The sequence below is a fragment of the Heptranchias perlo genome, chromosome 13 (assembly GCF_035084215.1).
Source record: "Heptranchias perlo isolate sHepPer1 chromosome 13, sHepPer1.hap1, whole genome shotgun sequence".
NCBI classification, from domain to species: domain Eukaryota; kingdom Metazoa; phylum Chordata; class Chondrichthyes; order Hexanchiformes; family Hexanchidae; genus Heptranchias; species Heptranchias perlo.
The window spans coordinates 49752512-49857292 of record NC_090337.1 but is presented as its reverse complement, the minus strand read 5'-3'; the positions used below and the strand labels follow the sequence as shown (position 1 = coordinate 49857292).

The 104781-nt window shown below is 41.7% G+C and overlaps 1 protein-coding gene across 1 annotated transcript; it reads right to left on the bottom strand.

Moving 5' to 3' along the window:
- Nucleotides 1-20881: 20881 nt before the first annotated feature.
- per2 (period circadian clock 2) lies at nt 20882-87228 on the bottom strand. Its single transcript, XM_067994689.1, has 23 exons — nt 86987-87228; nt 82007-82111; nt 77084-77182; nt 70855-71009; nt 70061-70182; nt 66952-67153; nt 63655-63706; nt 61129-61268; nt 54197-54275; nt 53359-53465; nt 52092-52245; nt 51421-51529; nt 51196-51327; nt 49323-49431; nt 42349-42517; nt 41166-41272; nt 37566-37757; nt 36000-36266; nt 34288-35075; nt 30018-30180; nt 28082-28274; nt 24392-24542; nt 20882-21360 (listed from the first exon to the last, which is right to left on the bottom strand). The coding sequence occupies exons 1-23, from the start codon at nt 87226-87228 to the stop codon at nt 21148-21150; spliced, it is 4050 nt and encodes a 1349-aa protein (XP_067850790.1). The 3' UTR covers nt 20882-21147.
- Nucleotides 87229-104781: the final 17553 nt, after the last annotated feature.

Genomic DNA, 104781 nt, shown 5'->3' with positions numbered 1-104781 from the left:
GCAGCAACATTACCGAGAAATTGCATGTTCAGTGTATATTACATGTTGGCTGGCACTGAGTTACGAGGCAGTAATCAATCTTATGACTGATGATCTCATAAAAGCTTCTACAAGTATGTAAAAATAAAAAGATGAGTGAAGATAAATGTAGGTCCCTTACAGTCAGAAACGAGAGAATTTATAATGGGGAACAAGGAAATGGCAGAGCAATTAAACAAATACTTTGGTTCTGTTTTCATGGAAGAGGACACAAATAACTTTCAGAAATGCTAGGGAACCAAGGGACTCGTGAGAAGGAGGAATTAAAGGAAATTAGTATGAGTAAAAAAAGTGCTGGTGAAATTAATGGGACTGAAAGCCAATAAATCCCCAGGGCCTGATAATCTGCAACCCAGAGTACTAAAAGAGGTAGCCATGGAAATAGTGGATGCATTAGTTGTCATCTTCCAAAATTCTATAGATTATGGAACAGTTCCTGCAGATTGGAGGGTGGCAAATGTAACCCCACTATTTAAAATAGGAGGGAGAGATATAACAGGGAACTACAGACTGGTTAGCCTAACATCAGTAGTAGGGAAAATGCTAGAGTCTACTATAAAGGATGTGATAACAGGACACTTAGAAAATATCAATGGGATTAGACAATGTCAACATGGATTAACGAAAGGGAAATCATGTTTGACAAACCTATTGGAGTTTTTTGAGGATGTAACTAGTAGAATAGATAAGGGAGAACCAGCTGATGGTGTATTTGGATTTTCAGAAGGCCATTGATAAAGTCCCACATAAGAGGTTATTGTGCAAAATTAAAGCACATGGGATTGGGGGTAATATACTGGCATGGATTGAAAATTGGTTAACAGACAGGAAGTAGAGAGTAGGAATAAATGGGTCTTTTTCGGGGTGGCAGGCAGTACTAGTGGGGTACCGCAGGGATCAGTACTTGGGCCCCAGCTATTCACAATATGTATCAGTGATTTGGATGAGGGAATCAAATGTAATATTTCCAAGTTGCTGACGACACAAAACTAGGTGGGATTGTGAGTTGTGAGGAGGATGCAAAGAGGCTTTGAGGTGATTTAGACAAGTTGAGTGAGTGGGCAAATACATGGCAGATGCAGTATAATGTGGATAAATGTGAAGTTATCCACTTCGGAAGGAAAAACAGAAAGGCAGAGTATTATTTAAATGGTGATAGATTGGGAAATTATGATGTACAAATGGACCTGGGTGTCCTTGTACACCAGTCACTGAAAGCAAACATGCAGGTGCAGCAAGCAGTTAGGAAGGCAAATGGTATGTTGGACTTCATTGCAAGAGGATTTGAGTACAGGAGCAAGGATGTCTTTCTGCAGTTATACAGGGCCTTGGTGAGACCACACCTGGAATATTGTGTGCAGTTTTGGTTGTCTTATATAAGAAAGGATATACTTGCCATAGAGGGAGTGCAGCAAAGGTTCACCAGACTGATTCCTGGGATGGCAGGACTGTTGTATGAGGAGAGATTGGGTCGACTCGGCCTGTATTCACTCGAGTTTAGAAGGATGAAAGGGGATCTCATTGAAGCATATAAAATTCTGACAGGGCTGGACAGACTGGATGTGGGGAGGATGTTTCCCCTGATTGGGGGGGCTTGGAACAAGGGGTCACAGTCTCAGGATATGGGATAGGACATTTAGGACTGAGATGAGGAGAAATTTCTTCACTCAGAGGGTGGTGAACCTGTGGAATTCTCTACCACAAAAGGCTGTGGAGGCCGAGTTACTGAATATATTTAAGAAGGAGATAGATAGATTTCTAGACATAAAAGGCATCAAGGGATATGGGGAGAGAGGGAATATGGTATTGAGATAGAGGATCAGCCATGATCATATTGAATGGTGGAGCAGGCTCGAAGGGCCGAATGGCCTACCTCTGCTCCTATTTTCTGTTTCCATGTTTCTATAACTGGACAGATCAACTTTAGCAGTTTATAATAATTAATTAACAGGACACCAAAATGAATAAAAGGTGACTGCTATGGTGCTATCAATGCCTCATTGAGTCTATGCAATGAGTCACTGAGCCATACAGATCAGGAAGGTATCAGGTACATTCCCCAGTTTGTGCCGAGTTGCCTGATCTCAACCAGGGCAGTGGTAGAGGCTCTATAATTGATGACAGTACCCCTGGGCTAAGGAGAGGACAAATCAGCTGAGGTTCCAGCTGCTGATTATTATCCAGCAACTTCTGAAAGTATACATGGGTGGACGTTGGGTGAGGACAGGATTGTACTTGGCTGTGATATGGTTACGGGCACGTACTTTGACGATGGCTAGTGCCCATGGAACTGTACCCTAGCAAGGATTCAGGAGAGGAGACAAAGGGAGAAAACTGATTAGAAAAAAATACTTGCGGTCAGTGATATTTTAGTATAATGAACATTATTTAACCATTTTATAATGCTACCACTCACTTAATTTTTTTTTAAGTAAATACTACTGGAATTTGGAGAAGCTCTTGTTATATATTATTTGGATTTCTGTTTGACTTATGGGACAAGAAAATGAAAACTTAAGAGTAAAAGGGACAATTGATATATTTCAGATTAAGTCAATACCAGCTGCAGTTATGGTACATCTGCCCTTGTAAAAACATTACTGTGTGTATTGTCTGTAACTGACTTGGTGATATAAGTGAAAGGGTTCTATAGACAACATTTGAATTTCTAGTTCCAGTTTTCTCCATCTTCTCTCTTTCTCTCAAAGATACTGCCACAAATTGGAATATGATTCCATGATACTGGTAGCCCTCTGGCACCTCATCCAAGTGACCATTCTTCACATGTGAGCCTGAAAAGTGAATGCTTATCAAGATTTTTAACCAGGGAGCACCACAACTTGCCTAGTCTTATTATCCAAGGCAAACACATACACGGAAACACACACTTTACAATAGGGGTCAATAAATAGCAATTGGTTAAGGGAAACCCCAGCTCCACCAGCTAACTCAGCACTAATTGAAGATATTCCTGGTCAGTGTAACTCAGTACCACATCTGGCAATGCACTAAGTCACGTGTGAAGCCACATTTGAGATTATAATACTAAAAGTGACATTACCAAATGGAGAGTTCTGAAAGAGTGACATTAAATCCACATAATAATCCTTTTCCATTCAAATGGGTGTCTGACACGTATGGAATCCTAACAACAAGCTTAAGAATTTCAAACTCAGACCACTGAGAAATCCACATAAGAGTCCCTTTTTGCCTGATATGGAGTAGACACTTATTCCCCATTGGGATACATCCTATTTACCCAGCCCCAGATAACTTGGGCATAGGTTAGCAAGAGTCAAGGCTTAGAAACATATAATTATAATTTTACAGCACAGAGACGACCATTCACGCCATTGCATCTATAACAGCTCTCTGAAAGTTATCTAATTAGTCCCATGCCCTGCTGTTTCCCCAAACTCCTTTAAAATTTTTCTTTTCCAAATATGTATCCACTTTCCTTTTAAAAGCTATTATGGATTCTGCTTCCTTCAGAGTTTTTGGTAGCCATTCCATGTCCTAACAACAACCTTTTGCATAAACAATTATTCCCCTAATCTCTCCCTTCATTTTTTGGGGAATGATCTTAAATTTATGCCCTCTTGTTACTGATTTGCCAACCAGTGGAAATAGTTTATTCACTATTCTCCTTCTCAAAACCCCCAGTTAGTGACTTCTGATTGTGAGCAGGGATACTCCTAAAGTTTAAGCAGCTAAAATTGCATACGATACCAGCATGGAACACTGCTAAACCTTTCACTGTTTATCAGCCTGTGACCATCCAACCCATTAGGACAAGAGATAGTTATCTGGAGCTGAATGGGAAGAATCTCAGTCCTCAATGAGAAATGTATGCCTCCAGGTTTCATTAGTGAGCTACACTGGCTGGTGAATTAGAATACTGTTGACCTGCCTGGCTTAGGTATCAGAATACCAAAAAAGGCACAGAGCATCAACTTAGTTCCAATCTCCCATCACCAGCCAACTCGACTCTAAAGAGACCCTGCTGATCTCCTCCTCAAGGGCAATAGTCAAGTGATAATCCGAAAGATAACAATTAATATGGCCAACTTTTCTCCTTCACAGGAGTTAACGGGGATGAATTTCCACGGAGCTTTCTCGGATCGTCTGCTGTAACCTCAGCGGAAGAGTCGCAGACACCAGGAAAAACAGCATAAATGGCATTTACATCGTTTTCCCGGGGTTTCCGGAGCTCTTCCATTGAAGTTATGGTAATATGATCGGGAGAACCCTTGAGGAAATTCATCCCGGAGGTGAATTTCCACAAGGCTTCTCCTGATCGTCCACGGAAAAACGGTGGGGATGAATTTCCCTCGACTTCTCCTACTCGTCCACTGTAACTTTGGCGGAACTGCTGTGGAAACCCTTTCCACGGTTTCCACGTTATGGCTGAAGTTATGGTGGGCGAGGAAATTCTTGGCCAGCGTTTTTACTGGGGATTAAATCCTGAATAAGAAAACTAGGAGATTAAGAAAAAGTGGAGTTTGGGATCGTTTATCATTTAAACGTAAAGATCGCATATTAATAACAGAACATATTCATCTTGTTTTGTAGATCAGTTTTGTGAGACTAAGATTTTCAGTTCTTTCACCCCCCCATAGACATTTGCTCCATCCTGGAGTCTCCCAGGTAGGAGTTTGACCTATCAGGGATATCTACAGTATGTGTGTCATGGCTGGGGCATTTGTCAGATAAACAATATACAGTATCCTTTTGAATATTAAAGCCTGGAATTTTGCCTGCCGTGTTTAGATATTTAGAACATTTATTTCAAAAGTTCCTGTCTTCACAGACTAGTTTACGCCTCCTCATTGCCGTTTTGTTAATAACCAGGATTTAGCATTTTCCTGTCGACTTAAGCGATTGTTTTTTTAAAAAACCACCTGTGTCAGTATTCTCACTTTCTTTCAAAAGGACTGGAAGAGGTGAAAATTTCACAAGAGGTAAAGTGAGAATTCATTAATTTATGAGGCAGTTAAAGGAGACTCTACTGTCTCAAAAGCCATTGTAAGCCTTTGAAGTGGAAAGTGATAGCAATTCTTTTCCAACCAAAATCTTCCTTTCTGAAACGACCCAGCAGAAAAATTAAACTTTCTGACTGCTAAATGCAAAGCACTTAGTTAAAATAAATTTGGTACAGATGATTAATGCCTGGGAGATAAGTCCTGTCTGAATTCCTTCTTTTGCAGCAGTCCATTCTGCAGTTTCATGTACATCATTGATTGATTTAATGTAACATTGATTAGTCAAGTAAAGGTTTTGATGGACTGGAAGTTAAATAATTCTGGTACAGAGACAATACCATACTCTAAGTGCTGGGGCTAAAGGATATTGCCCATAGGTATACTGGTATCCCTCTGTAGGTACTGTCATTTGTTATATTCAGTGGCATGCTTTTACCTGTTTTTTTCCCCATACATGTGCACTATTGTATGGATGGACCTTATACAATATGTCAGAGGTTTATATGTACAGTCAGTCACTCTGTATTTAGAATAATCTGACTTGGATGTAAATGCAGTACAATAAAATGTAACACCCCAGCAGTTTTTTTTCTTAAGTTGTTTGGTTTGTCTTGAATAATTGGCTTACAGTTTGTGTGTTTAAAAGTATAACATCCATTTCAAAAGATTGATGAAGCAACAGAATAGGGGGCCTTGCATTCTGCCTTTCAGATTCACCTTTTTAAAATACACCAGCATCACAATATACAGTAATCTGTAAATCAGTTATAAAAATAAAAATCATACAGAATCCATATTTTTCCAATTTTACACAAAAAAAGTTATAAAAAAGTCCCAATAACTTGGCTTCATACACCAGCATTACAGTAAAGCACTTCTTTCCATATAAGAATTATATTTTCATTACAAATAAATGGTACAACCCTTAAAGCTGTTTTCCCTTCTAATATGTATCTTCATATTGATCTAAGTAGATTATTACTTGCCAAAATGCGTACTTAATATCACTGTTAATCACATCTTGACTGCAGTAATGCAAATTTAAATTCATTTGATTAAAATAAAAGTGGCAACTATTGAAAAATAATTTCCTTCAAAGAATAAAGTAATTTTGAAAAGCACAAAAGCAGCCCTGAAAGGCTATTCTTCAGTGTATCTTTGGTCAGTGACTTCCTGAACATTTGGAGGCTTTTGACTCTATCGACCCATGACACTTCTGAAGAGTTAGCGACAAAGACGCTGACATCAGTCTAACGAGAAAAACTTGATAGTTTGGCTAATTGCCACATAAATCAGGAAAGAAGCACCAAGAGAAAGAGGCCCCTTTCACACCAAAATAAGACTGAAGAAGTCTGTTATAAACATTTATGAGAGCCCGCACACATAGCCAAACCTATTATCCAGTCAAAAACTTGGTGCTCAGCACAAACAGGCTGTATTGATAGGAATGGCTCTATTATTAAGACTAAGATGTAAATCTAAACTTTATTCATGCTTTCTTCAAGATCTAAATTAATTGTCCACTGATTGTTCAAAACAAACAAGAACTACTTTAAAAATGTGGGTGCCTTACATGATATAGGATTACATTTACATCAGTTATCTTGTTAAACTATTGACTAAATAGAATGTCCAGTTTTTCATCAGATCATAAGAAATAGGAGCAGCAGTAGGCTATACGGCCCCTCGAGCCTGCTCCACCATTCAATAAGATCATGGCTGATCTTCTACCTCAACTCCACTTTCCCGCCCTATCCTCATATCCTTCGATTCCCTTGGTGTTCAAAAATCTATCAATCTCAGTTTTGAATATACTCAATGATTGAGCATCCACAGCCCTCTGAGGTAGAGAATTCCACAGATTCACAATCCTTTGAGCGAAGACATTTTTCCTCATCTCAGTCCTAGATGGCCAAGCCCTTAGCCTGAGACTATGTCCCCAGTTCTAGACTCTCCAGCTAGGGGAAACAGTCTCTCAGCATCTTCCCGGTCAAGCCCTCTCAGAATTTTATACATTTCAATGAGATCACCTCTCATTCTTCTAAACTCGAGAATATAGGCCCATTCTACTCAATCTCTCTTCATAGGACAACCCTCTCATCCCAGGTATCAATCTAGTGAACCTTCGTTGCATCCCCTCTAAGGCAAGACAACCAAAACGGTACACAGTACTTCAGGTGTGGTCTCACCAAACCCCTATATAATTGCAGCAAGACTTCCTTACTCTTGTACTCCAACCCCCTTGCAATAAAGGCTAACATACCAATTGCTTTCTGTACTGCATGATAACTTTGTGATTTGCGTACTTTGTGATTTGCGTACAAGGACATCTAAATCCCTCTGAATACCAACATAGACTAGTCTCTCACCTTTTAAAAAATATTCTGCTTTTCTATTCTTCCTACCAAAGTGGATAATTTCACATTTCCCCACATTATACTCCATCTGCCACCTTCTTGCCCAATCACAACCTGTCTATATCCCTTTGCAGACTCTTTGCATCCTCCTCACAGCTTACTTTCACACATAGCTTTGTATCGTCAGCAAACTTGGATACATTACACTCGGTCCCCTCATCTAAGTCATTGATATAGATTATAAATAGCTGAGGCACCCCGCTAGTTACAACCTACCAAACCGAAAACGACCCGTTTATTCCTACTCTCTGTTTTCTGTCTGTCAAGCAATCCTCAATCCATGCTAATACGTTACCCCAAATCCCATGAGCCGTAAGCTTGTGTAACAACCTGTTTTGTGGCACCTTGTCGAGTGCCTTTTGAAAATCCAAATATACTACATCCACTGGTTCCCCTTATTTACCCTGTCAGTTACACCCTCAAAAAATTTTAATAGATGTAAAACACGATTTCCCTTTCATAAAACCGTGCTGACTCTGCCTAATCATTTTCTAAGTGCCCTGTTACCACATCCTTAATATTGAATGCTAGCACTAGCCTATAGTTCCCTGTTTTCTTTCTCCCTCCTTTCTTGAATAACAAAGTTACATTTGCTACCTTCCAATCCACAGGGAGCATTCTAGAATCTAGGGAATTCTGGAAGATCAAAACCAATGGATCCACTATCTCTGCTGCCACCTCTTTTAAAACCCAAGGGTGTAGGCCATCAGGTCTGGGAATTTGTCGGCTTTTAGTTCCATTAATTTCTCCAGTACTTATTCTTTACTAATATTAATTACTTTAAGTTCCTCACTCTCATTATATCTTTGGCTCCCCACTTTTTTGTGTCTTCTATTATGAAGACAGATACAAAATATTTGTTTTAACGACTCTGCCATTTGCTTATTCCCCATTATAATTTAATCCTGTCTCTGCCTCCAAGGGACCCATGTTTACTTTCACTAATCTCTCCCTTTTTACGTACTTGTAGAAGCTCTTGCAATCTGTTTTTATATTTCCTTGCTGGTTTACTCTCATTCTATTTTCTCCCTCTATCAATCTCTTGGTCATCCTTTGCTAATTTTTAAAACCCTCCCAATCCACAGGTTTACTACTCTTTTTGGCAATATTATGAGTCTCTTTTAATCTAATACTATCCTTAACTTCTCCAGTTAGTCAGAGTTGAACCACTTTTCCCATGGAATTTTTATTCCTCAAGGGAATGTATATTCGTTGAGAATTATGACGTATTTCTTTAAATGTTCACCATTGCTTATCTACCATCATATAGAATCATAGAATAGTTACAGCACAGAAGGTGGTCATTCGGCCCATCGAGCCTGTGCCGGCTCTTTCTAAGAGCAATCCAGTTAGTCCTATTCCCCCACTCTTTCCCCGTAGCCCTGCAAATTTTTTCTCTTCAAATATTTATCCTATTCTTTTTTGAAAGCTGTAATTGAATCTCCAGCCACCTTTCAGGCAGTGCATTCCAGATCTTAACTACTTGCTGCAGAAAGAAGTTTTTCCTCACGTCGACTTTGGTTCTTTTGCCAATCACATTAAATTTGTGTCTTCTGCTTCTCAACCCTTCCACCAACGGGAACAGTTTCTCTTTATTTACTTTATCTAAACCAGTCATGATTTTAAACACTTCTATCAAATCTCCTCTCAACCGTCTCTGCTCCAAGGAGAACAACCCTAGCTTCTCCAGTTTATCCACGTAACTGAAGTCCCTCATCCCTGGAACCATTCTAATAAATCTTTTCTGCACCCTCTCTAAGGCCTTCACATCCTTCCTAAAGTGCGGTGCCCAGAATTGGACACAATACTCCAGTTGTGGTCGAACCAGTATTTTATAAAGGTTCAACATAACTTCCTTGCTTTTGTACTCCATGCCTCCATTTATATAGCCAAGGTTCCCATATGCTTTTCTTAAAACTGCTTTCTCAACCTGTCCTGCCACCTTCAAAGATTTGTGTACATATACCCCCAGGTCTCTCTGTTCCTGCACCATTTAGTTTATATTGCCTCTCCTCTTTCTTCCTGCCAAAATGTATCACTTCGCACTTCTCTGCATGAAATTTCATCTGCCATGTGTTCACCCATTCCACCAGCCTGTCTATTTCCTCGTGAAGTCTATTACTATCCTCCTCACTGTTTTTTACACTTCCAAGTCTTGTGTCATCTGCAAATTTTGAAATTTGCCCTGTATACCCAAGTCCAAGTCATTTGTATGAAAAAAAAGCAGTGGTCCTAGTACCGACCCCTGGGGAACACCACTGTATACCTTCCTCCAGTCCAAAAAACAACTGTTCATCACTACTCTCTGTTTCCTGTCACTTAGCCAATTTTGTATCCATGCTGCCACTGCCCCCTTTATTCTATGGGCTTCAATTTTGCTGACAAGCCTATGATGTGGCACCTTTTCAAACGACTTTTGAAAGTCCATATACACATTACCCTCATCAACCATCTCTGCTACCTCATCAAAAAACTCAATCAAGTTAGTTAAACACAATTTGCCTTTAACAAATCCATACTGACTTTCCTTTATTAATCCACATTCGTCCAAGTGATTATTAATCTTGTCCCGGATTATCGTTTCTAAATGTTTCCTCACCACCGAGGTTAAACTGGCTGGTCTGTGGTTCCCAGGTTTATCCTTTTACCCTTTTTTGAACAAGGGTGTAACATTTGCAATTCTCCAGTCCTCTGGCACCACCCCCATATCTAAGGAGGGTTGGAAGATTATGGCCAACTCCTCTACAATTTTCACCCGTACTTCTCTCAGCAACCTAGGATGCGTCCCATCCAGATTGGATGACTTATCTACATTAAGCATAGTTAGCCTTTCTAGTACCTCCTCTATCAATTTTCACCCCATCCAGTATCTCAACTATCTCCCTTTTTACTGTGACTTTGGCAGCATCTTCTTCCTTGGTAAAGACAGATGCAAAGTACTTATTTAGTACCTCAGTCATACCCTCTGCCTCCATGCGTACATCTCCTTTTTGGTCCCTAATCAGCACCATCCCTTCTCTTACTACCCGTTCACAATTTATATGCCTATAGAAGACTTTTGGTTTCCCTTTTGTTAGCCGCCAGTATATTCTCATACTCCCTCTTTGCCCCTCTTATTTCCCTTTTCACTTCTCCTCTGAACTTTCTATATTCAGCCTGGTTCTCACTTGTATTATCAACCCGATATCTGTCATACACCCACTTTTTCTCCTTCATCGTATTCTCTACCGCCATCATCCAGGGAGCTCTGGCTTTGATTGCCCTACCTTTCCCCCTCGTGGGAATGTACCTAGACTGTACCCAAACCATCTCCGCTTTAAAGGCCACCCATTGTTCGATTACAGTTTTGCCTGCTAATCTTTGATTCCAATTTACGTGATCCATTCTCAATCCACTGAAATTGGCCCTCCTCCAATGGACTCCAGATTGCTCCTTGTCCTTTTCCATAACTAATCTAAACCTTGATACCATGGTCACTGTTCCCTAAATGTTCCCCAGTGACACGTGCTCCACTTCACCCACCTCATTTCCCAGAACCAGATCCAACAATACCTCCTTCCTCATTGGGCCGGAAATATACTGATCAAGAAAGTTCTCCTGAACGCACTTTAGAAATTCCTCCCCCTCTTTGCCATTTACACTATTACTATTCCAGTCTATATTAGGATAGTTGAAGTCCCCCATTATCACTACTCTGTGGCTTTTGCATCTCTCTAATTTCCCTGCAAATTTTCTCCTCTATATCTTTCCCACTAGTTGGTGGCCTATAAAATGCACTCAGTAGTGTAATGGCACCTCTTATTTCTTAACTCTAACCAAATAGATTCTGTCCTTAACCCCTCTCTCTCCAGCACTGCAATATTCTCCTTAATCAATACTGCCATCCCCACTCTCCTTTTTTTCCTTCCCTATCTTTCCTGAACATCTTGTGTCTTTTAAACTAATTTCCCAATCTACCTTTATGGTATTTGGGCTTACTACAGTGATAATTTCAGATTACGTTCCATGATTATGTACACGTGTGGAAGATTCAACCAGTGATAATGCGGACTGAATTAAAAATCAATTATTTGTGATACATACGAACACTGTTTATCATGAAAATGGAACTTATTTTTGGTGGGGGTGGGTGGGGAGAAGGGGTCAGTATTGTCTAAGGAAATGAGATTGCAGAACACAAACAAAAAAAACAAATCTCGTAAAGATTAATAGAAGTTGTGATAGAGCTGACAAGCACTTGAAACTGATCTGAAGCCTCTTTTTCCAGGATTGTCTTGCAAACATGAATGTTTGGCTTTCATTGAATAGCCAAGTTTATAACAAAGAAATTGATAGGGAATGAGTGTCAAATCTGGCTTTCAGAGATCCCATTTTTGAAGGAGTATATGATTAGAATTATTTTGCCTCTTTCTGCCTGAATTTTTGACGAATTCTGAGACAAAGAAGGAATAAAATGCTGTTCTTTGACAACAACCACCTGTCCAGTGACATGTTCCTCAAGGAGGGAAACCTCTTGTTCTTGGATCTAACAGAGATCCATGTTCCAACAACACCATTCATGAAATAGAAAATGATTACCTACCAGTCAGGGTCGTCTTCAATCTTCAAATGGAAAGTATCCCTGACAGCAAATGAAAAGAGTCTCTTTATTGTTGGTTCTTTGAGTATTTAATCTTAGTGATATCGAAGCATCAGTCAGATGGTGATCTCCTGTATTATAAAAAGTATTCCTCCAGGACATCACTGTCCTTTTCCCAGAAGTGATAAGGTATAACAACATAGTATTACAACATATCAGTAATAATAGGTAACTATCCAAAAGGGAAGGGTGATGGATGCTATGTGAAGGATGTTTCCTGTTCAAAGGATTAAAAAGACACTACTGATACATAATCTTGCTCTCTTTATTTACATTCTCCACACCCACTGAATGTACTAGTAGTTGTATCCCTTCAACGGGCAACACATCCAGTGGCCAGAATGATCATAGAATAATTACCATCGATGGAGAACACAAGGATGTACAGCTGCTGCATGGAAAGAATCAGTGGTAGTTAAACGGGCAGGGACTGAGATATAAGGAATCGCATTAAAAGGTATAAATTTGTTAACTGCCAGGGTAGATATAGGAGAAAGCTATAGACTGTTGTGAGATTGGAGCAGAAAGTGGTTAGTCACAATTGCACATGGTACGTGCATCTGGGCATTGCATTGGCCAACATCTTTTAACTGCATCAGAAATTCCTTCACAGAAGTATATGGATTCTGCTCAATGGCTTCTCCTTTGCTGCCAGCAATACCAACTTCTTGAGAGGCAAAGAATCGTGCCCTTGCCTTGCAGGAAACATGTGGGGTCGAGGTTACAATGACTGTTGACAAAGTAGTGGAAGGGCCCATGGACCCAAGTACAACTGAGGCCTGGGCAGGGCTTTGATCAATGACTAGGACCTATTTCCAGTGGTAGATAGGATGCGCTTGCCAAACTGTTTGTGCAAAAATACCCTTAAAGGGATTGACTCTGGCTTGTGGTATCTGTGTAACATTTCAGAAGCTGCATGATGCCAAGTACCAGAAGACCCTCAAGACTGTAAATATAACTCTAAATGGCCTTTACGGTTTCTTTACTGTCCCATTGTTCTTTACAGCTAATTGGAATGTTAGTCCTGAGGTTTGGTTCAAATTCCTCCAGTAGTGGTGCTCTCTGCTTCCTTTCCAAAGCACACCAATTACATGGAGTTCTTGCAGCACAAATGTAGCTTGGCACAATGCAGTTTTTAATATTTCTGGGGAACTTCGTATCACTGGCCAGTTATTTTCTTCATCAAGAGTGCAGTTCTTAGCTGTCTTGGGGCAAGATGCTGACATTATGACAAAGAGTGACTGCCAAGTCCAATTGGCTGGTGGTATCTGCTCTACAATTGATTGGGCCAAGGTGCTCAACCACAAGGATATTGTGACCATGAAGCCTGGAACAGGGTCAGTGTGACTCCATCTGCGTGACTGTCAATAGGATGGACCAAATAGCAGATGTAACCAATGATTTCCTCATCTCTGCAGCTGAATTCAGAAACAAACTGAAGCTACAGCCTGCTAGATGCTCAATTGCCAAGCAGCTGCTTGTTTGAATAGCCAAGGCAAGACAGCTCCCTGCTGAAAGCAGAGTGCCTTAAAATGTCCTACTGAAAGCCATTTAAAAAAAAAATTGTTCATGGGATGTGGGCGTCGCTGGCAAGTCCAGCATTTATTGCCCATCCCTAATTGTCCTTGAGAAGGTGGTGGTGAGCCACCTTCTTGAACTGCTGCAGTCCGTGTGGTGAAGGTTCTCCCACAGTGCTGGTGGATTGGGAGTTCCAGGATTTTGACCCAGCAACGATGAAGGAACGGCGATATATTTCCAAGTCGGGATGGTGTGTGACTTGGAGGGGAACATGCGGATGGTGTCGTTCCCATGTACTTGCTGCCCTTGTCCTTCAAGGTAGCAGAAGTCGCGGGCTTGGGAGGTGCTGTCGAAGAAGCCTTGGCGAGTTGCTGCTGTCCATCCTGTGGATGGTACACACTGCAGCCATGGTGCACCGGTGGTGAAGGGAGTGAATGTTTAGGGTGGTGGATGGGGTGCCAATCAAGCGGGCTGCTTTGTCCTGGATGGTGTCGAGCTTCTTGAGTGTTGTTGGAGCTGCACTCATCCAGGCAAGTAGAGAGTATTCCATCACAATCCTGACTTGTGCCTTGTAGATGTTGGAAAGGCTTTGGGGAGTCAGGAGGTGAGTCACTCGCCGCAGAATACCCAGCCTCTGACCTGCTCGTTTAGCCACAGTATTTATGTGGCTGGTCCAGTTAAGTTTCCGGTCAATGGCGACCTCCAGGATGTTGATGGTGGGGGATTTGGCGATGGAAATGCCATTGAATGTCAAGGGGAGGTGGTTAGACTCTCTCTTCTTGGAGATGGTTATTGCCTGGCGCGAATGTTACTTGCTATTTATCAGCCCAAGCCTGGATGTGGTCCAGGTCTTGCTGCATGCAGGCACGGACTGCTTCATTATCTGAGGGGTTGCGAATGGAACTGTACACTGTGCAATCGTCACCGAACATCCCCATTTCTGACCTTATGATGGAGGGAAGGTCATTGATGAAGCAGCTGAAGATGGTTGGGCCGAAGACACTGCCCTGAGGAACTCCTGCAACAATGTCCCTGGGGCTGAGATGATTGGCGTCCAACAACCATTACCATCTTCCTTTGTGCTAGGTATGACTCCAGCCACTGGAGAGTTTTCCCTCTGATTCCCATTGACTTCAATTTTACTAGGGCTCCTTGGTGCCACACTCGGTCAAATGCTGCCTTGATGTCAAGGGCAGTCACTCCCACCTCACCTCTGGAATTCAGCTCTTTTGTCCATGTTTGGACCAAGGCTGTAATGAGGTCGGGAGCCGAGTGGTCCTGGCGGAACCCAAACTGAGCATCAGTGAGCAGGTTATTGGTGAGTAAGTGAAATAATAAAGAGCTGTTGCATTGATATTCATTAGCAGTACCTGATACGACTAAACACCCATATGAAAAAAGTGCTGGGCAGCAATACATTTAGTTGTTAATTCTACATTGCTGTTGGAGAGTTGTGTCCACAGCTTCTCCTTAGAGGCCTGGATTACCTAATTGTGGATCACACGCCTGTAGTTCTTCCTTGCACTCCACAGTTTGTCATCTACTGTGGGTCTGCCTCATGCCTACTGCTAGCAGAGGAAAGGAGGTGAACTTCTTATGGGTCCTCCAATAGCAGCAGTGCAGTGGTAAACCAAAATGGGGCGTGGACTTGTAGGTTTGAGGTTTCCTTCAGCACCACTTTCATGGCACTATAAAAAAAAGTGTCTTAAATAAGGTACAAGCATAATGAGAGGCAATTCACTGCTTTTGGAGCACTCCACATTACCAAGGCTACATTTTCAAATCTTTTACCTTAATGCTCAAGTGGAAAAGCAGGCTTTTTTTTTTGCTAAAGTTTGAACGCAAGGAATGTGCCAATCATTATTTTCAGGATTCACCCCTTACCGAGGGGAGAAAAGTATATCTACTCAAGCCTGATTTCTGTGGACAGGAGAGGAAAGGAGAAAAAGGAATGGAAATGGGGAAGAAGGGTCACTGAGAATTTAGCAAGAATGTTCCCTTTTTAAAAAGAACACAATGCTGCTGAAGGAGAATGAAGGGGGTCCCCACTGCAGTATTGGACTGTCTCTGTAGTGCTGCATAGCACATTTAAAAAAATAAATAAAGGTGCAAAGGCATTGCTCATGGATGTCTGGGCAAAGAATAGAGATTTTGTAGCCTTCAAAAAGCCTCGTCAAACAAAACAACTTAACTACCTTCAATTACTACCGACATCTTGAACCATGAAGTTTGTTAATCTAACAAAATTTCACACACTTGTGGACATTCCAAAACTACAAATTCTGACACTATGATACATCAAGACAAAAGTGAAGCAGTTCAAGATCAAAGTGAAGCAGTTTATTTATAAAAATAACTAATTCAGGTCTTTTCAATATAAAACATAATGAACAAAAGATGAAGCAACATAGGCTTCTATTTAACACATTAAGTGGCCAAAATATATACCCTTTCTATTCTTTGAGTTCCTCAACAGACTGAGGTAAAGGTGCTACAGGTTAGGTTAGTAGCAACCAGAACAGTAAGATAAACACTGCACAAATCCATTAAAATTAATAATTAAAAGAAAATGAAAACTCATTTTCCATTTCACATGAAAAGCTAGAAACAAAATTTCCCCATTTATTTTAAGGGAAAATCCATCTACTTACATTCAAAATACCAGCTTTGGGACGCCAAGAATATGCTGGTTTCTCAAAAATGACAAACTGAAATTCTACTGAATGCTCCTCTTCCACATTTGATGCAGAACAAAAGATTTCATAATCGTCAAGTTGTATCAGAAGAGGAAACCTTCAATTGGGAGCCTGTGTCTCATTTCACAGATTTTATGGATTAGTGATAACAGCAATGCAAATTCAGAATTTCTATCTTTTCCCCCTTCTAAAACACAAGGCCATAGCAAGATTAACTCCAAAGAAACAATTAATTCTACAGAATAACCAAATTAAAATATATAAATTTCAAAACAAGTCTCAACATTAGGGCTGTTTTTTTTTTAAATAAAGTGAAAGAATTGTAATTAACATTAAGATGCTTTTGATAAAATGTATGAGTATCCTTTTAAAAAGTGGGCTGATGATATCGTGAGGGTATTGGCTTGAAAGAGTTACCCAGTTCAGGTGTGCCAGGGAACTATGTACAATTGATATTAAATAACTCTTGGATGAATAATCATCTCTATTAATGTCAATGTTATCTAATGTCAATGTGAGTGCTAGGTAAATTAATGGGTCTAAAGGCTGACAAGTCCGCTGGACCTGATGGCTTGCATCCGAGGGTCTTAAAGGAAGTGGCGACAGAGATAGTGGATGCATTGGTTATAATCTTCCAGAATTCACTAGATTCTGGAAAGGTCCCAGCGGGTTGGAAAACTGCAAACGTAACACCCCTACTCAAGAAGGGAGTGAGACAGAAATCAGGTAACTATAGACCAGTTTGCCTAACACTTGTCATTAGGAAAATGCTAGAATCCATTATTTAGGAAGTAGTAGCAGGACATTTGGAAACTCATAATACAATCAAGGAGAGTTAATATGGTTTTATGAAGGGGAAATTATGTCTGACAAATTTATTAGAGTTCTTTGAGGAAGTAAGGGGCAGGGTGGATAAAGGGGAACCAATGGATGCAGTATATTTGGATTTCCAAAAGGCATTCGATAAGGTGCCACATAAAAGATTACTGCACAAGAGTTCATGGTGTTGGAGGTAATATACTGGCATGGATAGAGGATTGGCTAACTAACAGAACACAAAGAGTCAGGATAAAAGGGTCATTTTCAAAATGGGAATCTGTAACTAGTGGGGTACCGCAGGGCTCAGTGCTGGGGCCTCAACTATTTACAATATATATCAATGACTTGGATGAAGGAACAGAGTGTCTTGTGGCCATATTTCCTGATGATAAAGATAGGTGGAAAAGCAAGTTGCGATGAGGACACAAGTGTCTGCAAAGGGATATTGACAGGTTAAACGAATGGGCAAAAATTTGGCAGATGGAATATAATGTGGGAAAATGTGAAGTCATCCACTTTGGGAGGAAAAATAAAAAAGCAAAATATTATTTGAATGGAGAAATACTACGGTACAGAGGGATCTGGGTGTCCTCGTACATGAAACACAAAAAGTCAACATACAGGTGTAGCAGGTAATCCGGAAGGCAAATGGAATATTGGCCTTTATTTCTAGGGGGATGGAGTGTAAAAGCAGGGCAGTCATGCTGCAACTGTACTGGGTGCTGGTGAGACCACACCTGGAGTACTGCGTACAGTTCTGGTGCCCTTATTTAAGGAAGGACATATTTGCATTGGAGGCAGTTCAGAGAAGGTTCACTAGGTTGATTCCGGGTATGGAAGGGTTATCTTATGAGGAAAGATTGAACAGGTTGGGTCTATACTCATTGGAGCTTAGAAGAATGAGGGGAGATCTTACTGAAACATACAAGATTCTGAGGGGACTCGACAGGGTAGATGCTGAGAGGATGTTACCCCTCATGGGGGAATCTAAAACTAGGGGGCATAGTCTCAGAATAAGAGGTTGCCCGTTTAAGACGGAAATGAGGAGGAATTTCTTCTCCCAGAGGGTCGTGAATCTTTGGAATTCTTTACCCCAAAAAGCTGTGGAGGCTGAGTCATTGAATACATTCAACGCTGAGTTAAGACAAATTTTTGATCAGCAAGGGAGTCAAAGGATATGGGGAAAGGGCGGGAACGTGGAGTTGAGGTAAAAATCAGATCAGCCATGATCTCATTAAATGGCGCAGCAGGCTCGAGGGGCCGAATGGGCTAGTCCTGCTCCTATCTCTTATGGTCTATCTTGTACGGTCACGCTCAGCATCATCTTCAAGCCAGCATTCCAATGAAGCCAACAGAACTCAATGCTCAAAAAAATATTCAGCGAATGATATCAAAAAAAGACTGAAGATGACATCTCATAGAAATATGAAAATTGAGCATTTTGAAATCAAACTGGACCCTCGGAGAAGGGTCTGCTACAAAATTGACAGATAAGATCAGAATCTCTCTTCTACCTTCAGAACCTCCTGTTTCAGCAGCTAGAAAATCAGGACACTGTTTGCCATTCAGGGTGAAGTGGCACTGTATTGAAATCACAATTCCAAATCTTCTATTAAATGAGTGTGTGTAATGCTAACCAAATCTTTCAAATACCAGAGTGAAAATTTTAATAATCAATTCCATTGTACTTTAAAAACTCATATGCAGCCCAATAGTACACAGCATGAACCAATATGCTATACCGTAATGTACCAGGGCATAGGTTTTGTGTTTTTGGCCATGATTCTCCATACAAGCGCCTGGTCATTCAAAGATGATCAGGAGTGGCTCCAAATAGAAATAAGGCACTTCCACATACAAGGGCGTTATGTGTGCTAGGAGCCAGGGCAGATAGTGAAGAACAAATCAAACTGCGCCGTTCTTATCGACCATTTATTGAGTAGAACTGGCAAAGGCAGGGGAACGACCTTCAATATGGAAAAGGTCATATTTCAAACCTTTCAATTAGGGAGCAGAATTTGGCATAGGAAACAAAATTATTCATTTTCTAGGGCAACCATGCTGGTATGGACACTGAGGCATCAATCCAGCTGCTAAGTTTCAAAATTAACATTTTCTGGAGGAAAAAGTAGACAGGACCTGGTTTGCTGAATGTTCCCATATCTTAGAATTCCTGTACATCATAGTCTTCCCCCATATCTAGTATTTTTCTCTCTCTATATACCTGCACATGAGAGGAAGGGGAAAAGTGTATATACATCTCCATACTTTTTTCATGCAGTTTGACTCATCCATATAGGATTTAGACCAATATATCGTATAACATTTACTTTTACTTTGGTTCCCTCATCTCCCGATCTGTAACTAGTCCACTAATCCAGTTGCGGGGAGAGTCAAAGCCATTTATTGACTGGTGGTTTGTGCCAGGCCTAATCCTCTAAACCCATTCTGCAGTCACACTCATTCCCATCTTCTGCATCACAACAAGTCCACTGTTATTTTTCTGTGGAGCCATTGAAAATAATGGAGGACGTTGACTGGGCAAGCTCCATCTCAAATTAAAAATAAACACTCTCATGGCCCAAGAGGAGCACGGCAGCCAAAAGAAATGGCTGCAGCACACGGTTCACACGCCACAATGTTTTGGGTGCATGACCAAGAGATGATACCCACACTACAGTACAATTTCAAGTTTTACTGGACACTAGAAATCCTACAGATCAGGGGATATCTGGAATTCTTTGCTTATATCTGTATTCTTGCTTGGAATCCCCAGACATGGGAGAATTAGTTAACATCTAATATCTTAATTGTGTTACCCTATGTGAAATAAGGCAAATATTAAAACATACCCATTTTGTGAAATTATTACAATTCACATCACATTAGCACTACTTGAGTTAACTTTTAAAATACCTATAATTTATGCACACGTTACGTATAAAGTTTTAATTTCCTTACGGAAATCTGACAAATAGGACATTTTATGAAAACAGGCCTTTTTTTAAATCTCTATGTAACAAGCTAACAAGTTTACAAATTGGTAAAACATTGTCTACCTGTTGTCATGTGATGCTGTGCAGAGTCAAGTCCTACATCACACTGCCTCAAATACACAACTGCTGCATCAATGCACTTCTTTAACAACAGCTGGAGCGCTATATTTAATAGAGGATTTAATGAAGCACTGGACTGTTGCTTGTTGTGTGGTCTCTTAGGATTGGAAAAATTATCTACAAGCTTCATTTTGGTTTACTTTAGCCTTTCTTGGGCTCACTCTTCATTTCTTTGGTCCAGAATTTGAGTGTGTCACTGTAATTTCACTTCCCCAAATGTTTACTGTTGTGGACTTTGCTGGTCCATGCTAATGAGGATCAAAGTTGAAAATATCAGCTTTAGTACATATCCCAATTAGCATCCAGAAATTAGAATGACCGAGTTAGAAGTGGACAGTTAAATGTTCAGGTTCAGGGATCTGCACGTACACTATCTGAAAACACAAGTCTTCTAGCTCACTGCCAAGTATCTAGCATTCTTGGTGTAAGTCTCCAACTAGTAAACATTCTGCTAAAATATTTGATTTTATGGAATAAAGCTTTCCCCCTTGCTAGTACAAAATTCTACAGCCAGTTAATAGACTTTTGTAACAGCAATTACAAACCACCACAAGGATATTTATTTATATGGTGAAATGAATACATAAACATCAACTCTGATTGTCAAAATCATTTTATGACGAGATAAAAAAAAATCAGAAATGCTAGTGTCTTATTTACAATCTAACAGATATGTAAAGGTTAACCACTAATGTCAGATACAATAATACCAGACTATATGATCATTTAGTAATAATTCAACATGAAGCAACACAATTTTATTAAATAATGTCTCAGTTTTAAAAAGAGTTCCATAAAATCTCTTTTTTCCACTTGAACATTTCATTTAAGGTGAGATGCAATTTCCTGAAACTCAAAAAGGAGGAGTTTTGTGCATTCATACCTATTAAGTAGAAGTCCTTTTGCGCAGTCTAAACACTTTCAACTTGCAGTGTTTCCAAATGCATTTGTTTCTATTTCCAGATTAAAGGTTGCTATTTCTGCATGTTTTTGCTCTTCAGTTGCAAAGATCAAGGGCTGATAGCCAACATCGTAGCTTGGCTCCATCATTCCATTCAACTCTAGATGATGAATTTCGACATCAAACGGCGTTGAGTTGCTTTGTGCTGCATTTTTTTCACAGCAAACTAAAGTCTAAATTAACAAGAGTTAGAATCCAACATAAAGCCAAAGCAGGCTGATGCAATTCCATACCTTCCCTCCAACCAAAATCATATGACAGAATAAAAGATTACAAGTAAATCAATTTAAAATATTTAGTCTCCTCCATTTTTGTTTCTAGCCGTTGCACATTTTTAATTGTTCAAAGAGAACATGTTTTCTAATTTAGATAAACTGGAGATCTGTCCATTTCTGACTAAACCCAAAATAACCTCCTCCAGCCCTACATCCCTCCAAGATCTCTGCATTCCTCCAATTCTTGCCTTTTGCGCATCCCCAATTTTAACTGCTCCACCACTGGCAGCCGTGCCTTCAGCTGGAATTCCCTCCCTAAAACGCTCCGCCTCTCTACCTCTCTCTCCTCCTTTAAAATGCTCCTTAAAACCTACTTCTTTGAACAAGCTTTTGCTCACTTGTCCTAATATCTCCGTATGTGGCTCAGTGTCAAGTTTTGTTTGGTAACGCTCCTGTGAAGCACCTTGGGATGTTTTACTACATTAAAAGCACTATATAAATGTAAGTTGTTGTTGTTAACCCCAAATTAGTTTCATAGTCAGGAATAAAAAAGTTGACACCAAGATCCAATTCAGTTCAAAAATGAATCCTCTTTGTCCTTGTTGAAATTTAACTTCCCTGTCAAAAAAGTTGCAGACCTGATGGTTATTATTCATACTAGCTGTGTGGTGTTGAAATGAACATTGCAACAAAATGATCCAACAGGAAATTACATTCGCTGCTTCATTAACTCTAGAACAAAATCTTATTCTTGTCTGAACCATATGCAGTTAGAAACATAGAAAATAGGAGCACGAGTAGGCCATTCGGCCCTTCGAGCCTGCTCCGCCATTCAATATGATCATGGCTGATCCTCTATCTCAATACCATATTCACGCTCTCCCCATACCTCTTGATGCCTTTTGTGTTTAGAAATCTAGCTCCTTCTTAAATATATTCAGTGACTTGGCCTCCACAGCCTTCTGTGGTAGAGAATTCCACAGGTTCACCTCTCTCTGAGTGAAGAAATTTCTCATCTCAGTCCTAAATGTCCTACCCCGTATCCTGAAACTATGACCCCTCATTCTGGACCCCCAGCCAGGGGAAACATCCTCCCTGCATCCAGTCTGTCAGAATTTTATATCTTTCAATGAGATAAAACATAAAAATGAAACAGTTCTATTTGATCATCACTGCTCTCCCCAAGTAGATATGTACAATAAACCAGTTCACCATTCTCATATTCCATTATTTGTCAACAGCCAATGAAGTTACTTTTGATATTTAGTTCTGGTTTCAGGACTCAATCTATTTTTACTATCATAATTTAATTTTTCCCTTTGATCAGGAACAGACCTAATTCTTTAATGTTTAAACAAAGATGTTATTTCATGCACCCAGACATAGTGTATTCTACAAACTGACTGCCTGAAACATGGACAATTGCATTCTTATAATAAATCCTGTGAAATTGTAATTTTATGGCATTTTTGATTGCATTCTCTAAAGAAGGTTGAGTAATTACTCCAGATTGCTTTTAGTAGAAGATTCACAAGTTGTCCTGTAAAATCTCAGTTTCTTTTTGAAGATGATAACACTTTTCAGCCCATTTTCATACAAAACAAATCTGAATGTTGCCCAAATCTCAATACAATCGTGGAACCAGGACTTGTAACATCTTTTATGGATAAAGAAAAACTGAGATGACTACTTTTTCATACAAAATGGTGAATTTTGCACCCTGCAAAGTAGTACAGGTTGTGATACTTTGGTTCAAATTTGAATCTGGACATTCTAGCTGAAATTTTCAAATGGAAGGTCAAATTACTCCTTCATATAATATTGAACATTTTGCATGATCAGATCCAAATATCTACATACTGTTGGTAACTTTTATACCTATTTGCAGTTTGGTATGTTTTAGAACCAAACAAAATGTGTAAGTAATTGTGCAAAGTCACAAGTTAAAAACATGGAATAATGAATATAAATTACCTCAAGGATGGGTTTCTACAAGCCACAAGTCTTGTACCTCATTTACAGTTACTCAACTAGGAGGGGGGTGGGGAAAAGAACAGGCAAATTTTTAATCTTAAATACTTTAGTATGGGAGGATAATCCCCTTTCTGGGTAGGTATTATTATAAAAAAAACAGGAAACTGCCTGGTTAAGAAATGTCCTATTTCTGAAATTCCACCCCCAAGTTTGAGTATTGACGAAGTATTAAGGTTAAAAATCAGCATAGTAATTACACGGCAGTGGGAGATTTAAAAAAAAAATTCACTCATGGGATGTGGGCGTCACTGGTGAGGCTGGCATTTATTGCCCATCCCTAATTGCCCTCGAGAAGGTGGTGGTGAGCCGCCTTCTTGAACCGCTGCAGTCCCTGTGGTGAAGGTTCTCCACAGTGCTGTTAGGAAGGGAGTTCCAGGATTTTGACCCAGCGACAATGAAGGAACGGTGATATATTTCCTAGTTGGGATGGTGTGTGACTTGGAGGGGAACGTGCAGGTGGTGGTGTTCCCATGTGCCTGCTGCTCTTGTCCTTCTAGGTGGCACATTGGATTGTCATATCGGCCTTTCACCTCAGTTAAAATGCAGCCTTGATTAAATGGAATGAAAGTCTTTTGTCTGCTGACCAGAACGATTTTAATGTGAAATAAGTTTGGACAACCTCAACACAGTGTCTAAAGGGTGTGGGGCTACAGTACAAAAAATAGCCTTAAATTTAGCCCTAAAACTGGCAATGTCACTTTAGAGCCCAAAAGGATGGCTGATTCAAGAATTGTCAAAATTCACAATGGTGCAGCAATGGTGCTTGAGAAGTTGGATTTATTGCATGTTGTTGGGACAGAAAGGAGGGAACTTTACTATAGTACTGGCTGTACTATGCCTTATCTGGGACTATTGAATACTGTCAGTTGATAAAATGGGTGAGGACTTCATCATGAAACCAAAATTCAATCATTCTGCCAAAATAAATTAAGGAAATTTGACAAACAATACTTACTGTGATATCGATGCTCTTTGGTAGTATATTTGTCTTGAACCAGGGAAAGACCTCAGAGATTTCTTTTTTTTGCTTCTCAGTGAATTTGGGTTGGTTTTTCTGCATCATTTTCAGCTTCTCTCTGTCCTCCTTTAGAACTGTTTCAACGTCCCTGAATTGTAACAATCATGATCAGCATGTTGATTGCACTTCTTTCTACTCAATCTTACAAAGCAAAATATTAAAAGCAAACATACTGTCAGCAATAACTGTACTTAACATATGACTCAAAGCAGTCTTTTAACAAGGTGACCACTACAAAGCACCAAGTGTCAATGGGAAAAAAACAAATCACACTTCAGTACTCAAATTTCACTGTGGAATCTCCGCGTATAATACTTCACTTGTCAGTTTATCTCTCTTCTCTCTGCCATTTTAGCAAAGGCATAACCCATTTAAAATGGTTGGGTTAACGCTGCTGGTAAAATGAAGAATAATTTCAGATGAACACATTAAGTGTTCAAATGCTAGTATCACAGTGAGTTTGTGCTGCTATTTCATCCTCTGTAAGCATATCTTAACTTAGCTATGAGCTTTGGTGTACTAATGCCCCATTTATTTTCCCAATATCTGAAGCACCTAGCGAGACCTAGAACCTTTTGTAAATTTTCTACAACTTGATCCTGTCAGGGCAATTATATTAGACTATTTGGATAACGTTACATCTTGAAATGTAAATTCTTCCAGGAGACTTGTATGCACCACATGTATGCAGGGAATTACTCGAATGCCAGATATCTAAATGTGGGTTTTAAGAATAAATCCCAGCCATCTATCGCCGATAACTAAAACATTTAGCAACTGAAACCAAGCCTAAAATCTGCTGGACTGCTGTCTCATTGTTATAATAAAATACGGCATTAAAGAAAAGTACATACTAGAATAGAACTCAATTGCATTCAATACAGATTATTTCTAAAACACCTGCTGTAATTATCAAATTGTGTATCTTTTTGTGCAAGAATCATTCCATAAAATGGAGCAGATTGCTGGCATCGACACCAACAGTTAATATTGACACAAGAACAGACCATAAATCAGAAATCCATTTATAGTACATATAATTTAATTTTAATAGATACCAGGAAATAATTTCAAAATGGTTAACATGTCTCTGGAGTTCAGAGTGTTATAAACTGTTCAACGTTGTGCTGGGTCTTTGATTTTATCCAAACCCAAAGATTCGATTACAAGGTATCTTTTATTCTTGACAGAGAATTGCGTTCAGAGATCAATTAAATTATTTAACCATTGCAAGGAATAGAAACCTTGTAAACTCCCCAGGCAGATTAGGAATACTGACGCAAACCTCAATCCTTAGTCTGTGCTGGGTGAGATCATTGATCTCACCCAGGGCAATTAATTGGAGCACCGCAAACATTCCCAGGACCCAGAGTGGAGAATAAATGGCGAGGGGGAAAGAAAATAAAAATGAGCTGGGGTCCCGGAGAGATCGGTCGGGGGCCAGGGAAGTGGGATGGGGGGTTGGAGAGATTGCGGGGGGTGGGGGGTGTCTGATCACGGGGAGGTTAACAGGTTTGCTTGGTGGGCTGGGGGGGGAAGCACTTCTGCTCCTCCTGGCCCACAAGCAGTGCTGGAAAGGCACTTAATTGTTGGATTCAGCCGTTCTCACCTACTTTCAGCTGCTGGATTTCCCCGAGGCCTGGGAAACCCGACCCGTAGGCATTAAATCTGAAACACAGCTAAAATTTGAGGCAAGCAGCTTCATTCAAATATTTAAATTAGGGAGCAGCCTCCAGAGAGCAGGTTAGTCGCCCACCCCCAATCCCCTCTCCATTAAAACCGGAATTAGGCTCGCTTGGAGGCAGGTTGCAGTCGGTTTTCACATTTTTCGAAATTTTAACTCGCCCGTTAAAATTACCCCCCATATTGCAAAAATAGGTCCGTCAAATATATGCAATTCCGATTTCTCAAGCCCTCAGAATGAAAATGGGTCTTCCCGATATTTCTCCCTCCATTAGAGTACTGTCGTTGGAATATAGTGATGTCCTTGCTGCAGTCAGAGGACATGCGGTAGATTTTCAACTCGCCATCCGAGCGTTAAACTGGTCTTGCAGATTGGCTGCCCGTTACAGAAACCACCTGATTTTAATTTCTATACTTTTGTATAACATGCAGCCGATCCCACAACACCAGTTTTAGACCTGGGTGGTAAGTTGAAAATCTACTCCTTGTTGTAAAAAATTGTTCTGTCAAACATATGCTAATCCAATTTCACATGCAGTCAGAATATAAATTGGCCTTTCTGATATTTCTCCCTCCAATAGAGCACCATTGTTTGAGATTCCCTTTTCTCTTACACAGGTAACACACGCTATACTATTCCTGTATCTCTGGTGGAGAAATGCACTTTTCAAACATCAAAAGGTTTGCTTTTCATAGTCTTATTTTTCACAAGGAACCTAAAAAGTGTTTAAAGCTCAATGTTTTTTGCTTTGTTTACTGCTCATTAAGTCTTTTGCTAACCTACAGAGCTGTGATAAATAACTGTAACCTCATCTACAGAAATAGGAGTAGAAACCAAAAGAGGGAGAGCAGGATAAGGGTCAACATGCAGGTAGGAAAATCAAGTTGAAATAATACATTATTTGAGCTTGGGTCATCTATGTTTAACTTTGTAAAAGCTTAAAAGCACACACTTGGGGGGGGGGGGGGGGTGGAGAAAGAGAAAGGAGGAAGAAGGCAGGAAAGGTTAATACTCCACATATTTTTTTGGTTTTTCTTTTATGGCGGGGGAACAGAGAAAGGAGGAAAGTACTTTTTGTCCTTAAAGAAAATAAAAACTGATATCTCAATAAAGATTCATAAAGCAAAAGGACAAGAAAGCACCATTTAAAGAAGCAAGGATCAAAAAATGATCAGTTTTCACACTGCATTGGAATACTGTATAATGAATACAACCAACCCATTTAGGTATATAGTGTATGCCTAAATATAAACTACAAGAGTTCAGAAAATTGGTTATTGGGCAACTCTAGACAACCAAATGGACAGCATCCTAATAGGTTAAAAAAAGGAGATATCTACCAATCTCTCCTTCACAAGTTTATGCCTCAAAACTACCAGCCAAAGGCAGTCTGGGAGCAAACAACAAGTAGAACTTCCTCTGATGTAAGGAATCTTACAACACCAGGTTATAGTCCAACAATTTTATTTTAAAATCACAAGCTTTCGGAGATTATCTCCTTCGTCAGGTGAGTGAGTCAAAATAAAATTGTTGGACTATAACCTGGTGTTGTAAGATTCCTTACATTTGTCCACCCCAGTCCATCACTGGCATCTCCACATCATTCCTCTGATGTGACATCATTAAGTAGAGTAATGCACAGAACTCACCATTCTTGTTCAGTGGGTCACTTGAGCAAACTTTCAGATGATCACAGCAAGGTATTTCAACATAAAATGCCAGTCTCGAGGCAGTCTTAAAATAGGTTTAAAATCATAATTGCAAGATTCAGTAAAAAAAAACGTGGATTAATGCAAAGGTAACATTTAGGGTTAAGTAAAAATTGAGCAAAATAAGCTTCCTATTTAAAGTTTAACACAATCACATTTTGTATCAGACACAAAGAATGGAAAGCTTTTGAAACACCTCTCAACAAAATCTCCACTTGGATTTCCAGCACTGACCTCGATGGAATCTGGTAGGTCATCATGGTTGTCCCATCTGTATTTGCCATCGATAGCCAGACTGCGTCCTGGAGTACATAATTAGTGAAGTGGTCACTCTCCTCGGTCCCTATTCTTATTTTTGACTTGTGGTCTTTTTCAGAGGAGTCAATGCTTCCAAAATATTTGCTGGTGTTGCTCAGATGGCTACTACCTAATAATGATTTTAAAAAAGACATCCATAACAGAACTCAATTTAGAGGAAAATAATCATCAATATGGTCAGTGGTTAGATCAAAGAACAAAAACACAAGGAAACATGGAATTAATAAAGGCTATTCTGTCGATCAAGCTTGCTGCTTCCACAGGAATATGCAACCTGCCCTAAAATATAGAGTCTATCTCATTTCGTCACTCAAGAGCAAGGTCTATAAAGAATCCTTAGGATTTCGATAGTTAATCAAACCTGCCCAGTTACCTTCCACGGGCCTATCAGCACAGAAATCAAAGTGCTCCATGAAGTATTTAATCATCTTGCCGCAAATGTTCCACAGAGCTCTTCCTGATCTCCTGCCGTAACTTCAGTGGAAACCCTGGAGAAACAAAGTTCTGGTGGGAGCTCAGGAGAACTCCGTGGAAATTCTATCCCCTCGTATCCGTACAAACTTCAATTCCATTCTCAAGCTAATATCTACAAATTCTTGAAGGAATTCATCTACACTGCATTAACTGCTTTTTCTGAGAAGCTGCTCCACCTGTCTATGTTTGTGAGAGAGCAAATGAAGGGGAGAAGATCTTCTAACCTCTTAATTCTAGAAGGTGATAATTTTGTACCAGTGTCCTCTAGGATCATGAGCACAAAGTAACTAGTCTGCTTACATCTGCATTACCAAGAACTCTCAGCATTTTAAAGACTTGGATCTTCTTTCCTCTAATGAAACCACTATTTTCTTTTAAAAAAAAACTTTCTAGTATCATCAAGGAGAAAAGTTAAATCTTAAGTTAAACATCTTGGTCCGTAGACTATGCAGGGGAAATTGATCCCTATCATGCCTGGTTATTGGACGCGAAATGGACATTGGGGGGACCAATTTCTGGGAGCAATCTCTTGCACCCAATACCCCCAAAGTATGCCAGCTGGCAAATTGGCTGCCGCAACCACCGAGTGCCTGGGGCACCTGCCTAAAACTGGTGTTAGGCCCCTTGAATATGCAGATGCCACCAAGTTGTGAGGCACTGTAAGTTGTGTAGATGGGAGCAGGAAGTTACAAAGGGACATGGACAGATTAAGTGAGCAGACAAAATAGCATGTGAACATCCCTCACACAGGGATAGATCTTGACTTTGTGCAATAGCGTAAAACGGGTGATAGCGAATCGGCAGCCCATTTTACATCTCTCCTGATTTTTATTTCCATTGAAGTTAATCAGGAGAGATGTAAAACGGGCTGATGTGCTATCACCCGTTTTACGCTATCGCATAAAGTCAAGATCTATCCCACAGTCTCCAACTGTGAGAAGTCAGAAAACCTACGTTGCTGAGGCCAATTTGGGGCTGGTAACAGTAAACTTGCCCTCCAGCTTTAGAGCTCTAAATGAACAATTCAGGAAAAGGAGGGAGTATTCATCAGGATACAAAGATTGATTTTATTTCAGAAATTGAACTAATCTCTCAAGTCAGCTGAAACTAACTAGTGTTAGTTTCAGCTGACTTGTCAAGCCTTTGACAATTGTATAAAAAAATTATAATGCCAGTTGCTCTGCAAGAAAGGAATTAATAGCACTACTTATTTCGCTCCACCCATAAGCCCATCAAATTAGCTCTTGATGAGTTAATGTATTCGCTTGCATTAATTTTGATTTGGATGGGGGTGGGGAAGAACTTCCAACTTGTGGTCATTTTTAAAGCATTAGTCAAAACTCTCCTATAGTAGAAAACTTTACCCGTATGAAGTTACCTGACATTCCACAACCATTAGGAGAAGAGCCGGAAGAGCACGAGGCAGTCGATCCTCCACGCCCTGAGCCTGCAGATCCTGTGCCTGATTGAGAATCCTGAAGCAACAGGTCCAGTAATAGGTCAGTAGAAGTGGAGTGAGCATCACTATTCTGGGCTTCAGCCTTTAGAAAACAAAAGCAAATTAATTCAGAAATGTTTAGCTCATTCACAGTCAATCATTTCACTAATTACAATTTCAAACTGCTGCAATAGCCAGAATATTCAGTAGCAAATGCTTTGGATTGAATGGAACAGAATCGTACAGCATTCGTGAACCAACATGCTACACCAAGGAATGGATGGACACAGCTACGACATTTGTAATATCCCACAATGTAAATTCTGCAGCCTGGCTTTGCCACCTTGGAAGTTATCCTCCTGGGACACAGTAAAGTATTAGCAGAGGCCTGGGTTTAGGTCACTCATCGACCCACTTGTTTCACGAATTGCTGGGGGGGGGGGGGGGGGGGTGGAGAGGTGGAGAAAGAGAAAAAAAGGAGGGGGAGAAAGAGAACAAAAAAACAAAAACAGGAGAGAAAATTTTAGTCAAGACCCAATGCACTGAAAATGCTTAGATCCATTCATTCAGTTTTTGACCACTGCTCGCATACAGGGCAAACACTGTTGATGTCTTGGATCTAGCGTGAGCTGCAGAGACTACAGTGATAATGCAGAGTCAAGATATATTTTCTGTCTCACACACACTTCAGGAATACTGTATTTTCCAGAGAGAGGAATCTCTTCATTTATATCCATTTTAAAAACCAAAACAATTAGTTTTAAAAGGGAACTGATTTCATGAAGGAAAATACTAGAGCAATGATTTGTCAAACAAAATGTGATCCTCCACTAGTTTGTATATAATGATGAAAATCACTACTTTTTCCCCGTCCCCAAACAAGAAAGCCCAAAGAATCATAGCAACTTCAGCAATGAAGGATAGTTTTATATAACAGCCCATTGTGCCTGAGCTGGTGCTAGCTCCACATCATAACTAATTACTCTTACCCAATTTTCTTGCTCTTACACTGTATTCTTCAATATTTATCTTAATTCCCTCTTAAATGTCATGATCAACTCAGTTTTAATAGCCACTTGCAGTGCATCCCATACCCTAACAACCCTTTGTGAAAAGTTTCTTGTAACTGCTCCCTTTATATTTCTTGTACTAATTCCAATGCTATATCCATAATCTCGCTATTTGCACTCTCAAATATTTTCAGAATTCTGAACAGTTATTAGATCCCCCTCCTTAACTTGTTCTGCCCCAGTGAATACAGTCCTAATGTTTCCAACTCTCATCTTTGCAAGGAAAAGTAGAAATCCAGCAACCTGGGAAAGCTATAAAAAGCAACAAAAGGAGACAAAGAAAGTAATAAGAGGTGCAAAAAGGAGTATCAGCGAAACCTGCAAGAGATATCAAAGCTAACAGTGAAAGCTTTTATAAATATATCAAGAGAAACAAAGTGGTAAAGGGAAATGTGGGCCCATTAAAGTTAGATGCAGGTGATACTATAATGGATAAGAAGGAAATGGCAGGCTTGAGAAATGAACACTTTGTATCTATTTTTGCAGTAGAGGCAGAGGACAAAACACCAGCAGTACAAGGAAACCTAAAAATAAGGGAGGACCTTATTGGATTTAATACAAGTAAAAAAAATGGTAATGGAGAAAATGAAGGGACTTAAGATAGACAAATCTCCAGTACCTGATGGTTTCCATCCTAGGGTATTAAAAGGAACAAGTAGGGAAATTGTAGAAGTATTAGTCATAATTTTCCAAAGTTCTCAAGATTTAGAGTTGTGTCTTTGGATTAGAAAATTACAAATGTCACTCCATTATTTAAGAAAGGAGGGGAGAGAAACCAGAAAACTACAGACCTGTCACTTGTGGGGAAATTTCTGGAATCTACCATCAGGGACAGAGTAACTGAGCACTTGAACAAATAAGTTGATCAAAGAGAGTCATCATGGATTTGTAAAAGGTAGCCCATGTCTGACTAATCTAGGTGAATTTTCCAAGGACAGGACATCGTGGACAAGTATGGATGTTTCTGTATGGACTTCCAGAAGGCATTTGATCAGGTTTAGTACAAAAGATTATTAGCAAAAATAAAAAGCACATGGAATTGGAGGTAGCCTTGTTATATGGGTTGGTAATTGGTTAGGAGTCAGGAGACAGAGAGTAGCTGTTAAACGGAAAGTGCACATCTACAGATCCCTGAAGATAGCAGGACAGGTAGATAAGGTGGTTAAGGCGGCAAAAGGGATATTTTCCTTTATTAGCCGAGGCATAGAATATAAGAGCAGGGAGGTTATGTTAGAACTGTACAAAACACTAGTTAGGCCACAGCTTGAGTACTGCGTACAGTTCTGGTCACCACATTACAGGAAAGATATGATTGCACTAGAGAGGGTACAGAGGAGATTTACGAGGATGTTGCCAGAACTGGAGAATTTTAGCTATGGGGAAAGATTGGATAGGCTGGGGTGGTTTTCTGGGGTTGAGGCTGAGGGGAGATTTAATTGAGGTGTATAAAATTATGAGGGGCCTAGATAGAGTGGAGAGGAAGGACCTATCTGAACAGCTCTTTTTCAGCTGACACGGACACGATGGATCAAATGGCCTCCTTCTGTGCCGTAACTTTCTATGATTCTATGACCTATTCCCCTTAGCGGAGAGGTGAATAACCAGTGGGCATAAATTTAAACTAATCGGTAGAAGGATTAGACAGGAGCTGAGGAGAATTTTTTTCACCCAGGAGGGTGGTAGGGGTCTGGAACTCACTGCCTGAAACGGTGGTAGAGGCAGAAACCCTAATCACATTTAAAAAGTGTACTTGAAGTGCCAAAACCTACAAGGCTACGGACCAAGTGCTGGAAAGTGGGATTAGGTGTTATAGCTCTTTTTTGGCCGGCACAGACATGATGAGCCGAATTGCCTCCTTCTGTGCTGTAAATTTCTATGATTCAATGAGGGGTACTCTGATTGGCAGGATGTGACAAATAATATTCCCCAGGGATCTATACTGGGACCTCAGCTTTTCACCATATTTATCAGTGACTTGGATGATGGATGTACAACTTTCCATTCCAAGTTTGCAGATGACATGAAGTTACAGTAAGTTGTGTAGATGGAAGCAGGAAGTTACAAACGGATATAGACAGATTAAGTGAGTGGGCAAAACTGTGGCAGATAAGAGTCCAATGTGAGGAAGTGTGAGTTCATCCATTTTGGATCCGTTTAGTTTCTCCTTTTTACACTAAATATAAAATCTAGGGAAAAGGGGAGATTTTTAAATTGGCAATAAAACTGACTAAAAGTCCTTAAGTATATTTCCTTTATGGGTTTCTTTCCCCCCCAAAATGTTATAGTTCACATTTATCTATACTAAATTGCAAAATCTTAATATTAATTTTTGATGTCATTGCTCCTTTAACACCATTTTGCAATTCATTTACTCACTTTCTCCCCGTCTTATTTTAGTTGGTTTATATTTAAACAGTGAGTGACAATGACATCACCAGGAAGTTCCAGCTTGGCGGATTATATTAAGACAGGCTTGGTAACAGAACTGAATTGAAGGAAAAGGCAAAGCCAAGGGTACATGTTTATTAATAACAAGCACTTAGTCAAAGAATACCTCCAACAGGTCTGCTGAAGAAGAGGGAGCATCCAGAGCTTCCTGTGGGGCCCACTAAACACAAACATTTCACAAGAAAAATTCAGCTCCCCTCAGGTTAAGTTCCATAAACTATTCTAGATATAGGGGTAAAAAATAATTTATTTGATCACCTAATCATGCGTTTTCAGTTTTTAAGATCAGTAGTCTTTATTTAATAAAGGATTCAAAGCCTTTTTTGCCCTTTATTTTCTCTCACCCTGGGGCTAAAGCAAGCTTTAGATATTGCGCTGGTGGGACTTTTGCCACAGCCAGTTTCTACTTTTCTCCCCTCCTCTCTCCAAAACATAATCATCCACTTCAGCTCAAATAAAAATACTGAAACAAGAAAAAATTATACTTTTTGTTCGATTGTTTTTTTTTTAAAAAAGTCACCGATAGAGTTTTTCCTTTTAAATATTGAACTTCATACTACAGAATATTCATTGCCCGTAAAATGAAAGTGTTGAGATATTCTGTGCCTGAAAAAAATGCACAAAAGGATCCAACCTGAATTGTTGGGAATGGAAATGATGTTCTAAATTTTTTAAATTCATAAGCCACTTACAAGTTCTGCTTCATCCTTTGCAATGGTGTCCACAATTGTAAATTTGGCACTGTTGCCTATCCCTTCTCCATCAAACACTGATCCATTTCCAACAAATGAAATTCCTTCTGACGATTTGGGCATTTCTTCCAACTGTAGCAGGTTCAGCTGCAAAGGTGAACTGCACCTAGACTGGAATAATGGAAGGGAAGCATGGCCTTGTGGTCCTACAGATTGTGGTGTACAGCAACATGACGGGGCACCACGAGTTTCTGGAGCAGGTGTCTTTTCACCTTCTGCTGATGGATCATAATGTTGTGGTGCGAGCTGTGGCTGAGGCTGGAATGAAGTCTGTGCAGAAAATGACGTTTGTGGCAGAAAGGCTGGTTGTGAAGGGAATGGCAACTGACCTGCAAAAAATGGCTGGTGCACAGAATGGTTCACTTGAGGCAGCACGTAATTAGGGAGTACAAATGTCATCATAGGAGTTACCAGGGGTGCAGAGTACTGCGGAGATGGAGTGGTGCAGTGAATGCCCTGAGCATTTTCAAAGTTGGACAGAGATGGTATGCCTCCAAGGGCAGAAAATAATGGTAGTTGATAGGTTGGCATTAATGATATAGCTGAATATCTAGTCTGAGAGGCATCAGATGGGGACCAAGAGGGAAGTCTATGATGGTTGGTATGAGATGCAGTACTGTCAGATGACTCCTGCTGCTTGATGCGTTTTGATTTAAGCTTCCTATTCTTGCCGCCTTTTCTGTACATAGGTTCTGCACCATTCCATCCAGGTTTAAATTTGTGCGATCCTGTGGTATGAGGAAAATGAGTTAGAAAGTTTGTAAGGATTCACTTCAAGTTTTGTTTTAATCGTTTTTACAGTTGAAAATAAGCAACTAAAGTGAGACAGAGGGATTGTCACAAATATTGATTGCCTCAACTGTTGAAGTGGCAATTTTTAAACTGACGTTACAACCCAACTCATTTCACTAAGGATCCTTACAAATGTCGGAGATAGGAGACTAACAGATCTTCAAGAACTATTTTATAAGCTTATTTTAGCATGGCAACTTTTATCCCAGCTTGGAACAGTTGCAACAACAGACAAGGGTTCATGGCATTATTGATGCGTCGTAATAAAAGGAGAAGGAAGAGAACTTGTCAAACCAGGTGATTTAGTATTCCATATCACCTTGGGTTTAGAGATCAAAACATCACCATCAAAATGAACATGCCTTCTTATTAGTTTCTCAATTTGAGCACTAGGGTTGTCAGATGTAGTCTTTAAAAATTTTATTCACAAAAGAATATGATCCTGACAAAAAGTATGGCCAAAATTTATCATGCAATTTCAAAAACCTACAATTTATAAAGAACAGCATGGGAGTCCTGAGATACAAATTCATTTGAATCAAACTTTTCTTTGCAATGCACAGTTGTAAGTTGTTACATATGGGGTAATTTCCCCCATTGTAGCCAAAACATCCATGTTATGTGACATAGTTAAACTTTTTGTACCTCTAAAAACTGATTCATAAACAGCAGATATATATTGTATTTGGTCTATCACATGCAACATTTTAGCATACAGAAAGTTTCCACAGTACATTTATCCTCATTCCTCCCCTTCTCACATGCTACATCAACTACAACAGACCTTGTGCTGTATCACACTTTGCACTCTTATAACTGAAAGGAGGAAATAAAAGGCAGCAATGTTTGTAGGTTATTACCACAGTCTCCTGAACATTCTTTGTGTCGTTCTTGTAAATATGATTTGCAAGGCTGTTCAAATGCTTTTACTTTATTCAGCTCCTTGAACTTGCTCAAGAACATCTGCTCTTCCTTTTGTGCATGAGCAGCCAAAACTTCTTTGGTGAGGTCAAGTTTCTCGTATGGTTCCTTTTCCTGATTCACGGAAGGTGCAGCGGCGACCAGTATAGTAGATGCCACGTTCTCTGTAGGATCAGCAATACCAAGTCCATCCTCCAACAGAATTTCTATTAAATTTCAAGTTTACAATTATTTAAGAAAGTGTAACAATTTTGCATTATGGTAACTGTATGCAAAAAAAAAAACTTTACTGAACAGCTCCCCTAGTATCAGTGGATAAAAGCTTACGTTGGTTCTAAGCCATATAGGTCAGGTATGATCTTTTCACTGTGCTGTCAGATGATCTTAGCCAGGGTCGCAGTAGGGTTGCTAAAATTAGTATCAACACTCCTTGGCTGGGGAGGAGAGGCAAAATAGGTGAGAGAGAGAGAGAGAGAGAGAGAGAGCGCGCGCGCTTATGTGTCAGCCATAGCTATGATGGCTTATAATGGTTGAATAATGTAGTAATGAGTGTTTCCAAGTTAAAGAGTGGGCAGGTGGGTGAGGTAGGATACCAACATGAGTGGAACTGTGCCCTAGGAGTTTGTGGTTTTAGAAGAGGGAAACAACCGGGTAATAAAGACTAATAAACTTCACTTAACATTACAAAACAAGAAACTGTAAACTGATGATTGTTAGTTTATCACATCGCAGAACTAAAATTGGTTTTGACAAAATGATGCTTAAAGCAGTTCATTGCTACTTTTTTAAACCGGATAAAGTTAGTTCAATTCCAAAAATTCTGTTTATCACTTTAAAAAAAGACTCAATTAGGAATTATTAAATTATCCCACTCCTATAGTTTGAGGATTTTTGTTTTCTTTCTATACTTCAATGTTTATTTACTGAATGTGGAAGGATTACTGAGTCTAACAGGAACTGGAGAGCTGAATTAACAGAGGCAGGTGAACATGGATCACTGAAGCATCCAGGTTTTCTGACTTTTCAAAACTAGTCCTAATGACAAGACTTTTAAAAAAATATATATACTTCCAGGTGGGGTCAAGAGGGGAGTACCAACACCACTCATCAAAAAAAAACCTGTGACTAAGTCTAGATGCTGAATTAATTTCAATTACAGTTCACAAATTACAAGAATATGAAGGTTGTAATTACACACGTGCTTACACACCTAGGGGGTAATTATGACTTTGGGGTTTGTGTAAAATCGCTGATATCGGATCAGCTGCCCGTTATACATCTTTCCCGACCAATGGAAATGAAAATAGGGAGAAATGTACAATGGGCAGCTGATCCGACATGGTCCATTTTATCACCCAAAGTCAAAATGACCCCCTTAAATACTCAGACCATCTTGTCTGATCATGTCATTAGCAATTTGCACATGAACGTTAGTAGCATGTATATTACCCAACCGACTACCTTGCAGTTTCTACTGATATGCTTTCATAAGTAAAGTGCAGTACCTGCATCTGCTTCTTGTTTCTTGTCTCCTACGTGGACAGCAGTGCTGCTGTAACTGCACCGGCTGGTGACACTTTCTGCCTTTCGTGGTAAGGAGACTGGAGTCAGGGAACTGCCAACAACTGCTCCAGTGGGTGCCTCTTCTGTAGACTTCAATGGAACTCTGACAGCATGATGCAGTAATGGCAATGCTTCTGCCAAAGTAACCGGAGGATTCAATATATAACTGATGAAAATTCTATTTATTTTTATTGGTTGCCATCTTTATTATTGAGTAGTAACAATTAATTTGAAGAATTCAACTTAGTTGCAGCTTTTATTCATATTTCTATTTATAATCTTAAGCCAAGACTACACATTTTACATGTACATTTTTGCTTGCAGATAATATCAGAAGCTGGGAACTCCAAGGAAAGCACTGCGGCAGGTCAAGTATTCATATTTGCACTTTTCTGGTAATGGATGTCCTTGTGAAACAAACTCTGAATTTTGATTTTGTGACAGGAGCCACACACAGCTTCGGGTTGGTATAGATAGCAACAGAAATGTTGGCATTTGGGGAAAATTTGCATTTATGATACTTTTAAGGCTAAAATACTACAGAAACCAGGGGCTCGATTTTCGCGTCGGGTTTCATGCGGGTTTCCAGCGGGGGAGCCCCGAAAATCCCGATATCCGGTCACGTGACCGGATCGCGCCGAAATCCCGGCCACTTCCGGGTACCGCGCTGACGTGCGGGGCTGCGCGCGCAAGCCCCGCTGGTGGGAATCCCGCAGGCAATTAAAGCCAGCGGGGTTCCACTTGAGTGTACTTACCTTGCTTGTTGAGGTCATTTAATGAGCTGAAGCAGCTGTCAAAAGAGGAAGTGTGGGATTTTAGGTTCAAGGCAGTGAGTTTCACACACTTGGGGAAACAGTCTCTCTCCAACCAGGCGTGTTGCAGCCAGCAGCCTGTGGCAGGTGCCAAGGTGCACTCCACGGGGGAGAGCCCTCACCCACGCAGGAGGCCACCGCGTCACGTAGGGCAACCCCTGCCCTCCACCACCCCCCGCAAAGCCAGAGGACAGACCGACACGAAACCGCAGCCCCAGTCCGAGGAACCACCCACCTACCCTGCACAACCCCTCAGACCAACACCTGCCAGATGGGTGGTGCGTGGACACCCTCGGAGGACGAACAGCATGACCAGCCCCAGCAGCCTCGCAGTCCACGCCGTCCGCCGCAGAGACGTGGAGCCCCCCAACACGGTGTTGTTGCACGCCCACCTGCACAGCAGGAGGGAGGGCTACCGCAGGGAGAGACGCATCGCAGAGGGCACTACCCTCGCCACAGGGTCCACAGACCGAGGCGCAGCTCCCCGGACCTCTCCGAGCAGCAGTGCACAGGGAGGCACAGATTCGCTCGACATGTAGTCGTGGAGATCTGCAGCCTCTTTCATGCCGAGCTGCTCCTGGCTGGCCCCAGCACCAACTGCTTACCTGTCGCTGTCAAAGTCACCACTGCCCTCCACAACTTCTCCTCCGCATCCTTCCAGGGTGCAGCCGGCTACACCGCCGATGTCTCTCAGTCGCCTGCGCGGAAGAGCCCTGCAAATACACCTGCACCTACTCTGCAGTAACACGATGGGTGGCATCAGTGGTGGGTCCTCATAGTGATACCCAGGAGCGGGCATTATTGGACACAACGGACAGGATTCGCGGAGACATGGCAGTGGTGGTGTCAATATAATGTGTGCTGTTTGTTGCTCTGAAATTCAATATAGGTAACACCCAGGACAAACCCTCAGACACCCTTGTGCATCCCCTTCATGCTCACGACACGTTTGCCTTACGCTGCCTACTGCACATATGTGATGCATGCCCTGTGGCTGCAGCACAGGTGGTGGCAGGTTGAGTGAGGCTGGCCGTGAGGGAGATGCACGAGAGGGTGAGTATGGGATGGAGCAATGAGATTGTATGAGGATTGGGTTGCGTGTTAGTGGCAGGATGAGTATTGGCGAGGTGAGTAGGTGGAGGTAAGATGAGGATGGGGTTTGAGTGGGTATGAAGGGTGATGTGACAGAGTAGTGTTGGCGGTGCCGAAGGAGATGTGGGGTGGGGGCAGTGTTGTGGCAGACGGAGTGTAGGGGAAAGACTTCGTGTTCTCACTGTGGCTGACCTACTGCGGTCATTGCAGCGCCTCCTGCACTGTATGCAGGTGGGCGATATGTTGGTGGCGCAGGTGACCCCCTCTACCACCTCGAGCCAGGCCTTCTTGGTGGCAGAGGCAGGCCGCTTCCTCCCGCCCGCCGGGGGGAAGATCTGTGTCCTCCCCCTCCTCCTCACCCCATCTGATGATACCTGGGGTGAGGCATCATTAAACTGGGAGCAGCCTTCCCCCTGGGCTGCTCCATGCTGCAATTTGTTCCATCGGTTGCAGCATCTGTCAGTGGAGGACTGCCCCTTTAACTAGAGAGCCTCCAGCTGACAGATCGTACTCTGCATGCGCAGCCCGCCCGACGTGCAGGCCAGCGCCGCGGACCCCGGAGGAGCAGGTAAGTGATTCCTATTAGTGTGTTGCCTGCTACGATCGCGCGGGCAACCCACTAATTTCACCGAGCGTGTTGACCACGCTCCCGAAACCTAACCCGCCGGAAACCCGCAGGCCTGGTAAATTCGAGCCCCAAATGTAGCTTTCTAAAAGGGTTTATGAAAACTGCTGCTTGCCAGCTGACAGCAATGAACTCACAGCATTACCTATATGTCAGCTTCCAGAATGATTAGTTAGACTAAGAGGGCCTATCATTTTCTATCATGATTACAGCAATGTCACACAAATCATTATAGGATACCTAAACTATACTGTCAAAATCAGAACACAAACCAACAAATGAATTGATCCCTCAAGCATATTTACATTCATCAAATTAAGCTTAATTTGATGGATCTTTATAGCTATAATCTTCATTATGTAAAGATAAAATGCTGCAGGAAAAGCATCTCATTCTTGTCTTGGGTCACTCTTCAGCTACTTGGTCTTCAGCTGTATCCCTGATTCTCCTCCTGGACCTTCCAACATTTCCCTTCCATTTTGGCACCACTCTTTAATCTTTTCAATACCTTTCCAAATGCTTGACTGAGATAATTTTTGCTTGGTAGCCGGCACTTCATCCTTCTTTCCAGCATTTTATAATTTATCAAGCCCACTAAGTGCCTCTTTGCAAGTTGAATTCTTGATCTTTATCCATTCTCCCCTCAGTCCAATGAAGGGGTTACTCCAGTCTGACCAAGCTAGTTCTGACAATACATTAATCTATCTCTTTCAGATACTGACCAACCTTCTGTCTATTTGCAGCAATTTGTTTTTAAATCAACTAATTTTTGCAGGAAAATTGTTGAATGTAAGCAAAAGTTAATATTTCAAATTGTATTATCTTAGTATAATAATAAATGAAGCAAATCTCAACCTCATGGCACAATCACTCCTGCTGATTAAACTATTAATTTTCAGTAAAGTCAGAAATGTCAAATTATTCTACACATACTGTAGCTTGCTGTGTCATTTTCAACTAAGACAAAGCATTTCAAAGTCAGTTTAGGTAAATACTGAAATAGTATGAAATACCTTGAGACACCTGCATATTATTAACTTTTTGTTTGTCATCATCGGATGCTGATGAAGACTCACACTTCCTTTTCACAGTGCTTGGAATATTGCAGCTATCCAAATACCTGCAAATGCCAAAGAAACATAAATCAATTATGCTACAGGAGGTAAAGACACAGGTATATTTTACTTACATTCCCCCCCTTTTAAAATAGTCTGTTGCTTCTATACAACCCCAGCCCCAAAAAAGGGGTACATGACAAAAGTGTGGTAATTTATATGACTACTCAATTGGTGAAGGAGCTATGACCGCATTTTAAGGTTTTCAGGTCTTATAAGACACAGAAGCATCAGCGTGGCTCAATGATAGCACTCTCGTCCGAGTCAGAAAGTTGTAGATTCAAGCCTCATTCCAGTATTTGAACACACAATCGAGGCTGATGCTTCAGTGCAGCACTGAAGGATGTCCTTCCGGTAAGACTTTAAATGGAAGCTCCATTTGCCTGTTGGATGTAAAAGATCCCAAGGCATTTTTTCAAAGTGCAGGGAGCTCGTCCAGTATCCTGGCCAGTATTTATTCCTCAGCCAAATCAGACTAACTGACCATTGATCTTATTGCCATTTGCGGAATCGTGATACGAGCAAATGGACCGCTGCACTTGCCTACAAAACAAGTGACAAATTCATTGGCTGTGAAAACTTTTGAGACGTCCCAATATGAAAGGTGCTAGCAAATTTCTTATATAAAATTTTCGTTAGCTTTGTTTGGTACTCCTTTATAGTTTCAAAAATAAAGTTGACCATATGCTTAATGTTGGAAAAAGCCATTGAAATCAGTTCTGTACTCTCGACCCTTTGTTGTGTTTCAAAAAATGTATATATTTTGCTGTATTAGGACAGGATTTTTCCCAACTGTAAGCTTAAAATGAAACAAAACCATATGGTCAACAGGATTTTATATTTTAAAAATCTTTCACTAATTTTTGTGATGACATTATCTTTGGCAATTTGTCATTTATACTGTAGGATTTGGTAATATATTTTTACTGCAACTTGCATAACATGGCTTTGTTTGACCTGGGTATTAAATCTAACAGAAGGGCGTTTTTGAAAGTATGCCAACAGGCTACAACAGCCTTTAAAAATGACCCACATTTACATAACTATGGGAACACAACCACTAGTCCAGGGTCCCACTCACCTTATTACACTGTCTAAGCAGTTGATTTGCTGATAACAATATACAGGCTGTTCCTTACATCTCGATTCATCCAAGAGCACATTCTTTACGACACCGCTGGGTGCAGTACCCATGAATGAGCTGACTTTAAAATCTTTGGTCTGTCCACTTGCCTCTTTGTGTTGTGTTACTGCAAAATATAATTTTAGAATTAGGGCAAACCTTTTGCGACATAAAGCTTCAAAGGAAACTGTAACATAACCTTAGAGGTGAATCAACTAGATCCGCTGGCCGAGAATGGCGCGATCCAGGTGAAACACAGGCAGCATGCGCCTAATGAGGCCAGTGGCAGGACAACAGGAAATTGATCCGCCGGCTTCATTTGTTTATTACAGGCAAGACGCAGGCGTTAGTCGTGGCCTCAGAGTCAGCTCGCCAGTCCTAGGAAGCACAAAGATCGGCTGGCATCAGAGGTAAGTAGAGTCCGGGTTTTGGGGTTGGGGGTGGGGAGAGGAAGAGGCAATTGGAATCGGGGTGAGCGGTGGCAATCAGCTGCCCATGAATTTAATGTGGAACTGAAATGAGCACTCTTGTTCCACAATAAGTTAAAAAGTTACAACTTACCTTTTGGGGGGCGGCATCCAGCGGTTCCTTTAAGGGGCACTGGTTTGGCTGCCAAATGCCTAAGGCTACTGACCGCAGCATACGGAGGTCATTTGCAAAAGCAAATATGGGGCCTAATGACTTTCAGGTGCAGGCCCCTGGACGCCTGTGCAGATTGCCTTTACCAGTATGGCAGGTGGCACATTTCAGGCGTGGAACGTGCATGTGCGTATACCCTGTCCACCATATTGGACACTTAGAAACATAGAAAATAGGAGGAGTAGGCCAATCAGCCCTTCGAGCCTGCTCTGTCACTCAATATGATCATGGCTGATCCTCTATCTCAATACCATATTCCCCCTCTCTCCCCATACCCGTTGATGCCTTCGGTATCTAGAAATCTATCAACTCTTTAAATATATTCAGTGACTTGGCCTCCACAGCCTTCTGTGATAGAGAATTCCACAGGTTCACCACCCTCTGAGTGAAGAAATTTCTCCTCATCTCAGTCCTAAATGTTCTACCCTGTATCCTGAGACTGTGACCCCTTGTTCGAGACCCCCCCAGCCAGGGGAAACATCCTCCCTGCATCCAGTCTGTCTAGCCCTGTCAGAATTTTATACGTTTCAATGAGGTCCCCTCTCATTTTTCTAAACTCGAGTGAACACAGGCCTAGTCGACCCAATCTCTCCTCATACGACAGTCCTGCCATTCCAGGGATCAGTCTGGTGAACCTTCGCTGCACTCCCTCTATGGCAAGTAGATCCTTCCTTAGGTAAGACCAAAACTGCACACAACACTCCAGGTGTGGTCTCACCAAGGCCCTGTATAACTGCAGTAAGACATCCTTGCTCCTATACTCAAATCCTCTTGCAATGAAGTCCAACATACTATTTGCCTTCCTAACTGGTGACTGCACCTGCATATTTGCTTTCAGTGACTGGTGTACAAGGACACCCAGGTCCCTTTGTGCATCAACATTTCCCAATCTATCATCATTTAAATAATACTCTGCCTTTCTGTTTTTCCTTCCGAAGTGGATAACTTCACATTTATCCACATTATACTGCATCTGCCATGTATTTGCCCACTCACTCAACTTGTCCAAATCGCCTCAGGCGTCCATTTACAACTGTAAAATGGGAACGGTGCCAACAGGTTTATAGGCCATTGTTTTTTTTGACATTAATGTCCTATAGGTAAAACTAGATTGTTATTTTCAGAAAAATACTCATTTAAATAAAACTATTTAGCTAGATAGACACAGTTTCTTCGCTGCAAGAGATTTAAGAAACATTTAAAGAAATTATTTAAGAATATATATAATTTAGTATAAATTCCCTTTATCCTTCGCCAAGTTACAAAGTGTCCCCAAGTCAAGCATATGTGGTTGATATAACTGAAGTATTTGGAAATGCAATAGGTACAGGTTTTCGAGGTTTCTTTTCGATAAATGTTAAAACCAAAACTACAAGCCCCAGCATTTTGTACGCTGCTACTCACCTCTATTTTACATTTAAATGAATCATGGAAAGGTTACAGCAAGGAAGGAGGCCATTCGGCCCATCAAGTCCGTGCCAGCTCTATGCAAGAGCAATCCAGCTAGTTCCACTCCCCTGCCTTATCCCTGTAGCCCTGCAAATTTTTTTCCTTTCAAGTACATGGTTGCAATTTTAGAGAACTCCATTGCAACATCAACTATTTTTTGTTTAATTCAAGGTAGTGGTGAATTTATGTCAACACCATGGAAAAATGTTGGTGCCCAAGATAGATTAACAACGAGGCTTAATTGCATAATATTTGTTTCTCACGGTAAGGTGGGTGAAGCGGCATTTTATCAGAAAAAAAGTGCAGTAATGCACAAGGTATAATTCTGTGATGGTGGAACTGTGTCCATTTAAGGCCCAAAACATCTATTTGTTAAGTAAAGAGAGGTTCAGGTCATATGAAGTTTGGTATTTGGTAAAGGAATTTAGCAGAGGGGAACATGCCGATCAGTTTCAGACTACAGATCAGAAGCACCCAACAGATGTGATGTTTGGCATGTACTGATGTACCATTTTAAATAAATTTCAATAGATATTAGATTTATTAATCCTCACATCAGTCCATAAGTTGAACATTTCCCACTATAGCTAACAACTAATTCCTTTGCAGTAGCTCATGTCAGTTCATCATAAAACTGAAGTTTGACTTTAAAGTCTGCATATGGAGTTTTCAACAGAAGGCTTCAGTCATCCCAACAACGCAGCAGCTGCCTTCTGCCACTTATACAAATATCCTTCTTTTAACTGTAATAAATATACATTTCTTTGGTTGGAGAGATCATCATTCTTGTGTGTTTTTTTTTAAGAGCCTGCATTTTACAAGCTTTCCAATCAGATACTTCTTTTTGAGAAAGGGAGGGAGGTTAAAGGAGTTTAACACATAGGCAGTGAACAACTTTTAACATTTTAAACCACAATGGTGTTCTGCACTATGAGCTTTTGACCTTCAACTTGGTTTCTCCATATTAAAAATGGAGACTAGGTGGCCAACAGTTACTATACACAATTGAAAGGTTTTTGAAGCAAGATTAAATAACGCGCATTATAAATATTGAAGGATATGCTGTGAATTGAGTCAACTACACAATAGATCCAGTCAAAAATGAATGATTTAAATCATTTAGCCATGGAAAGCTTGTGGCTTTCGAATCTGCCACTTTATTTGTGTGCACTGTGCAAAATCCATACTGTGTATGGATCACTGGCAACTAAAAATGTTTTGTGGTTCTGTATGTGGCTTATGGGATTCACTGTTTATAAATTATGTTTGAAGATCTCCACAAGGACCTTCGCAATAGAGTTGCTAGAAGATATGCAATTATATGCAATCCTTCTGTTCCATATGCTTGGGGGCAGGCATAGATTAGCATACACCATTTCAAAAGGATGCAAATCTAAGACATTTCACAGTTAAAAATTAAGGTTTTGGATTCATTGAATATATTTAAGAAGGAGCTAGACAGATTTCTGGACACAAAAGGCATCAAGGGGTATGGGGAGAGAGCAGGAATATGGGGCTCGATTTTCGCGCCCCCAAGCGGGTGCGTTCGTGGTGGGGGGGGGCTGCAAAAATCGGGGATTCCCGGGGCGGGTCCGGAGCCCGGCTCCAACCCACCCACTTCCGGGTTCCCCAGTGAAGCGCTGACATGCGCGTGCAGCCCCCGCATGCGGGACTCCCGCTGGCAATTAAAGCTGGCGGGGTGCCACTTAAAGTACTCATTAAGGTATTTCAGGTCGTTTAGAGACCCGATTAACATAACATTTTAGGAGGAGTGGGATTTTGCAAACAACTGGGACTGTTTCCCGTAATGCGGGAAACACTCCCAGTTTAAATGGACATGTTGCAGCCATCAGCCTGTGGCAGCTGCACAGGTCCATTTGACAGGGGTGGGGGGGCGGCGGGGGAGACCTTCACTCAATGCAGGAGGCCACCCTGTCAATTTGGACAAAGTTTGGCCACCACCACCCTCCTCCTGACAATCAAATTCACCAACTTGCACACTTACCCCGGGGTCCAGACACATGTACCTACCTTGCGGACCCCCTCAGATGTGCATCTTCTGGATGGGGGCCACCGTAGCTGCAGTCATGACCTCCTCGGAGGACGAACAGCATCACCAGCCTCGTCGGCCACCCCTGACGTGTGGAGCTCCACAACACAGTGCTGTGACACATCCACCTGCACAGCAGGAGGGAGGGCAACGTCACAGAGAGATGCGTCGCAGAAGGCACTACCCTCGCCGTAGGGTCTACAGACCAAGGCTCAGCTTCCTGGACCTCTCTGAGCAGCAGTGCACACGGAGGCTCAGAGTCACTCGACATGTAGTCGTAGACATCTGCAGCCTCCTTCATGCCGAGCTGCTCCCGGCTGGCCCGAGCACCATCTTCTTACCTGTCACTGTCAAAGTCACCACTGCCCTCAACAACTTCTCCTCCGCATCCTTCCAGGGTGCCACCGGGGACATCGCCGACGTCTCTCAGTCGTCTGCACAAAGGAGCCCTGCAAATACACCTACACCCACTCTGCAGTGACACAATGGGTGGCATCAGTTGTGGGTCTTCATAGTGATCCTCAGGAAAGGGCATTATTACACAAACCAGACAAGATTCGCAAAGACATGGCAGTAGTGGTGACAATATAATATGTTATGTGAGTTGATCAGAAATTAAATATAAGGAAAAACCATGACAAACCCTCAAACACCCTTGTGCATCCCCTTCATGCTCATGATACGTTTGCCTTACGCTGCCTACTGCACATATGTGATGCATGCCCTGTGGCTGCAGCACGGGTAGTGGCAAGTTGAGTGAGGCCGACTGTGAAAGAGATGCATGAGAGGGTGAGTATGGGATAGAGCCACGAGATTGTATGAGGATTGGGTTGAGTGGTAGTGGTGGGATGAGTACTGGCGAGTTGAGTAAGTGCAGGTAAGATGAGGATGAGGTTTGAGTGGGTGTGAGGGGTGATGTGACAGAGTAGTGTTGGCAGTGCAGAAGGAGATGTGGGGTGGGGGCGGTGATGTGGCAGACGGAGTGTAGGGGAATGAGTAAGTATACTCACTTCGGCTGATCTACTCAAGTCATCGAAGCGCCTCCTGCACTGTATGCAGGTGCGCGATATGTTGGCGGTGCAGGTGACCTCCTCTGCCACCTCGAGCCAGGCCTTCTTGGTGGCAGAGGCAGGCCGCTTCCTCCCGCCTGCCGGGGGGGGGGGGGGCGGGGGGGGAGATCTCTGTCCTCCCCCTCCTCCTCACCCCATCCAATAATACCTGGAGTGAGGCATCATTAAACCTGGGAGCAGCCTTCCCCCTGGGCTGCTCCATGCTGTAATTTTGCCTATTTCCTGCAGCATCAGTCAGTGGAGGACTGCCCCTTTAAATAGGGCTCCTCCAGCTGACAGCCGCAGTCCACCCGCTGCGCAGCTTTCCAGCATGAAACCCGGAAGCAAAGGTAAGTACCTTCAATCGAGCTGCGAATGCGTGCGGAGCACCCAGATTTCACTGGCTGCATTACCACGCGCCCAGTCGACCCCCCGCTGCCAACCTGCCGCCCTCCTAATATCGGGCCCATGGTGTTGAGATAGAGGATCATCCATAATTATATTGAATGGCGGAGCAGGCTCAAAGGGCCGAATGGCCTACTCCTGCTCCTATTTTCTGTATTTCTATGTTTCTAATGGGGAACCTGTGTTACAACGAATTTGAAAATGTAGGTGGTGACTTGTATCGGGGCACGGTTCCTGGGATGTCAGCTGTTTTTCACATTATCTAATTGACCGATCATGTGAGAGCCTGGTCAGTAAATACTGAAAGACTATTCAACCATTGTGTGGAGATGCCGGTGATGGACTGGGGTTGACAATTGTAAACAATTTTACAACACCAAGTTATAGTCCAGCAATTTTATTTTAAATTCACAAGCTTTCGGAGGCTTCCTCCTTCGTCAGGTGAACGATGTGAACGAGGATTTCATTTTCACATCGTTCACCTGACGAAGGAGGAAGCCTCCGAAAGCTTGTGAATTTAAAATAAAATTGCTGGACTATAACTTGGTGTTGTAAAATTGTTTACAATTCAACCATTGAGGAGTGGAGAAACAAGACGTTCACCTACAATTTTCCAAATTTCTGCTTTTAAACAATTTTAAGTACTTTGTGAAACCTGGTTAATACTCTATTTACTGAGTTAGAAAATAATGGGAATGCATTCAGTGAGGTTACTCAACACACCTAATATTGGAGAATAGCATTCACATTTTCACAGATCTGAAGACCTTTCCCTGTCGTTTGATTTTTTTTTTAAGAAAAAAAGAGAGGTCAGGAGAAATCAGAACTCATTTTATGTAATTTTTATAAAAAGAGTTCAGGTAATGACATTTCCTTTTTAAAATAAGTGGAAGTATTTAAAAGGACAGTCATGAAACTGTAGTCCCTCATGTTGCTAAACATATTTCCTTCCTCCCATTCTTGCTTTATGTTGTTACTCAAGACGAAATCAAAAATGACAGGAACTGAATGTTTACAGACATTAGGGAAAGTACACTTACACATTCAAGTGGAATTATATTTCTGGAATATTTAAAAATAAACAGCAGCATTTTCATGTCCTTGCTTTTACTGTGGTTTTCCAAGTGACCCCAAATTATTGTAGCCTGCCCATGTAAACAAAATAATGTTGCTCCTCATCAACTGTTAGTGTAACCATCAGAAATAAGTAGCTGCAACTGCGACAGCTGTGTGTGGACTCAACACATGTACAAAGTCAAGATGCATTTCAGTCAAAATTATTTCAAGCCGATTTATCATGCATGTCTAAATAATGACTGCAAAATAATTGAGCTCATTACCAGTTTTGTGTTTGCGCTTTGATTCACTCTTTACTCTGCTCTCAATGTATACTGTTTGTCCTTGATTTTTGACCAGGTGCATATCCGTACAAATTTCCTGAAATGTCACCTAAAGGAAAGAAACAAAAGGATCGAAAGCCAATAATTTTCCTCTAAAATTACTGAATATTTTGAATAGGTAGCAGATTCTGCTTTTGAGATATGACAAAATTACACTGCCGTTGAGACAAAAAGCCACTTCAAAATTCAGGATGTACAAGATTGAAAAAAATCAAAAACTAATGAAAGCTTTGATGGTACAATCATTAATCTTTAAAAGCACAATGTACTGTGTAACATTTTTGTATTGTTTGAATTCAATTCAATTGGCTAGTAGTATTTTTAGCTCTACTGATCAACATTCTGATTAGAAGGTGTCAGCAATGGTGGCACTCTCGCCTCTGAGTCAGAAGGTTGTGGGTTCAAGCCCCACTCCAGAGACTGGAGCGCATAAATCTAGGTTGATATTCCAGTGCAGTAATGAGGGAGTGTTGGAGGTGCCATCTTTCAGATGATTTAAAGAGCCAATATTCATCCCTCAGCCAACATCACTAAAGCAGATTATCTGGTTAGGTATTTTATTGCTGTTTGCGGACAAAATTGGCTGCCGCGTTTCACTACATTGTAGCAGTGACTACACTTCAAAAAGCACTTAATTGGCTGTAAAGCGCGTTGGGGCATACTGAGGTCATGGAAGATGCTATACAGATGCAAGTCCTTTCCTTGCACGTCCTTTATAAGGCTACCATGACTTACGATCAGACATCTCTAACTCCCAAGAGTTTTACCTAGAGCAAATATTTCTATCACTACTAAGGCTGCATTCTTTTAATTGGCTTTCTCATTGACTAACTTTTAGTTCTATTTGCTTAAAGTGCCGAGGTTTCAGGTTTGTAGATGTACTATGCCACCAATTATTTCATCGCTGACTGCAAGTATTTATAATTAGTAAATAACAGCAAAGAAATTATCCAATTCCCACAAAACAGACATTAAATGAATACTAATAGCTCCCCATAAAAACACTTTAATTATGCATAGGTGGCATTAACCAAACGCTCAACGAGGAACCACGAAATACACACGGCATTTATTTCTCTTTTTGATAACTCACTTGCAAGCTCTTCCTCATTTTTGATATAAATTATGTACTCTAACCCATAATAAACCAGAAGGTTCCAGATTTGACCCCCAGTCTGAGCTACGTTTGCTGATCTCAGCTAGGGTGGCAGCTGCATTCTCTAAATTGGCCTCAATGGCTCTGGCTGCCAGGGGGCAGGGGGCGTGGACCGCACAGAGATGTTGCCGCACATGATCATCATTCAATAGCGCCTGCTGAAAAATGCTTATGTGGATTCTGGATTAAGGCCAATAGTGGGCTCAGCACTGATGCCCTCCATCGTAAAATAGCCATCCAATGCTCAAAGCTCAAACAAAGATCGGCTGCTTGAAGTACCACAGGGCTGGCAGCACCCAAGGAACAGTCCCTGAGCCAGAGTCAACACCATCAGGAATGACAAGGAGGAGAAAATTGGGAGGAAATACTTTCACTCCACAGTTCCTCACTGAGAAACAGTTTTATATATTTGCACATGTAAACTCAACCCTTTTTCACTAATCTGTAACATTTCACGTAATTCAAGATAAACTTTCAATGCCGCAAAGGTGGATCGGCCACCCCTAATAGAAATGGCCTGCATTGTCATTTCAATTGAAATCAATGGAAATGAAAATTGGACTGGTTCAGTAACGGGTAGCTGTTCCATAATGCGAGTTTGCTTCCTGGGCGACAAGTTCGTTTGCAAAAACTAGGTCATAACAGACACCAACTTACAGGCTTGTCCCAGTGGCTCTCTTCATTGACGTTGCCATTACTATCACTGGAAGAGGCTACACTCATGAACTGGGCATGAGATCCATTACTGCCTAAACTTCCGTACCCACTGGAACCATTGTTGTAAACTGGCTAAAATGGATAGGATAAAAGTTTTAATAGGCATCCAATGTATTAACCAATCACAAATTAGAATACACCATGAACATTGTGAATCAGTTATACCTGTAGTAAGAGTTGATGAATCTGTTCAGTGATGGTCTTTATTTCAGGATTGAGTGACTTCAATTCAGTAAACCCTGGAGTAGCAAACACATCTTCATTCAAAGGACCCCTATATATTGGAGGTTAAAGGGAGATTTTTTGCAGTGAGCATCCTTTTTATATCATTTAAGAATACTTTTCTGTAGATTTCTAATGCACATGATTTTGAATACTTAACATTCTGAAGGTTACTTTGCTGTTATGGAAGTCATCATTTGACAGTTAAGCATTCATAACAACTGATCACTTCTAATTTGGTTTTGTGGATACAAGGACGTTAACTCTGGTCAGAAACAACAATCTCTCAGTTCTTTGTGTCCCCAACTTCATCCCAAAAAGGAAGAAACGCCACTCAGATGAACTATGCTCCAAAAAGTCATTCATTTCCCCCCACTCCCCATCCACTGCTTGCAATTTCTGCAACCCCTGGAGCATCTGATCAACATCCAAGTGCTATAAATTGCTCATGACCCAGCTGAAAACAATAATGCAGGAGAGAGAATAACATTTACATTGCAGCAGGAGATGCAAAAAAAGGGACCCTGGATTCAATTTCTACTTTTTAAAAACCATGCCCAAATTTCAAGTTCCATCAAATCATGAATGTTTTCATATAAAAAAAAACTACTTACGTTCGGACTTTGTGCCTTCCAATTATGAAGGACACTTTTCTGCTCCAAGGATTAACAAAGCTTGACCAACTGGTGTCAATTGTGATGTATTCACCATTTTGAGTGCAGAATCGGACAGGTGAATGTTCAAAAGGTTGTCCAGCATGTTTCAGTACTGAAAGAATAAAGAATATGTTTTTTAAAACTAAATTAAACCACTTTCCTTAAGTCCAGGAACTCAATAACCAACAAGTCATTAACCACACAAACCACAATGCTCAAATCATGGAGGGATTACATATTTTTGCCCCATTAAAAGCCTCGTGTGGCCAGCAACTTAATTCTTACTGAGGTATAACCTCCTCCACCAACCATTTAAAAAAAGTAATTAGAATCAAAAAAATGGTACAAGAGGTTAATGCCAAAGTTTGATTTTATGTCCAGTACATAACACAAATGTAATGCAGTGACTGTAAAATGGGAGTGGAAAATTATGTCACTACAATTATCTTTTCTTTAGATACTGATTTTATGATCATTCATATCCAGCAAAATATCAATTGCAGTATCACTTCACCACATCTCAATGTAGCTCCTTTAGAAATTCAAGCTATTAATTCTCACCAGTGGAAAGAAACTCGTGCTGGTAGCAAATGGGTCCAATAGTTGATGTGGGAGGGAAATACATGATAAAATAATCATACATGGATTCTGGAAAGAAGGGACTTGATGAACTGAATGGTTTTTACTCATGCTGGATTTTCTTAATTGTGGAGACAGCTGCTGACTGCAGTAACATGACTTTCCAACCTTTGGCTGCAAAAAACAAATCCATTTTTTTCTAACTACATTAGCACCAATAGTAAGTAGTTATCACTGGACCCAAAATGGGGAGGGGTTACTTAACCTAACCCACCATTCGATTTTAGAAAGGGGACTGGCGCCATCAGCTGAGACATGAAAAGCTTGAAAATTGGTCCATCTTCCCCATGGTGGTTTAATTTAATAGCTTAGGCCTCTGTTCATTTACACAAAATTGCGGTCTTGTCCTGGATACTGTAACCTCTTCAGAAGTTTTTCTTTTTCACCCCCCCCGAAAAATCAATGCACCAGCAAGATCCAATTGAAATAACATCTGCATAGATCACACTGCAGTAGGTATTCCATGATCTGTTCCTTAAGAAAAATTGTTGATATCGATATCAGATTTACAGTAGTAAACCTGTTCCTGGGTGAAGAGAAAAATCATGCTTGCCAATTTTTTAAAAAATAACATCAAGAAGCTTACTTTTCTTATGAATTCCTAACATTAAAGGTTGATCATCAGGGTGCAGATGCATCAGCACAGGCATTCCTAGGAGGTCCTGAGGCAAATAACCCAACAGAGGGACAGCCCTTTAAAAGAAAATGGAACATTATGATATTATGCAGAATGCACATCTACAGTAAGATTTTTTAAAAGCGTAAATGTCAGGTCTGCGCTTTGATACGAATAATGGACAAAAAGCACACAAACTGGACAAACAGAACTGTAGTCAAAAACCACTAATTGTAACTAACAAGAAACACCAATTTGGTTTTCATGGTAACATTTTGTTTCCTATAGTTGGATATTTACCATCTTCCCTCCCAACCTTCAAAATCTATTCACCATCTGCTTGACCATCCTATTGGTCAGAGTGGTGTATTTTAACAGTAAAATTCAAGGAAGTTGGAGAAGGCAACTTATAAAAATGACAACTTAGCTTGGGGAAGAAAAATGGGAGGGGGAGGTCAGGGGCGAATGAGGAAAACATTTTTTTAGAAATGACGAATAGTTGCATCTGAATTATTCAAACTTGTTTTTCGTACAATTTATATTAAAAATGTAAATATTGCATATGCACTATTTGGCCAGTAGGGGGAACTGCAAACCACTTACAAAGGCACGCTTTCAAAACATGTTTTGGCTACTTTGAGAGGATGGCGACTTACTTGGAATTAAATTTTAAATAAATAGTTTATTGGAACTTCAAAAAAATGGGTTAAAATTTTTAGTAAGAAAAGCACCAAGCTCTCCTTACACTGCTGTAAATGGTTTTTTAAACCAAAATGCATACAAAAAATCTGAAGCAGTGCATTCATACCTCTCATCAATATCCTGAAACATGCAGCTAGGTGTGTGAGTAGTGGTAAAAACCCTCTTATCAGGAGGGATTCTTAGTGCTGAAAAAAAAAAAATTTTTTCAATAAAATTGGCAAAGACATAAAAATAGACATTGCAATTTTAAAAAGGTATTAACAATTTTGTGTACAATTTTCCATTGTGAGAGTCCACTTGGCTAAATCAACCTGGGATCAGACCTCCATGATTGTAAAACTGCTGTATAATAGCATCTACGAATTAAAACTCTTCAAATATAATGCTCAATCCAGCAATTCACATCTCCATGGTTTGATTCAAACACAAACACTTGAATGCCAGGACATGTCAAATGAAGATTGTGTATAAAAAAAATTCATACAGAATTTAAAACCAGATCCCACTAAAACTTTTTAGAAAGCCAAAATATTAATAATTATGCACTTACTTTGAATGGAAAGTAATCTCACCGCACAAATATTTCCAAGTTATGGAATGATACCTATCACTTTATTTGAAATGATGTCCGCTATAATCCTGACTAATGAATTATCATTTACACTACATAGTCATGATTCTATCGAACAGTGTTATATTGAAGATCTTGCTATGAATCCAAGTTTCAGCCTGGTCTCAGTCTCCAGACTAAAACTGCACTGAATTTTTACTTTGACGTGTCAAGCAGCATGCAAAACATCAGATTTCAGTAAGGGCCACTCATTGGTAGGTTTATCCATCAATAAAGGAGCAACAATGAGGCCAGCATGGGCTGTAGGAGATCAGGCAGGAACAGAAATCTCAATATAAAATTGGTGTGCCCTTGGACTTTAATATATTGGAGACGCTGCTGTATATACAATTTAGGAAATGGAAAAACTTACTTGACCTCTTCCTCACCAATCTACCTGTCGCAAATGCATCTGTCCAGACAGTATTGGTAGGGGTGACCACCGCACAGTCCTCGTGGAGACGAAGTCCTGTCTTCGCACGGAGGACACCATCCAACGTGTTGTGTGGCACTACCACCGTGCTAAATGGGGTAGATTCAGAACAGATCGAGCAGCTCAAAACTGGGCATCCATGAGGCGCTGTGGGCCATCAGCAGCAGCAGAATTGTATTCCAGCACAATCTGGAACCTCATGGCCCGGCATATTCCTCACTCTACCATTACCAACAAGCCAGGGGATCAACCCTGGTTCAATGAGGAGTGGAGAAGAGCATGCCAGGAGCAGCACCAGGCGTACCTAAAAATGAGGTGCCAACCTGGTGAAGCTACAACTCAGGACTACATGCATGCTAAACAGCGGAAGCAACATGCTATAGACAGAGCTAAGCGATTCCACAACCAACGGATCAGATCAAAGCTCTGCTGTCCTGCCACATCCAGTCATGAATGGTGGTGGACAATTAAACAACAGACGGGAGGAGGAGGCTCTGCAAACATCCTCATCCTCAATGATGGCGGAGTCCAGCACGTGAATGCAAAAGACAAGGCTGAAGTGTTTGCAACCATCTTCAGCCAGAAGTGCCGAGTGGATGATCCATCTCGGCCTCCTCCCGATATCCCCACCATCACAGAAGCCAGTCTTCAGCCAATTCAATTCACTCCACATGATATCACGAATTGGCTGAGCACACTAGATACAGCAAAGGCTACGGGCCAAGTCGCTGATATATTTAAGAAGGAGCTAGATAGATTTCTAGATACAAAAGGCATCAAGGGGTATGGGGAGAGAGTGGCAAGATGGTATTGAGATAGAGGATCAGCCATGATCATATTGAATCGCAGAGCAGGCTCGAAGGGCCGAATGGCCTACTCCTGCTCCTATTTTCTATGTACAAGTATGGATAAACAATCTTTTTTTATTCGTTCATGGGACGTGGGCGTCGCTGGCGAGGCCGGCATTTATTGCCCATCCCTAATTGCCCTCGAGAAGGTGGTGGTGAGCCGCCTTCTTGAACCGCTGCAGTCCGTGTGGTGAAGGTACTCCCACAGTGCTGTTAGGAAGGGAGTTTCAGGATTTTGACCCAGCGACGATGAAGGAACGGTGATATATTTCCAAGTTGGGATGGTGTGTGACTTGGAGGGGAACTTGCAGGTGGTGTTGTTCCCATGTGCCTGCTGCTCTTGTCCTTCTAGGTGGTAGAGGTCGCGGGTTTGGGAGGTGCTGTCGAAGAAGCCTTGGTGAGTTGCTGCAGTGCATCCTGTGGATGGTACACACTGCAGCCATGGTGGTGAAGGGAGTGAATGTTTAAGCTGGTGCATGGGGTGCCAATCAAGCGGGCTGCTTTGTCCTGGATGGTGTCGAGCTTCTTGCGTGTTGTTGGAGCTGCACTCATCCAGGCAAGTGGAGAGTATTCCATCACACTCCTGACTTGTGCCTTGTAGATGGTGGAAAGGCTTTTGGGAGTCAGGAGGTGAGTCACTCGCCACAGAATACCCAGCCTCTGACCTGCTCTTATGGCCACAGTATTTATGTGGCTGGTCCAGTTAAGTTTCTGGTCAATGGTGACCCCCAGGATGTTGATGGTGGGGGATTCGGCGATGGTAATGCCGTTTAATGTCAAGGGGAGGTGGTTAGACCCTCCCTTGTTGGTGATGGTCATTGCCTGGCACTTGTCTGGCGCGAATGTTACTTGCCACTTATGAGCCCAAGCCTGGATGTTGTCCAGGTCTTGCTGCACGCGGGCTCGGACTGCTTCATTATTTGAGGGGTTGCGAATGGAACTGAACACTCTGCAATCATCAGTGAACATCCCCATTTCTGACCTTATGATGGAGGGAAGGTCATTGATGAAGCAGCTGAAGATGGTTGGGCCTTGGACACTGCCCTGAGTAACTCCTGCAGCAATGCCCTGGGGCTGAGATGATTGCCCTCCAACAACCACTACCATCTTCCTTTGCGCTAGGTATGACTCCAGCCACTGGAGAGTTTTCACCGATTCCCATTGACTTCAATTTTACAAGGGCTCCTTGGTGCCACACTCAGTCAAATGCTGCCTTGATGTCAAGGGCAGTCACTCTCACCTCACCTCTGGAATTCAGCTCTTTTGTCCATGTTTGGACCAAGGCTGTAATGAGGTCTGGAGCAGAGTGGTCCTGGCGGAACCCAAACTGAGTATCGGTGAGCAGGTTATTGGTGAGTAAGTGCCGCTTGATAGCACTGTCGACGACACCTTCCATCACTTTGCTGATGATTGAGAGTAGACTGATGGGGCGGTAATTGGCTGGATTGGATTTGTTCTGCTTTTGTGGACAGGATATAACTGGGCAATTTTCCACATTGTCGGGTAGATGCCAGTGTTGTAGCTGTGCTGGAACAGCTTGGCTAGAGGCGCAGCTAGTTCTGGAGCACAAGTCTTCAGCACTACAGCCGGGATGTTGTCGGGGCCCATAGCCTTTGCTGTATCCAGTGCACTCAGCCATTTCTTGATATCACGTGGAGTGAATCGAATTGGCTGAAGGCTGGCTACTGTGGTGGTGGGGATATCGGGAGGAGGCCGAGATGGATCATCCACTCGGCACTTCTGGCTGAAGATGGTTGCAAACGCTTCAGCCTTGTCTTTTGCACTCACGTGCTGGACTCTGCCATCATTGAGGATGGGGATGTTTGCAGAGCCTCCTCCTCCCATTAGTTGTTTAATTGTCCACCACCATTCATGACTGGATGTGGTAGGACTGCAGAGCTTTGATCTGATCCGTTGGTTGTGGAATCGCTTAGCTCTGTCTATAGCATGTTGCTTCCGCTGTTTAGCATGCATGTAGTCCTCAGTTGTAGCTTCACCAGGTTGGCACCTCATTTTTAGGTACGCCTGGTGCTGCTCCTGGCATGCTCTTCTACACTCCTCATTGAACCAGGGTTGATCCCTTGGCTTGTTGGTAATGGTAGAGTGAGGAATATGCCAGGCCATGAGGTTACAGATTGTGCTGGAATACAATTCTGCTGCTGCTGATGGCCCACAGCGCCTCATGGATGCCCAGTTTTGAGCTGCTAGATCTGTTCTGAATCTATCCCATTGTGGTAGTGCCACACAACACGTTGGATGGTGTCCTCAGTGCGAAGACGGGACTTCAGCTCCACAAGGACTGTGCGGTGGTCACTCCTACCAATACTGTCATGGACAGATGCATTTGCGACAGGTAGATTGGTGAGGACGCGATCAAGTAAGTTTTTCCCTCGTGTTGGTTCGCTCACCACCAGCCGCAGGCCCAGTCTGGCAGCTATGTCCTTCAGGACTCGGCCAGCTCGGTTGGTAGTGGTGCTACCGAGCCACTCTTGGTGATGGACATTGAAGTCTCCCACCCAGAGTACATTCTGTGCCCTTGCTACCCTCAGTGCTTCTTCCAAGTGGTGCTCAACATAGAGAAGGACTGATTCATCAGCTGAGGGAGGGCGGTAGGTGGTAATCAGGAGGAGGTTTCCTTGCCCGTTTGACCTGATGCCATGAGATTTCATGGGGTCCGGAGTCAATGTTGAGGACTCCCAGGGCCACTCCCTCCTGGCTGTATATTACTGTACCGCCACCTCTGGTCGGTCTGTCCTGCCGGTGGGACAGGACATACCCAGGGTTGGTGATGAAAGAGTCTGGGACGTTGGCTGAAAGATATGATTCTGTGATTATGGCTATGTCAGGCTGTTGCTTGACGAGTCTGTGGGACAGCTCTCCCAATTTTGGCACAAGTCCCCAGATGTTAGTGAGGAGGACTTTGCAGGGTCGACTGGGCTTGGTTTGCCTTTGTCGTGTCCGGTGCCTAGTGGTCCGATGTCGGGTGGTCCGTCCAGTTTTATTCTTATTGTGACTTTTTTTAAGCGAGATTTTACAACTGAGTGGCTTGTTAGGCCATTTCAGAGGGCAATTAAGAATTAACCACATTGCTGAGAGTCTGGAGTCACATATAGGGCAGACCGGGTAAGGACGGCAGGTTTCCTTCCCGAAAGGACATTAGCGAACCAGATGGGTTTTTACAACAATCTGGTAGTTTCATGGCCACCATTACTGATACGAGTATTTTAATTCCAGATTTAATTAAATTAAATAAATTGAATTTAATTCCCCAACTGCCGTGGCGGGATTTGAACTTACGACTCTGGATTTTTAGTCCAGGTCTGTGGATTACTAGTCCAGTAACATAACCACTATGCTACCGTACCCGTATCCTTGCTCACTATTGCTCTAATTTCATCCTTCACTAACACCACCATCCCACCTCCTTTTCCTTTTCCTTTTTGCCTGTCCTTCCTAAATATCAAATACCGTTGGAGATTCAGCTCCCAGCCTTGGTTACCCTGCAGCCATGTCTCTGTCATTGCTGTTATATTATATCCGTTTATACCTATTTGCGCTGTTAATTCATCTACCTTATTACGAATGCTTCGTGCATTCAGATACGGTGCCTTTAGATGTCTTTTTAACATTTTTAGACATCTTAACATTTTTTTGTACTGTGGCCCTATTTGTCTTATTACCATTTTTTCTTACCCGGACCATATTTGTTGTCTTTTGTTTGTACACTCTGTCCCTTCCTGACACAATCTGGTTATCCTTACCCCAATCACTTTCCTGCACTGCTTCTTTGTCTTTTCTCTTTAGCATTCTAGATTTCTCTCCACCGGGACCCTCCCCCCACCCCCCTCATATTTAATTTAAAGCTAAATTTGAATCTACAATTTGAACATTCATAGCTTTGTTTACATGTGATACAGAGCCAGCAGTGAGATAATGAAGGTATCTCTACTCACTTAGATCTACACACATGATTAAGTGTTATATGACATATTATCTGTCTTGTCTATCCAGTCGTAGCTAGAGAATCACCCACAATGGCTTCTCTTCCCACTCCCGCACCATTACCTCTGGAGTCCCCCAATGATCCACCCTTGGCCCCCTCCTATTTCTCATCTACATGCTGCCCCTCAGCGGCATCATCCGAAAACACGTCAGGTTCCACACGTATGCTGATGACACCCAGCTATACCTCATAACCCCTTCACTCGACCCCTCGGCTGTCTCTGATTTGTCACACTGCTGGTCCGACATCCAGTACTGGATGAGCAAAAGTTTCCTCCAACTAAATATTGGAAAGACCGAAGCCCCCACCACGAACTCCCTTCCCTCGCCACTGACTCCATCCCTCTCCCTGGCCAATGTCTGAGGCTGAACCAGACCGTTCGTAACTTTGGCATCCTATCTAACCGAGATGAGCTTCCGACCACCTATCCACTCCATCACCAAAACCACCTACTTCCACCTCTATAATATCGCCCGTCTCCGCCCCTGCCACAGCTCATCTGCTCCTGAAACCCTCATCCATGCCTTTGTTACCTCTAGATTTGACTGTTGCAATGCTTTCCTGGCCAAACTCCCACCTTCCACCCTTCATAAACTTAACCTCCTCCAGCCCTGCAACCTTCCGAGATCTCTGCCTTCCTCCAATTCTTGCCCCTTGCACAGCCCCGATTTTAATTGCTCTGTCGTTGGTGGCCATGTCTTCAGCTGCCTAGGCCCTAAGCTCTGGAATTCCCTCCCTAAGCCTCTCCCCCTCAAACCTACCGCTTTGACCACGCCTTTATAGTCACCTGTCCTAACATCTCCTTATGTGGCTCGGTGTCAAATTTTGTTTAAAAATCGCTCCTGTGAAGTGCCTTGGGACGTTTTACTACATTAAAGGCGCTATATAAATGCAAGTTGTTGTTGTCGTTCTCCCAGGGTTATGGATGTGCCATTTGTGAAAAGTAACTGTTCAAAGTTGAACAACATGGGTTATAAAATGTAAACTGTTAATAAATAAATATTCACTTGTCTCAGGAAATAAATTGGGGGTGGGGGGGGCGGTGGAGGGGGAAAGCTGGCTCAGTGAGTTGAAGGAGCTTTTCTCCTACCATATGTTCTTAAGTACGGCAGGTTAAGGTTATATTAAATCAGAAGACTCTTACCTTCATATTCTGAGTGTACCCTTTCAGCAAGCAACAAACAGCATAGTTGATCATCATCTTCAAACGTTCGCACCTTTGTGAGATAAGGCGTCATGTGAAAGGGATAGTAACGGATGCTGCTATCTCGCTGCCGGTCTCCACTGTGAATCAGATGCTAGCAATAAGACCAGAGTTGAGGCCAACAATACATACTATAATATGCAACATGAAAAGGAAGCACCAATTCCTCAATGGTGTAAAATACTCTGTTTAGTAGGAGGGATGCCAGATTCTTCATCTTTACCAGACTGTAGCATTAACTATTAAAATATGTACCATCACACTCAACGTATTTTCTCTAGTAACTGTGGATTGACAATTAATTTGATGTATTACGTCACTCATGAAGCTCGACACCATCCAGGACAAAGCAGCCCGCTTGATTGGCACCCCATCCACCACCCGTAACATTCACTCCCTTCACCACCGGCGCACTGCAGCTGCATTGTGTACCATCCACAGGGTGCACTGCAGCATCTCGCCAAGGCTTCTTCGACAGCACCTCCCAAACCCGCAACCTCTACCACCTAGAAGGACAAGGGCAGCAGGCACATGGGAACAACATCACCTGCACATTCCCCTCCAAGTCACACACCATCCCGGCTTGGAAACATATTGCCGTTCCTTCATTGTCGCTGGGTCAAAATCCTGGAACTCCCTACCTAACAGTACTGTGGAAGAACCTTCACCACACAGACTGCAGCGGTTCAAGAAGGTGGCTCACCACCACCTTCTCAAGGGCAATTAGGGATGGGCAATAAATGCTGGCCTTGCCAGCGACGCCCACATCCCATGGCCAAATAATTTAAAAAAGGTACTCCTTCAGTGTTGATGTCATCATACACCAACTACACAGTGTATCCTGGCCAACACCTATCCTTACAACCAGAACTGAGAGATACAGAGAAAAAGGGGAAACAAAGCAACAGAATAAAACAACCCCACCAACTTCAGAATATATACCTAAGAATGACAGGGGGTTGAAACAAAAACAAAGTTCAAGTGATTTATTGACATCTCAATTCCAAGACATTGTCTTTAAATTTCCAATGCTACAATTTTCTGACACATTAGACCAATAGCATATACTAAAAGAAGTCAACATCACTAACAGTTTTACTTAAATTAGACTGATATCGACTGGCTGCCTCGTTACAAGTGGTCACTGCATGGTGTTACTAGCCAAATACTTCCTAGGCACCAACATGGTAGTCTGTTCAGTAAGTCAAAGAGGTTTTACTGCAACTTCAAGAAAAAAAAATTCAATAATGCTTTGTTGATCTTGAAAGGGATTTGGTTGAGCTGTGTTCTCAGACAAAAATTCAGGCCACAACTCTAGTAAATGAAGATGTGAGTACAACAAAAGGATAAAGGGTTTATAGTACAGTAGGACAATATAAGACCTGGTGGAAAAAGTGGGGCAGAAGAGAATAAATAAGGAACTTTGTCTCATCTACTAACCCTTGAAGCCTGCCTCATCAGATTCAAAATAAAATAAAAAGCATAAACACACTCAAGCACATTTTACTCATTTTCATTAAGCATTGGAAACAGAAAATTTGTAGAAACTGTATAAATGGATTAGACAGCTTCAGAGGATATTCAGCGCTCACAAAGTAAGGACATGAACAAACAAATCCCTTAAGTAAGTTTACTGTCAATTTTGAGTTGAGGTAAATGCTAACAGAACAAACTCAAAAAGGGTATTACCGCAGATTAAAAAGAAACATTACTGATTTACTATTCAGGTCACTGAAGTGTTCTACTTAATGGAGAACCCCCTTCTTGTGAATGCAAGAAAATAGAACACCTCTTAATGAGGATGCCCACTCTTTTGGATTCAAGATGCCCTTGTAATATAAATGCAAACTCTTCAGCAAACAAGAGCATTAGAAAATCTTATGGCTAAAAGGTACTTCATAGTATCATAGTAGGTACAGCACAGAAGGAGGTCATTCAGCCCATTGTGCCTGTGCCGGTTCTTTGAAAGAGCTATCCAATTAGTCCCACTCCCCTGCTCATTCCCCATAGCCTTGTAAATTTTTTTCCTTCAAGTATTTATCCAATTCCCTTTCGAAAGTTACGATTGAATCTGCTTCCACCACCCTTTCAGGCAGTGCATTCCAGATCACTACAACTTGCTGCTTTAAAAAAATGTTTCCTTGTACCCATCAGTAGGCAGTGGTGGAAGTTTTAGCACTGAACTATCATGTCTCACCAATTCCAAACTCCTTAAACCCAAAAGCCACACATGGGTATGATGTGAATATTTAAAAAGCAAATGGAGACAAATCACAGGAATGTTTTCAAGAGCACTATCCCTGGATGAGGCTATTCTCACAGGTTAAAGCTTTCACAATGATAAATCTAATTTTCCTTTTCTCCTCTCAGATCACATCATTGTCTACAAGATTTGTTCCCACTCTTCCTTCATACATAAGCCCTTTCCTCCTCAGTTCATCAAACTGCAGTCCTTCCAGTACTCACCTAATGCGGCAGAAGAAAGACTTCTCCTGCATAGAATCCGGAGGTGATGAACCTGAAAGACGGTAACAAATTACAGAATTGCACTGAAATTGCTGGAAGGGATGACAAGAACACAAGATTGTTTAAAGACTGTACTGGCATAGTGAAGCCACACAGAATGGCTTGTTCCAAGCCAAACATTCGATGTCCATTATTAATTAATGGAGCCTTTTGTGAAGGTCTAAGTGACCAGGTGTGAAAGATCAAATCTAGAAGAGTCACATTTGGCAACAATTTTATCATCTGGTACAACACTTTTTCCTGTGTGTTTTGTCACACAACCAGGATCCCTGAAGTTTAAAAAAAACTTTCATTTGGAAGTAATTAGCAAAAAGAAAAACACCAACATTTTCTTAAGTTGAGCCGGAGGGGGGCAGGTGGAGAGCTCAGATCTCCTGGCTTACAAGAATCAAGAGAGGCAGCAACACTGGCACAGCTATATTCGGCTTTTTAGTTAATATGGGAGTAATACAAGACCAGGAGCAAGATTTCTGTATTGAGCTGAATGCAACAGTGCCACTGCCTCGCCCACTCTTGTCATCATGAACCATAGCCGTTTTCTTCCTGTTTTGCGGCGGGAGAAGAAATTCCTTAGCGGAAACAAATTCCCTGACAATTTTCACAGCTGTGGAGATGAGGCATGTGTGAGACAGTGATAATATATCAGGAGACAGGCAAACAAGCTAGATCAAGGGATAAGCAGGTGTAACATCAAGCGTGATGCAACCCACCTGTTCAGAATTTGGGAAATATAGAGGCTGATTTTCTTCCCCTCTGCCAGGCGGGAACAGGGCAGTAGTAAAATCGAAATAGCAGTACAGCATTTACTGCCCGTTCCGGCCAATGTTGGGTCTCTGCCATTTTGGTGGGGGCCTTGAAATGGGCGGTCCAAGAGCCCACTGGAAATAGGCCAGAGCCTCATTAACCCATGCAAATTGGTGTCCTACATCAGCATAAGGATTCCGTTGCAAGTTTTACGTGCTGATGGACGGAGCTTGCATGGCACACAATCCTCCCCCCTCCCCCCCGTTGGTATTTGGCGATGAGCAGTCCTCGAAGGGACCGCTGCAAACCACTCAAAAGAAACGGGAAACAAAAGTTTGTAAATAATTTTTGTTGGCCTAGAATAAGCCCCTCCCCCGACATCTGACCCTCCCCCGACGTCCTCCAGGATCGCCTCCCCATCCAACTAATCAGCAGCGGCTAGGCTCCGCAGTGGAGTTACTAGATTTCCCAGCCTCTCCAATTAGCAATCTGCTCCAAAAGTGCGAGCAGCTCACCGAAGGAATACGAATGAGTCCTGACTGTGATAATGGCTCGGCCTCGGACCGCTTAAATTGGGCAGGCTCACTCCGCCCACCTCCTGCCCGATGGAAGCAGTCAATTGAAATTCTGCCCTATGGAGTTGTGACCAGTCTTCAGAGAGAAAAAGTGCACAGACAAGGAGACAGACCAACTCAGCCCTCAAGTATAAAAGCATTAAGTTGTTCTAAATGAATGATACAAAAGATTTAATCATGTATACCTCTAATCTATACAGTTGGAACTTAGGTCAATGGTAATATCATATCTGGAATAGAAAGTGTGCAATTTTGAGCACCCTACCGTCAAGAAGATATTGGAACTTAGGATAAGATTCAAAGAATGACGAGAATTATTCCGGGATTTAGGAATCTAAGCCAAGACCATCTAAGCTACGATCATAGCTAAAGTAGACAAAAGCAGCCTATGTACCTGCGTCAGCACAGCATTTATAAGACCAGGGCTCAAAATGATCAAGACAGACAAGCGACTTGAAGAAATCTCCCCCCTCCCCGACAAATGAATACACAGAACAGATTCTCAAAGCTGCTAAAGCTGAATTAACTCAATAAAAACTGGATAAATAGCTGTTTGGGTGTAATGTTGAATATTACAAGAGTAAGGACAGATGAGGTACATAGAGTGTACAAGACAGAAACAGGCCATTTGGCCCAACTGGTCCATGCTTCACACGAACCTCCTCCCTCTCCACATCATCTAACCCTATCAGCATACCCTTCTATTCCGTTCTCCCTCATGTATATCTAGCTTCCCCTTAAATGCAGGTATGCTAGTCAACTCAACCACTCCTTATGGTAGCGAGTGCCACATTTTAACCGCTCTCTGGGTAAAGAAGTTTCTACTGAATTCCCTATTGGATTTATTAGTGACTATCTTATATTTATGATCCCTAGTTTTGGACACCCCCACAAGTAGAATCATCATCGCTACATTACCCTATCAAACCCTTTCATAATCTTAGAGTTCTATCACGTCACCCCTATGCCTTCTCTTTCAGAGAAAAGAGCCCCAGCCTGTTCAATCTTTCCTGATAGGTATAACTTCTCAATTCTGGAATCATCCTTGGAAATCTTTTTTGCATCTTCTCCCGTGCCTCTATATCCTTTATATAATATGGAGACCAGAACTGTGCATAGTACTCCAAGTGTAGTCTATCCAAGGTTCTATACTTCATAACTTCTCTGCTTTTCAATTCTATCCCTCTAGAAATGAACCCAAGTGCTTTGTTTGCTTTTTTATGGCCTTATTAACCTATGGATTTAATGATTTGTGTATCTGCACCCCTAAATTCCTTTGCTTCTCTACCCCATTTAGAGTCTTATTTTCCAAGCAGTATGTGGCCTCCTTATTCTTCCTACCAAAATGCATCTCCTCACATTTATCGATATTGAAATTCATTTGCCAATCACACGCCCATTCTGTGCCAAGTTTATTCATGTCTTCTTGTGATTTGATACTTCATAGGACACAGGGGTCCCTGTGCTGCTGCCCCAGGGGTGGGGGGTGGGGGGGAGAAGTTGAGTAAGAGAGGATGAAAAGATGTGTTGTTTATAGGGGGCACACAGACAGCCAGGACTGAATAGTGGAGACGCGAAGATGGGTAATTAATTTGGAGCTTTGATCACTTACTTTTGGGAATCAGAATTTATGTATAAATTCTCCCTCACCAGAACAGATGGCTAAGGTAGAGTCCATGATATTGATATGTCTATGGAAAAAGTGGGGTGATGCATGGCCTTTCTCAGTCTGTGTTCTCTTATATCCTAAGATCATTTGGAAAATTGATTACTGGATTATGTAATTGGACAGCTGTATTTTGCAAATCTGTGTACAAATCAGCTGCTGGAAGATTAGCATTTGCCAATGGCAATTATATAACAAACTACATTTTCACGAGATGCAAAAGGATCTGTTAATATAATAATGCACACTCACCAGCAGCTGTGCACACGCTCCACAGAGGCAGTTGAGATGGTTTTGTAAAGCTGTAGAAAACACCAACATCTTGAGCAGCCAGAAAGTCTATGAACTTTACATTTTTGAAGACATCTTTATTGCAATTCAGAATTGAGGAGGCTTGGTCAGAGATGTATAAAATCTGCCCTGTGATCAGGGAAACAGTAACAGCAAAGATATCCTGCAAAACAGGCACAAACCAGCGAGTTGAGAAAAACACAAATCAAAGCAAATGAGCATTACTACGTTCAGTAGTGATAGATACACAACCAGGCAAATCTTACAAATTCTATATTTACCATTTAGAGGCAAGACTAAGTTGTAAAGAAACTGAAGTGTACGGTATATCCTGTGCTGTAGGATTCAATATAGTTTTACAACAACTAGAGGGTTAAATGTCCTCAGGAGCTCTCCCGCTCTGTGCTGTAACTTCGGCTGAAATCCCATTTACACATGCAGTTACAAAGGTGGAGCAGGAAAAGCTCCAAAGAAATTTGACTGCAATCTTTAACAGTTTAGAAAAGACATTCAACAAGATCCTACCTTACCACAAATATCTATTTATATTTGAAGTTGTCCAATAATAAAAATCAGTTTCTCACATTAGGTGTACAGCCCAAGATTATTATTCGAACAATTTATGCACACTAGCAGATCTTCTGCTCATGAGTCAGAGGGTACACTGTTTTAGAATAGGGGTGTTTATGCCATGCAGGGTATAACACCAGGGCTTCCAATCCACAGTGATGGAATAAAGTCAAATTCTATTTCTATTAAATGGCACCCTGGGATTTTTACTGGTTGAAATCCATGATACAATCCATTACTGTATCAAAACCATAAATGAATGGCCATTAATTTTTATTTTATACCATTTTTAAAATGAAGGATTCACAACAAGATGGACTTAGATATCTGGGGTCTGAAACATCAAAAGTGCTGTTTTACCACCGGAACGGAGGCTGGGCAAGACTCCCTCTCACCTTGAATTTGTGGAGCTGACACTGCTGTAAATAGTGGGCTCAGCAAATTTAAATATGCAGAGGTTGGCAGGATGTTGAAATATGGCCTGCACTGCTTTAGGTATGCCTGCGAGGGTGAATAACTCCTGCAAAGGCAGGAATTGGGCCCTGAATATCTAATGGGTGGTGAGGGGCAAGGGTGGAAAATATTGGATCGGACAGGATACTAGAGCACAACCAAGCACCTTAGCCCTCAGGTTTCACTTCAGCACAGCACCAGGATAGATTTAGGAAAAGCAAAGAGAAGCAATGGGGTAGGCACAATGTTAAAAACCACTTGCTGTAAACGTATATGTGTACAGTAAAACCACTTTGTGATGTGAAGTCCAGTGTTCTGAAGCAAGGCTGTTCTTTGCTTTTTTATGTTTGAGAGGACATTTGGAGGTCAGATTGCAACAAAGTTCCTTCTGTGCCTCACTACTGAGCCGTTGCCTTCTTAAGTAGACCTCTTCTGAGAAATCATTGAGGGATCTGTGTGATCAATTGACTCTGGTGGTCTTCTCCTTTGGTATGGCTTAGTTTTGCATGCTTCGGTAATGAACAATTTCTTTAATCAGTTAGTACTACAACAATAGCATAAGCCAAGGCGATCTAGAATGCTACTGGTTTGGGACTCACTAAGATACTACATAATCTGGGAGTATTGCAATTGAGCAATTTTGTATCGAGCTATTCAAAGTTAGCCCACGTGGTCCAAGCGGCTCTTCAAATATGAAATGCTGCATCACTTTGGACAATTCTGTCCTAAATCACCAGAATAATCTATCTGCCCACTGTGGATCCTTTTATGAGATTTGGTTTCAACAGATCTCTGGTAACAAGTGAACAGCTTGTGCATAACCTCTAAGGAGCCACAAACTTTTGGTCTTAAACATATGGTACAGCAACATCCTAGGCATAGAAACGAAGGTAAATTGAATTGAATATTTCTTTAGCTAAGTTTGATGCGGATCAGGTAGGAGGACTCTGATGTTAAGGCTGTGCAATGAGGTGGCATCTCGCACAAGGCTTTATCCTGTGAAAACTGTTGTGGATGATCTGAGCTCAGATATAGGAAGTTGCACTGCACCAAGTTAAGAATTTGTCTTAATGCCAAACTGGACCCCGACACAAAAATCTGAAACAGATTTTGGCAACTTCCACAACTTATGTTTAACATTTACTGGTCCAGCTCATAGAAGCATGGCTGAACAAATACAATACATAAAGACCACTTCGACTGCATCAAACATGAGAAAGCCCTCATTGCAACTAGTGTAAATCTTATTAAGCTATGTCATACTGAGACTGTTCCTTCCTTAAACCAGAAGGCTCAGCCTATATGCAAAAGTTACTTGCAGCCAGCTTCTGCCACATTTAAAAAAAAAGTCAAATTTCTCTAAAAGTTTCTGAGATCAAGGGAAAGTTTTAAAATATTAGTGGGTCCAAAGGGGTAAAGCAACTAAATATGAATTGTACTAAGCACAATAGATTATATTATATTTGATTACACATATTGCATAGGAAAAGGAATATTTCAAAGAGAGGCATATGTCTTCTTCTGTTAGTACTGCTGAAAGTTTTACCTGTTCTGCATGGATGAGTTACTACAATTTTTAAATCAGGTCAATGGAGCAGCTCTCGTGTATACAGCTTTGAAGTCCATCCAGGCTTCCAAACCATCAACAGCAAGCAATTCCCCAATAGCTACTAGGTACAAAAAGTTCCAACTGATGAGATTTAATAAATTCTCGATGTTAAAATTAAACGGAGCAATTTACTAGAGTGTCTGCCAGTTGTAGAGAAGGCAGTGTTACACAGGAACAGGAGTAGGCCATTCAGCCCCTCGAGCCTGTTCCGCCATTCAATTACATCATGGGTGATCTGTATCTATTTACCCATCTTGGTTTCATATCCCTTAATACGATAACTAATTGTGGACAAGCTAGGAATTGCTTGGTTTTCTTAAGGAACAGTGGAGAACTGTTGACAAGAATAGCATTTGACTCAAAGTTCATATGAAGTCCTTCCTGCACAAAGCTATCACAAAGGTTAGGTGCTATATTTTGATAGTTTTCAGTACTTACAGCATTTTTCAAGGTGTATTCAGACGTGATGTCCTCTATTTCGTCAACTGTAAAGGAACTCATATTTGAGCTACGTGATTCAGAGTCCTCCTTCATTAAGAACCTGTAGTATTCTTCATTAGCTGCAGAAAATAGTAGAACAATAGTTACATTTAAACACTTGCTAAATTAAAAGTGTAATGCTCAAAAAATATAAAATGACTAGTTATAACTCAAAATGCTCAGCAAAGACAAAAGGTATCTTCCTTTTTCTGATTCATCATGTAAAGGCCCACAAAAACTTGTAAACAAAAATATTGCTGGACACATATCTAGGGAGAATCTAATTAAATTATGATTATGAAATGAAAGCTGGGAGAGTGCAATTATTGACATTTCAATGCTTTACTCTAGTGATGCAACAGCTGAGAGAGAATTGGGGGTGATTTTGATCCTATTTCGCCCAGCAGAACAGCGGAAACCAGGCGAGTGGGCAGTTAAAATCGCCCCGGTTACTTACCTGCTCTGGAGCTGCTGGGAGCTGACCGGTCCTGACTTTAACCTGTTCCACGAAGCAGGCAGCATCCTTTTTTATATAAGCACATGCAATTTTAACTCGATGGTCTGAGCGGTAAGCCGCAGGGGTTTGAAAAAAAAATTTGAACCTGTCTCCATGTAGTGACAATCAGCTTTTCTTATTCCACATATCCTCATGTTTTTGTTAGTCTATGGAGATAGGATACTCCTAGAAGTAACTCTCATGCCCATCCTCGAAAATGTTATTCTCTTCTAAAAATCAAGCACTGTAGGCCTACCTCTGACTTGTTTTACACATCGCAGTGCATACTTCAGTGTAGAAAGCGTCCAGGATTTTCCTTCCGTTATCTTCTCAGATGGCAGGTGCCTTTTTAAGACATTCAGTGCTTTTATCAACTCTTTGTGTGTCTTTGCTTTAGCAGATTGATTGCTACTGCAATACAAATATAAATTCACAGCTTTCGATCCAAATTTGAAGTCATATTTATAAGCAATGCTCATGGTTATCACAAGCTATGACCAAGCACGTTATATGGATTAATGTAAGCAATCTGAAAGTGAAAAGACAGGTGGCTTTTCACCAATTCTTCTGTAGGTAGTCATTTCTTTAAATTTAACTTAAAAATAGGACAAAATGTGAGAAGTTTACGGTGCTGCCACTCTGACGAGCCCCCACCCCGTATTACAGAAAAATAGTTTACAACTCCCAAATGGCTCATTGAGTTTCTTCAGAGTAGCTGAGCCATAAAAACTATTAACGTTCCACTTTTGTTCCCCTGTCTCTGCTGAGGAAGCTGAAGCAAAGCAGCATTACCACTACTACAAGGCATAGCTCCAATGGGTTTGAAAAAGGGGGGGTGGAAGGAAAGCTAGGGCTCCCAATCCTGATCACCATCCAGTGATCCTTGCTGGAAGTGTGCAAGTGTGGGCATCAGATGACAAGATCAGTGCACATGCTTGATTAGTCAGTTGACATTCACTCTCAAGGGTCACAATGAAAAATAGACACTTGGATGAGTTCCCATGGGCAACTGGAAGTTGTAAAACCATATCTAGCAAGGAGTGAAGATTTTCAGGAAAAGGGTGAGGAAAAGACAGTAACTGACAACTAAAATTCCGCCATCAGCCTAGCACGGTGTCCAGCACATCTGTAAATAACTTGCATGAACTGGTTTGGAGAAAGAAAAAGCCCACTTTATTGCAAGTGATGCAAAATAAAATTTTAATCGGCATATCTGCTTCCAGGAAATGTTAAAAGGAATTTGTAATTATCAGGACAGGCAGCACAAATGTAAATATCTTGCATTTGTTATTTCTTGTAGATTATAACTGCAAAACAGATTGGACTAAGGCCAGCAAACTGTACTTAAAATAGAACAGTATTCACAAATGAAACAGATATCGTGCCTGTAAATGCAACACATCAATGTGTTTTTGCACTTTTGCATCTGTCAAAATGCACTGCAAAGCTTTCATTTGTTTACTGTCATTGTTCATTTTTTTTTTGGGGGGGGGGGGGGGAAGGAAGGAGAAAAAAAAAAGGAAAAAGATTACTTAAAAGGGGGAGTTTTGCTGGTTCAGTGGCTTACAGACGGGGCTCAAATTTGGCCCCACTGAAAATCTCGTATCTTCAAGGATCCAAATGAACTACCCATCACTTAGCGTTAATTGGTACCTTACTCAGAAAGACAGGTGTAGGAAATGGAAAATACTGGTGGCATATGGGGAGCTTATCAGAGGTTGGGGTTAAAGCACATGGATTCTATGATAATCTACCTCACCATAGAAAAGTTACAGCACGAAAGGAAGCCATTCGACCCATCGAGTCTATGTCGGCTCTATGCAAGAGCAATCCAGCTAGTCCCACTCCCCCACCCTATCCCCTGCAATTTTTTTCCTTTCAAGTACTTATCCAGTTCCCTTTTGAAAGCCACAATTGAATCTGCCTCCACCACCCCTTCTGGCAGTGCATTCCAGATACTAACCATCGCTGCGTAAAAAAGTTTTTCCTCAGATCACCTTTGGTCCTTTTGCCAATAACTTTAAATTTATGTCCTCTGGTTTTTGACCCTTCCGCTAATGGGAACAGTTTCTCTCTATCTATTCTGACTAGACACTTCATGATTTTGAACACCTCTATCAAATCTCCTCTCAACCTTCTCTGTTCCAGGGAGAACAACCCCAACTTCTCCAGTCTATCCAGATAACTAAAGTCCCTCATCCCTGGAATCATTCTAGTAAATCTTTTCTGCATCCTCTCCAAGGCCTTCACATCTTCCCTAAACTGTGGTGCCCAGGACATTCCTGCTGTAGTCAAACCAGTGTTTTATAAAGGTTCATCATTACTTCCTTTCTTTTGTACTCTATGCCTCTATTTATAAAGCCCAGGATCCCATATGCTTTTTAAAACTGCTTTCTCAATCTGCCCTGCCGCTTTCAACGATTTCTGCACATATACCCCCAGATCTCTCTGTTCCTGAACCCCTTTCAGAATTGTGCCTTATAGTTTGTATTGACTCTTGTCGTTCTTCCAACCGAAACGTATCACTTCACATTTTTCTGTGTTAAGTTTCATCTGCCACATGTCCGCCCATTCCACCAGCTTGTCTATATTCTCTTGAAGTCGATCACTATCCTCCACACCATTCACTACATTTCCAAGTTTTGTGTCATCTGCAAATTTGGAAATTGTGCCCTGTACACCCAAGTCCAAGTCATTAATATATATTAAGAAAAGCAGTGGTCCTAGTACCGACCCCTGGGGAACACCACTTTACGCCTCCCTCCAATCCGAAAAAGAACCGTTCACCACTACTCTCTGTTACCTGCCACTTAGCCAATTTTGTATCCATGTTGCTACTGCCCCCTTTATTCCATGGGCTTCAATCTTGATGACAAGCTGATTATGTGGCATTTTACCAAATGCCTTTTGAAAGTCCATATACACATCAACCTCATTGCCCTCATCAACCCTCACTGTTAACTCATCAAAAAAAATCTATCAAGTTAGTTAAACACGATTTGCCTTTAACAAATCCATGTTGGCTTTCCCTAAATCAATCCACACATGTCCAAGTGATGGCTAATTCTGTCCTGGATTATCGTTTCTAAAAGTTTCCCCACCACCGAGGGTAAACTGACTGGCCTGTAGTTGCTGGGTTTATCCTTACAGCCTTTTTTGAACAAGAGTGTAACATTTACAATTCTCCAGTCCTCTGGCATCACCCCCATATCTAAGGAGGATTGGAAGATTATGGCCAGTACCTCCGCAATTTCCACCTTTACTTCCCTCAGCAACCTTGGATGCCTCCCATCCGGACCAGGTGACTTATCTACTTTAAGTACAGCCAGCCTTTCTAGTACCTCCTCTATCAATTTTTAGCCCATCCAGTATATCGATTACATCTTCCTCCACTGAGACTCTGGCAGCATCTTCCTCCTTGGTAAAGACAGATGCAAAGTACTCATTTAGTACCTCGGCCATGCCCTCGGCCTTCATGAGTAGATCTTTTTGGTCCCTGATTGGCCCCACCCCTCCTCTTACTGCTCATTTACAAGCCTATAGAAGACTTTTGAGTTCCCTTTTATGGTTTACTGCCAGTCTATTCTCATACTCTCTCTTTGCCCATCTTCCTTCCTTCCTTTTTCACTTCCCTTCTGAATTTTCTATATTCAGCCTGGTTCTCACTTGTGTTATCAACCTGACATCTGTCATATGCCCATTTTGTCTGCTTCATCTTGCTCTCTCTCTCTCTTTTGTCATTCAGGGAGCTCTGGCTTTAATTGCCCTACCTTTCTCCCTCATTAGAATGTACCTGAACGATCTTCTCCTCAAAGACCGCCCATTGTTCAATTACAGTTTTAATAGAAACATAGAAAATAGGAGCAGGAGTAGGCCATTCTGCCCTACGAGCCTGCTCCGCCATTCAATATGATCATGGCTGATCCTCTATCTCAATACCATATTCCTGCTCTCTCCCCATACCCCTTGATGTCTTGTGTCTAGAAATCTATCTAGCTCTTTCTTAAATATATTCAGTGACTTGGCCTCCACAGTCTTCTGAGGCAGAGAATTCCACAGGTTCACCACCCTCTGGGTGAAGAAATTTCTCCTCATCTCAGTCCGAAATGTCCTACTCCATATTCTGAGACTGTGACCCCTTGTCCTGGACTCCCCCAGCCAAGGGAAACATCCTCCCTGCATCCAGTCTGTCTGGACCTCTCAGAATTTTATATGTTTCAATGAGATCACCTCTCATTCTTCTAAACTCGAGTGAATACAGGCTGAGTCGACCCAATCTCTCCTCATATGACAGTCCTGCCATCCCAGGAATCAGTCTGGTGAACCTTCACTGCACTCCCTCAATGGCAAGTATATCCTTTCTTAGGTAAGGAGACCAAAACTGCACATAATACTCCAGGTGTGGTCTCACCATGGCCCTGTATACTGCAATAAGACATCCTTGCTCCTGGACTCAAATCCTCTTGCAACGAAGGCCAACATACCATTTGCCTTCCTAACTGCTTGCTGCACCTGCATGTTTGCTTTCAGTGACAGGTCCCTTTGTACATCAACATTTCCCAATCTATCACCATTTAAATAATACTCTGCCTTTCTGTTTTTCCTTCCAAAGTGGATAACTTCACATTTATCCATATTATACTGCATCTGCCGTGTATTTGCCCACTCACTCAAATTGTCCAAATCGCCTTGAAGCCTCTTTGGTTCCTCCTCACAACTCACGATCCCACCTAGTTTTGTGTTGTCAGCAAACTTGGAAACATTACATTTGGTTCCCTCATCCAAATCATTGATATATAAATCAATCTTTCATTACAATTTACCCAGGCCAGATCAGTTCTCATCACACTGAAATTGGCTCTCCTCCAACTGAGTATTTTTACTTTCAAATGGCCCATGTCCTTTTCCATAGCTATTCTAAACCTTATGATACTATAATTGCTGCTCCCTGAATGTTCCCCCACTGACACTTGCTCCACTTGGCCCACCTCATTCCCCAGAACCAAGTCCAGCAATGCCTCCTTCCTCATTGGGCCAGAAATGTATTGGTCAAGAAAGTTCTCCTGAAACACATTTCAAAAATTCCTCCCCCCCTTTTTACCCCCTTATGTTATTACTATCCCAGTCTGTATTAGGATAGTTGAAGTCAGCAGTTATCACCACTCTATAGTTTTTGCACCTCTCTAATTTCCCTGCAAATTTGCCTCTCTATATCTTTCCCACTAGTTGGCAGCCTATAGAATGCCCCCAGTAGTGTAATGGCACCTCTATTGTTTCTTAACTCTAATCAAATAGATTCTGTCCTTGACCCCTCCAGCACATCCTCTCTCTCCAGCACTGCAATATTCTCCTTAATCAATACTGCCACCACCACCCCCCACTCCTGTCTTTCCTGAATACCTTGTATTCAGGGATATTTAGTACCCAATCCCACCCTTTTTTGAGCCGGGTCTCCATTATCGTCACAACATCATATTCTCGTGTGGCTAATTGCACCTGGAGCTCACCAACCTTGGTTTAACACACTGTGTTTACACACATGAACTGTAAACCTATCTTAGACTTTCTTGTACTGTCTCTTAGTCTGGTCCCATCTACCACCGTACTATTTCTTGCTCTAGCACTATCTTTCTCTCCCAATCCTATGTGCACTTTGTTTCTCCTTTCCAATTCGACATCCTGGTGCCCATCCCCGTGCCAAATTAGTTTAACCACCCCCCACCAATAGCACTAGCAAGCCTCCCTGTGAGGACATTGGTCCCAGCTCCATTGAGGTGCAACCCTTCTGGCCTGTACAGGTCCCACTTCCCCCAGGAATCTTAAACCCTCCCTCCTGCACCATCTCTCCAACCATGCATTCATCTGCACTATTCTCCTATTTCTATACTCGCTAGCATGTGGCACTGGCAGCAATCTGGAGATTACTAACTTTGAGGTCCTGCTTCTTAATCTCTTTCCTAACTCCTTAAAATTTGCCTGTAGGAACTCTTCCCTCTTTCTACCTATGTCGTTGGTACTGATATGGACCATGACCTCTGGCTGTTCACCCTCTCCCTCCAGAATGTTCTGCAGCTGCTCAGCGACATCCTTGACCCTGTAACCAGGCAGGCAACATACCATCCTGGAATCACATCTGCGGCTGCAGAAACGCCTGTCTGTTCCCCTAACTATTGAATCCCCTATCACTCTCTTGACCTTTCTCCTCCCCCCCGCATTGTACAGCTGAGCCACCCATGGTGCTATGGTCTTAGCTCTGGCTGCACTCCCCAGAGGAACCCTCTCCTTCACTAGTATTCAGACCTGATTTGAGGGAGCTTTACTCTGCATCTAAATATAGTGTTCCTAACCAGCAAGTGCTTGGTGCCAAACACTGGGTAAACAAAATGGAAAGTGTCCTATTTGCCATCGATAACATTCCGCACGTTGATGAGCACAAAAATTAACCAATAGGTTAAAACACTTAGCAGACAAGGGCCAGCACATACCTGGAACCACTTGTTGAAGGATTGTCCTGTTCCGAGCTAGCACGAATGAGGCTGAATCCATATGAGCTGCTGTGAAGTGACGGGCTCTGAGAATTGGAACTGCATAACAAAATAAAAACTGTATTACTACTATCCTGTAGTACAGCCCTTATCCCTGTAATAAATGACCAAAGCAACAGCAATGTTAAAACAAATTCATTAGTTTCACATAGTGCAATACACTCAATAACCAAGCTTCGCACAAAGCATTACTGATGACCAAGTTTGAGTTAAGTTCGTGCCCAAAGCTCGAAAGGGAATGCATTGTGGTGGGGGGGGGGGGGGGGTGGGATTTTAATTTCCAGACAGCCGGAACTCGCAGCCTGACTGCCCGAGCGCTATCACGGGAGGCATGCCCCATTAACATGTCATAGAGTCATAGAGTTATACAGCACGGATAGAGGCCCTTTGGCCCATCATGTCCGCGCCGGCCATCAGCCCTGTCTACTCTAATCCCATATTCCAGCATTTGGTCCGTAGCCTTGTATGCTATGGCATTTCAAGTGCTCATCCAAATGCTTCTTGAATGTTGTAAGGGTTCCTGCCTCCACAACCCTTTCAGACAGTGAGTTCCAGACTCCAACCACCCTCTGGGTGAAAAAGTTCTTTCTCAAATCCCCTCTAAACCTCCCGCCTTTTACCTTGAATCTATGTCCCCTTGTTATAGAACCCTCAACGAAGGGAAAAAGCTCCTTAGTATCCATCCTATCTGTGCCCCTCATAATTTTGTACACCTCAATCATGTCCCCTCTCAGCCTCCTCTGCTCCAAGGAAAACAAACCCAATCTTCCCAGTCTCTCTTCATAGCTGAAGCGCTCCAGCCCTGGTAACATCCTGGTGAATCTCCTCTGCACCCTCTCCAAAGCGATCACATCCTTCCTGTAGCGTGGCGACCAGAACTGCACACAGTACTCCAGCTGTGGCCTAACCAGTGTTTTATACAGCTCCATCATAACCTCCTTGCTCTTATATTCTATGCCTCGGCTAATAAAGGCAAGTATCCCATATGCCTTCTTTACCACCTTATCGACCTGTTCCGCCGCCTTCAGGGATCTGTGAACTTGCACACCAAGATCTTGCCTAGGGTCCTCCCATTCATTGTGTATTCCCTTGCCTTGTTAGTCCCTCCAAAGTGCATCACCTCGCACTTTTCCGGGTTAAATTCCATTTGCCACTGTTCCGCCCATCTGACCAACCCATCTATAACGTCCTGCAGACTGAGGCTATCCTCCTCGCTATTTATCACCCTACCAATCTTTGTATCATCAGCGAACTTACTGATCATACCTTTTACATTCATATCCAAGTCATTAATGTAGACCACAAACAGCAAGGGACCCAGCACCGATCCCTGTGGTACCCCACTGGCCACAGGCTTCCAGTCACAAAAACAACCTTCGACCATCACCCTCTGTCTTCTGCCACTAAGCCAGTTTTGTATCCAAAGTGCCAAGGCACCCTGGATTCCATGGGCTCGTACCTTCTTGACCAGTCTCCTGTGGGGGACTTTATCGAAGGCCTTACTGAAATCCATGTATACCACATCCACTGCGTTACCCTCATCCACACGCCTAGTCACCCCCTCAAAAAATTCAATCAAATTAGTCAGACATGATCTTCCCTTGACAAAGCCATGTTGACTATCCCTGATTAATCCTTGCTTCTCCAAGTGGAGACTAATTTTGTCCTTCAGAATTTTTTCCAATAATTTTCCTACCACTGATGTTAGGCTCACTGGCCTGTAGTTCCCCGGTTTTTCCCTACTCCCCTTCTTGAATAATGGTATTACATTAGCGGTTCTCCAGTCCTCTGGCACATCCCCTGTGGCCAGAGAGGTTCTGAATATATGTGTCAGAGCCCCCGCAATCTCCTCCTTTGCCTCACACAGTAGCCTGGGATACATTTCGTCCGGGCCTGGGGATTTATCCATTTTTAGGCCTGCTAAAACCGCCAATACCTCCTCCCGCTCGATGTTAATATGTTCGAGTATATCACAGTCCCCCTGCCGTATTTCTATGTCTACATCGTCCTTCTCCATAGTGAAAACAGATGCAAAAAATTCATTTAGAACCCCTCCTACATCTGCCGGCTCCACACACAGATTGCCATTTTTGTCCCTAATGGGCCCTATTTTTTCCCTAGTCATCCTCTTACCCTTAATATACTTATAAAACATCTTAGGATTTTCCTTTATTTTGCTCGCCAGTGTTATTTCATGGCCCCTCCTTGATCTCCTAATTTCTTTTTTTAGTATCCCCCTGCACTTTTTGTACTCCTCTAGGGCTTCCTCCGTCTTTAGCCTTTTGTATCTGCCAAAAGCCCTCCTTTTTTTCCTAATCCATTCTCGTATATCCCCTGACATCCAAGGTTCCCTGGAGTTCTTGGAACCACCCTTGACCTTTACGGGAACATGTTGCCATTGTATGGTCTCAATCTCCCTTCTGAAAGACTCCCATTGCTCCGATGCGGATTTTCCTACAAGCAGCTGAACCCAGTCCATTTTGGCCAGATCCTGCCTTATCCTATTAAAATCGGCCTTCCCCCAATTTAGAACCTTTATTTCTGGCCCCTCCCTGTCCTTTTCCATGACCACCTTAAATCTCACCAAATTATGGTCACTGTCACCAAAGTGCTCACCTACTAGCACTTCTTCCACTTGGCCGGCCACATTCCCTAGAATTAGGTCCAGTACCGCCCCCTCTCTTGTAGGACTTTCTACATGCTGGCTCAAAAAGCTCTCCTGGATGCACGTTAAGAATTTTGTACCCTCTAAGCCTTTTACACTCTGAGTATCCCAGTTAATATTGGAGAAGTTGAAATCCCCCACTATTATTACCCTATTATTTGCACAATTTTCTGAGATTTGCCTACATATCTGTTCCTCTATCTCCCCCTGACTGTTTGGGGGCCTATAGTACACTCCCATCAAAGTGCTTGCCCCCTTTTTGTTTTTAAGCTCCACCCATATGGCCTCATTAGAGGAACCTGCTAATATATCATCCCTCCTTATGGCAGTAATTGATTCTTTAATTAATATTGCGACCCCCCCTCCTCTTATACCTCCCCCTCTGTCTCGCCTGAAGATTCTGTACCCCGGAATATTGAGCTGCCAGTCTTGCCCCTCCCTCAACCATGTCTCTGTGACAGCAACAATATCATACTCCCATGTGTTTATCAACACCTTCAGTTCATCCACCTTATTCGCAAGACTCCTTGCATTAAAATAGATGCCATCCAGCCTTGCCCTCACATATTTGCCCTGTCTTCCAAGCTGACTTGTTTTTTTCTCAATATTTGGCTGCACATCACCCCCTATTGTAGCTCCACTCTGTATCCCATCCCCCTGCCAAGTTAGTTTAAACCCGCCCCAACAGTGCTAGCAAACCTCCCCGCAAGGATATTTGTCCCGCTCTGGTTCAGATGCAACCCGTCCGACTTGTACAAGTCCCACCTTCCCCAGAAGCAGGCCCAGTGATCCAGGAAACTGAAACCCTCCCTCCTGCACCAACTCTTTAGCCACGCATTCATCTGTTCTATCCTCCTATTTCTATACTCACTAGCCCGTGGCACTGGGAGTAATCCAGAGATTACAACCTTTGAGGTCCTGCTCTTTAATCTGCTACCTAGCTCCCTAAATTCTTGATGCAGGACCTCATCTCCCTTCCTACCTCTGTCGTTGGTCCCAATGTGGACCACGACCTCTGCCTGCTCACCCTCCCCCTTGAGAATGCCCTGAAGCCGCTCAGTGACATCCATGACCCTGGCACCAGGGAGGCAACAAACCATCCTGGAGTCACGTTTACGGCCACAGAAACGCCTGTCTGTTCCCCTTACGATAGAATCCCCTACCACTATAGCTCTTCCACTCTTTTTCCTCCCAGCCTGTGCTACGAGATGCAGGCCCATGATGCAACTCACCTCTTGCGGACCAGCAGAATAGCGAGCGGCCTGGAGGCAGACAATGCCCGAGAAAAAGTAGGTTCGGTTTGGAGTGGGGAGTAGCCTGGGCAGCACTGACCCGCATTATTCTTGTGGAGCCCGGAGAAGCACTCCTGCTCCTCTGGGCACCACAAAAATAATTTCAACACTTATCTTTTCAGGCCTCTTCTGTTGTTCTGCCAGGTTTCACTGAACAAAGCGTCCATGGCAAACACGCAACCCAGTCAGCCATTAAAATGGTATCGGGGTCCTATCTATGTCATAGAACCCTGATTTGCATGAAGCTCCCACCTGATTCAGGCAGGCATTTTGGCTGTCCATGAACACACTGGAGGGTAACATGGCGGTGGACTGGAAGCCAGGCGGTAAATCCACTACTACAATTTTAACTCCGCTATCGCCTGGTTTCTGCTGGGAGGAGGGAGCTAAACTTGGACCTTTTATCACATTGTTGAGTGGCGGAATTAATATGATGGACATTGCTGTCGCTAATCCACAACGTGCCAGTGGTGGTACTAACACACACACACACACACACACACACACACACACAAACACGTTAACTTTGATACATTCAACATGCAGTTTTACATACATTTTCTAGCTTATAAGCCAAAATGTAGGGCAACACATGTATAATTCACCATGATCTTGAGTTACATTAGGGCTGTCAATATAAATTTTCCAACATACCCAGAAAGACAATACAATAATAACAAGGACCTGTGCTTAATTGGGATCTAGTTTATTCAGAAAGACTGTAAATGCAAGTCACATGCATATACAGCAAACAGATCACCAATTTTTTAATGAAACAATAAGTACTGGAAAAAAAAAACCAATGTAGCAAAACTTGCATTAGCCAGATGGAAAAAAAATGCCAAACCTCAATAATGTATATCGATATTACTTTAAATACATGAGTAAAAATGACTTGGAACCAACCTGGCCGTAGGTTCACATTTTTCAAATGAGAGGGACGTGAAAGGAAGCCTCTTATTTCGGATATATACATCGGCACATCTTCGTTTTCTCTTCTTTGTATTAGTACTTCAGAAATTACACAAACATAAGAATACCATATTTGAAAATGTTATATATAAAAAGAAAACAAAGTACATTAACTACAATTTGATAGCTACAGAATAGTCATGCACCCAATTTATATTTTATATATCATAGAATCAAAGGTTACAACACAGGAGGCGGCAATTCGGCCCATCGAGTCCGTGCCGGCTCTATGCAAGAGCAATCCAGCTAGTCCCACTCCCCCGCCCTTTCCCCATAGCCCTGCAAATGTTTTCCTTTCAAGTACTTATCCAGTTCCTCTTTGAAGGCCATGATTGAATCTGCCTCCACCACCCCCTCGGGCAGTGCATTCAGATCCTAACCACTCGCTGTGTAAAAAAGTTTTTCTTCATGTCACCTTTGGTTCTTTTGCCAATCACCTTAAATCTACGTCCTCTGGCCCTTGACCCTTCCGCCAATGGGAACAGTTTCTCTCTATCTAGATCCTTGATGATTTTGAATACCTCTATCAAATCTCCTCGCAACCATCCCTGTTCCAAGGAGAACAGCCCCAGCTTCTCCAGTCTATCCACGTAACTGAAGTCCCTCATCCCTGGAATCATTCAAGTAAATCTGTTCTGCACCCTTTCTAAGGCCTTCACATCTTTTCTAAAGCGCGTTGCCCAGAACTGGATACAAAACTCCAGTTGTGGCTGAACCAATGTTTTATAAAGGTTCATCATGACTTCCATACCATTGTACTCTATGCCTCTATTAATAAGCCCAGGATCCCATATGCTTTTTTAACCACTTCCCCAACCTGCCCTGCCAACAATTTGTGCACATATATCCCCAGATCTCTCTGTTCCTGTACCCCTTTTAGAATTGTGCCCTCTAGTTTATATTGCCTCTCCTCGTTCTTCGAAATGTATCACTTAACATTTTTCTGTGTTAAATTTCATCTGCCACGTATCCGCCCATGTCACCAGCCTGTCAAAATCCTCTTGAAGTCGATCACTATCCTCCTCACGGTTTACTACCTTTCCAAGTTTTGTGTCATCTGCAAATTTTGAAATTGTGCCCTGTACACCCAAGTCCATGACATTAATAGATATCAAGAAAAGCAGCGATCCCAACACTGACCCCTGGGGAACACCACTGAACGCCTCCCTCCAGTCCGAAAAGCAACCGTTCACCACTACTCTCTATTTCCTGTTCCGTAGCCAATTCTGTATCCATGTTGCTACTGCCCCCTTTATTCCATGGGCCGCAACCTTGATGATAAGCCTACTGTGCGGCACTTTATCAAATGTCTTTTGAAAGTCCATACACACCACATCAACTACATTGCCCTGATCTACCCTCTCTGTTACCTCATAAAAATCGCCATCAGGTTAGTTAAACACGATTTGACTTTAACAAATCCATGCCGGCTTTCCCTAATCAATCCACACTTGTCCAAGTGACCGTTAATTCTGTCCCAGATTATTGTTTCTAAAAGTTTCCCCACCACTGAGGTTAAACTGACTGGCCTATATTTGCTGGGTTTATCCTTATACCCTTTTTGAACAAGGGTGGAACATTTTCAATCTCCAGTCCTCCAGCACCACCCCTGTATCTACGGATGTTTGGAAGATTATGTCCTGTACCTCCACAATTTCCACCCTTACTTCCCTCAGCAACCGAGGATGCATTCCATCCGGACCGGGTGACTTATCTACTTCAAGTACAGCTGGCCTTCCTAGTACCTCTTCTTTATCAATTTTTAGCTTATCCAGTATCTCAACTATATCTTCCTTTACTGAGACCCTGGCAGCATCTTCTTCCTTGATATAGACAGATGCAAAGTACTCATTTAGTAATTCAGCCATCCCTTCTGCCTCCATGAGTAGATCTCCTTTTTGGTCCCTAATCAGCCCCACTCCTCCTCTTACTACCCATTTACTGTTTACATGCCTGTAGAAGACTTTTGGATTCCCTTTTATGTTGGCCGCCAGTCTATTCTCATACTCTCTCTTTGCCTCTTTTATTTCCTTTTTCACTTCCCCGCTGAACTTTCTATATTCTGCCTGGTTCTCACTTGTGTTATCAACCTGACATCTGTCATATGCCCCTTTTTTCCATTTCATCTTACTTACTATCTCTTTTGTCATCCAGGGAGCTCTGGCTTTAAGTTGCCTTAACTTTCTGCATCGTGGGAACATGCCTAGACTGTACCCGAACCATCTCTTCCTTAAAGGCCACCCACTGTTAAATTACAGTTTTGCATGCCAATCTTTGATTCCAATTTACCTGGGCCAGATCTGTTCTTATCACATTGAAATTGGCCCTCCTCCAATTGAGTATTTTTACTTTAGAGTGGTCCATGACCTTTTCCATAGCTATTCTAAAGCTTATGAAACTATGACTGCTGCTCCCTAAATGCTCTCCCACTGACACTTGCTCCACCTCATTCCCTAGAACCAAGTCCAGCAATGCATCCTTCCTCGTTGGGCCAGAAATGTACTGGTTAAGAAAGTCATCCTGGACACATTTCAAAAATTCCTCCACCTCTGGACCCCTTATATTATTATTGTTATCCTAGTCTATTAGTTGAAGTCCCCACTTATCACTACTCTATAGCTTTTGCACCTCTCTAATTTCCCTGCAAATTTGCTCCTCTAAATCTTTCCCACTAGTTGGCAGCCTATAGAATACACCCAGTAGTGCAATGGCACCTCTTTTATTTCTTAACTCTAACCAAATAGATTCTGTCCTTAACCCCTCCAAGATATCCTCTCTCTCTAGTACTGCAATATTCTCTTTAATCAATTCTGCCACCCACACCCCTCCTTTCTTTCCTTCCCTAAACACCTTGTATCCAGGATTATTTAGTATCTAATCCTGCCCTTTTTTTGAGCCTGGTCTCCGTTATCGCCACAACATCGTATTCCGATGTGGCTATTTGCACCTGCAGCTCACCAACCTTGTTTACCACGCTTCGTGCGTTTACACACATGCACCGCAAACCAGTCTTAGACTTTCTTGTACTCTCTCTTAGTCTGATCCCACCTAATACTGTACTATTACTTGCTTTAGTGCTATTTTTCTCCCCCGATTCTTTGTGCCCCTTGTTTCTCCTTTCCATTGCTACATCCTGGTGCCCATCCCCCTGCCAAATTAGGTGAAACCCTCCCCCCCAGCACTAGCGAACCTCTCTGTAATTTCCCTGCAAATTTGCTCCTATATATCCTTCCCACTAGTTGGTGGCCTATAAAATTAAACCAGTCTAAACATTTATACCACACATTACTTCTCCAAATTATGAATATGGATTTTTCAAAAGGAGAACTCAATTCAAATTTATCTCCAATACACTAAACATTGGAAAAGACACAGTGAAATTGAGCTCCACATCACTTAAATTTGCCACATCTGAAACATTAGAAGAAATACAACTTTGTTTGAAGTAACTAATAGAAAGTAGTGGAATAATTCAGCACTGAAATCAAGTTAAAAACAAGAGTGATGCACAGTAAAATAATAGCCAAACAGCACAAGGCAAACATGAATGGATCTGATTTTTTTTGGGAGAGAGGAGAAGAAGTGTTTCTGTCTTCTTCCTTGATCTCCCTGCATCACATGCTGGTGAGCTGCTTCTCCACCTCCAAGAATGCTGCTATGAGACCTGCCATTAGGAAGTATGCAAGACCAATCTGGATGGCTCTTCCTTGCACTTTTCCTTCCATGTGGGAAAGTGCATGACCTCCATTTAGCATAGATCAAGAGCTCATCAGGTGCACTGTCAGGAAAAGGGGGTGGGGAAAGCTAGACTGGGTGCAAAGCCACATCCCACTACTCTGGTCTAGTTCACTATGCACATCAAAAGCAACACGCTGAACAATTGTCAAATATTCGATCAACAGATATCATCAGGTTGAACCGGACAATAGCGTCTGTTGCTGAACATATAGTTGCTATGTGAAACTGCACCCATTCTCGATTTTAGGAGTAACAACTTGAACTTTCATATTTATTGACTTTGATAATTACTTTGCACATTGTACCTGGCGAAGTAGGCACATGTCACAAAAATGCAAGTCACTATGGTCCAACACATTCAGCATGCATTAGAATACTACAGGTGATTTGAGAGCACACATTTTGGTGTATGCAGCAAAAACACACAAAGTAACAAAATAAATTTCCAAAAAGACATTAATTTCAATGTGGATATTGCTCCATTATTATGCAATTTCCTGTTTGCATTGTTACTCACTATATTCTGCCTGAACTAGTTATACATTTGCCTATCAAGAAGAATCCCATTAAGGTCTACCCATAAATAAAAGTAGTAGGTAAAAGATAGTCGTTTATCAACAGTTAGAATTCAAAGTTGAGACTTTTTGGGGTGGGCGACAAGAGACAAGGGGGTGGTAGTGGAGGAGGAAGAAGAGGAAGGGAGACAGTGGCGGTGCCTGCTGAATTTCTAAAAGATTCTCTCATCTTTGTTTTGGAACTTGGCCAATTAAAAAATGCTGCTTCTAATTGATAAACAAAAAGCAAAATACTGCAGTGGTTGGAAATATGTTCTTACTACTTCTAATTGTTTCAATCTGTTAGTTATTTAGCTCAAAGATCAACAAAAGTATCAAATGAAATTTTAGCAATTGATGATTAAAGTCACTTGTCAAATCACATCTTTTGAAGTGTATTCAGTGTAATTCCATAAATGAAACATCCAACAAGCCAATTTTCAAAGTGAAAGTCCAGTGTAAATTGGTGAAAATATCAATAAGATTTACAGTTGGATTGACAGGCAGAAATGTTGCACCACAACACAACTAAATCCCCCACTTCTGGTAGCACAGCCCTTTAAAAACTGGAGCAGCAAAGAGTACGTTCTATTGCTTTAAATACAATTGTGCAGTCTCCTACCATTTGTTGTTCTCTGATGAATCCAAGAGTAAAGTTAAATCTTTTCCATTTTGGCTGGCACTACTGCTTGAGCTCTCTAAAAATTCATTTCCATTTGAATCAGTCCCACTTAAGCCAGTGCTTTTCATTTCCACGTCATCATGCAATTGCTGCATTTCCTGACCTTGTGTTTGATTATTACCACTGCTTGAACGCAGCACCAACTCAGCCTCTTGGAATCCAAATTCAGAGTAAGTGGCCATTCTCTGATGTCAGTCTAAGGAGAAAGAACGGGAAGAAACTGTTTTATCATAACCAAGGTAACGATCAGGAATATACTGTTCAATCTCCTTCTCATGTAGCCTGAAAAAAAGACAACTTTTCTTGAGAACAGTTCAGTGTATATTCTTCTCCAGCAGTAAAAATAGGAAGCGACCAAAAGGTTACTTTTAGGACTGATGGTAACCTATAAACGGTCTCAAAATCAACCTTGAAGCCACATGATCCCAATTTGAATCCCCCTCCAACCAAAGATATTTTGCAAATTCAGCATATTTTCATTCACCAAAAGTAAATCCCCTTGAACTAACGTAAAGTTCTTTGGCTTTTTGAAGTAATCAGTTTTATTAAGTTCAAAACATGTAAAATTTCAGGCACAAAGTCTGGAAACAGGAGTAGGAGTTGATTGAGAGAAACCTATTTCCAGTTCTGTGACATCAGCCTGGAATGGGTTATTGCTTGTGCTCAAATTAGGTGAGGACATGTTAGTCAGTGGTGGAGAATGGAACACTCTGGATATCCAGTGTCAAGCACTCCAAGATCAGAGAAAGCTCCTTCTAGTCCACCTCCAATCCAACTGCAGAGGAGTGCCTGGTTTCCAATTTCCTATATCGGCCATCCCTGTGGTCGGTGAGATTGCCAATATATGTATTACATTTGGGGAAGCTTTTAAGCTGTGGATTCTCTCTCATTGCAAACAGAGTTGACACTGCTCCAACTCATTTCGCACTGCACCTCTGCAGAATTGTAGGGGAGAATTTTCAAAAACAGGCTTTTCCCATAACAGAAACATGGGCAAAACAAAAGCCAAAGGGATGCAAGTCCACAATACAACTTAAAAACTTAAAAATGCACAATTAGCAGCAATGTTCTTGGAATTCAAGATTACTCCTCGTAGAAATTATAGCACAGGGGGTGGCATACAGTTCATAATGTCTGTACTGGTGCGAGCTATTCAACTAGAGCCATCTACTCGATTCACATTTCTCTACCCACTCCTTACATCACTTTTACTCTTCCTTTTCAAATACTTATTTAATTCCTTTTAAAATTATGTCAGTCATAAGAACTAAATGTAATCTAAATTGTAAAATGACTGTTCTCCAGTCTATTTGTTTGTTACCAAAGAGAACAAAGAAAAAGACAGAGAAGCAAAACAGCAAGAGCAGAGGGGGCTGGGGAGGGGGAGGGGGGGGGGGGGGAAGGCGGAGAGAGAACATCAGAGATCAGAGCCAGACAGAGAGAGCCAGACAGACAAAGACAGCAGAGTCTTTGAAATTCCTCTGTTTCCTGTTTAACAAACACATCAATCTGGTTAAAATAATGGATCAATAAAATCTGAGAAAATTAGCAGGCTGTTCACTGCAGCCACAAAACTCAATATCTAGGCCACCTTGAAGCTGGCAGATTCAGTGCAATTATGCTCTATTTGCATACTCATCAGGTAATAGTTGCATCTTACTAACATGACAGTAATTTATACTGTTCAACTGGAACAGCAAGGCAAATTGTGAAAGCTAAAAATTTAGTTGAAGCTCCTTTGTCTGCTCTCATGGTGGAAGCCACCCAACCCTGCCGCCTCCCCGCCCCTCCACACAGCACTGCCCTCAATGGATGATAGAAATAAGAGACCGCTGAAGAATGAAGACAAGTACATTATAAATACCAGATGTCCCATGGTCCTGCAAAGTTAGAGGATACACTGTTATGACAGAATCATACCATGTAACGCATAAAATACAATGTATAGTTAATCTTCGTGGAGCGTCTCTCAGGCAAAAATTTATTTATTTTTTAAAAAAAGATCAGGCCAGATTTTGCTGTCAAGGTAACAGTGGGGCTAATGGCGCTCGTTGTTATTTGCGCATAAATGGTACAGCAACTTCAGACGAGGAGCAGATGCGCAGTTAACTCCCAATATCCAAAAGTTGCTGTTCAAGTTGCACCGCTACGCAGTTAGCTTCACGTAAACTGCATTTTGCAGTCTGCCTCATCACTGATATGCACTGAATGTCAAAGTTGCTCTACTTGTGCGGTAGATACAAACTAAACTCGCCACAGAAAGTCAAGTCTTGTCATTACAAGCGTATGTACCCTTTTAATGACGTGTTAAGTGTTAAATGCTGCCAATCTACCTCTGAAAATTAACCATTACAAGTGTGGCATCTCATTCCTTTAGGTATTAATTGCTCTTGGAGATTTTAACAACGTCAAATTTAAATTTACATTTTTTTTTACTTTTCCTTTCTGTCTTTTTTCTCTTAATCCAATTTTTCATTCCCTTTCTGTACCTGGTTTGACATTGAATTCAGCCACACTAATTTACATTTCCTTCTCAGCCCCTCCGCTGTTTATTTCTAAATCCTTCAATCCGATTAGTTAAGGAGATACCCTGTTGCTTGCCCTGTTCACTCAGGTCCCAGATGCCCTGTTTCCCTCGTTGCGACGTTATCAGCTCGCACAATCAGCAACTTAGTGGGCAAAAACGTTTTGAGCTGAAGGGCGCAGGGGCAAGTCTAACTATCAGCAGACGCCATCAGATGTCCTGCTACAGCAAAATCTGGCTCATTATTTTCATCTTCATTCAGCGCATAGTCTGGACTGACATGGTAGCAGTACTAAGGTGCAGTCCTTCAGCAGAAACTAGAAGCAGAAGTACTGTCCGCTTATTCTAGTGGATGTTAAAGATCCATGAAACAGTCTGAAAACAGTGAATTCTCCCAGTGTCTTGGCCAACATTCCTCCCTCAACCAAGTCCACAAAAAGAAAACAAATTAACTAGGTCATTCACCTCACTGCTGTTTGTGAGGTATCGATGACACACAATAGTTGGTATATTTACCTAAAAAAGACAAAAGTAATTCACCTCTTGTGAATTTGTACCAATTAAAAAGGATGATGTATGGCCCAGATGCTTTCCTTTGCCAAACTTACTTATTTCCAGCACTCGTTATCAAATGATTAAAGCTCTCTGAAACTTATGAATCAGTATGCAATGGCACGTCTTTAAGTCTCATTACAGCATCCTGAAACTGACCATTGCTGCAGGGCCAACAAACCAGTGGCACTTTAAATTAACTTATACTTCCCTGCTTAACTTGCAACAGCTAAAGGTTAACATTACTGCAATATAAAAAGAAATCAATAGTTGCATATCAGTAGACTTCAGGACAGTCTCAGTAACTAAAGAGAAAAGACAGTTTATGACATTTTGGATGAGTAACCTTTCATCAGAACGAATGATTCAGTTAAGAATTAGATGCGAAATGTCAGTCTGTCTTTTCGCTTTACAGATGCGACTGTCCTGCTGTGTATTTTTGGCATTTTTATAACCTAGGATTTCTTTCCTCTAACAAAATACTGCCACACAGTGACGTGGCAATTTGAGTCTAGCATCATAGTTTCAACAAAACCTTTTTTTCTCACATGGCAGTAACTGCTGCCATATTCAAATACTGCATCATGCACATCAAAGCAGACCTTCTGTGTGTAAAATATTCTATGGGTATAACACTTTCGGGCACCAAGATCAAGACTGATTTCTGACAATGGCAGTTTAGAACACCATCACAAAAATGCTATTGTGACAACACACAAATTTGGCCAACAGGAAACTGGACTGTGTGTAACTTCTGACCAAGATGCCAATTTATGGAACATCCAGAAAAAAAACAAGTGATCAAGACCTAGCAACATATTCTGTTTTGGCAACAGTAAATTGTATTGTGTGCAACTTCTAATAGTAATGCCAATTTTTAACATAACCGCAGAAACAGCTACCATGACAATACCCACCAACACTACAAGTCACGACAGATATAGGTAAAACTCACAAACTAAAATATAGTAAGAATAAACCAAGTATAAGCACACACAGCCATCCAATCAAAAGGTTGTCTTTCTGGACTAACTGCTAATCCAAAGAGATCTGATTTTGTTAAATTAATTTAATTGCCACTTCACCGTGGGTCTCTTGAAACTATACACAGCATAGCATACGCAAGAACACAAGAAATAGGAGCAGTAGGCCATACAGTCCCTCGAGCCTGCTCCGCCATTCAATAAGATCATGGCTGATCAACTCCACTTTCCTGCCCGATCCCCATATCCCTTGATTCCCCTAGAGTCCAAAAATCTATCCATCTCAGCCTTGAATATACTCAATGACTGAGCAGCCACAGCTCTCTGGGGTAGAGAATTCCAAAGATCCACAACCCTTGGTTAATAAATTCCTCCTCATCTAGTCCTAAAAGACCGACCCCTTATCCTGCGATTATGCCCTCTAGTTCTAGACTCTCCAGCCAGGGGAAACAACTTCTCAGCATTTACCCTGTCAAGCCCCCTCAGAATCTTATATGTTTCAATGAGATCACCTCTCATTCTTCTAAACTCCAGAGAGTATAGGCCCATTCTACTCAACCTCTCCTCATAGGACAACCCTCTCATCCCAGGAATCAATTTAATGAATTGTCTTGCACCACCTCTAAGGCAAGTATATCCTTCCTTAGGTAAAGAGACCAAAACTGTTCACACTACTCCAGGTGAGGTCTCACCAAAGCCCTGTACAATTGTAGTAAGACTTCCTTACTCTTGAACTCCAACCCCCTTGCAATAAAGGCCAACATGTCATTTGCTTTCCTAACTGCCTGCTGTACCTGCATGCTAAACTACCTCAACTTGAACTTACCTGATTTATAGAAATAAGTTGCTTCACTCTGAAGCTCCTGAAACAATACATGTACAACATGGTATATCTCAACATGACCTGATCCTAATAATGGATGTAAAAAGAAATAAAAGGGAGACCACAGGTACATTTCATAAAAAAAATTACAGAAACGCTTTCAATACAGAACTGCCAACTACAATTCTATAAAGAAAACGTGAACACTCAGGTTTTCCACAACACTTCAATGCATTAACCAGCAATGTCTTTCCTAATTTTGAAATAAAAAATAATTCTTAAGGTGATAGGAAGTTTCAATCTGCCCTTCTGCAGCCACCACTTGGGTGCCGACCCACTGCCAAAGTTGCGGTAACTTGCACATTAGTCTGCTGGCACTTGGAAGACGTGGTCTCACACGCATTATGATGTGCATTGACTACTGTACAAAACCAGCTCATACAAAGTCCAACTGGAAAAGAAAAAGAGCTTTTTTACTTTAAAAAACCCAATTTATTACATCGCCAGTTACATTAAAAACTGGAAAGAGCAGACGGAATAGTCAGTTCTTTTCAGTTAGGAATGTCACTGCAGTCAGATGACTATGATCAGCTTCATGCATCCGCTGCATTACAAGCACATGGAGTTCTAATTACCTTAATTTAACAGCAGTGAAAACAGCCTCCCGCTGGCACCACTGTACTGTTAGCTCTATTTTCACCTTACTTGGTGTAGTATGAAAGTGGTAGGACATACACACAAGGACTGCAGCTACCCCAAATTATGTAATCAATACACATATACCATTATTGTGATCTAGCTGTCAGGAATAAACCACAAATCCTCAACTTTTAGCACAGGGGATTCCAAAATATTGTTGGTCAAATTCACTCTTGCACCCAATCGAAAGAGTGGGAGAGTGGGACTATTTGGATAGCTCTTTCAAAGAGCAGCCACAGTGGGCCGAATGGCCTCCTTCTGTGCTGTAAGATTCAATGACATCTCCAAACTGAGGGCTGCCTTTTCCAGAAGACTCGTTTAAAATACTGTATTTGTACATTTCCTCTACTGCGTTGGTTTCAGCTGTAACACAGCAAAAACACACAAAAAAAATTGGTCATAACCAGACAGCCTCTTATCCCTTTACCACAAAATTCATCAGTAAGTTTTTTAAAAAGCTATGCAACATTAATCACGATTTTTAGGTTTAAACAGCTGTAAATCTTGTACTTCTACTACCAACTGAAAGAACTTTATAGAACACACTTAGCCATCTCTCCCTCTGCCATCGGTTTAATAACGAGACTGTAACTCAAACATTGCAGTTAAAAAAAAAACTTAGGGAACATAACTGATCAAAACAAGTTAGCACAGCATCGCATTTGCAACTGCCTGCACGGTAGCTTTAACTTACCTCGGTGCGTGTGCAAACAGTGCTTCATGACGAATAAATGCAACCTCATAAATGATTAGATATAATCTTATCCCGGAGAACACAACTTACTAATGACTCACATCAACACGTTTCCCCGGCACCGGCGGGATTATGTAACTGCTCTATAAAACAACGGGTCCCAATCCACTTATTAAAGCCACGCTTATTAAAAACATAAATCATTCCAACCACATCGAATTTAATAATCTTATAAAGCAAAGACTCATATACCATAATCGCCAGGTGCACATTTAATGAAATGACCCACAGTGCAGAAAAGATGACAAGTAATATTTCTCTACCCTTACTGGGAACGCGACCAGAACTTCGTGCTAAAATGAAATAGTAAACCTTACCCTCTCAGCTGTGATTAAACTGCTGCCAGCCACCGACCTTCGCTGGAAATTGGAGCTATCCCGCCAGCTAACTATGTTCCGCTTAGTTTGCGCTGCTGCACGCATCAGAGAACGTGACAATCCAGGCCCGCCCGCCCCCCAATGTTTTCATTGGCTCGCAGCCTCCGTTGTCGAGATTCCATGCCATTGTTACGTCAGGAATGTTTCCCATCGTTGCGTTACTATTGGGCTCTCAACCTGTCAATCACTCCACACATCACTCACGTGCAATCCAATGTGTTGTGCTCAGACTGCTCGACGAAAGGCTCGCTTCAGGTTGAGAGCGAATGGTGATGCTCAGTAATTGGTTTTGCGCCGGCACTAGATCTCCAATAGCATGCTTGTGCAAGCCTGTGGTTTATGTCAGATGGCAGTGAAAGGTGCTAAGTAGGCAAAAAAAGCAATGGCCCAGCATTTGCTATAACAATATCGCCGAGTTCACGGCGTACGCCGTTATTAGTGCGTAAAAAAAACTCCAACAATTTGTGGCGGGAAAGAACTGCGCCATGAGTTGCGAATCACCACCAATTGCTAGCCGATTTGCTGTAGGCCTGGCAAAAACCGGAGTTTGCTGTCAACCTCCTCCGTGAGTGTCAAGAAATTGCTGCATTTGCGCTGTAAAAACAAATTCTCAAGGGCAATTAGGGATGGGAAATAAATGCCCGCCTCGCCAGCGACGCCCACATCCCATGAATGAATAATAAAAAAATTAAACTCGCCGCAGAAAGTTATTGCACAGAGTGAGGACCCTTTTAATGGGGTAATTTATGGTGGTGATATGCCACTCAACCTTGGAGGCCCAGAAAGGGAACAATTGAAACTGGAGTCTCACTCCTACAATTGTTCCTTAGAGGTTTATTAATTTTTTAAAAAAAATATTTTCTTTTCTGACTTTTTTTCTCTCTTTATCAAATCTCTCTTTCCCTCACTTTATTTCTCTTTAAGTATCTAATTTGACTCTAATTCACCCTATTTCCTTCTCCATCGTTTGCCCTGTTTATGCTTAAATTTAATTGGTTAAGGAAATAGACTCAAGCTCTTGTTCACCAAGGTCCCAGATATCCCGTTGATCAAGTTTCTCCCTAGTTTAACAAAAAATCTTTCTGCTTAACTTATAACCCAAAAATGAACCGAGACAGTAATTTTTTTTAAATGGAAAAAGTAAATAGAAAAAAGCAAGATTCTCTTTACAATTGTTTTGCCAGTTTCTTGTACATTACTCACTTGTTTAGGTGCTAGTTAAATTGCACGGCAGAAGCATTAATAAGTCCTTGAAAACCAAAAGATATGTGAGCATCTGGTCACCAGCATTCAATGCAGTAGTTTGCATCACTGGTCAGGCTTGAGGACTGATTAAATATTGGAGAATTCTACATAGGATTTAGCTCTGGCAGGAAATAGGAACTCCATCGATTGAATTGAGATCTGTATAGTCATGTACAACCTTGCATCTGAAAGGTCTACTGAAAGATAAACTTAACCAACTTTCATTCAAAAGCTCTATTGTTATCAGCTTCTGTATAATATAAATTCTAAAAAAAGTTTGTAATCCCTCATGGCCTAATTTCAATTTTATTGTATTGAAGTATTGAAGTAGTTTCTTGCCATATCATATGGCTACTGAGTATTATTTAACCCGTTAATAAATCTGATTACTTAGCTTAGCCTGTACACAGTGATCTTCTGGTGTGGTATTTTCTGTCTTTTAGGAGAGACAGAAGAATGTAGAGGAATCTCAATTTATCTCTGCTGTACTATGTACTTAATTAAGGGGTAATTGTTAATCCTAGACATTCCATTCCATATGTAGCACATGTTTCGGATAGTAGGACTTGGTCTACTGGAAACCACCTTTGCTTCATGAATACAAGAAGTATTGGGAAAATCTGACCTCTAACTCTCTAGTTTGTATATTCAAGCACTACACTATAAGGAAAAACATTGAAAATCCCTATTATTCACTCAATTTTTACAAAAATCTCAAACAGACCTTAATTGCTTCCACAGTTTATATATGTGTAGGTTACCTCATCAATGTGTTTTCCTTTTCTACCTTCCTGTGAATTGCTTTTCCAAAAAGTGCTAAATTTAATATTATTTTCACAACATGTAGGATTCTGGGAGAACTGAAGCTTATCATGACTTGCTGATTCTTATAGGATTTATATCTGTTCTTTAATTCCAGGCTTCAATCACAAAGTAAATAATAGCAATGTTGAATTTTAAAAGGTTCACTTTTACATTAAACATATATAATAATTTTATTAGCATTGTTCATGTCTATTAATGGAAAAATCTCATTCATTAGAAAAGACAAAGAAGAACTACACAAGAACTACACTGGACATTGTTGGTGGAATTCATGTGGATGGGGCACAAGTGCAAAGTCAAACTTTCCTATGATACAACATGGTACATAGGGGTAAATTTTCAGAGATCCCATGCCATCAATGGGACTCGCACACAGCAGCTTATCGGAAAATTGCAGGTGACCTGCCTATGATTTTTCCATCCAATGGCAGTGAGTGCACCGGCAATTTTTCAATAAGTCACCCTATGTGCGTGAAGCCCTGCTGTTGATGGTCACAAAAGATTCACCCATGTTACTGATAGGGCATTTTTATGCTATTTTGACCTTAGGAAATGATGTGGAGATGCCGGTGATGGACTGGGGTTGACAATTGTAAACAATTTTACAACACCAAGTTATAGTCCAGCAATTTTATTTTAAATTCACAAGCTTTCGAAGGCTTCCTCCTTCCTCAGGTAAATGTTCAGGAGCTCCTCGAAGCCTAGGAAAAGCAGCTTATTCACTATTGTGGGAATGTTGCATTGATGTAGGAAGGCAGGAGATTGCAATCTTATGTGTTTTACTTTTACTGAGTCCGGGAGTGTTGAGAGGACTGATGGTGCATATCATTCAAGCCATACAGTGAAGAGAATCTATGAGTGGTCAAATCTTAAATGTTGAGGGGGTGAAATTCCGTGGAGCTCTCCCACTGGTCTGTCGTAACTTTGGTGGAAGAGTCACAGAAACCCCGGCAAAATTACATAAATGCTGTTTACACCGTTTTCACGGCTCTTCTGACAAAGTTGTAACAATCAGGAGAAGCCCGAGTCATCTTCAGTACAATGAGCTACATTTTCCACTCTTCTTCATTGTCTATTTTGATATTTGATACATGGAGGCACCCACCATTATTACATTAATCTGTACAAAAGTTAATTCTAAAGGTTACGTTATTACATGTGAAGCAGATGAAAAACAGCACCATGGGGTTTAGGGAAGAATGCGGTCACAGTAGATTGGAAACATTAACATAAGAACATAAGAAATAGGAGGAGTAGTAGGCCATATGGCCCCTCGAGTCTGCTCCACCATTCAATAAGGTCATGGCTGATCTTCCACCTCAACTCCACTTTCCAGACCGATCCCCATAGCCCTTGATTCCCATAGAGTTCAAAAATCTGTCACTCTCAGCCTTGAATATACTCAACGAGTCAGCATCCACAGCCCTCTGGGGTAGAGAATTCCAAAGATTCACAACCCTCTGAGTGAAGAAATTCCTCCTCATCTCAGTTTTAAATGGCCAGGGGAAACAACCTCTCAGCCTTTACCTTGTCAGTGATATGAATTTATCCAGACAAGATTTTAGTGTACCTAGATGATGTGGATTATTAGTATATAATTGTGATTTGTGTAGCACTTGCAAATTCTTTACTATGCTTCAGTCATTGAAGGAATTGATTTCCTTTCAATATTTTTCTGCGAGGCTGCTTCATGACAATTTAAAATGGGTGTGTGCAGATTTTTACACTACATGAAAGTCAATCCTGCATCTGCAGTCATACTAATGCTCAAATCGTAGATTGATTCTGGCAGCTGTGCATTGTGTAATTTTAAATATTGTGCTTTTGAAGATTGCTTTTCAACTGCTATTAAGTAACAAGTAAAAACAAAATACTAGCAATACACAGCAGGTCTTTCAGCACTTTAAAAGAGAAGACAGGTTAACATTTGGATGTTAAAACAGATTAGCCTTGTCAGCAACAACAACTGGCATTTGTATAGAGCCTTCAACATAGAAAAAAATCCCAAGCTGGTTCACAGAGGTGTAATTAGACAAAAATGAATGCCAAGCCAGAGAAGGAGACATCAGGAGGAGTTACCAAAAGCTTAGTCAAAGAGGTGAGATTTAAGGAGGGTCTTAAAAGGAGGAGAGGTGGAGAAGACGGAAGGGATGAGGGAGGGAATTCCAGTGCGTGGGGCCTAGGCTGCTGAAGGGATGACTGTCAGTGGTGGGGCTAAAGGAAGGATGCACAAGAGACCACAGTCAGAGGAATGGAGAGTTCTGGGGCAGAGTTGTTGGGCTGGATGAGGTTACAGAGGGGTGAGGCATGAAGGGATTTAAATATGATTACATATGGAAGCCATGTCTTCGGAAGATACCGCCAAGGGGCAACATGTAGACGTGGAAGAGGAGAGTGTCAAGCATAGATCTGTGGGGGACTCCAGAAGTAATGGTTTGGGGAAGGGAAGAGAAGCCATTGCTGGTGATGTTCTGGCTAAAATTGGATAGAACTGGAAAGGGAAGGTAGGTGAATCCCTTTATTGGACTGACCAAAACAAGGCTGTTGGGTGGGGGAAACAGGTATAGGCCACGTGTTAGTTCTAATCACCTTCCATCCACTGGTCTCACCACCCCCCCAGTCATTTTCTGCATTTCCACCATTGACAATTCCCACCACTAAACGCATCTTTCTCTACCTTCCTCTATTAGCTTTCTGGAGGAATTATTCCCTCGTTGATACCCTCATTTACCTCTCCTGTATCCTGACTTCTGATTTCTCATGCCCAGGCACTGGAGCAGATGCAATATTTGGCAAACTGCATTTTATCTCCCTGAGACTTGACATTTCACATTCACTTTCTGAACTTTCCATCTTTGACCTTCTTCACTGTTCCAACCAAACCCAATGCAAACCAAATATCTCTTCTCCTTCCTGACTACATTGCAGCCCACTGAATGATTTCAGATTTTAACTGTCTCCCAGATTGTTCTGTCAGTTTCTCTTATTCACATACTATTTTGTTCCCTTCCATTTAGAATCTATTTTACTCACTTTTTGTCTTTTTATTGCTTTTCTATAGCCTGAATGAGATGATTTTTATGCATCAGCCAGCACTTTTCACCTCTTTCCAATGTTTTCAAAATGTTATTTGCCAGGCAAGTAAACCCATTAGCTCCTTCTTTGTACTGGTATTAGCATAAACGACCCATGATTATTACCCACTGTCCTTTTATTTTAGTCAGTCGTACAAACGGGCTCACCTACTGTATCTTTTCAGTTCTGATGAAGGACCCAAAATACGTATCCTTTTCTTTTCAGATACTGACAGTTCCACTGGGTTTTACCAGCATTTTCTGTTTTTTTATTTCAGATTCTCTTGACATTTGTTTTTTTTTCTTTTTCTCTACTGTTATTTTTTTTATTCGTTCATGTGGGATGTGGGCGTCGCTGGTGAAGCCAGCATTTATTGCCCATCCCTAATTGCCCTTGAGAAGGTGGTGATGAGCCGCCTTCTTGAACCGCTGCAGTCTGTGTGGTGAAGGTTCTCCCACAGTGCTGTTAGGAAGGGAGTTCCAGGATTTTGACCCAGCGACGATGAAGGAACGGCGATTTATTTCCAAGTCGGGATGGTGTGTGACTTGGAGGGGAACGTGCAGGTGGTGTTGTTCCCATGTGCCTGCTGCCCTTGTCCTTCTAGGTGGTAGAGGTCACGGGTTTGGGAGGTGCTGTCGAAGAAGCCTTGGCGAGTTGCTGCAGTGCATCCTGTGGATGGTGCACAATGCAGCCATGGTGCGCCGGTGGTGAAGGGAGTGAATGTTTCGGGTGGTGGATGGGGTGCCAATCAAGCGGGCTGCTTTGTCCTGGATAGTGTCGAGCTTCTTGAGTGTTGTTGGAGCTGCACTCATCCAGGCAAGTGGAGAGTATTCCATCACACTCCTGACTTGTGACTTGTAGATGGTGGAAAGGCTTTGGGGAGTCAGGAGGTGAGTCACTCGCCGCAGAATACCCACCTCTGACCTGCTCTTGTAGCCACAGTATTTATGTGGCTGGTCCAGTTAAGTTTCTGGTCAATGGTGACCCCCAGGATGTTGATGGTGGGGGATTTGGCGATGGTAATGCCTTTGAATGTCAAGGGGAGGTGATCAGACTCTCTCTTGTTGAAGATGGTCATTGTCTGATGCGAATGTTACTTGCCACTTATCAGCCCAAGCCTGGATGTTGTCCAGGTCTTGCTGCATTCGGGCACGGACTGCTTCATTATCTGAGGGGTTGCGAATGGAACTGAACTCTGTGCAATCATCAGCGAACATCCCCATTTCTGACCTTATTGAGCAACATTTGGTCATTAAGTGGTTCCCATTAAGCTAAGCGACAGGTATAAAAATAACCTTCAGAAAAACACTGTGCCCTGAAAGACCAAAGTTTAGATTCAAGATTACATTTCAATTGAATTGTTTATAAAGAATAATTGTTGAGAGAGAAGCAAGCACAAGATGAAAATAAAAAATAATTGCATTTTTCCACAATGCCATAATTTATTAAGTCAATGCCTGCGGAGATAGAATGGAAAAATATAAAGATAGATAATAAAAAGAATGCCACATGGAGTTACAGCTCAAATCAACAACAGCATGCATTTATATAGCGCCTTTAACATAGTAAAACATCCCAAGGTGCTTCACAGGATCGATTATCAAACAAAATTTGACACTGAGCCACATAAGGAGATATTAGGACAGATGACCAAAAGCTTGGTCAAAGAGATAGGTTTTAAGGAGTGTCTTAAAGGAGGAGAGGTAGATAGGGTTAGGGAGAGAATTCCAGAGCTGCGGGCCTAGGCAGCTGAAGGCCAATGGTGGAGCGATTAAAATAGAGGTTGCGCAAGAGGCAAGAATTGGAGGAGCGCAGAGATCTTAGAAGGTTGTAGGGCTGGTGGAGGTTACAGAGATAGGGAGGGGCGAGGCCATGGAGGGATTTGGAAACAAAGATGAGAATTTTAAAATTGAGGCATTCCTGGACTGGGAGCCAATGAAGGCCAGCGAGCACAGGGATGCAAAGAACAAGAATTGCTACTGCCAAACAGAACAATTTACAGATCTAATTTACCATGTGATGTCATAAAGAGGTAGACTCTTAAAGCTTCTTCCAGAACAACTTGCATTTATATAGCACCTTTGAGGTAGTAAAACGTTACTTTATGACATTACTTGGTAAATTTCCTTTGAGAAAATGTTACTTGCTGTGCTTAGGAAAGGTACGAATAGAATTCTTTATATGCACTGCAATGCAGCTCACTGAAACATCAATGTGTTGCACTATGGAGTGAGCTGATGTGGGTTTTAGTCCATGCTCTGCTAAATTCCTGGTCTCAGCTGCAGAGCTGTGGATGAGCGCCAAGTGAAGGCAAAGTACCTCCTTGCTGGCGAGAGGAATGATTAATTGGAGAGTCTTTTATAGTTGAATTCCTATTGAAAGTCTCCCTGCAGCTGTTTCAAGAGCAGCATAGATGAAGAACTGGAGTGGGTTCCCTATGCTTTTGGTCATCGAAGATGTATTAACTGGGGAAACCGGGGAAAAAAAAAACAAGAGGCTGACTAACAACCACAATGACTTTGTACAAATAATATCACTGCATCTTAAGTACAGTATAGATACCCAAAATGTGTTACAAGGCAGTGTCATCTAGGTTGTGCCAAAAGACAACATATTGAGGGGTTCAGATGAGGTGATAAATCATGAAGTCAAAGCAAATCACAGCTTTATGCTAAACACAGATCTAAGACATTCCTTGGATATTAATGAGCAGGTGTTCAGATAATCTGTAATGGAAAAAAGTTGCACTGTTATCCTTTTGACGTTTTGTTATCTCAACCTAGGCGAATGCCATGTTTAATGCTTTAAGCACATCAGAATTACGAATGACTTCTTTGTGAGTTATTAGGATAAATTCTGCAATGCTCTGCTCCTGACACGGAGGTCAGCATGTCCAATTGGCAACACTTCCAATTTTCTAGTGATTAAGATTAATGGAACAAAATCAATTAACTAAAGTTAATCATCAGAAAATCACCAGACTGCCATGAATCAGGTACATTGACCTCGACTCCCGATTCTGTGATCTGTGCTTCTGTGAAGTGTGGCACAATTTACCCTATAACATGAGCCCACTTCTGGGATAAATATACAAATTATATCAGATGAGGTTTTCATAATATATCTGCTCTACTTGTCTATCCATCAGTCAAGGCTGCCAGCGGTAAACATTATATTCCACTCCTGCCTGGGAAATGCACTGCCAAGATAGTTTTGTCACATGGAATCGATTTTGGGTGTCAATTGAGTATCTCATAAGTGTGGAAACGCATTAGTCTGTTTAAGGGTTTCTGAACCAAGCTATTGAGAAATTCTTGCCCTGCTAGATTTTCTGTTTTTCTGGTTTAGGACACATTCCACTTACCTACGTCCAGAGAGCTTAGGCACAGATTAGCGGAGCACAGGCTTAAAACATATGCGCAGGGATATTGCTGGAGTATAATTAGATAAAGCTTACCAGTATAGAGCACGAGTAAGCTTCCCACTTTCAGCTAGAACCATCCTTTATGCAATGCAATCTCAAAACACTAATAAAAATCCTGAAATCCAATGAAATAGAAACAAATTTAACTTATTCAGTTGTCATAAAGCAGTGGCCTTGTCATAGGTCTTTACTCTGGGCTAATTTTCAGTTCTACATTGTTTTCTGAGTTGTCAGCTTTTTGGGGGTTTATTTCAGCTTTTTTGAAGCGGTTAGTCAGCTTTTGCAGGTTTTGCGATGTGGTACGTGTGTTGTATCATGTAGCATACCAAAATAGGAACAAATAAGCATGCATTTTTCTGACAAAGTTAAACCCTGTATACATGGACTCTTCAAACAATGGTCCTGGGACGTTTGTGCTCTGACTCACTAACACGTATGAAGCCCTGTGACTCATCCTACTGCAGTCCACTTTGTTTCTATTTGTGTTTATTTTGCTTATGCTGTTGGGCTTGGATGTTTCAATTTGCCAGGTCTGAGGGTTTGGAACATTCTGTTCAGAGTGTTGTCTTCCTCACTGGTAGTTAATGATTCCCTAGCATTATTCCAAGGAAAGAAGATTGTTTTCTCAATGTCCTGGCCAACATTGCTCCCTCAACCAATACCACCAAAATAACCAGTCATTTACCTCATTGATATTTGAAGCATCTGTGCATGAAATCGCTACAATATACAAAGTAGCTGGTGCCTTTACCTATGTCACAACAATGACTATACTTATGTAATTCATTAGTTATAAAGCATTTTGGGATGTTCTTTGGATGTGATAAAATACTATATAAATGCAAGTTCTTTCTTTTTCTTTTAAGGCCTAAATCCACCATTGAGAAAGTATCATTGAGGACAGAACTTTCCAATCCATTTGCCCTGCTAAATTCACACAAACCAACCAAGTGGAACAAGAAATAGAACATGAAAATAGAAAACAGAATGGCAATATCACAGATTCTAGGTAAAATAGCTTCTCTTTTGAAACCTGAAAAAATTAAATATGATATATTAGTACATTAACCAAAGAACAAAAGAAAGGAGGATGTGAGGAAATAAACCAAAACGTGCCCAGAATGTGACGTATGTAAATTCTTAAGTTTATCAGAAGGGGGGGCAAAGAGGAAGGGGCAGGGAGAAAGGCACAGAGAGTTAAGCTAAGTGAAATCCCAAATGACAGAACTAAGGACAGATAAGACATGATGAGCCCAAACCTGAAGTGTCAGCTTAGTTGCTCATCACTGAAGAACTTTAAAATTATGCTTTGGAATTTGGACGAAGACCTGGAACTGCTCCCACTTCAAGCTAGCTGCATTTTTGGATCCAGGATAATGACGAGGTCAACAATGGAAAGTGGGAAAAGAAAATATTCTCTCTGATGAAGCAAGCTTAGATGCTCTGCTGAAAGAGATGCAGCAGAGGAGGTGTAAGCCATATTTGGGTGTGAGGGAAACCTCACTGTGCGTTAGTGCCAAGTGGAGACCAAGGGTTTTCCCTACATTGAGAAAGCAAGGATAATTTGGAAGGAAAGGCAAAACTAGATATCAGTTGAGAATGGGATTGAGAAAGACTTAGAAGCAACTCATTTGCCCACCTGCCATTATTGGTTTGTGACTGAAACGGACCAAAAAAAGGGGAAGGAGGATTATAAAGAAGAGATTGTACAAACAAGTAGTGATACCATTAGCTTACATCAATCTACAGTGCTCAACTTCTCTGAAATGGAAGGCATATAGAGCTCCATGGATGAGTGGGACTATTTTGAAAAAATACTTGCCTGAGACTCAGAGATCAGTGCTTACCTCAATAGCTACCTCATGCTCAAACTTCAGGTTACAGTTTTATGTAAAATAATAATATAGGCTTGTGAAAAAAATGAAAATGGCAAGTAAATTTTAAACCATTTTTTGAGCACTGGTTCAATGTTACAATACTTTTGCTGTGGCTGGTAATGTGCTTAAGGCATTATTTGCTATTACCAAGTTAAAGGAATCAAAACTAGCTTCGAGATTTTTAATGATTAAACGGGTCCACTTTTTTCTTGTAGTTGTGTTAATGAAATCACAAATAATTCTTTCTGCAAGAATCACCGGAAGACAGAAGGATGAAAAGTGAAAGATCGAGTGAAAACCTGTTCAAAAGATTTAAAAAATACAGGTCTATGCTGCTCTGGAGAAGATCATCACTGGAAAACTATACAAGACTACACTCCACCAATCATCAACATCAGTGATCTCACGCTTCAAGGTGTGGACAGATTCACCTACTTGGGTAGCACCCTGTGTTGAGAAGTCCATATCGATACAGAAACATCCTGCAGGATAGCTAATGCCAGCATAGTTTTTGGCAAACTCCATGATTGCCTCTGGGACAAGACAGTCATCAGTCATACAGGGAATTAAACCTATA

What these genes read in the sequence shown, in the direction of transcription:
- per2 (XM_067994689.1), bottom strand. Translation starts at nt 87,228, where the DNA reads ATGGCCACTTACTCTGAATTTGGATTCCAAGAGGCTGAGTTGGTGCTG. An exon ending in GAGCGTGTGCACAGCTGCTG is followed by an intron (nt 63,707 to 66,951) that starts GTGAGTGTGCAT and finishes ACCGTCTTTCAG; the next exon opens with GTTCATCACCTCCGGATTCT. An exon ending in TCTTTCTTCTGCCGCATTAG is followed by an intron (nt 61,269 to 63,654) that starts GTGAGTACTGGA and finishes TCTGATTCACAG; the next exon opens with TGGAGACCGGCAGCGAGATA.